General features: G+C 45.5%; 2 protein-coding genes across 2 annotated transcripts; one reads left to right on the forward strand and one right to left on the reverse strand.

Moving 5' to 3' along the window:
* Window positions 1–8,385: 8,385 nt before the first annotated feature.
* CFAP97D1 (CFAP97 domain containing 1) lies at window positions 8,386–23,992 on the forward strand. The gene is made up of 7 exons (XM_063138167.1): window positions 8,386–8,506; window positions 10,909–10,979; window positions 12,515–12,586; window positions 14,908–15,026; window positions 16,781–16,904; window positions 21,942–21,994; window positions 23,929–23,992. Exons 1-7 carry the CDS (start codon window positions 8,386–8,388, stop codon window positions 23,990–23,992), a joined length of 624 nt encoding a protein of 207 aa, XP_062994237.1.
* A 9,068-nt stretch (window positions 23,993–33,060) lies between these two features.
* Window positions 33,061–121,206, reverse strand: MPP3 (MAGUK p55 scaffold protein 3). The gene is made up of 19 exons (XM_063138687.1): window positions 121,097–121,206; window positions 115,139–115,260; window positions 109,951–110,069; window positions 100,725–100,802; window positions 96,712–96,792; window positions 88,404–88,541; window positions 86,601–86,682; window positions 86,142–86,227; window positions 77,189–77,263; window positions 74,088–74,284; window positions 69,334–69,398; window positions 67,972–67,992; window positions 60,901–60,942; window positions 58,287–58,451; window positions 56,741–56,821; window positions 43,740–43,833; window positions 40,092–40,200; window positions 35,245–35,367; window positions 33,061–33,482 (listed from the first exon to the last, which is right to left on the reverse strand). The coding sequence occupies exons 2-19, from the start codon at window positions 115,161–115,163 to the stop codon at window positions 33,303–33,305; spliced, it is 1,761 nt and encodes a 586-aa protein (XP_062994757.1). The 5' UTR covers window positions 115,164–115,260; window positions 121,097–121,206; the 3' UTR covers window positions 33,061–33,302.
* Window positions 121,207–136,926: the final 15,720 nt, after the last annotated feature.

Here is a 136,926-nt window from a genome sequence, read left to right on the forward strand (position 1 = left end):
TGCCTGTGCGATGCTGCCCATCCTGATTTCATTGCGTCATGGAACTTATGTAAACCGCTCAGAGAGCTTCAGCTATGGGGTGATATACAAATGTAATAAAACAACAACAACAACTTGATAAGTGGTGTTTTTAAGACCTCTTGGACCCAAATTTGGCAGAGTGTAAGACAACAGGATCTCCAAATTGATAAATTAATTGGCAGGATGCCAAAAATAAAGATCCTAAATCTGTGCCTTTTAACGTGTCTCCCCACCACCACCACCACAAAATGCTGGAATTTTTGTAGAGATTGTTGAATCCAGGGGTGCGAACCATAGACCTGGAGGCCGAATCCAGTTGTCCTGGGGCCACACCAGTGGAGGCTGGTGGTTCCAATTTTCGGGGAGCTGAGAGTCCATTCTGGGTTTCAGTCAGAACCAGACAGAACTTTAAAGGAGCAATCCAAAGTGCTGAACCTATTTTGGGGGTTGAGGGTTCAGCACCCTGGATAGCTCCTTTAGAGTTCTGGCTGGTTCTGATTGAAACCCAGAATGATTTTCGGTTTGGATCTTGATAACTGGTGTGTCATGTCTAGCCCTGCTCCCCTTGGGTTGGGGGAAGGTGTTTCAGGTGATCAATCAGAATCATACTCTGAAGTAGAGGAGACGGTGCCAGAAACAGGCCTGATTATACCAGTGGAGGAGGCAGCTCTCACGAGCTCTTCACCAGCTGGGAATGAACCCCCTCCAGAGCTTATCTCCTCAAGGGTAAACAACACACAGTCAGTGGGAAGCCAATGGGAGGGCACAGAGAAGGTAGCCGATCCTAGAGTACGCTGCAGACTAAAATGGGCAGAGCTAAAGGAAAGTGAGAGGGAGTCAGCCCGGCTGGCATCTCATCAGAAGCTGCATCACAACCAGTTTCTCTGAAGTTAAGGCATTTTGGGAAGGGGCTTTCCATACTTCTTGAAAGGACAATTGTCTCACTTAGTTTGTATACTTTTGCCTACAGGAAAGTCCCTAAAGACAAGACTCCATTCAGGTGGGAAGGGATGTTTATTGCTTGAATAAAGCTTTGTGGATTACTTAATAGACCCCATTATTGTCTCCCAAGAAGGCAGGAGGTCTTAGGAAACATGATGTGGTGTTGTTAAGACCCCTTGGCCCGAATTTGGCAGAGCGGAAGAAAGTTGGATCTCCAATTTGATAAACTAATTGGGAGGATGCCAAAAATAAAGATTCAGCCTCACCAAAATGGGATTCAAAGGAATTTGACAATACCTTTGAAGCCAGAGAGTTGGGAGTAAACACAAAGAGCCAAAAGTGGATAGAATATATCCACGCCAAGCATTTTAACAAACTGAGCCCAGCCTCCAGATTAAGGGCAGTACTATATAGAGTAGCCTTGCTCAAGCCACAGCCTTCAAGATGTGTTGCACTACAACTCCCATTATCCCCAGCCAGAATAGCCAGTTGCTGTGCTGTGCATGGGGAAGAAGAAGAAGAAGAAGAAGAAGAAGAAGAAGAAGAAGAAGAAGAAGAAGAAGAAGAAGAAGAAGAAGAAGAAGAAGAAGATAGATAGATAGATAGATAGATAGATAGATAGATCTCCAGCTGTTTGGGACTTCAACTCCCAGAAGCCCCTGCCAGCATGGCCAATGGTCAGGAACGCTCAGAACTGAAATCCAAAACACTTGGAGCTCTACTTTCTGCCTGCCCCTGATAAAGGAAATCTATCTATTTATTTATTTCACTTATATACCGCTCCCATAGCCGGGGCTCTCTGGGCGGTTTATTTGTAAAGGCGGGCATTCATGTGCCTCTGAATGAATGCTTGGAGGCAGCAATGGGCTGGATGAGGGAAAACAAACTGAAGCTGAATCCAGACAAGACGGAGATGCTTACTGTCAAAGGCCCCAACCTGGGTTTGGAGGTGTGTCAACCAGTTCTGGATGGGGTTACACTTCCCCTGAAAGACTGCATTTGAAGCTTGAGGGTGTTCCTGGATCCGCCGCTCCAAATGATAGCCCAGATAGATGCAACAGCCAGGAGTGCCTACTCTCAGCTTCAGCTGATACGCCAGCTGCACCCCTTCCTAGAGTTGGAAGACCTAAAGATGGTACTGTACGCACTGGTAACTTCAAGGCTCGTCTTCTGCAATGTGCTGTACATAAGGCTAAGAATTAAATATATTATTATTATTATTATTATTATTATTATTATTATTATTATTATCTGAAGTCACAGAAAGAGAGGGGCCTAAAAAGTATAAGAGAGGATCGTTACACTTGCAGGAAAATGACAGGGGTCAAAATGATCCCCACACTCCTCCCAAAACACTGACCATATCCCTGGCAGAGGGTCGCATGTGGGCATGAGCCCCTGAACTGCTAAGACTTAGAGCTGAGTTTGGCACACACACCCTCTCTGCCATGCTTTCTCTAAGCCTAGTTGCTTCCTCTTCTGCTGTGCTTTCTTCAGGGCTCAGCCTCCCTCCACCCCTGAAACAGAGGGAGCGGCCATAACTTTGTGGGAGAGCACCTGCTTTGCAAACAGACAACCCCAGATTCGATCCCTGGTATCTCCAGGTCGGACTAAGCAAGAACCCTGCCTGAAACCCTGGAGAACTGCTGCGGCCAATCAGTGTCAACAATACTGGGCTAGATGGTCCATTGAGCTTAGCTCGTTTTAAGGAAGCTTCCTGTGTTCTAAACCAGTGGACTTCAACCAGTGGGTTGGGACCCAAAAGAGGGTTGCGAGATCAGTTCAGATGGGCACAACTGCCGGGTTGGGCAATTGTGAAATTGGGTCCCACGTCACAGGTTGGGAGTCGGAGGTGGGTCTCGGGTCTGAACCAGTTGAAAACCACTGTTCTAAACCATGGAGGGAGAAGGGAAACCGGGCACAGAAGAAGCACACCTTCCAGAATTCCAGGAAGAGATGGGCCAGCCAGATCTGTTATACAACTGCCCCATCTCTGCCTGTTAGGTGTTGGTATAAGAGCTCTAAGAGGAAGCACCTGACCTAGCTTGGCTAATACCTGGCTCTGAATTTTGCTGGACAGCTCTCCTGCTGCACCAAGCCTCCTATCAAAGGCCGGGCTCCTGACTCCGCCAGGTCGCTGCTGGACAGCTCCTCAGCAGGTCTGGGGGCTCCTGTTTCAGCCACTACTCCAGCCTCTGGAATCCTCCCACCCGCTCAACATCAGCAAAAGCAGATACTGTCCCAAGCAGGGCTACCCAGAGGAATCTGGGGCAGGCGCAATTGAAGGGGGGGTCTGACACACACACACACACACACACACACACACACACACACACACACAAATGCTTGTCAGGGGACCCCTGTTGTGTAGGGGCCGGGGCAATCCACACACACTCAGGCAAGACAGTTCCCAGGGTATAGGTCCACGTGTGTGACGAACAGAAGAAGAGCCCTGTTGGATCAGACCAAAGTCCAGCATTCTGTCTACACAGTGGCCAACCAAGATGCCTTTGAGAAGCTCACAAGCAGGACATGAGGGCAACAACACTCTCCTGCATGAGTTCTCCAGCAACTGGAATGCAGAGGGATACTGCCTCAAAGACTGGAGGTAATATATAATCTTGCATTGGATCCAGATTTAAGCTCTGTGCTCCTTTTGGAGGGGGTGGATGATATAGGAATTGTAAATAGACACTTAGGATTGGATCCAGGTTTGCACTGGTGGAGTGGACTTCCCTGCTCCCTCCTACCCACAGCAGCCCTTCCAGCCCTCTGAAAATGCTACACAGTCAGCAGGAGGTCCTGCTGAATGGGTTGAGCTGTGGTGTGTGTGGGAGGAAGGATCTCCAAAAATCAGGGAAAGGAAATTTCTGTAAGAGGAACAGGAGGCAGAACCTGGATCTTGGATCCAAGCCCATGGGTAATTACCATTATTATTATTATTATTATTATTATTATTATTATTATTATTATTATTATTCATTCATTCATTCATTCACAAAATTGATATACCAATCTATAGCTAATACCATTCACAGTGAACAATATAAAGGAAGAAATAAAGAATCAAAATACCGAGTTCAAAACTTTAGAATCAAATTATGCTAATTATGGCTGGTTAGTTAGGGAAAGCTTGCTTAAATGATTTTTTAAAAATGTCTTCAGCAGGAACCAAAAATGAAAAGTCAGGACCTGCCTGACATCAATAGGCAGGGAGTTCCATAGGATATCAGCATGATCACTAGTAGCAAATCACCACCACCACCATCATCATCATCATCATCATCATCATCATCATCGCAGTAATCACTAAACACCAGGAATGTTCATGGAAATGTGACAGTGAGTAGCTGAGTGGGTGGATGTCAGCCTGACCAACACTTCCCACCTGGCTTTGCCCACCCTTCATTCCCCTGGCCTTGGCTTCCTCCCCTTGCAACTCCCTTTATAACCACCGTTCTCCCTTCAGTCCTTTCCATCGGTTGCTGCCTTCGACAGAGAGAGCAGCACCTTTGTGACATCATCAGCCAGCACACCAAGCCGCACTCCGATCTCAGACACGTTCTCCTTAAGTCTATTCGTTCCCAGCATAGAAGCAAAGCTGGAGTCGATGTCACAAAGGAGCAGCTCGCACACACACAGACACCCCAAATAATATTTGTGTATTATTGTTGGCTGTTTTGTGTCTTGATTGGATTTTTCTGTTCTCCTTTCCTTTTTAAGATTACCATAATAGGTTTTTAAATTGTTTTTATGGGTTGCATACAAAAGTTCCCTTCCTCCAACAGAAAGAGTTTCCTCCAGAGGAAGGGAACCTTCACATGCAACTCGCGGTATTTTCATGGATCCAGAATCTGCCTTTCACAAGAGGAAGGGAGGTTCCATGGGAGGAAGAGCTCTGCTCTCAGGAGGTCCTTCTGCCCAATTTTGGGGGATCCCCCTACACCACAATCTCCTGACTTTCTGACTGGGATTGCAAAACACGCTAAGCCACTTTCAGTGGTTGAGTGTGGGTTGTTGTTGTTGTTGAACTATAACTTAGCATGTTGCCTGAACCCAGGACGTTTTCCGCCGGGTGACATGTTAACCATGCAGTGCGGCTTATTCTTTTCAAACAATCCACCTTGAGAACCCATGGTTTGTTGTGGAGTTATTCAGAGTGGTTAACAACCCACTCTGCATGGTTAACAAGCCACCCTGAGGAACATATCCTGAGTTCAGACAACACACTAACCCACTGTTCAACAAACAACCTGTCCGGGAAAGCCGCCAAATGGCTTGACAAAGAAAGATAAGACCAGCCGGTAGCTAGGCAACGAAGGTGTTTATTTACAGAAGCTAAACAGTGCAGGGAAAGGAGGGGAAAACGGGGGCTTGACTGCAAAAGTCAAGGAACAGGAACAGTTCAAGGAGCAGGCTTGTAGAGTAGTCAATGTCTAGTCCAAAGTCAAGGGAGCGTGGCAAAGAGGAGATTTGATAATGCAGTCCAAGTTCAAACACAGCCAACAGTCAACAACAAACCAGTAACACAGTCCAGAGTCAGGGGCAACAACAGGCAAGACGTAGTCACAAACCGGTCCAAGGTCGAAGCAGGAATCCAGAGTAGGCAGACGTGGTCACAGGGTCCGGGAATCAAGACAGGAATCAGAATCCAGGCGTTCAGGAACAAGGCACGAGGTCACAAGATCCAAGAGCAAAGGCTTCCGCCAGAATGCTCAGATAATCTCTGACACTTTGCATGGCTCACAGCTGCACTTTTATCCTTAGTCAGAGTGCTGAGTCATGGCCTCTCAGCTGATCCCTAATTGCCTGGTGTTTCTGGTGGAGGCAGCGAGACCGGCGTCTGGTTGCCTTCTCCGCCTGCAACTGGCTGAAACCAGGCTTCTCCGCCTCCTCCTCAGACCTCTGCGGCTCCTCCGTAGTCTTTGCTGGCATCAGGCCCTCAGAGCTAGGTCCAGCCTCTGCCACCTCCTCCTCATCTCCTGACTCCATCTCTATGCAGGGCATGACACAACCCACAGTTCAACAAGTGTGTTAGTGTGTTGTGTGAACAGCCCCTCTCACCAGGGTCATGCAATCATGAAGAGAAAATAAGCCCTGGTGATTTATTTGTGCCAGCCGTGAGCTGCCTAATTAGAATAATTAGCCCTTGCCAAGTGCGGTTTATCATAACATCCAAACCCAGCGAGGTTGCGTGGTTTACAAACCACCCAGCAACCCTGAAACTTCAGAGTAGTTTGTAACCCACCCCAGCCAGCCACCTTCATGTCTGTTCAGACATCATGATAACCCATGCCCAACAAGGTTAATTGTGTTAATTAGGCAGCTTGTGGTCAGCATGTGCAGGAGGTAAGATAAGCATCCATGGTTTATCTTCCCTCTGTGATTGTACAAATGCACCCTTTTCGTAGCATTTTCAAGTGGCTAGATGGGCTGCTGTGGGAAGAAAGAGAAGGCAGGGAAGTCCACTTCCATCATCGCAGTTGATCCAGAGTAAATTTAGATCCAACCCATTATTATCACTGTTAGTCACTTCAGGTGTTTTATATGAAAAGGTGGGATACATCCTGGAAAAATAAAAACAAATAAATGGGCAAATAAATAAAATGAGGAAGAAGTCTCCAAAGTTAGCTGAAGGCAAAAGGAAGCAAGTTAGCCACTGTGGTGTAGTGGTTAGTGTGTTGGACTGGGATTTGAGAGATTCAGGTTCTAGTCCTCATTTGGCCATGAAGCTCATTGGGTGACGCTGGGCGAGTCACTGACTCTCAGCCTAACCTACCTCACAGGGTTATTGTGAAGACAATATGGAGAAGAGAACTATGTGAGCCACCTTGGGTTCCCTGCCAGAGGGAAAAAGTGGGATATTAATGTAATAATAAATAATAATTTTAAAATTATTCCCTCAACACAGTATTAACCTGGGGAACCCATGAATGCAGGACACTGCAATAGCCACCAGGGCAGGCAGTTTCAGAAAGTGTTTGGAGAAAGATGCCATTTTTGGACTCTCACCCCATTTTCCTGAATGCCTATAGATTATTCAACTATCCTGTCAACACAACCCCTCCCCAACAGATCCATAGGTCCACAGGAGTGGGCAACCTATGGTCCTCCAGTTGCTTGGGCCTATAACTCCCACCATCCCTTACCATTGGTTATGCTGGCTAGGGTTGATGGGAGTTGTAGGCCAAAACATCTGGAGAGGGCCACAAATTGCTCACCCCTGATGCATAACAGGCACCTAATGGATGAACGAATAAATAAAACTCTGTAGTCATTACTGCAGCCAGAACTTTTCAGGTTCTCTGTTTGGATTCTTCCATCGGGAGAACTAAGGAGCAAAGGCAACCCAAAGTGCCACGGAAAATAGATGCATATTTTCAAATTTACCCAGTACGTTTGAAGAACTGCTCTCTGTGAAGGGTGCGCTTCCATTCCTTTTCATCATCCTCTGTCTGTTTTCTGCTCCCCCCGCCCCACCAAATAGCCTTTCTCTTCATTAGACAGACTGCTAGCAAGATGGACCATTTTTCTTTGACCCTGTATGGAAATTCTTAAAAGCCTGCCTTCCCAGGGGGTCACCTGGGCAGCATCAAAGCTGGGTAGAGAGGACCTGATTGCATCCAGCAGCTGGGGAATTTGCATTACATGGGGAGGGACCTCTTTCAGCCTAAAGTCCAAATTCAGTTTCAGAGAAGCTGTGGGGGAGGACATTCCAGTGATGGGCAGCAAGAAGGCAAAGAGGGGAGGGATGAAGGGATGTGGCCCAAAATACAAAAAATAACCATCTATTTTAATTCAACGCACTTACTGCCAGTAGTTAAGCCTTTTGTTGTTTATTCGTTTCAGACTCTTCGTGACTTCATGGACCAGCCCACGCCAGAGCTTTCTGTCGGCTGTATGGTATACCGACATATCTCTGGTTGTACTGATCCATTTAGTTTTCATGGCAAGGATACTGGGGTGGGTTGCCATTACCTTCCCCAGGGATCGTATTTAGTCTGACCTCTCTACCATGACCTTCCCGTCTTGGGTGTCCCTTCACGGTTTAGCTCATGGCATCCTTGAGGTGCTCAAGCTCCAGCATCACAACAAGGTAACGATCTCCCTTTTAGAATTGGCAGGGGGAGGGCGATGTACAAAAGTTAGGAAACCACCAAAAGATCAGAGGTTGGGGAAAAGAAGAGGGACTATGGCAAGGCCCTTTGGGGAACCTTAGAGAGCCGGCCTGGAGCCCTAGAAGGGCTGAGTTGGCCCCCCTGGGCCGGAAGTTCTTCACCAATACTGCCTTCTTCTGGCATTTCACAGCTGGTGATGTCACAGCTGGGGCGTCCATGGAAACCAGCAGGCATGGGGAGGGGCTGCTGAACCCCGAGCTCTGCCTTTTTGTCTTGGGGCCTGACGCTGGGTGGTAGCACGAAGATGAGCAGTTTCGAAATCGTCACGTTCCCTGTGGTGGTGGCCCATTCTCGGCATCGCCTCAACACTGGAAGGACATCATCCCACGTGGGGGAATTCACTCGCCACGGCAAGACAGAGCAGGGTAGGCGCCTCACCTTCCTAAACCTGCTTCGTGCTAGCATCACAAGGCACCATCCTGGGCATGTCGACTTCGAAGTTAGGGGAGTGCAACACACGAGGCTCACAACCTTGGAATAGAATCTATTCTAGAACTCCTTTCAGCCCGAGGACCAAATTCCGTTTCAGAGAAGTGCTCAGGGGCCGCATTCCAGGGGTGGGCGGGGCCAAAGGCAAAGGGGCGGGGTGAATGGCAAAGGAGCAAATTCAATAGGCCAGCATATTTTATTTATTTATTTATTACATTTATATCCCACCTTTTTTCATCCAAGGAACCCAAGGTGGCATACATAATCCTCCTCCTCGCCATTTTGTCCTCACAACAACCCTGTGAGGTAGGTTGGACTGAGAGGCTGTGACTGGCTCAAAGTCACCCAGTGGGTTTCCATGGCTAAATGGGGACTAGAACCCAGAACTCCCGACTCCCAGGCCAACACTTTAGCCACTACTCCACACTGGCTCACAGCTCTTCCTGCCAGTAAGTAACCCTTAAGAGAGGCATTTCAACCTTTTAGAAGGGGTGAGAAGGAAATCAGGGGAAAGGGGGAGGCACCACGAGCAGGTGCCTCTCTTCTCCTCTCCAGTGGTATCTCCCCTGTCCAGCCATTTATCAGCCCCATCCTTACAATGACATGCATCACCCCTCTTCCAGATGACTGTTTGCAAGTGTGACGGTCCTATTAGGCTTGTTCGTTTGTTTATATATTTAAATTTATAGACTATGTTTCCATTGTCCAAAGTGCTTTGCAGCAACAACAACAACAACTCAGACAATACAAAAAGGGATTCAGATAAAAGCATTTCAATCTAAAGAAGCAATTCAAGAAAACGAAAAAATGCATCATATTAAGCCCTAAGCAAAGGGTGGTGGAACAAAGGCATCCTTTAGTCACCAAAAGGCCTCAGTGGAACATGTCTGGCAAGACTCTCTGTAACCCTGCATAACAGTGGGAAATCCGTACAAGCACGTCCCCATCCTTTCAATTCCAGATACCTGTCCTACATCTTGCCCAAATGGGGATGGGGAGGAAATGCAACCGAAGTCCATCTAGTCCAGCATTCTGTTCACACACTGGCCAACCAACTGCCCACAAGCAGGACATGAGTGCACCCTCCTGGCAACGACCCCTAACAACTGGTGCACATAGGCATACTGCCACTGGTCCTGGAGGTAGAATAGACTAGTAGCCATTGATAACCTCCTCCTCCAGGAATGTGTCTAACTCCCTTTTAAAGCCATCCAAATCCGTGGCCATCACTATGTCGTCTGGTAGTGAATTCCATAGTTTTTAACTATGTGTTGGGTGAAGAAGTACTTCCTTTTATCTGTCCTGAAACTACTATCAACCAGCTTCATGGGATGACCCCCCCCCCATTGGGTTCTAGTATTAGGGGAGAGGGAGAAACATGTTTAGGGTGGATTCCTGCATTGAGCAGGAGGTTGGACTCGATGGCCTTGTAGGCCCCTTCCAACTCTGCTATTCTATGATTCTATGATTCTTCCAGCCACAATGTCGGTAATGCAGTGAATCTGCTCACGGTTTCAGTCAGAACTAGTCAGGTGCACCTCGCCTAGCTCCTTTAGAGTTGAAACTGGTTCTGACTGAAACCAGGGCTCATCTGCACCAAGCAGGATATTCCATTATGAAAGCGGTATATAAAAGGCAGGAGCCACACTACTGCTTGAAGTGCACTGTTGGGGCCCATTGAGACATACCATATACCACTTTCATACTGCTATATGCTGCTTGGTGTGGCTCCTTTTATGTACTGCTTTCATAGTGGAATATCCTGCTTGGTGTAGATGAGCCCCAAGAGCGGATTCACCACCCCACTAACATCAGAGCCACCAGCCTGCACTGCTAACATCCAGTGGACAGCCCATGTGTGTGTGTGGGCATGTGCAGATTAGGTAGGGTGACCATACGAAAAGGAGGGCAGGGCTCCTGTATCTTTAACAGTTGCATAGAAAAGGGAGTTTCAGCAGGTGTCATTTGTATATATGGAGAACCTGGTGAAATTCCCTCTTCATCACAAAGCTGCAGGAGCTATGCTGCAGCTATATTGTGACCAAATTTAAAAGAGGGCAGGGCACCTGCAGCTTTAACTGTCGTGATGAAGAGGAAATTTCACCAGGTGCTGCATGCCTGCTGCAATTCTCTTTTCTATGCAACTGTTAAAGATACAGGAGCCCGGTCCTCCTTTTCATATGGTCACCCTAGATTAGGAGAAGCAGCATGAGGGCCGGAGAGGGTATGCATGGTCTTGAAAGGGCAGGGGGGCAGGGGGAAGCTTTAGTAGGATGAAATTAACATCACCCTGAGATCTAACTCTACCCTTTCACACAACTGTTTGATCTTCTTCCAGCAAGAAGTAAAGTGGATAATAAACCTCCACGTGCCCAGACCCACCAGTACTTCAAGGTCTCCAAGATACAGGTAGATGAGCTTCTTCCCCCTTTGCAATGGATGCTGAGACCTAGTACATATGACATGCAATCAAGTTCAACTAAACCCTGACTCCTCTTCCTTCCCACCTCAACCCACCCACCCCTTTAAGAACATAAGATCAGACCAAGGGCCCTTCTAGTCCAGCACTCTGGTCACACAGTGGCCAACCAGCTGTCGACCAGGGACCAACAAAGCAGGACACGTTGCAACAGCATTCTCCTACCCATGTTCCCCAGCAACCATACAGCCTCTGATACTGGAGGTAGCACACAATCATCAGGGTTAGTCGCCACTGATAGCCTTCGCCTCCAGGAATTTATCCAACCCCTCTTTTTAAAGCTGTCCAAATTTCTGGCCATCACTACATCTTTCTTTTTTCTTTTTAAGAAAAAGACACTATGGGAGAAGTGTTTGCAATGGCCAGGATGCTTAACCCTTTCTCTGCCCACCACTTCTCTGCTTTGATATCATGCCCCACGTGCACACCCACACCTACTGCTTCTATCCCCACCAAATAATTCCAAACATTTATTTGGCCTCACAAACACAGGTTTAGGGAAGAAAGTGGCTTAGCAGCAATTTCAGCAGTGGGGAAAAGGGTTGACTTCCAGCCTACTGTATTCTCCTCCTGAAGCTGTTTTTATTTTTAAAAAGAAAAAGAAAAGTGTGGGATTGTTGTGGGGAGAGTTTGTGCACCTAATTTTAAGGTTTAGTTTGGTTCTTTCTCTGCTATTTACCTAGGGTGACCATATGAAAAGGAGGACGGGGCTCCTGTATCTTTAACAGTTGTATTGGAAAGGGAATTTCAGCAGGTGTCATTTGTATGCATGCAGCACTTGGTGAAATTCCCTCTTCACCACAACAGAGAGCCCTGCCCTCTTTTTGATCTGGTCACTCTAGCTATACTATACAAAAGAGGGCAAGGCTCTTGCAGCTTTAACTGTTGTGATGAAGAGGGAATTTCACCAGGTGCTGCGTGCATACAAATGGCACCTGCTGAAATTCCCTTTTCTATGCAACTGTTAAAGATACAGGAGCACTGTCCTCCTTTTCATATGGTCACCCTAATTTACCTCAGCTCTTAGGCTTTTTGGTCCAAGGAATTAAGGAGATTTTAGGTTTGCTTGGGCATCAGTAAGCAGGACTGTGTGTGTTCTTTAACTCCACAAGTGCAGAATTTTGGTATTCTGTGAGGGACCATTGCTCAAGGGCAGTAGCGGCTGGTGGCTCAGGTGTCAGTGGGGTTGTGAATGCATTCCAGGTTTCAGTCAAACCAGTCAGAACTCTAAAAGAGCTATCCAAGGGGCTGAACCCAACCCTCAAAATAGGTTCAGCAGATGTGAATTTAGTGTGTCATCTGAATAAAATAAAAATGTTTCTTAAAAATATTGTACTATGGGTTAAAAAAAGAAAGAGTTTGAAATAAGCAAGACCTAGTTTAAAAATTATCATTATTATTAACATTATTTCATCCTTCTCTCTTCTGATAAAGCTAATCAAGTCTCCGTACTCTCTTTTCTCAGAAGTTAAAACTTCCCAAGATTGTGGAGCAAGATAGCACGGAGAAGCCAAATGTACCTGTGAAACTAGACAATGTAACTAAAAATGCTCAACTGTTTTGTTTTTTTCTTTAAATCACCAGGTTTTGAGTATTTCCCCTTTAGGGTTTTACAAAACATTCTCCCCATTGTTAGTGGAATCATTGACCAAAGTTATGAATGTGACCATTATGGGATATTGGGTGGGTGGAATCAATCGAGAGGGATTTCCTAACTCTTAGGTGCTTCTAGAAGAGACTTTTGTAACACAGTCGTCCTGCCTCATTCAGATAATTTTTCAGTGGTCCAGATGTAGGGCTTTTTCAGATTAAAGGGAAATTGCATTTGCTTACCAGTGCTTTGCTTCCTGCTTCTCTTGTGCAATTGTAACAAACTGAATTACATGGGAGGAGAGGGGTGACCACATGGTCTATAATTGAAAACTTCCCCTCCTCTCAGTACTCATAGTGTTGAATGGGACAGCACCCTCTAGTGAGTGTTTTGTCGTGCAACTTCAGCTGCACATGGTTGGAAATCCCGAGATATTTCAGAAAAAATGGGATATCTAAGGCCTCATCTACACCAAGCAGGATATTCCACTATGAAAGTGGTATGAAAGTGGTATATAAAAGGCAGGAGCCACACTACTGCTTTATTAGCGGTATTGAAGTGCACTGACAACTTTTGGAGCCTATTCAGACGTACTATATACCACTTTCAAACTGCTATATGCTTCTTGGTGTGGCTCTTGCCTTTTATATACTGCTTTTATAGTGGAATATCCTGCTTGGTGTAGATGAGCCCTATGTTTTTTTATAAAATGGGATAACCAGGGAAAGGAGCAGGAGATGTGCAGGAGGTTCATGACATCATCAAAATGACCTGAAAACTTCCATGAGTGGGCATTCATGCGCATGCTAGAAAACACTCATTGAGAGAAGCCCCTCGTCTTCTTCAACTTGTAATCCTCCTCTGTTTTCCCACTGCTTCCTCCATCTTTTCTTTTACCCAAAAAAATCATAGAAAGAAAACATGGAATAGCTGCTCAATGCCTACTCTTTGGCGGTGTTAGAAGCCCTTTGTCTGAAAACAACCTTAGAGAGAAGCAAAGAATATGGTTATCCCCAACTAGAAAATGACCCATATTCCTATAACCCCAACTCCCTTCTTATTTGTGACTACAAGTTCTTTGCAGAAGACCCAGCCAGAATATTAGACAATACATTACACCGTATATTGTAATAAGGTACTATCATTTGTCACTAGAACCTAAATTATTTGTATACACCTGTTTGGAAGGCACCATCTCTACACAGGAAGAAACACCATTGTATTTTATTCTTGCTCCCAGACTGTTATATGCACAGACCTGAAAATCAAGATATACCACATGGTTAAGCGAATAGTTTGGAATCTAACAAGATCACCTGATATATTTATACTATAGGGCTCATCTACACCAAGCAGGATATTCCACTATGAAAGAGGTATGTAAAAGGAAGGAGCCACACCAAGCAGCATGTAGCAGTATGAAAGCGGTATATAGTATGTCCCAATGGGCCCCAACCGTTGTCAGTGCACTTCAATACCGCTATAAAGCAGTAGTGTGGCTTCTGCCTTTTATATACTCTTTCATAGTGGAATATTCTGCTTGGTGTAGATGAGCACTCAGAGAAGTCAGATTGGATACATTTGGGAAAGTTTTGGGGATTTTTGAGATGCTAAGCAATATATTGTTAAGGATACTCCTTTCCCTCTATTGCAATAGCTTCTAGTAGTAGTAGTAGCAGCAGCAGCAGCAGCAGTTGTAGTATTGTATTGATCTGCTTCTGCTCTGAACTGCCCCTTCCAGCTCTGTGATTCTATGAAAGTACTGCATTTTGCAGTGAACACTGGGACTTCTCCTATGTCAGTGGGATGGTAAATCCTCTCTGGGTTTCAATCAGAACTCTAAAGGAGCTATCCTTCGGTTCAGCAATCTGGGTAGCTCCTTTAGAGTCCTGACAGGTTCTCACCAAAACCCAGAACAGATTCACTGCCTCCCTGACATACGAGCCACCATCCACCACGACTCGGTGGATGGTGTATAAATACAAATAAATACATGGTTTGTATTTATAAATTCAGTGAATGGCTCATGAGGTACATTAGAAAACTAAGCACACTGCTTAGTCTCAATTCACCACCACCACGTGTACTATTTTGCATCTGGTTCCGATTAGTGGACCTCGGGGTTCTAGCAAAAAAAACAAAGTAGTTCCCACAAACCCGAAATCTGCCCATCCCTGGTTTACATACTTGGGAGCCGGAGAAAGCACATGTGTGCTAACATTAAAAACACACACACAAACTCACACAGTCAATATCTCTTTCCACAGGAGGCCCAGAAGAAAATCGAGGTGATTGAAAGAGAGAACAAGGCCCTCTCTACACGTCTAGCTAATATATATCGTGGATCAGGCATGGTAGACTGCTGGAATGAGTACCAAAAGAAGAGGTAGGCATTGGTGAGGAGGCATCAGTGCTTCCCAAACACATCTGCTTTTTGTGGCTTCTCCTTGAAGAAGGCCTGACCAGGGCAAGCTGTAGCTAGGAGTGGAGGTTCTGTTAGGATTCATAGGTCAAAGATAATTGATGTTTTTGGAGAAAGGTGGTTCAAATTCCTAAGGTGAGGCCAGCTACTTAATAAGACAAACTGCTCAGACCTTGTGTGTCCCTTCAGGTTCATCTTGACCAGGACTTACCTTCTCATGAGATGGACTTGGACTGAATCTCCTGCAACAGGTGGCAGAGCAGGGGGGCTACAAAATCATGCCCTCCCTCAGAGGGATCTTGCCATGGGTCCAAAGAGCTCTGCCAGTTGTTCTCTGGCAGTGGCAAATGCCACAGTGAGGAGGTAACCAGTGCAGCTCTCCAGAGCAGCTGCCCATCAGATGGCTTGCTCAGAGGACCCCTCAGAGCAAGGCATCCGTTGGGTGTGAGCAGGGTCTCTGGACCCCCCTTCTCTTGGGTTCCAAACACGTTTACTCTTCTACACATCTATGTCGAACCCTCTAGAGCAGTGGTTCTCAACCTTCCTAATGCCGCGACCCTTTAATACAGTTCCTCATGTTGTGGTGACCCCCAACCATAAAATTATTTTCGTTCTTCTCTACACGATCCATTGTCATGGGATGGTTTGCTAATGAAAATAATACGTAACAATAGCTTTAATAATACAAAAGATGATACATGACATAGTTCAGTCAATACAGTTTCCTAAGACCATCGGAAATATGTGTTTTCCGATGGTCTTAGCCGACCCCTGTGAAAGGGTCATTCGACCTCCAAAGGGGTCCCGACCCACAGGTTGAGAACCGCTGCTCTAGAGGAAACGTTTGGAGGAATGTTTGGAAAGGAGAAATGGTGAGCTGGGAAAGGATTGAATACTTCTTCCCCTCAGCCATTGCTTTCTTTCATATTGCTGTCTTCTGAAATTATAAAAGAAGGGGTTGTTAATGCTTTTGTGAGTAACATTTGGCCCTGGACTGAATATGGAGAGCAAAGGAAAAAGTGTAAGAACAAGCCAAGATTTCATGGCTGGTCAAGAGGAGGATGGTGGTACAGTCAGAAGATGCTCCTTCTGCTTTCTCTTCCACTTAATGGTGATTAGATATTCACATACATGGCTTAAAGGCAACTTAAGTTTCCATATGTATGTGTGGAGCGGGGGGAACATGTCCGTCTTCATGTGTTGGCTATTCAGTATTAGAGGGCTGAGGAAAGATGCTACCCTGAAAAGGAGGTTTGTCACAGGAGCCAGAGACAGACTTCCTGGGTCTTTTCTGGTAGCAGTCTGAGAAGAAGTACCAGATAAAGAAGTATTTTGGGGGACCAAAGAATTATGATGGGAGAATTTGTACTTGTATAAGAGGACTTTTCCAGGCAGAACCTACCTCTTTGTGAGCAGTGTGCTTAAACCAAGGGTTGGCAACTTCTAGCCCTCCAGATATTGTTTGACTGCCCCTTCCATCTGCCCTAGTCACCATAGCCGACTGTGAGGGAAGATGGGAGTTGCAATCCAACAATATTGAGAGGGCCACAAGTTGCCCAACACTGCCTTAAATGCATCCCGATGCCCTGTTTGCCTGCTAAGTTCCTTTTTTCTGCCTGCTTGGACTACTGAGGCAAAGCTAATGTCCCCCCCTCCACTCTTCCAGGACTCTTAGGTGTTTGCTCACACTCTAAATATCCTCTGTTTGCATTTTGCAGTTCATTCCGGCAAAAGCAGAATATAGAAATCGTGAGGATTACCCTGGAGAACCAGGGGATCCTTAAGAGGATCAAAGAAAGGAAGCCAACTTATGACCGGAAGCAAACTGAGTTAGAATGGCAGGCAAGTGCATCCTTCAGCATGTTTTTCAAAAACATCATTTTCCCTAGTTGTAGCAGTTCAAGGCTTTTAAGGGCCAGTTAGTAGAAGGGCAGCTTCACCATGATGTTATGAGCGTTTCTACATGAGGCATTTACTGTGTGCTTGTCATTGTTGTTTACAGGTTCTTTAGACAATGAACCATCCAATTTCACTTCTGTTTTTTAAGATCACTCTCCTGGTTTTTTCGTTTTTTAGAGAAGGGCAAATGAAGTATTATTGTGAAAGTAAAAAAAAAATTCCTACTTGTGTAATTGCATTATTCTGTTATAGCACAGCACCACCTAGAGGTTATGTAGCAGAAAAGCAGGAAAGGGAAAGCTCTTTCTTTGTGCAGAGTTTGGATCTCAATTCTGTGATGAAACCAAAAATTAACAGCCTCGTGTAGAAAACCTCTATTTATCAGGCATGAGGGGGGAAATCAATCCTACACGTGCTTAACTTGGAGTATGACCCATCATACATAAGTGGGACTGACTTCTGAGTAAGCAGGCACACATAGGATCAGGCTTCAAGCACACCGCTCTGCTACATAGGCTGTGTTCAGGACACCTTAAACGAAGGCTTTAATCATGGTGCAAAAGGCCTTACTCACCATGGTTAAAGCAGAGGTTTAAGGTGTCTTCTGAATGGGCCCATAATTCTACATCTTACACATATTGGCTTTAAAAAATATAAACAATATCACTAGTATCTAAAACAGAGAGAGTGATGCTGTTTCTTGGGGGTGTTTTTCATTCCTGTTCCTTTTGCAATTAATAATTTTCTGAGAATTCAGTCATTACTTCACCCTTAAAAAGAAGAAGAAGAAATGGTACAAGAGGCACATCTATTTGCTGTGGAAATACTTAAGCCTAAGAGAGTTTCTCACTCCGCATTTGCAGAATATGATGAGCTTGGGAAATAGCGAGGGGGAATTTTGGAAGCAGAGTTGTGGGAGGTGAGCATTCTAACCCTGTTATTAGCAACGGGTTTGTATCCCACATTTTTATCCCATGCGTCGTTTTCTCCCCTCCTCCCCGCTCCCATTATTGGGGGGGGGGGGAAAACACCAAAAACCCTGCCAGCCCTAATTTCTTTGTCAGTGGAATGAAAACCTCCCCCCAAAGTCGAGAGACATCTCCTTGATGTCAACAAGCCTCCCACAGACATGGGAGAAAGCAGATGGCGCAGCTGCAACTTTTGTCTTAGCACAAAAGTTGACGCCTCTTTGTTCCTTGTGGGAAAGTGGAGACTGTATGGTGATGCTTTATTCAATAAAAGCTTATTGTCACCGATTTGGAAGGGACTCCTTGCCTTATCACACGCTATACTTTGGCCGTTCCAGTCTTCCATTCAACCCATGCCTCGCTTTCGTTCCTTTTTCTTTGATTCACCCAGAACGCTCAGGTCGAGTAATAACAATACAAAGACATTTAACGCCAATGAAATAGCGTCAATATAGCAAATGGTAACCCGTAAATACATGATACAGAAACATGCTACTCAGCCCATTCTCAAAGGATAGCTCAGTGTGTGCGTGCGTGTGCGTGTGTGTGTTAAGGCTGCCACTTATGACGCACCGCAAGAAGGAAATGCATTGTTTACAAATGTATTGTAAACCGCTCAGAGAGCTTCGGCTATTGGGCGGTATAGAAATGTAATAAATAAATAAATAAAAGAGGACACTGATTTGCATAAAAACACATGTGCCGATTTATATGTATATATGCTAATTTAGAAGTAATTATAACTTAAATAGAAATAGAGTACATCTCACCGTAATATGGAATAGCATGACCATGTGACCTGTGTGCCTACTCAGTCTGTTCTCCGGGTGCTGTCGATGGCCCATTTCAAGGCCCAGCTCTTCCTTCTGATGATACTTTCTCTTTAAACTGGACTTGGACTGCTCTGCAAACAGAGGACACTTTCAAATAGAGGACTGTCCTCTGTAAAAGATAACATACAGTCACGTGTGCATGTGAGTGTGTATGTGTGTGTGTTTGAGGCCACAGCTAGACCTAAGGTTTATCCTGGGATCATCCAGGGTTCGCCCCTGCCTGAGCACTGGATCCCCTGTGTGTCACCTAGATGAACAGGTTTGACCCCTGGACAATCCAGGGATAAACCTTAGGTCTAGCTATGGCCTAAGTCTTACAACACTTCCTGTGAGTCTGGAAAAGTAAGCAAGTCTTCCGCTATGGAGAAGTCAATAATTTTGTTGTGGCTGCTTCCAGATGGAAGGTTCCTAGCTCTAATTAGCAAAAGATATTGGGGTAAATCCAAGATCTTCCCTCTGCAAAAAATTAAGGGACCTTCTGCAAGAGGAAGGGGTCCTCTAATGGAAGGTCCCTCCATTTGATTTTTGGGGATCTCCCTCCCCCTCACACCACACCTCATCCCATTCAGCAGTCTCCTGACTCTCCATGTAGCATTTCCAGAGGGCTGGAGGAGCTGCCAAGGGAACAAAGGGTAGGCAAGTCCACTTACATCAGCACAGTTGATCCAACGTAAATCTGGATCTAACCTATTGTGTAGCTATTCTGGCCTTTCTTCATTGTTGGAAAGTCTGGTTTAACTTACAACAGAGTTGCTTTATATAGAGAATGTGTGGCAGCACAGCTTTTAGTATTGGAGGCAATAAATGCAAGCTGAAGCTAGTTTAGAAGAAGTTCAAAGCAACTAACTTTATTAGTCCTTTTATAAACGTTGTCAGAGAAGACTCACACTGTTTAATTCTAAACATCCCTTAAAGCTGGGTGAGTGAGTGCTAAGGCATGGGATATGGTGACTTACTTCCTTCAGGAGGAGGCTGCATGGTGCTTGTTAGACAGGTAAGAGGAAGCAGAAGGAGCAGGAAAAGTGAACTGATCAGAACAACAAGGGGGGTGAACAAGATAAGCAGCTGCTGATGCAACACATTCCCCAATGCAGCCTTCCTCAACCTGGGGCGCTCCAGATGTGTTGGACTGCACCTCCCAGAATGCCTGGGGCATTCTGGCTGGGGCATTCTGGGAGTTGTAGTCCAACACATCTGGAGCGCCCCAGGTTGAGGAAGTCTGCGGCCTAGTGTCTGAAAGCACGCAGAGTTGTTCTTATTATCCAACACTTTCCAGATTTGTTTTGGAAAGAAAGAGTTGGAAGACATGGGAGGGTTACAAGGGATGTTTCCAGGCAGCTAAAGCTGGACCCAGGAGCCAAAGTCCAGACCTCCCCAACTCAGGACCCACCCAACTGAGTGGCAGTTGCTCAGGGCAGCAGAAGCAAACTCCATTTTATCCCTATAGTCATGACGGTACTATGCTTTCAGTGAGTTTAAAATGTGAAACTAATTCCGTATTTTTTCAGTCAGAGTTGGCAAATGGTTTGTTGCTATTTTACCATATTCGGAATACAGAAGCAATTACAAAGGATTGGGGTGTGTGGCAAAAGATAGGACAGGGCTCCTGTAACTTTAACAGTTGTGATGAAGAGGGCATTTCACTAGGTGCTGCATGCATACAAATGACACCTGCTGAAATCCCCTTTTCTATACAACTTTTAAAGTTGCAGGAGCCCTGTCCTCCTTTCCATATGGTCACCCTAGCGAAAGAGAAATGTTACTTGTGTGCTTCACCACTGAAATAATACACATGGCAGTCTAAAAAACACTGCTCCCCCTCACCCCCAGGACTACTACATCCAGGGACTAAAATCACCCAGCTGCAACCACTATCTGGACGTTCTGTGAAATTCCATGAATGCAGCAAGGGCGACCGCGCATGATCAAAAGCCACCTGTGGAAACACCTTCGACCTAAGAGAGCACTCTTGGTCAGTCAGTAGCAAAGGGTCACAGGGAAGTGGACAACCTATTAGGCATGTCACTGTAATGTGGGCCGGATCTACACTACTGCTTTAAAGTGCTTTATAACAGTTTTATAGCGCTTTATAACTGTTATAAAGCGCTTTAAAGCAGTAGTGTAGATCCGGCCGTGGTTCTGGTTACCTAGGTTGACCATATTTTGGAAACCAAAAAGGAGGACAACATGGTTGCCCCCAAGGGGGCGTGCCCACCCGAACAAAGCCTTGGTCACATGTCTGATTTACAGCATACATTTAAGACAAATCTGTTCTACATAACATCTTAATGTTAAAATCACTGAAATAAAGAACAAGTGAGAGATTCAATGTATCTGAAATTAACTTCACTCACTCCTACTTTTGTAGGTTTTGCTGTACTTTGAAGCTTTTGCTATACTCTGTGTGTTACATTCTCCCCTTCCCTCAAATATCTTTTCTGACTGTATCTTCACTCATTGCAAGCTGCTGTTGTTGTTAACAGGGTTTGCTACTGCCCCCAGATCTGTTTCAAATTTGGTACAGCTAAAGCTCTACCTAAAAGCTTTCATGGTGCCAACTTTCAGCTCTTTATCTTTAAAAATGACAGTTTAAAAAATAATAATTTTAAAACCTCATTTTTCAAAAAATCCCTAAAAAATCAATGGATGAACAGATCTGTTTCAAATTTGGTGTGGCTAAAGCTCTACCTAACTCCTATCATGGTACAAAGTTTCATCTCTTTATCTTTAAAAATTATGATTTTAAAAATAATAATTTTAAAACCTCAATTTTAAAAAAATTCCTAAAAAATCAATGGATGAACAGATCTGTTTCAAATTTGGTAAGACTAAAGCTCTTCCTAAGAGCTACCATTGTGCCAAGTTTCATGTCTTTATCTTAAGAAATGACAGAGTTATAAGCATTTTTGTTAATTCCCATTAGAGCTGCTCTTCGGAAAAATCCAGATTTCCCCTCCCCCTCCCGGATTTGCCATTTTAAAAACCCGGACAAATCCGGGCAAATCTGGTTGTATGGTCACCCAGCAACGGTAGTTGGAGTTTCGCTACGTTTGTTTACCCGCTAGCGTTTCTGGATAGTCATCCTATTACGGCCCCTTCGCCTCAAGATCAAGAAGTCCCAAGAGGAGTCAACGTCACTGACTAACATTCGGCCTTGGTTCTCTTCTTCACCCCTGCAGAATTCGAGGAAATACCTGAGGAAGAGCACCTGTTTCCTAATCTCAAACCGTGAGTAAGTAAGAAGCCATTCAGACCAAGTCATTTGGGGCGGGGGGAATGTGTGTATACAGGTGTATAGGCACAAGAAGGAGAGAAGCTTTGTAGGACCTAGGTATTGAATCTTTTTGAGCCCAAGGTCCAAATTTTGTAGAAGCTGTCAGGAGCTGTGGGTGGGTGGGGCAAACTGGGCGGGGGCAAATTACCCCAAATACCAGCCTCTTTCAGCTGAAAGCACTGACTGCCTGTTTCGGCATTATAGAATGGAGGGAAAACTGCACAAAAGCCAGGGGGGAAACCAATGGGGAGTCGTGGGAAAGGGACATCGGGGGAAACCTAGAGGGTCAGATTGGGACCCCAGGCAGGCCAAATTTGGCCTCTGGACCTGAAGTTCTGCACCTCAGCTATAGGAGAACCCTGCCCATGTGCATCCACCCATGTGAGCTCTTTCACTTACATACACTCACAAAACTGGAGAGAGAGACATATAAAGGTCAGCATGCATTTTCTCTCAAGGTCACCATATGGAGAGGGCAGGGCTCCTGTATCTTTCACAGTTGTATAGAAAAGGGAATTTCAGCGGGTGTCATTTGTATGCATGCAGCCCCTGGTGAAATTCCCTCTTCATCACACAACAGTTAAAGCTGCAGTAGCCCTGCCCTTTTGACCAGATACAAAAGAGGGCAGGGCTCCTGCAAGTCCAGGCACTTGTTGGCTCATTCTTACTCTGTCGAGAAGCAGGCTGAATGTCACAGCATATTCTGTACCTCAACTATGGCACATAGGAAAGTGTGGCTCAGTAGTTGGGTTGTCTACTCTCAGTGCATTTGTCACTATAGTGTTTCGGATCAAATCTTGGGTCTCCTCTCTCAGCTGAAGGAAGAACCAGGGGGCTAGATCTCTGAATGTTTTGAAGGGGTGGATTGGCACAATGATACCATATTTCTTCAATTGTAAGACACACACTAATTTCAGTACCACCAACAGGAAAAAAAAAACCTAAGACGCACCTGCGATTATAAGAACACACCCCATTTTTAGAGTTTTTTATATGGGGAAAAAAGTGTGTCTTAGAATCGAAGAAATAGGGTAGTTCAGTCAGTGGTATCACTCAGTGGCAGAAGGGCCACATTCTATTTTGGAGAAGCTCTGAAGGGCCACATTCTAGTGATAGGCGGGGCCAAAGGCAAAAAGGCCATGGGCCTAAGATTTTGCACCCCTGAACTAAAGGATCTTAACTCAACTGGGAGGAATCTTCTGCTCAAGCTTAGAGAGCTGCTGCCAATCAGAGTTGACTAGACTGGACTGGGTGGACCAATGGACTGATCCAGCATAAGGCAGATTTTGCTTATGTAGGCATCATTCTTCCCTTGAGGCTGCTCATGTAGATACAGGCTGTAGTCCAATCTGCTGGTGTGACGCAATGGCAGCCCTGGAACTCGATTTAGCGTGGAGACAAAGGGCTGTACAGATGTGGAATGGTTGAAATCAACATTTCCCAACCGGGACTTCAACTCCCATCAGCTCCAGTCAGCATGGCGAATGGCCAGGAATTCTGGGAGTTGTAGTCCAAAATGTCAGGAGGACACCAGGTTGGAGAAGGTTGTTTTAAATGCCTTGGGGGTCTGTTTCTTCCCATAGAACAGGCCTATTGAAGCTCAAACAAGTCTGCCTGAAAGTCTCTCTCCGCTATATGCTGGGAACACCCTCCCATCTCCTTTGCCATGTCAGCTACATTGAGACTAGCTGTGGATGTGAGAAAACCACTTCCCCTTGTTTTACATAAATCTGCTTTGCAACTCTGGCCCTAAAAACAGGCTCTGGGATGAGACCCTGTGAGGGACGCCATAGCCCAACAGAAGGCCAACAAAGCAAAATAAGGGGTCCACGTTTCCCTGGCAACACCGCTAGGCCTCCCTTCCTAACATTTCACCTTCTTATTTCTTGCAGGAAGCTAGGCTGTGCGAGGAATAACAAGTCATTTGGAGCTGTTCGAAACATTAGAGTCAGTTGACGACACCATCATCAACTGGCTGATATCTTCGTTAGGATTTCGAATAAAATATGAGGCGTTGAAAGGACGTCTCTTCCTTGCTTCCCTTTACGAAAAGTTCACCAGCAGCAAGCCATGTTCAATGCATACATACTTTCCTTAGGATTGTGTTCAAATTCAGGAACAGAATGTTCAGTCTGTGTCACAGCCTTCCTCTCCATGAGAAGGCAAAAGCCTTGCAACAGTCAACAAAACACCTGCTGCTGAAGATCTTTACCATATGTTGTGGTTGTGAGATATTATACTTCCCTTTAAAAAAAAACAAAAAAAAACCCTGAAGTCTGATAGTACATACACCAGCCTTTCCCAACTTGTGGCCATCCAGATATTTTGGTCAGAAAAAAAGGAAAAACAGGTTCTCAGGATGCAAAATGTTTATTTTCACACAGCCCAAACCCTCAGTATGCCTAAGTCCCCAAGCTAGTGCTCTCCAGATATTTTGGCCTACAACACCCATCATCCCTCACCATTGTCCATGCTGGCTGCGAATGATGGGAGTTGCAGTCCAACACATCTGGAGGGCAACATCAAGTTGGGGAAGGCAGAAATAAACATGGTTTATTCATTGTTTCTCTTTCTGCATGAACTTGATCCAGGTCTGGAGATACATCTCCCCCATCATGTGGTGTTGGGCAATTTTGCCCAACTGGCCATCCTCATGCACCTAGCACACTTGCCCCTGCACATCCACATGGGGATACAACTTCTGCTCGCCTCCATAACACCTTTGCTTTGGGATGCTGCAAGGTTCCATCTTGTCCCCCATCCTAACATCTGCATGAAACCGCTAAGTGAGGTAATTTGGAGGTTTGGAGTCCATTGTCATCCATATGAAGATGACACACAGCTGTTTCTCCTCTTATCTTCAGAACCAGGTGGGACTGTGGGAGTAATGGACCGTTGTTGTGAGGGGTGATGCACAGTAATGGACTTAATGAGGCTAACAAAATGAAGCTCATTCCAGATGAGACAGAGACACTGCTAGTGGGTGGTTTCTCAACTGGGTGAGAGGGATTCAACCTGTTCTAGAAGGGGTTGCATTCCCCCTGAAAGATGAGGTGCAAAGTTTGGGGTACGCCAAGTGGCCTCTGTGCCTTGGAGCACCTTTTATCAACTTCAGATGGTATTCCAGCTATGACCCTATCTGGAGATGGATTGGCTAGCTGCAGTGATTCATGGCCTGGTAATCTCCCATTTGGATAACTGTAGTGGTATGTAGGGCTGCTTTTGAAGATGGTCTGGAACTTCAGCTAGTGCGAAATATGGCTATGAGAATTCTAATTGGAGGGTGTTGCTAAGGCCATATTTAACTGGTGCTCTCTTGTCTGCCCTGGCTCCCCATCAATTTACGGGCCCAAATAAAAGTACTTTTTTTTTTTTGCAAATAAAGCTTTACATGAATTTTCCGCGCCCTCTTGACTGCTAAAAGACTGATACTACAACATTGGAAAGATCACAGCTCATTGCCTGTAATCCAATAGATTGAAGATCTAACACTAGCAACATTTGAAAGAGTGGTATACAGGGGCAATTTATGAATGGACATATATTTGGATATTTTGTCTGCTTTCACAGAAGTTGATGTGAAATCTACTCCTTTTTTTCATTTAGAACGTTGTGATATTTGAAACTGAGGCTTTTGAAGTATGCAGTTGCACTTGAAAAATAATAAATACAGCTTTGCATAGCTTGGGACCCCAGTACTTGATAGAATCGCTCTTCCTATATGTACCGCCTCTACTTTTCAGGTCATTCACAGAAGTCCTCTTTTAAAGAACTGCCTCATTCTGAGGCTCAGAGGGTGTCTCTTTTTCAGTGGTGGCTTCCCAGATCTGGAATGCTCTCCCAAAAGAAGCTCGCTTAGCATCTACACTTTCGTTTTGGCTCCAGACTAAGACTTTCCTGTTTTCATGTTTTCAAAAACTTTTAAAGCCATTTAGGCTGCAATCCTATGCATACTTTCCTGGGTGTAATCCCTATTGAACACAATGGGACTTGCTTCCAAAGAGACCTACATAAGATTTAAAGATTTAAAAAAATATTTCAGTATTTTTATGTTTTATTATCCTAGTCCCTGCAATTAGGATTTTCCTCTTATAAATGATATTGATTTTTTTCCCCCGTGTTGGCATGCTATTAGTTTTTCATTGTTGATTTCATCGTAGTATTAATACTATAAAATACCTAGAGATGTTTATTTAATAAGGCATTTAATAAGTAAATTTGACAATGGCGTGTGAGCATAACAATCACACAGGCCAAAAACATGTGGTCAATCCTCTGCAAAAAAAAAATCCAGAAATTGACCATGCAATATTGGTGAATGCATGTTCTGTTTAACATATAGGGCAGACCCTGCATGCATATGCTGGGAAGGCAGAAGAGGTGGGTCAGGCATGCCAGGATAGGCGACTAAGTAGCAAAAGACTCATGGTGAGTTTGACCAAACATGACCTAGAGCTTTTTTGATGCCATGATGAATGTGATGGTGAACGTTTTTTTCTCCTCCAGCATGGTATCCAAGTATCATCTAGCCCAGGGATGGGCAACTTGTGGCCCTCCAGATGTTTGGGCCTACAACTCCCATCAGCCCTATCCAACATAGCCAATGGTGAGGGATGATGGGAGTTGTAGGCTAAAACAACTAGAGGGCCATAAGTTGCCTACCCCTGATACAGGTGAATTATTTTAAGTTGTTGGAGAACTTCTGCAAGTTTGTTTTGCTCAACTAGGGATGAGAATTATGCAGTTTGCTGTGATGCACTTGCCAGACTCCTTGCATGCAGTCATTCCTATCTAATCTGAATTGGATGCAACAGCTGAACAGTCTTGGCCAGAAATGTCCTTCTCACCCTCTAACCAGCCTGCCCCAATGTGGTGTCTTCCAAATGTGCTGGGCTGCAACTCCTATCAATGCCAGCCAGCATTAACTTATTGAAATATGGAACAAGGGTGGAAGAAGGATATCATTTCAACTTACAGAGTGTGGGTGGATGGGGTGGGGAAGAGGATGACATTAAAGTGAAGCAAGCCAAGGTGGCTCAAGCAAAGTGAGTTTTACTGGTGGTATTTCAGAGAAGAAGAAGAAGAAGAAGAAGAAGAAGAAGAAGAAGAAGAAGAAGAAGAAGAAGAAGAAGAAGAAGAAGAAGAAGAAGAAGAAGAAGAAGACGACAAAATACACATAACCTCATTGCCAGCGGCCAGAAAAAATGCCCTAGGCTGCCATCTTATACACACGTATCTTGGAGCAAGTTCCGTTGAATTCAATGGGGCCTACCTCCGAGGAGACATGTAAAAGATTGCACTGCAAGTATTAAAGCAGTTCTGTGCAGCAAATGGAAAGTATAGGGTTGGTTCCTTGCTTTGTAAACTGTGGATATGTACCATCACCCATTTCAGTCCCAGACCCCAGTTTTCTCACAGAAAGTACGTCAATTCTTTTTTCCACTCCATTGCACCATGGATAAGAACTGAAAATACAGAAGCTTACAGAAGTGTTTATGCGACCATCTGTTGGCACACTAGGCAGCTCAATGTATGTGGCTGAAAGTGGCACATTCCACACGTAGGAATGGTCATTTTTCACTGTAAGTCCTTCACATGTGGCTGATCTGCCTTCTTCTCCAGTGGGGCCCCTCCTTACCTAAATCATGCACAGTCATGCACATGTCTTGGGGAAGACCCCTACTGTGGAGAGTTAAAGAGTGATTTGTTTCACAGAAGGCACCCATGTGTAAAAGAAAGTTGCTATTGAAAGAACCTCCATTCCATAGCAACACCTACCTAGTGATGGAACACAAACAAACATGACTCCAAACATCAACCAAAGGAAGTAGGGAAGCGTTTGTGTGTACCAAACCAGAGAGGAATACAAATTGAAATATGGAGCAACAGTTAGGAAAGGATTGTCAGAGAGAAAGACCACGTAAGTAGAACTCTGCAGCTCTCATCCAGAGTCTGCCACAGAAAAACCAGATAAATTGAGTGCATAAACTCAAATAGACACTATGTATTGCTCCACTTACTGTATATCACAAAGCAAATTATTTACAAAAGGAATATACCAGTGGTTTAATTTCCCAACTATCTACCTTCAAAGAGCCCTTTCTGGACCAATTTGTCTGCTGAGTAAGATCTTGAGCACTTGCCATGGAACTCCTGTGTGCTTCCAAGGATCTTTGGACACATTCGAAGGACCAAGCTTGGTGTTCACTCGCTATGTAGCTTGCAACTACATACCTTGTTTTCCCACAGGAGAGGTTGGGAGCAAATCTTAATTGTCACACAGCACAAGGTGAAGGCAGACTTACCTCTTCCTTCCCCAGCCCATCAGAATGACTCCTCCCTCACAGCATATGGCTAGAATGCTTAGATCAGACTTCCCCAACCTGGTGCCTTTTAGATGTTTGGGACTAAAACTGCTATCAGTGCCGGCCAGCAAGGCCAATGCTCAGTAATAATTGGAGTTCTTGAAGCCCAAAACATCTGGTGGGCACCAGGTTGGGGTAGGCTAGCTGAGATTAAAAAGTCATCATTGGTGCCAATGAAGACTTGTTATCTAACTCAGGGGTGGGCAGCTCATGGTCCTCCAGATGTTGAACAGCACCTTCCCTCAGCCATAGACAATAAGTCAAATTTCTTTTGCATTTTTATCAATTGTTGTAAGCCATTCACCAAGCTTCAGTTATGGAACGGTATACAAATGAAATTGTCATCATCTCTCTTTTTTTGTTCATGACGGCTTTTCTAGATGGATGTGACAGGCTTTGCCAAGTCATGTTGTCTTTTACTGATTCAGAAAGTTCCTGACTATTGAACATATTTTAAGTATGAATGCTTTCTGGATGTTGGTGTGAATGTATTTTGGTAGGCTCAGTTTCTGAAGGTTTTCTGTGTAGTTTTTTGATGTGACTGATGTGACTAACAAAATTATTGCGGCCTTTTCCTGTTGCCATAGTTCTTTGACTTCCATAGCCAGTGGTGTACATTTTTCTCTCTTTTCCTCTTCCTTTTCTACAACATTATTATTATTTGCTAAAAACCATTGGTCGTCACAATCATTCAATGTAATCAAACTGAAAGATACATTTTAAGATAGACGATTCCCAGCATATTGAACCCCATTTTGTTTAATACAATTTGTATCTAATCAGTTGGACTGCAAGGGGAAAGACAGAGAATGTAGACGTAATGGATTTATCCCTATAACCCAAGAGAAAACAAATCTTCTCCCTACTGTTCGAAAAGGAACTCTCACAAGAATCCCTTTCAGAAACCTATTCCTAGGGGAATTATACTGATAAGAATACAATGCATAATGGACATAGCCAATACTGGGGAATTTATTTATTTCATTTAATCTCATCTCATCTCATTTCTATACCAACCAATAGCCAAAGCTCTCTGGGTGGTTCGCAATCCAACAACATCTGGAGAGCCACAAGTTACCCACCCTTGATCTAAGCTGCGGGAGAGGGAGGATTTGCTCCAATCATGCCGGGTAAGGAAGTCCTCCCCCATCATGCTGGGGGCAATTAATGCAGGGAAAACAAGATCCATAGCTATCAAGTGAACATCTGATCTGGCCCTATGACACACCCTCAATTTATGCAGGGTTCTGGCCAGGCCGGTCAGGTTTCACCATCTGCCCCCATCAACAGAGGGTATGTCCTAGAACACATCCCAACCTCCCTTGCTGAAGAGTGGCAATGGTGGATCTCTCAAGAACGTGTTTGTTATTTTCTACTTCTCTTTGAGGAACCCATGATAAACTTCCTGTGGAGCCCCCAAATACAACTTTAAAACCACTAGACTAAATAATAAGTACACCAAGAACTCCGGTTTTAAAATGGCAAGGTTGCAATCAAGGCTTTGGCTGAGACACCTAATAGCCCCTGGAAGATCTGCTGTAAAGTCTTCCCCAGTGGGAATTATTATTACAGAGAAATACACACAGAAAAATATTAACACTGGAACATAAAACTGCTGTGGATTTTCTAGAAGGAAAACAACCACAAACAGGGTACATGCAGGGCTATGTGTCCTCACATGACCCACATTCCCAGCAAACCCCAACTCCAACAATCCCCAAAGTGACTCTGACTGGGTTCACACAACACAATCACCCAGAGTATGGATTGAGTATGGGTTGTTGTTGAATCGTGGCTTGTTATGTTGTGTGAACCCCAGGCACACTAACAAACCAAGGTTTATGAACCATGAACAATCCAGAGTTCACAACCGAACAACATACCATGGGTTCTCTTCTGTGCCAACCCTGCCAACCCACATCCTGCAATGATAATTTACTTGTATATGTTTATGTTACATATATTAGTTTGCTTCCAGGATAGTGTTTTTTTCAATGGTATTTCAATGATGCTGAAGTTGGTTACTAGTTCCCAGGTTCCTCATTTGCATGAAACTCTCCTGGATCTGTCTGTGTGGATGAATTCTGGTGCACAGGATCAGGTCATGATTTTCCCCCCTACTTATTTTGGCTGTTATTGGCATGGTGTACCATGCATGAGAGTGTCCTGCACAAACGTAAAGCTGGATGTGTGGGTGTACCCAAAGCTTGAGTTGGATGCACAGGCCCCATTCCTTATTTGACATTGCCATCTGAGGCCATCACACATTAATGTGTCTTGCATAAAAATGACTGGTATGATTTGAGAGAATTGTTGTTTATCTTCAAGGGGAGAGACTCCCAATCATAGAAATATGGGATATGAAGTAGTCCTAAGGTTACTTTGGGGTGCAGGAACATTGTAGTTTTAGGTCCTTATTCAGTTTGCTGGTTGAGCTTCTTTTTCAAATTTTCGCACAATGAAAGAACTGGGAACTAGTAACCAACTTCGGCATTGTGGAATTACATGGCAAACACTGGAGATATAGAAAGATCGGGAAGAGTATGGAGATTGGGGATAGGTTGACTGGAGAGCTCAGGGCCCATGGGGTTTCTGATGCACCCTCTCCTCAATCTCTAGAGTAGCCATGGGCATCTTGATCTACTCAGCCCAGGGATGGGCAACCTGTGCTCCTCCACCAGATGTTTTGGCCTACAATGCCCATCAGCCTAGCCAATAGAATCATAGGCTTGGAAGGGGCCTACATGGCCATCGAGTCCAACCCCCTGCTCAGTGAAGGAATCCACCCTAAAGCATCCCTGACAGATGCTTGTCCAGCTGCCTCTTGAAGGCCTCTAGTGTGGGAGCGCCCACAACCTCCCTAGGTAGCTGATTCCACCGTCGCACTGCTCTAACAGACAGGAAGTTTTTCCTGATGTCCAGCCGGAATCTGGCTTCCTTTAACTTGAGCCCGTTATTCCGTGTCCTGCACTCTGGGAGGTTCGAGAAGAGATCCTGGCCCTCTTCTGTGTGACAACCTTTTAAGTATTTGAAGAGTGCTATCATGTCTCCCCTCAATCTTCTCTTCTCCAGGCTAAACATGCCCAGTTCTTTCAGTCTCTCTTCATAGGGCTTTGTTTCCAGGCCCCTGATCATCCTGGTTGCCCTCCTCTGAACGCACTCCAGCTTGTCTGCGTCCTTCTTGAATTGTGGAGCCCAGAACTGGACACAATAGTGAAGGAAGATGGGAGTTGTAGGCTGAAACATCTGGAGGGCCACTAGTTACACAACCTTAATCCAGTCCAACACAAAACACCCAAACATTTCTATAAACATAAGAACTGGGATTTTGTTTTATCTTTTTTTTTTTTTTAATTTAAGCAATGAATTTCCAGATGCTGAACTCTGCACCAAATTCAACATTGTATAGCAAATTCACAGATGTGTAAGACATCCGCAGGCCTGGACATGTGCTTCCTACTGCCAGTAGATCTTTCCTGCAAACCCTACAGCTACGATCATTTGAGATTATATCATGCAGTCACTCTTGAGCTGGGGTTTTCTTATCAAATTCCTTTCAGCATCCCTCATGTCATGCCCCCCCTAACCACTTTCAAAAATTCAGACCGATTGCCTTCCCATAGTGGGTAATCGGCCTGCACAAAAATCTCAGAATGTTTCGGACTTCCTCAAAACTTGTGCAAACCAAATAGAAAGAGGAGAGAAGTGTATCAGATACCTCCAGGCTAGTGGAGGCTGGTGGCTCTGATTTCGGTGTGGTCATGAATCCATTCCAGGTTTCGGTCAGAATCAGCCAGAACTCTAAAGGAGCTATCCAAGGTGATGAACCAATTTTGAGTTAGGGTTCAGCACCTTGGATAGCTGCTTTAGAGTTCTGGGTGGTTTTGACTCAAACCCAGAATGTATTCACAGACCCACCGAAATCAGAGCCACCAGCCTCCACTGCTCCCACCTATTTGCTTATTCGGAGTAGAATAAGGGAAAGTTTCCAATGCCTTGATCACATGATTGAGCCCATTATTTAGGGCAGCCTTCCCCAACCAGGCACCATCCAGATGTGTTGGGCTACAACTCCCATCACCCATGCTCATTCAGGATGATGGGAGTTGTAGTGTAACACATCTGGAGGGCACCAGGTTAGGAAAGGTTGATTTAGAGCAACTTGCAGATACAACAGAGAAAAAAATCCCAAAGGATTTTTGATGATTCAAAATATAGTTTGCTGTATTTGTGGCTATACTGTGGTGAATGATTCAGACAAAAAGTTAAAAGTCTTGCTGATTTGCACTGAAAAGATTCCCTTTTGCAAAAGTATGAACTATCACCATCTGGATAAGGCTTCTTTTGATTCTGTCTGACCAACCAGTTTTTAAAAAAAGTTTCTTATTTTTCAACTTGAAAGTATAACTGTGTAACTAAATTTATCTTTCATTTATTGATTACTAGAATCCCGGAATTAGCTTGTTTTACTTATACCATAAAGTTTGTAACATTTCCCAAGTGCCTTGTCTTTCTCAGGATCACCACATTTTGAGCCTAAGGTGCAAAAAAAAATTTTTTTTTTGGTGGGGGGGGGGGGGGAAGCTAAAGGCTTCCATCCAGATACAGTACCTGAAATCTGACATAAAACTATTGTCCAACAGCACATTTGCTTCTGGATTGTCCTCTGTGACGATTTTTCATTCTGTTGCATTGCGTTCCACTCCTGAGGAGGAAAATATATTCCCAGAATATGTTCCCAGATGGGAAAAAGATTCTCTTTTCTGTTTTCCAAGCAAGCTGGCTACTTCAGTGGACATTTCCCCACCCTCCACTTTTAACCATCCATTCTATTTACAGCATATTATCAAACAGGTACATCTCCTCTCTTTCTCTCTCTCTCTTTGGCACTGCCTAGGTGACTACAACCTGACCCAGGAGACTGGCACCCAAAACGAGTCTGTATTCAGTTTCTCCAATATGGTTTTCAACTGGTTGCAGGCATTGTGGAGATCTTCCTTCACCAGCACAGTGTCAATCAGGTGGCCATACTGTTCTTCAATGAAGGCAGCCGAGTTAACCATTTCTTGCTGCTCCTCGTCCTGTAAAAAAAGAGAGACAGACATTGGCATCATCTACACCAAGAAGGATATTGCACTATGAAAGCAGTATATAAAAGGCAGGAGCCACACTACTGCTTTATAGCGGTATTGAAGTGCATTGACAACTGTTGGGACCCATTGACTCATACTATATACTGCTTCCATACCACTATATCCTGCTTGGTGTGGCTCCTGCCTTTTATATACCACTTTCATACTGCTTTCATAGTGCAATATCCTGCTTGGTGTAGATGAGGCCAAACAGACCGACAACATAAGGCAACACTCTGAGCCTGTCTGTGCTATTCTTAGCAAAAAGGAACAGCTAAATTTACCAAGCCAGTACATAGTTTTAATTGTTTAATTGGTTTTGCTGTTTTTAAATTCTATACTGGTTTTAGCTTATTAAATGTTTAATTTGTTTTTAGCTGTGTGCATTTATTGTTTTATATTGTTTATATGATTTTTTCTGTATGCTGTCCCGAGATCCTTGTGATATAGGGCGGGATACAAATGTTTTAATAAATAAAATGTCATTGGGGTGCAGTACCAATTGGAACTGGATGAAAAAAAACCTCAGTTTGAGGAGTGCAGATGACACCCAATACACTGAGCTTTGGTTATATCATCTCCTCAAGACACCTTCCCTGGCAATATGTTTGCCAATCCCCTAAGAGTTCACCCTTCAGTCCCCTAAGAGTACACACCATGGGCTGGATCCCAGACTCAGTCATGCTTAGAGTAGACCCACTGAAATCAATGGGACAAGTAAGACATGACCAAGTTGTGCGCCATTGATTTCAATGAGTGCAGTCTATACATGCTTAAGACTAGATCCAACCCCATGCGTTGAGGCTGATGGAAGTTGTAATCCAAAACTGTCTAAAGGGCACCAGGTCGCCTACCTCTGCCATAGTGCAAGAGGAGTCATTGTAGTTTGAAAGATACCTATTGCACTATGGCAAAGATAGGCAACGTGGCGTCCACCAGATGGACTACAACTCCCATCATCCCCATCCAACATGGCCTATAGTTTGATTGTATTATTATTATTGTACTATTAGATTGTAAGCCTATGCGGCAGGGTCTTGCTATTTACTGTTTTACTCTGTACAGCACCATGTACATTGATGGTGCTATATAAATAAATAAATAAATAATAATAATAATAATAATAATAATAGTTGGGGATTATGGGAGTTGTCATCCAAAACACCTAGGGGGCACTATGTTGCCTGTCCCTCTGTATGGTTTAAATAACTGTACAGGAAACAGCAATGGGGGCTACTACACGAACAAGGGTCTGAATTGATGATTCAAGGCAAAGGCAGCAGAAGCCATACCAGCCTGTCACAGCCCAATTCATTGGGTCAATTTCTGTTAACACCCAGAGAGAGTGCAACAGGTATCATTCAAAGTACAATGACTCTTGTTGCACTATGGCAGAGGTGTGGGACACAACTTGGTCATATCTACGTGTCCTATGTTAGTCATGATTAACTCAAGCCCCATTCATTTCAATGTGAATAAAGCGTGATTAACTTAGCCAGGACCCAATGTACTCTTTGTATAGAGCTTGCAACTGTGTCAATGAGATAGATATAGATATATAGATATATAGATATGGGTTTCATCTTTATTTTAGCATGTTTTATGAGCTGTAGTGTGACATATAGGTTGTCAACAGTCATGGGTTCTTTGCGTGATTTTCTAAAGGGGGAGCCTCCCTTGTGTGAACCAGCCTCTAACGTGAAATACTTACAAGCGGGACGAAGATTTCTTCGGTCAATAGAGATAACGGTGCGTTCTTCTTCTTTTCCAAGACAAGAGGCTTCACAAACACAACGTATGGCTTGAACTCCGCCGTCCTCAAGTGCTTCACGGCCTGCGTACAGACATTATAAAACGAGAAGTCTGTTCACCAAGCTATAATACGACACCCAGAGGGAGACATCTAATCAAAAAGTAGGGGTGATATTAGTTTTCCCCCTTTGGAGATTCACCTGATTTATGGGGGGGGAGCGGCGCTTTGAGTGAATGCCAAAACAGGGAGAATGGGGCAGCACGAATCACTTTGCACGTTCAGGGGAGGGGACTTAAAAGGGTGGTGTGCTGCCCTTTTCACTTTTTTTTTAAAAAAGTTTACAGTCCAACTCTGCCAGTGGATTTAGCAGCAGCAGCAAGGCTATGGCCTCTGCCGACAGCTTCCTTCCCAGAAGCACTCTGGAAGGGAAGGAAGGCAGTAGCAGCCAGAACTCTGCTGTTGCTGTTGCACCAGTCCGCCAAAACTTCTGGCATTGCTGCTGGCTTTTAAAAGTTCTTTAAGCAGGAAAAGGAAAGGATCGGAAGCCCCACTGCCATTGTAAGCTCCCTCCCCCGTGGAACCGTTTCACGGATCAAACCGTGCCGTGAAGAACATCAGAAGAGCCTTGGTGGCTCAAACCAAGAGTCCATCTAGTCCAGCCTTCCTCAACCTGGGGCGCTCCAGATGTGTTGGACTACAACTCCCAGAATGCCCCAGCCAGCTGGCTGGGGCATTCTGGGAGTTGTAGTCCAACACATCTGGAGCGCCCCAGGTTGAGGAAGGCTGATCTAGTCCAAGGGTGTGGTGATTGTATAGGCATTGTCTCTTTAAGAGAGCTGGGGTTATACCCAGCTGAAGGGAGGCAATTGGGAATAGTAGCTGGGAGGCTAAAAGCCCCATCACATCTAGTCAAATGCGCGGCTCCCGTCGCTTCTGCTGTCGCTGCTCCCACGTCGCTTCCTGAAAACAGGAAGTAATGAGCGCCATTCAGTCCGGTAGGAGAGAGCAGCAACCGGACTTAATGAGGGTTTTTTTGCGGCACAATAATGGCCAGAAGGGGCGGAAGACGGGCGCAAGAGGCAGACGATGTCATGTGAGTCATTTGCGAGTGTCCAGTAACGAGCGTGCAGTAAAATGCGCATCAGATGGAGCTTTTAGTCAGGCATGGTGCTAGTGCTGCTAGCTTTGTGATGGATACTTTTAAATAAAGGATTTTACTCTGCCTCTCTTTTGGATACAGCAAAGGGTCCATCTAGTCCACCTGATTAAAGAAATCTTGGATGATTCATCATAAGAGTTTAATTGGTTATTTATCAATTCACTGATCAAATTTTCATATTAGCAAACATCATAGCAAAGAAGCAAAACGAAACAAAACAAAAATACTGCCATGGCTTTTAGACAATCTCTAAAAGCTCCATTTTAAAAGAAGCCCTCCCTTCTGTATGAAATAGGAGGCGGGGAGAGTAGGAAATGGCACTTCTAAGACGGGGGCTTGCAGCTTTTTAAACATGAGCTTTTATTAAAAAATGATAACCTTTTCATTTATTTGCTGGTGGTTGAAATCGGGGGCACATTTTTAATATATCAAAAGTGTTTCTTTAATTGATTGATCTAACCAACTGATGGAATAAGCATCGCAGCTTGGATTTGGTCTTGCGTGAGCAGGAAAAGCACATTCGCGGGCACAAGGCAGACCTGCTGAATTCCTCTGATTTCAACCACCCCCATAGGGAGGCAGACCCCCTGGGCCTCATCCCCATGCCATTCCAGAATAGCCCTTGATGCTTTGGCTTGTAGGGGGCTGCAGTGATAAGGGGGCACAGAAGAGCCAGGAAAGCCTTGTGTGAGGGGCTAAGGATGGTGAACGAGCGATGTTCGAGCTGGCCAAGGTTCTCTGAACATGAGCGCGCTGCTCATCTCTCCTTAACTTGCACTCACTGTTCATATTGAGCAAATGGAAAAAACGTGCAAAGCCGAACAGCTACAGAACATGAAAGTTAGCGCATATTTCCAAAATAGCATGAATTTCCCCCATAGACTCAAGTGGGGGTGATTTAAAATGTGCACATTTTGACAATGTTACGTGCAAGGTGAGAAAACTGCACATTTTTGAAGTACATATTTTGTGAAAGTGAAGGCAAGTTCAGGAATTTGAGGACATTTTCAAAGAAAATGCACTCCTTTTTGCATTCGGGATCACGAATGGGGCATTTCCAAGAGATTTGCAAACTGAAACAAAATTCTTATTCATCTCTATGAGTAGCATTCCCCTTTATTTTCTCTGGATCCAACCATGCATTCCTCTTTGAATCCAAATCTTGTTAAAAGTGAAATAAGATCAACAGAGAAAGGAAGGTAGGACTCAATGATGCCAGTTGAGCCTAGAAGAAAGTGGCTCTTTATTATGAGCTTCTGAGCATGTGCAGAGTGCAATTCAATATACTACAGCTGGAATAATGTAAGTAATAAATATAATAAGGCATATCAGAGAATGACATAACTTGTTTTCATAGGGGCGTGAAGATGTATGTATATCACTGTTGTTTTGCAAAGATTCAGGAGAGTTTTGTCAATTTAACAGTCTTCTGGAATTTAAGAAAGTCATGGAGACTGATCTCTTCCGGAAGGCCTACCCAGTTGAATTTTAAGATGCCTTTTAATAATGTGCTGCTTTTAATAATGCATTAGTTTTATATGTTTTAATCAATTATACGTATTTTATGGAGTTTGCATTTGTGTTGTACCTCTGCCTCGATCTAGAGGGAGAGGCGGGTAACATTATTATTATTATTATTATTATTATTATTATTATTATTATTCCTAAATGAACCTGCATTGTCTTCAGTATTTTTAACAGATAAGAAATTAATACATTTGGAAATAAGTAAGAATTATGAAGAATTAATAGGTAAAATTTGATTAGTATTGTTGTGGAACAGCCCATATGAAGTATAAGTAGGGCTGGATGAGAAGATATCCAAGGGAAAATGGAAATAAGCCAATGTTGCCTTCAACCCTAGGGCATATATATGTGGGAGAAGCAAAACGATGGGGAGTTTAATTTGGATTGTGAGAGGAGAGATACTTCTGTACAAAAGGTGCAGGCATTAATGGGTAGTGCAAGTGGCAATATCATATGCATTTTAGGAACAGCAGAACAACGCTTATGCACAACTCTTGATTTATTGTTAAACTGTATTCGACGTGTTCTCTGCGGCAACAGCGCCCGAAGTGATGTACACAGCTATAAAATTCATCCATAAAACAATCGCAAAACAAACAAAACAGCAACCGTGCCAAACAGCAATCCTTTTAAAATGAAACCTCGCCATCAATATAATGCTAAAGCAAAAAATTCAACCGCAAAATGTATATTAAAAAAAAGTTCACCATCCCAGTAGCAACAAAAAGTAAAGTTCGATAATGCAGCAGCCCACAAAATGGAGTTCCTAAATAAAGAGTGTTTGCTTGACAATAGACAAAAAGGAAGAAATATGACCCGGCAGGTTTCCCTAAGCTGCCTTCCCCAATGTTGCACCCTCTAGATGTGTTGGCCTACAACTCCCATCATCCCCACCGAGCAGAGCTGACTTCAAAGTGTAGGGCCCACTACCAAAACAGCCCTGCCCAATGCCCTTAGCAGATCATTGCCAAACAGGCCAGAACAGGGCCTCTCCCTCTGAATGAAATGACTGGGGAAGCCCAGACTCTGAGAGATATGCAGGAGCTGGCCCAGGTAGGGAAAGCGCAAGACTGGGGAGCCTTTTTCAATCCACAAGTTGAATTACAATCTGAGAAAAGTCTTTGGAGAGGCACGTTCTACATGTGGGTAGGGCCATGGGCAAAGTGGGTGTGGCCAAAGGGTGAATGGGTGGGGCTAAAAGGTGATTTAGCCCCACCTACTAACCAGCCCCACCCTGGTTATTTCTGCCGGTCAAGCCTCAGAAATAACCAGAGTTGAATCACGCAGCAGTTTCTTCCCCCAGCCCCGCCCTGCTCTCTGGTGCAGGGAAAAGTTCTTATCTCTGATCAGCAGCTGATTGGAGATAAGAGCAGTTTCCTGCAGTGGAGACTGGTGGCTCCGATTTCAGTGGGGCTGTGAATCCATTCTGGTTTTTAGTCAGAAACAGCTGCTAAAGCAACTCTCCAAGGTGCTGAACCCTACCTCAAATTAGGTCCATCATCTTGGATAGCTCCTTTAGAGTTCTGGCTGATTCTCACTGAAAACCAGGATGGATTCACAGCCCCACTGAAATCAGAGCCACTAGCCTCCACTGGTTCTCTGTTGAGCTCTGATGGGAAAAACTCCCAGCAGCCACACACACACACACAGAGAGAGAGAGAGAGAGAGAGAGAGAGAGAGAGAGAGAGAGAGAGAGCACTGGACCAAATGTTGAGGGGGGGAGGTAAGGTAAGATGGGCGTGTTTTTTTTTAAAGGAGTCATGTATACCGATAAAGGCTTCGTGGGCCAGAGGTGTGAAGGGCCAAACTACACATGACCTTAACTGTGAAGTTCTCCTCCAGAGTACAGTTTCCCCCACCCGCCAAGGCAGATTTGGCCTTTGGACCCAAGCATGGGGGGATGGGGGACCCTTTTGCCCGCTTCGCAATTCTACTCTGGAACTGGGGGTGGGGGCATGACATGTCGGACCTGTAATTCACATTGGAAAAAGAAGAGATTGCATTCATTTAAAAGGGACCTTTGGGGGGGATGCAAACTGTAGGTGCCAGGTGCCAGCCCCACTGAACAGGAAATCTGGAAGAGAGATTTAAAAATAAAATTAAAAAATTGACAATTTACCTCAGGCACGACATCCACAAGGCAAATTTTATTTTTGGACATGACAGATTGTATTGCCTCCAGGCTGGTCCCGTAGAGATTCTCCTTATACTCCCCATGTTCTACAAACCTGAAAACATTGAGGGAATTAACTGAAGAAGAAAGCAGCTACCTCATAATAGATAACAGGTATGTTGTCAAATGCTTATTGCTGTATACTACTGTTTCCAGTTTTTTTTTTAAAAAAAATGGTTGGCTACAAACAACATTATTAAAAGGGATTACTGCTTCGTAACATTTTGGAGACCATAGGAGGATAAAATGTTAGAAATTTGAACCCCTTCCAGATAGAGGCCTTGTTTGCATGTCACAGTGGCAAATCATGGATTAGCCCACAATTTGCCAGGTCTCCACACAAGCCACTGCCACTTTGCATAATCAACCCCTGATCAGCACAATTGGAGGTTGTTGCGTTATGTGCGAACCCGGACACAATGGGTAATTCGTCTTTTAAGGAACCCAAAGTTAACCCTGTGTCCAGGTCCACATGTCACGCAACAATCTCCGATCAGGACGATGGGAGATTGATTATGCAAAGTGCAGTCTCGCACACAACCTGACAAATCCACAGTCCACATGCCACGCACACAACCTGACAAATCGTGGGTTAATTAACCCACGATTTGCCGCCGTGACATGTGAACTTGGTCAAAGACATCAAACCTGTCTCTGAAAATGACAGTAACCCTATCCAAACATTTATTTGTGAGGTTACAAAGTTTCATAAAAACTTGAAAAAAAGAAATCCTACCATGTCAGAAAGAATCCTCTTTCTCATGGTAAAGAGTTGTCTTTCATGTGACAACAGTTTTATATAAACGTGAGGATCAGTTGTGAGACAAAACACATCCACGGTTGTGTATATGTGGGCATCTTAATAGAAAAAGCAGATTTATGCAATGCGATATTGATCTGAGTTAGTAAAGAGAGATAATTTGGTACAAGCTACCTATAAAAAGATGTGCTGCTGAAATTGTCAAAAGAAGATGAATTAAGAGTCAAATATTATCATTCAAGTAAATCTTATGCTTCAGCAAATCTGGGCCATACAAAATCTGCTGTACCTCCAGAAAACTTCTTCCATGTTCATCTTGAATGGGGCATATTTCACTGTTTGATATTTATATCAGATGCAATATTATGTATTCTCAAAATAATTACATTCTTGGGTGGTGGTGGTGGAATCCATTGGCAGTCTGAGGTTTTCATTATGCTTCATACTAAAAAAAATTCATATCTACGCTCTTTTCCATAACCTGAGGAAAAGCTTTGTCTAATATTGCTGCATACGTCCATGATTTATATAAAATTACTCCACATTTTACAAAAATCAGATATTTTGACTTTGCCTTTAGCTAATTTCAATTCTTCTGCAATGGGTATGGCATGGCACAGCTCCATATACTGAACCTTTAATTATTATCCTGCGAGTTGCCATCAGCATAACAAAATTAAGCCCTTAGACATCCCTTTTGCATTTTGTTCTTCTCATATTGTTAATAGAGCCTATGCTGATGTAAGATATATACACTGGTGTATAATATTTGCCATTTCTGAGAATATCAGGTTCAAAACTCAATAGAACATGACAACCACAAATGAATATTAGAGTTTCTTCAACATTTTGTATTGTTTGTGTTTGCCGTTCTTGCCAGACACACTGGAGTGATATACCATCAATGTAACAATTTTAATAAATTCTACTTTGGGATTATTGATAGTTATCTTTGATTTGAATCATCCATAATTGATCCCACACATTTTGCTCTATTGTTATCCTAATATCATCTTCCCATATTTTCAATCCATGTGATGTAATTGGGTCTATTTCAATAAGATGTTAATAAATTTTAGATACTAAACTTTTTGTATTGACCATATGATCCAATAAAATACCTTCAAATGTTGAATTACCTCTAGTCATATTTCATCTTACTAGAAGATTCATAATAAGATAATAAATTTGCATTTCCCAAACCTTTTCTTCTAATTTTGCTACAGCAAGAAGGGTTTCATTTTCATAAAAAGCTCTCATTTTATAAAATCCTTTTTGTTTCCACTTAGTGTATTGCTTTTGTTTATCAACATGAGCAAAATTTGGATGTAACAACACTGGAAACAACGGGGATGTTTCCAGGATTAATTTATTTTTCCATTTCTTCCACATTTTAATGTGGTGCATAGAAAGGGATTAACTACCCATTTAAAATCTCCTATTTCCCCCCTCCAAATAAAATTTGTTCAGCTAATAGTGAATCTTTCCCTATTGCTTCCATACCTACCCATAGCTTCTCTGATGCCCCCTCTAAATATGCTACGCTGATCTTAATTGGGAGACAAGACCTTTGTGGGTGCTATTGGAGGTGCCCGTGGGCATCACGGCACCCATTGAGGACAGTGTCTTACAAAATCTGCAATAATTCTCCTATATTATATTCAAGAAGATGTCCAACCAATGTAACATGAGCTACTAGGTAATTTATCATTTGCTGCCAGAATTATTCTAGCCACAAAATGGAAGAAGAAACAAGCACCTTCCATTGGTGGTTAAATCAACAAATATGGTTTATGGTGGAAATGACTACATGGAATATCTATTAAAAAATTGTATAAACTATCAAGAAAAATGTTTCACACCAAATGGATTCCATGTACACTTATAGAGATAATTTGGGGGATGTATACTCTGCATCCAACACACGCGGATACAAGAATTCTGCTGGGTGTTGCACCCAAAGGTGCAGATATCTACCCAGAATATCTACTCAGATGTCTACTCAGTGCCCTCAATGGGAAGCCAAACCACTAGGGTGGGAACAATAGCTATAACCCAGCCTTCCCCAAACTGGTGCCCTGTAAACGGATAGCTAGAATAGCAGAACTGGCTCAACTATTAATAGCAGAACTATTAACATAGCCCTACTCATGTTGGTTCCCTCCAGATGTGTTAGATAACAACTTCCATCACCCCAATGGGAGTTGCAGTCCAATACATCTCAAGAGCACTGAGCTGGGAAAGGATGCATGAACACCACTAGCCTGGGCTGCTGCTGCTCAAACTAGCCCAGAGGTGTGGAACGTCTTTCAGCCCGAGGCCAAATTCAGTGTTGGAGAAGCTCTCAGGGGCCACGTTCCATTGGTGGGTGGGGGGCAAAGGCCAAATAAGGTGGGGCCAAAATACCAAAAATATCACCACGCTGCTAGTAACTAAGCCTTAGATGGGGGCATTTCAACCTTTTAGAAGGGGGGAAACCCACCTAAAAGCCAGGGTTGGGGAAAAGGGGGCGTCACCATCCAGGGAATCCCAGAGGACCAGACTGGGACTCCAGTTGGGCCAGATTTTAAGAGCTATCCAGGCTCCATCTTGATATCCGAATGTCGGGCGGGGGGACTGCACAAATGCAGGTTTCCCTTTCAGTGCAGCTCCATAGCGAGGAAATATATGCCTGTCCTTTTTTTCTGGTCACAGAAAAAACCCTCTTATCAGCAAAGGAGAGGGCAGTTGTATCTACGTCAGAGTGCATGAGACGTAGTTCTGGCCCCAGCCTTTTCAGCAGAAGAGACATGACTTTCATTTTACACACACACACATGTCAAAGCAAGCCCTACTTGTTATGCTGCACGTCAGTCTCGAACGATTGCTTTGAAACGAAGTTGTACTCTACACCCTCCTTTTCGTGGCTCTTCTTGGACCTTGTGGTATCTGGAGAAGGAAGAATAAGCCAAGATCAGGCAACATTCAACATATCGAATATAGCAGCCTTCCCCCACTTGATGCCCTTCAGGTGGTTTGGACTGCAACCCCCCAACAGCCGGCATGGCTAATCAGACGAGAGTTGTCCAAAACATTTGGAGGGTCCCAGGTTGAGTAAGCTGAAATAAGGCACCGCTCTTTGTAAAGGAGCATTTGCTATGGACAGCAAAGGAAGAAGCAGTCAGGGACAGCTACAGGGAGCTCGGCTGAGAGAAAGGGGCGAGTGCGAACAGTGGCTCTGAAATGTTGAGGTAGGCCTCTCTCAAAGAATATGGGTAGTTGTCTAAGATGTTTCTCTGGTCCTGCCCAATGTGTGTCTTGGTTGGGATGTCTCTCGCCTCAAGTAGCTACTTAGCAATGGTGGGGGTTACAGGGAGTACCTTGGCAGAGGATGCACACCTGCAATGTATACAGAAATGTGCAAAAACAGGGCCCGGTACTGGGGGGGGGGGGGGTACAGGATGAGCCAAAGTTCCCTAGGTTTCACTATTTAAATGGGCATACTGTATATATCTGCCTCCATAGTGATTACCAATTCCCTTATCAGTATTGCTCTCCTTCAATCCCACATGCTACTAGTGGGCTATCTGCCTTGGTTGGTTGGTTGGTTGGCTGGTTGGCTTAAAGCACCACTTGTACAATTTAGAACAATCAACTGATGCTAGATAATTATTATTTTTTAAACCCAGCCTTTTGTTTTCAAACTGAAAAATTGCTCCAGAGGTAAAGGTAAAGGTGTTTTATGATGTCACAGAAGCCCAGCTAATCACAGCTCCGCAGGGGTCCTTTTGCTTCAAACTGGCCAAACTTGTTCCTTCCTGAGTTTGATCCTCCAAAACAAGAATATACCTGTGACAACAATATGGAAAGAGAGCTTTCCATGGCAGAACAGCTCCTGGGCATGCTTATGAACACGAAGGCTCTTTTGGGTATAGTCATGTCACAATCACTGTCATGTTTTGATTAATTTGCTGCGCTTTAATAGGATTTGTGAGCTGCTTTGGGTACTTTTGGGGCAAAAAGCGGTATATAGATGCTAAAAGAAATAACTGCAGACCTTTGTGTGTCCTCCCAAAACAGCTGATTGGGGCCAATGTAGATTTTGTAACAAGTAGTGGGTGGGTGGTGTGGGTGAGAGTGAGTGTATATGTGTGTGTGTGTGTGTGTGTGTGTGTGTGTGTGTGTGTGTCCAACAGCTGGATCAAGACTTTATAAGGAAAACAAAATACTCAAAATACAACACAACATCCATTGAAAATCAAACTTAAATCACCCCACAGCAACACGTTAGAGGCTATAAGAGATCTTTTCAGTGGTGATGCCCCCATCTGTAAAATTCCCTCCAATGTGAGGCTTACCTGGCCTACGTTATGGTGTTTTTGGCATCAGGTAAGTGCCCTTTTATTCGCCCAGACATTTTAAGAACTGGTTCCAGTTCTTCTTGATCTTTGCAGTGTTTTATTTTGCAGGCTTTACTTTGGTTTTATGTGTTGCATTTTTTTTATCCTAGTGGTGGTTTTGTTATTATTTTATTATGTGTTGATTTTATTGCGTTTTATGTGTTATTTATTGTTGTGCAAGATATTCTTTTTAACTTGCCAATAAAAGCAAGACAAGGATGGAGGGAATAAATTGCTCAGAAAGCCTATTGTATTATATTTAATGTCAGGAGGGGACACTTCACAAGAATGAGTAAAGTCGATGAGACATTGAAGGGAATGTTCAGGTGGGTTGAATCTCTTCAAGAAACTTGAATATTACTTAAAGCCACTCTAACAGAGCTCTTAGTCTGAATGACTGAATTGTCGAAAAATACTTAGTCGAACTATATTTGGGGGATTAAGTTCTTTTTTCAAAACACTGAAACAATTAAACTGAAGGTCTAATCTGAAAATATCATTTGAAAAGACATTTCTGATGAAATTAAGGTATATGCTGGGCACGAATTAAATTGAGACTGTACTGTAATAATATAGAGAATAGCTTGAAACAGGGATAGGTAAAAAAGATATTAAAACCATTACATGGATGAAGGAGACCAGAAAATAAATAAGGGCAAAAGAAAACTATTTTATGGTACTAAAAAAATATATAGCACACTGGAAGTAATGAGAAATAGAATATAAATATAGAACAGGGCCAGACCAAGACATTTTGCTGCCTGTGATGAAAGACAAGGGGGTCTTTCACCTCCCTCCCATTCTGCATACTGAAACCAACTGGACTGGTAATTAGGGTGACCATATGAAAAGGAGGACACCTGCTGAAATTCCCTTTTCAATACAACTATTAAAGATACAGGAGCCCTGTCCTCCTTTTCATATGGTCACCCTACTGGTAGTTGACTTTTACTTCAACTAAGAATGTTGGGGAAATCTGCCTGGGTCCACGAAGACAGCGGACCCACCCCACACCCAGCCCTCATGGACCCAGACAGACCTGCGCCCGAGTGTTCACGAGCCCCCAAGAGAACGTGAGTGCAGGTGTGAACTCGCTTCCGGATCACACCTTTACCCCTGCTGTGTTAATGGTGGCCACCATTAACACAACATGAGGGGAAATTGTGCGTTTCTCCCCACCCCCACCCAGCCGATGGGGGCCTTCAAGGCCCTATTAACACTTGCCTTTAAGCCCCCATCAGTGGAGGTGGGGAGAAACACATGATTTCTCCAAGGTTGGGGAAATTGCAGATTTCCCCCACTGCATTAATGGTGGACGCAAGCAAGGGCTACGACAAGTTTGGGCAGCTGCTGAGCACTCACGAACCTCGTGAGCTCTCAGCACAGGCTCAAGGGTCCAGCTCATGGGGCGGGCAAGGCGGTGGGCAGTATGAGCACTCGCAGGTCGAGGGCACCCAGACTAACCAACCCCTAACTTCAACATCTTCCACTGTACCTAAAGGCAATAGGCTAGCAGGGGGGAGCAGGGCAGGCAGCTCCAACACCTCCCTACTGCCCTCTCCCCACACTTCACTCTAGCATGTGCTGCCTTGAGGCAGCTGCCCACTCTGCCTAATGGTAGGGATGGTAACCACACTGGAAGCAATCCAATAGAGAAAAACAGGTCTTGCTGGGTGGGGTGGGGAATAAATTTTGCTTCCCACCCACCCCCAAAAGGGTAACTGAAGTAGCAGATGCATACAGAAACTGAAATCACTGTGAGCATTATGGAGAGAAAGAAATGTGTTGCCCTCTTTCATGGCAACAGAATTTACAGCCAGACGAAACATTAGTAAAACATAATGGCTTGGATGCTTCTGAGCTGTTCCTCTCTTTTATATAAGAAGGGGATTTTTCTTTTTTTTGCCAGCTCCTCTTTTCTTCTGTAACCCACTGCACCGTATCCCACACTGTGGGAAAGGGAAAGCAGGAATGAAAGTACCTTTGTCCAGCTTCTCCATCAGAGGAAACTTCCCTGGATCTATCTCCAGGGAATACAAAACACATCACGAAAATGTGCAGGATTTCCTACCAATTCTGATTAAAAAAGCAAAACAAAACAAAAAAACCTGAGCAGGTGCAGCGTTGCATTTTAAATTCTTTGTAGCACCATCCTGTCTACAGAAATAAAATGGAGTTTTGCTTCTGCTGCCCTGATGCTGAAGACAAATCCTTGGGAATGAGCACCATTTTGTTGTAAAATAAAAGAAAAGAAAAGAAAAAGAAAAAAAGATATATATCTGAAAAGTAACAATAATAAAATGAGTATCTGTAACCCAGCATGCCTGGCCAGCCACCCTCTGATAATAAAATAGTTTTAAAGATACAATTTGGTTGACCAGCATCAGCCCCATGCTGGCCCAGGAGCTGAAACCAGGCTTGCCTGCTGCTGTTCCCACCCACCCCCATCACCTGCTGCTCTCTGGGTGAACATTTGGAGGGCCCCTGGGCTGCATGGCCCTGAACAATGGTCCTGAAGTCCAGCCCTGGCTGCACCACGGCTGGGAACAGATGACTGGGGAAGGCTGTTGCTTTCTTGGCTTGCTTGTTGCTTCTCAGATGCACCAGGCTGGCCACTGTTGGAAACAGCATGCTAGACTTAATGGACCTTAAGTGGACCTGATCCAACAATGTAACGTTTCTGTTCTAAAGCTATGACTCAGGGGTGGAGAAACTTTGTGGCTCTACAAATGTTGTTGGGGTACAACTCCCTAGACCATCGGCCATGCTGGCTAGGACTGATGGGAGTTGGAGTCCAGCAACATGTGAAACGCCACACCCCCTGCTTTAATAAACCCATAGCTGCCAACGTTTGGATATCTGTAGACTCTTTCCGCAGATGAAGTCTTCAGTGCCCTTAGCCCTGCAACTTCACCCATAACAGAAGCAAAGACAACCAGTTACAATAAAAGTTTGCATTAATCCAGTCTGTAGTCCTAGATGAATGGGGAGGGAGGAGGGAGGGGAGAGGGGGAGGACATTTCTGATGCTTCTTGTTGCTAAGTTCCAAAGCGGTATTTTCGTTGCTCAAATTTAGTTATCTTAATTAACTTGCAAATGAGGTGTAGAGGAGTTGAGCTGGGTGTCAACCGCTTTGCTTCCGTCTAGCAAGCTCAGCTGAACTTCTGGGGCAGATCACTTAATTGACAAGAACATCACTTAGGAAACCACAAGGAAGGTGAAAGTGCTAGAAGAACACAGCTGAAGTTAGGGAATCAATTTTCAAAGCAGGAGGGAGGGAAGCAGATCAGCCTGAAAAATTGGCTGTCTCCAGCCCAACGTGAGAAAGTTGGCAGGTCTGTGACTTATCCATTGGAACTCTGCCCAGAGGACGCAGTGTTAATGAAGGCAAGTTTTCCACCCCTCCACAAACTCTACGATTCATTGAAAGCCTTCAAGCGTTGCAGGTGAATCGAACCAGGACTTTAAAATCGCAGCCTACTCCATTTTGGACCACGTACTTTCCTAATGTTATATTCATGGGTATCCTCATTCTCTGACCGCTGATCAAAAACCATACCATCCAAGCACAAGAGGGAGTTATCTGCAGGCTTGGGGAAACCCCAAGGATTGCAAAGGAACCTCCCCCCACCCACCCCAAAAAAACCTTAAGGAAAAAGTCTGTACTGGCAGATGAAAGGGAGTATTCTCGTAAAAGGCACAAGTGGCCGGCTGGTAACCTGGACAAGAGCAATCCACCCTGCAACAATTTGTTGCAGGCCCTACTTGTCCTATTTATCCTTGCTTCCATCTTCCTCTCATCCCTCTATTGCCTCCCCATATCGACTTTCAGATTGTAAGCTCCTTGGGGGCAGAGAACTGTTGCTGCTGCTTTTTGTCCCGCCTTTGTTCTTGCGCTGCTCTGTTGCAGAGCAGACATGCAAAAATTGAAGAACAGGACAAAGAGCGACAAGGAGGGACCAATATAATGTAACTGACCAGATGTTCCTGCTATGTTCTGGGTCAGCCTTCCCCAACCTGGTGCCCTCCAGATGTGTGAGACTACAACTCCCAGTATCCTCAGCCAGAGGTGGTGGGTCTTCCTTCGTAGGAAGTATTTAACCAGAAGCTGGGCAGCCATTTGTCATGGATGTGGAAGTTGCAGCCTGCATTGTAGAGCCTGAGTTGAGCAAAAGGCTGGACCAGATCACCTCCAAAATCCTTTCCAACTCTACAACCCAGTAATTCTGCAATTCATGCCTTATTCACCTAAGGCAGAACACAGCCCTTCTGGCTGGTGAGGAGAGCATCATTTCTGAATACTCCAGTGGAGGTTAGTGGCTCTGATGTCCCTGGGGTGGTGAATCTTTCCTGGGTTTCTGTCAGAACTCTTTAGAGTTCGGAATGAAACCAGGAGCGAATTCACCGCTTCCCTGATATCACGGCCACAAGCTTCCACTGGTGTATTGTGCAGCGTCTTACGACACTTGCATGACTGTTAAATCTGTTCTGTAGTAAGTGAAACTCCATGTAAATATATGCACAATGTTTTGACCCACTTCCCTCTGATGCTGACCTCTCCAAGAATGACCTCAAGTCAGGGTCATTTGCTGATGAGTGGGAAGGAGTTTCACAACCTTCAAAGCCACCGATTGCAGCCTTGACACCAAAGATCACTCTGTTGCTCTCACATGCAGGGGTCTGGGGAGAGGGAGAGAGAGGGACTGACTTCCCCCATTCTCAGCCCCCACCAAAAGATGCGTTGGAGCCCGTTTTGGGAGGGAAGTAGTACGTCTGTGAACACAGACATCCACACCCACTACTGAAAGTGCTTTCTACCCATGCAGCTGATCTCTGGATTCAAGGCTCAGAAGTGGTATGTGGGAAGGATCTTCCCAGAGGGCAGCTTCAGCAGTGGTGTAGTGATAAATTCTGAAGTGCAGGCACTTGTCCCCAGAGTCAACCCCACCCTCCCAGGAAAGCCCCCAAATGCAATCAGTGTTGCTGATCTATATCAACAAACCAGTTCTAGCATTTTGCAATTCCACCAGGAGCAGGGCTTTGGGGTTGCTAATAGGTTTTAATTGGCCATTCAAGACCAAGATACCCCCACCCCGGGGGGAAAACCACTTGGCATTATAACAGTGATAGCACACCACAATATACTTTTGCTAAAAAACGATCTGTTTCCCCACCAATTACTGGGAGGATTGCAGCTAAGCTCAGAGGGAACAGGGAAATCCGAGGAAGTTGGCAGTCACAGGGCTCCTCTACACCAAGCAGGATATTCCACTATGAAAGTGGTATATAAAAGACAGGAGCCACACTACTGCTTTGTAGTGCACTGACAACTGTTGGGGCCCATTGACACATGCCATATACCTCTTTCATACCACTTTCATTGTGTTATATCCTGCTTGGTGTAGATGCGTCATGGGGCCCCCACAGTTGTCAGTGCACTTCAGTACCACTATAAAGCAGCAGCATAAATCCTGCAGTGCACTTCAATACCGCAATAAAGCAGTAGTGTGGCTCCTGCCTTTTGTATACCGTTTTCATAGTGGAATATCCTGCTTGGTGTAGATGAGCCCACAGTCATCCTCCCTGCTCATCATAAAGCCCTGGTGCTTTGGTCCTGTGAGCCCTGGCTCTGCTACACCACTTCAGGCCAGTATGATCGCTCAAGGGTAGAGCGTCAGGCCTTGCTTGTGGGCCTTTGCCCAATTAATTCCAGCTGTCCCTGGGAGCCGCCCCATGTCCTGTAATGCCCTCGCCCCAATCAGCTCCCTTGCTGCTGCAATCTGTCGCCATTTGCTCTCTGCTCGCGGTCACTTTCCCTGGACCATGCCCAGAAATGTATGGATTCCTTCCTGGAAAGCCTTTAGCTTTTCTTTGGCCGATTACGTTACGTCTGGGTGAAGAATTCTGATTTTCAATGGACAGACTACACACACAGCTCTGTCCCATTCCCCCCACCCTCCACCTACTTATTTAAGGCTATAACCTACGCCATCAAAGTCTTGCCTTCAGCAACCATGGATGATTTCCCCCCCTGCGCCCTTTACTGATGCCAGAAATTATATTCTACATCTGGCTCAACACCGCGAGCATTTATATAATCTCCTCATTAGCTCCTCAAATCGGTTTTCCCTTTCTATAGACAAAGCTCTGTGCTTTACCAAGGTTTCAATTATTCAACAGCTACAGTTTCTTCTAGCATTCTTGGTCTTTCTTATTCAATCCCAGCAATTTAAAAAAATGCATTATGGAGTTCGCTTTGCCACCGTCCTTATTTTTGGGCTGTTGCTGAAAACCAGATCTCGTGTGTGTGTCCCCCACCCCAATACTAATGCATTTAGGATCAAATCAAGCCATTTCACTCCACGGGCACTACGAAATGGTGTTGTTAATTTTATTTTTACTCCACCATTTCCCCAGCATTTTCTTTTTGACCAGTCCTTTCTAAAAGCTGGGCTTCCTGGTGTAAAATGAAGAAAGACTTCAAAAGAGCAGGTGCACAGAAGGGAATAGATGATGGGAAGGGGGGAAGGAATGGGAAAAAGCAAAAAATAATAGGGAGGAAGAGGAGCGCCTGTCCCCAAATCCAAACCCACGCCCCTCTAGATTGGCTCTGGAGTCAATCTAGACCCAACATTAAATATGTGAATGTACTTAAAGCACTTTTTTTTTACCTTCAAAATTCAGCCAGGAGGGGAGCAATTAGGTTCAGGACCACGCACATGCACACCTCAGTTTAAACCTCCCCTCCTCCTCCGAGATCTAAGAATCGGTGGGGGTTGGGAGAGGCTTTCACCCCCAACCTCCCCAGCGATCTCCACTGAGATAATTGTTTCTCTGCCATTGGAAAACAGCAGATCTCAGACACAGGACCGCTGATGGTTGGGAAAGAAGCAGCAGTGGCAGAAGGGGGATCAGGACTCCCATGGAGGGTCACATCTACGCCCTTGCAGGGTCACTCTCCTTTACTCATCATATCGAGGCAGTAGCTAAGTCCTGTCATTTTTTTCTTATATAATATTGCCGGGATCCAATCGTTTTTGACTGACTCTTCAGCCAAGACTCTTGGTTATTTCTTGGCTAGACTATTGTAACCTTCTTCTGACTGGCCTTCCTGCTTCTCACATCAGTTCGTTGGTTTCTATTCACTACTCTGCTGCTAAGATCATCATTTTCTTCGCTCATCCCTCTGATCATGTTACTCCACTTCTGAAATCCCTTCATTGGCTTCCAATTCACCTCAGAATCCAATATAAGCTTCTCCTGTTGACTTTTAAAGTCTAGCTCCCTACTTTTCTTCCCTCAACTCACATTATTGCCCCGCTCGTGCTCTTCGCTCATCGAACGCCATGTTTCTTACCCGCCCAAAGGTCTCGGCTTCGTCCATTTTCTCTCGCTGCCCCTTATGCCTGGAATTCTCTTCCAGAGCATTTGCGGATCACGAGTTCAATTACCGTTTTTAAAGCTCAATTGAAAACTTTTCTTTTTTCTACAGCTTTCAGAACTTGACTTTGTTTTTACTTTCACACTGTTAGTTTTATTGTCCCCTTTGCCTATTTGGTGCATTCTCTTCCCTTTCTTATTGTTTCATGATGATTTTATTAGAATGTAAGCCTTTGTAGCAGGGCGTTACTGTTTTATTCTTCTACTATGTACAGCACCATGTACACTGATGGTGCTAAACAAATAAATAAATAAATAAATAAAATAGTACTTGTAGACCACAGGCTGCACACCCCTGGTTTAACCACTTCCTTCCATTCGCAGTCCCAGGGCTCATCTACACCAAACAGGATATTCCACTATGAAAGTGGTATGAAAGCGGTATATAAAAGGCAGGAGCCACACTTCTGCTTTATAGCAGTATTGAAGTGCACTGACAACTGTTGGGGCCCATTGAGACATACCATATACCACCTTCATACCACTTTCATAGTGTTATATCCTGCTTGGTGTAGCTGTGTCATGGGCCCCAACAGTTGTCAGTGCACTTCAGTACCACTATAAAGCAGCAGTGTAGGTCCTACAATGCACTTCAGTACCACTATAAAGCAGCAGTGTAGATCCTACAATGCACTTCAGTACCACTATAAAGCAGCAGTGTAGATCCTACAATGCACTTCAATACCACTATAAAGCAGTAGTGTGGCTCCTGCCTTTTATATACCACTTTCATACTGCTTTCATCGTGGAATATCCTGCTTGGTGTAGATGAGACCCCAGAACGACAGAAAAAGCATACCCACTGGGCCACGTGCTATTTGACAGTAGGGGGTGGAGGAAGCTACCATGGACAGCTGCCCTCCTGGAGAAAAGAGCCGCTTCGGGAGCAAACACAGGAGAGGGCAACTGACCTCATATCTTGCTTGTGGGCTTCCCACTGGGGCAGGTGGTTGGCCACTATGGGAAACAGGATGCTGGACCAGATAGGCCTTGTGTTTTAGAGTTTTAAATTTTGTATACTTGTTTTTATCTCAATTTTAGAATTTCTGTAAACCGCCCAGAGAGCCCTGGCTATGGGAGCGGTATATAAGTGTAATAAATAAATAAATAAATAAATAAAATAAAATGAATAAATAAATAAATAGGGCTTGAGCCCAATCTAGCAGGGATCTTCTGATGTTCTTATATTATACTCACCGAGATCTCAGTGTGAGGCACATGTGACCATCCCCACCTCTCCCCACCACCGCCCCTCCCCATGGTCCTGATCAGCGGGCTCTGCAGCTGTCATTTCAGACAGTTAAAAAGGCCTCATGCAACCTTCCAGACACAATCCCACTCCTGGTCCTACTGTCCTACCCTCCTGCTATGGAACATACCCAGAGTCCTGCTCATTTCAGCAATTGGGAGGGGAGAGTGGACATGGGTGGGTGGGTGGGTGAGAGGGAGTGAGCAGGTGGATTTCTCTCTCTCTCTCTCTCTCTCTCTCTCTCTCTCTCACACACACACACACACACACACACAGTCTGACTTGCTAGGCTCTTAAAAGATTTAGGGCTAGGGCTCATAGGACACCAATCTGTGTGTGTGTGTGTGTGTGTGTGTGTGTGTGTGTGTGTGTGTGAAATATATATACACATGCTACATTATTATTATTATTATTATTATTATTATTATTATTTACATTTATATACTGCCCCATAGCCAAAGCTCTCTGGGCAGTTTACAAAGATTAAAACACGGAACAATAAAAACAAATATACAAAATTTTAAACCATAAAAAGCATAAAAACAGATTTAGGAACACATTTAGAAACAACAGCTAGGATTTATTTAAATTCCACAGAAGGCAAAGCCAGTCAGTTCATTTCCCACCCAAAAGCATACCAAATAAAATAAATACTTTAATTTGCACCCCAAACCCAAATTGCCCTAAGTCAATGGTTCCTCTTCCATTACAATTAATGTGCAGTGGCTGTAAACAGTGGTGAAAACACGCAACACGAAGAGCGGCTGGAAAGTTTTTTCATGAACCCATCTCACTCACACACATGCAGCTGACCTTAGAGGGGGAGAGTTTGCATTGGCACCAACAGACACTGGGAGCTCTGGGGAAAAGATTTGGGGCCCAGGTTAGCAATCCCCTAGCCTCACATTTGGAAGAATTTCTGCCCTAAGCTACATTGCCTCAGATCCCTGGGGCTGATTGTCATTCCTGGAGTGGCTCACTTGCTTGAGTCATTCAGATCTATTTTGTCCTGCCTGTCAGAACCATGATTGGCAACAACCATGGCGATGCAACAGAGGGCTCTGTAGCATACGTGCGAGTAGGGGAATCTGACTCTAAGGGCAAGGATAGGGCCTAGATGGACTTCTGCAACCTTTTCATGCTAATGGTCCCGATGGGAATAGCAAAGCCCGCTGAGACAGCCGCTTGGCTGCTGAAATACCATTTCCGTGCCAATATTACGCTGTTTAAAAAGCCCTGGGGACCAGGGCAACGCTGACGAGCAGGCCGAAAATCACAGCAAACAGGCCAAGTAGAATCCCATGGGCAGGCTTTTTCCCCTGCACACACAGAGACACACTTGGCACAGGAGGTCCCTGCAGCTCAGGTGTGCCTACAACCCTTCAAGGTAGACGGCAGCATCTGCCCTGACCATCCCAATGGACAGAGGGCCCATCTGCGCCGATCTCAAATCATCAGAAATGGGCAGGGGGTTGCGTTCTGAGGCATGCGGGTGCACACACAGCAATTACGGAAGGCGCGCTGGGATAATTATTTCTGCCACATGCCACAGATGGACAGCTTGTGAAGTCATCCATCATCCAAAGGCAGAAGCCCCTTTGGAGCAGTTCTGGGCTCCCGCATCCAGCGGGGCGGGTTGCACACATGCAGAATCAGCACAGGCTTCAAACTATCCATTTTGGTGTCTGAAGAGTTTCCCATTTGCTCCTTGTTGATTTTTCCCAAAAACCTTGCTGCTCTTGTAGTAACACATCGCTCCTTAATGACTTCCTATGTGGCTGCACGACTAATCCGTCATCCTATTCATTCAGCAACACACAAACTGCTAAGCAGTGGTGTAGCAGAGGCAGGGCTGACAGGGGTGCAGCACCGGCACTTTTTTCTCAGCAGGGATGCTGATGTCATCAGCCACCCCCTTCAGACTTCCCTGCTCCCCTTGAGCTAAGCTGCAATCCTCACAATAGCTGGGCAGAAATTAATTTTCCCAGCAACAATATATTCTTCCCCATTGCATGCAAAGTGTTTTGTGGTGGCTTGGTCTCGAATGAGCAATTAAGGCCCATCAGCTTTACAAAAGACCAGAGGGCTGTCTATACACGGGGAAAGCTCCACGGCGGCTGAGAATCTGCGCTGCATCAGCTATATGACGCAGCCACAGATTCGCAGCCACCACAGGGATTTCCCACGAAGCTGCGGGTTGAAAAAGTCGGGGAATGAAAACCTTTTATTGAATATTTCCTATTTCCTAAAATGCTTTGTATTATTTATCTGATTGTGTATTCAATTTAGTAATAAATTTATATTTGTAGTATTATGTAGGTCTTTTATTATTGTTGTTGCATAGCTCCTATGGCTTATATAGTTTGGTGTGAGAGGCTGATAGCAATTTAATGTTCTTATTTGTAGACAATGTTTCACATATACGATATGAAAGAAAGAAAATTAAATTATTATTTTCCTGTCCTCAAAATGTGGTGCTTGAGGCATAGGAACATAGGAAGCTGCCTTATACTGAGTCAGACCCTTGGTGCATCTAGCCCAGTTTTGTCAACACTGACTGGCAGCAGCGGCTCTCCAGGGTTTCAAGGAGGAGTTTTTTCTGCCCTACCTGGGGATGTGGGGAACCGAACCTGGGACCTTCCCCATGCAAAGCATGTGCCCTACTGCATTGAGCCACAGCCCCTCCCCTAAAGTGAGCTGCCTCACTCCACCTAATGGTAGAAAGAGGGACTGGGGTGAGAATGTGTTTTCCTAAAATGGTACTTACGTGGCACGGCCACCCCATACTCCTGCGGGTTCTCTGCCACCACCTTCTGCTTAAGTTCATTTAACCGGGACCCCAAAGAACCTGAGAGGTCAGAGGAATAAGGTGTCTGAGTGGGCAAAACACAAGGCCAACGGCTGCCTTAAGGAGAAACTTCAACAAAACACAATGGAGAGGGGGAGAATAGAGAGGGGAATAGGTCTGTCCCTGCAACTCTCGTTATACTCTAAGCTAAGGCATCCTTCTCCAACCTGGTGCCCTCCAGCTATTTTGGACTACAACTACCAGCACGAATGCAGCCAACATGGCTGTGCTGGACTACAACTACCAGCATGCCCGGGCCATTGTAATCCAACACAGCTGGAGGGTGCCAAGTTGGGGAAGGAGCAAACAAATACTGGCCGCCTTGAGGCCCAGTATTGGGAAAAAGGCAGGATAAAAATAACTATAATAACAACAACAAGAAGAAGAAGACAACCTGCCATTCACCCAATTAGAGAGTGTGTCAATAGCTTTTTAAAAGGCATTCGGGGGGGGTCGGTTATACGACGCAGGAGCCACCTCACAGCCTTCGTGGGGCTTCCCGCGAAGCTGCGAAACAAAATAGTCAGGAACTTAACCCGACTTCTTTTTCTCCAGAGCAAGGAGATAATGGCACATTCGCTGTCTATCCTTGCTCTGGATGCGTGGCAAGGCGGATGGCGATCCCTGAGCAAATTGCCCAAACCCCTGCGCTTTCGCTGCTGCATCAGGATTAGCCGCCGCCACCCGGACACAGCAAAAGTATAGGGTTTTGCTTATCGCGACGGCAACCCACTGCCGTATAGGCAGCCCCCCTGGGCTCCAATGACGGCCAAACCAAAACGCAGCTACCTTTACACCTACTTCTTGAGACCAATCACAAAACCAGGCTTGTTTCGAGTGAATCTCCCTCTGTAACATAGCCTTCCCTGGTCTGGTGCCTCCAGGCGTTTTGGATAACAACTCCCACCATTCCTGACCATTGCCCATGCTGCCTGGGTCCGATGGGAGCTGAAGTCCAAAACACTACATCAAAGAAGGCTACTGTAGCGCCTCACGCCTTGCTAAGAAGTCATGAAATCTGGGCATTTCTCCTGTACTTCACAGGAGTTCGGAAAAGGCTGGGCTTGAGCCTCGACACCTCTAATGACAGAAATGCAGAGGCCACCAGTGAGGGAGGAAGCAGCAGCCAGGCACCTCTCCACCATGCCTGGGTCCAGCTCCAGCTGAGAGCCCCCTCCCTCCTGCTACCAACTGTAACTGCTGAACTTTGCAACTAAGATTGTAGTGCCTGAATTTGCTTTCCTTTTCCCCCTCCTCCTCCTCCCTCCCAATCCCCTTTCCTTTTGTGTCATGTCTTTTAGATTGTAAGCCTGTGGGCAGGGACTGTCAAGAAATACTTTTGTAAGCCGCCGTGAGAGCCTTTTTTGGCTGAACGGCGGCATAAAAATCCTTAAATAAATAAATAAAATAAATAAATTAGCCCCTGGCAAGGCAACTGGGACCTTTTTCGCACGGAACAACTTACCAATTAAAACCACCAGCCTCTTTCTCTCTCCCGGCTGCTGCTGGTATTTGGTGACTTCCTCGTACGTGAGGAGCTCCGAGCTGTGGCTCGGCTCGACCGGCTTGGCTTCGTTCTGGCCGTTCTGCTTCTCCTTTCGGCTGAGCCGGAAGCTCCGTCGCAAGCCGGCTACAAAGTCAAACACAGCGTTATCGTGACCTGAGGCGTAAGTCAGGAGTGCCAAAACCTTTTTATGGTGGGAGACTGGATTGCCCCCCCCCCCACTATGTGGTAAGACCGGTGGCCTATTTGCTCCCTGGTTCTCTGCCTGTCAAGCAAACAAGTGGTAGCAATGAGGAGGAAGGAAATGAGGAGCAAGAGCAGCTGGCAACAGTGGTGGCGAGAAGGTAGACTCACTGAGAGAGGGGCCCCATTGCCCAAGGGCTCCCAAAGACCTGTGCACACACACACACACACACACACACACCACACAAACCCCACAGTGCTCTTGTACACACTTGCTCCCCTGCCCCACCTCTTCTTATCTCCCCTAACAGAGCTGCCCATTTTCAGGGACTTCTGAGCCTAAGATTCGCGCTAAGATTGTAAGCTACACTCGGAAGGCGTGAAGAAGGCCAAAAGGAACGGCCACTTGCCACGGGGCATCTTAACGCAGTGGGCAAAGACTCAAGTTAGGAGCTGGTTGGTCATCAGGCGGTAGCATTTGTCCATTTGGGGGGAAGTTTTCTACCAGTGGTTCTCAACCTTCCTAATGCCACGACCCTTTAATACAGTTCCTCATGTTGTGGTGACCCCCAACCATAAAATTATTTTCGTTCTTCTCTACACGATCCATTGTCATGGGATGGTTTGCTAATGAAAATAATACGTAACAATAGCTTTAATAATACAAAAGATGATACATGACATAGTTCAGTCAATACAGTTTCCTAAGACCATCGGAAATATGTGTTTTCCAATGGTCTTAGGCGACCCCTGTGAAAGGGTCGTTCGACCCCCAAAGGGGTCCCGACCCACAGGTTGAGAACCGCTGTTTTATACTGTATCCGCACCCAATCAGAAATCGAAGGAAGCAAGAGAATAACAAAATATTTGTTACGTTTTTAAAAATCCTGCTCTTCCTCTACCGAAGATACATGGTTGTAAAGAACCAGGGTGTTCTATACTGTATCTTGCTTTCCCCACATTGCATCTTGGGAGTGAGGGCAAAGAACTAGAGTGAGTTGTGTCGCTTTTTAGGTTAGGAATGGTTTTATAGCTTAGGACTGGAGATTGCTGGTCAGAGAGGAGCCCTGTGAAGGGAGGGCACTGGCATGGCAACCTTGTGACACCTGAAGGGGAGTATGGGCCTGGTTTGACTTGATTGGAGCTCTTATCTTATAGCCCATGGCCAAAAGGCACTCCGGCCTGCAAGGGAGTGAAGAGTTGCCCCAGCTGGTGAAGTGTGAATTTTGCAAACCTTTCATACAAAGGGAGGGGGGAGCAGAATGGCCAAAGAAAGCTGGACATGCTATGAAGCTAGGCTGGAGTTAGGGTTCTTTGTCCACTGTTCTCCATCCAGTCAGGAGGAGGTGTCCAGACTGGCATGGCTTAGGATAGAAGGGACCCTAACAACTCAGTATGTAAGCAGAGGCCAGTTAAGATTTCTTGTTTTAACTGCACTGGGTTTCCAACCCCCGGTTTGCCTCTGAGATTTCTGTTATGTTCTTCCCATTTACTCTTCCCTTGTAAATAAACTATCTGCCTCAGTACTTTGTGCTACTATTTTTTCTCTTGGGTCAGTGCTAATCCAGGGTGATCTTGGCCAGGGTTACCAGACTATTTGGCTGAGGCACCTGAGAAGTTCCTCCAAAGTCTCAGGTGCAGGGATCCGAAGAGGTGGAGGCAGCAAATAAATTGTGACCAGCAGGGCCACAGTGCCACTGTGCAATTGGTCAACCCCCCTTTTATCCTCACAACCACCCTGTGAGGTAAGTTAGGGTGAGAGATAGAGACTGGTCTAAGGTCACCCAGTGAGCTTCCTTCTTAGCTGGGACGTGAACCCTGGCCACCCTATTAGCAGCAGAGAAACAGTGATTTGGATCACAATCACTGGAGGAGGGGGAAATGCTTTAATATCCCCTCACTCTCTAGTGATCCTGCCTGCAGGAATCACTGGGAAAGAGCAAGGTTAAAGCCTCCCATTCCACAATGACTCTGATCAGGATCCCAGGGGAGGGGGGGGAGTTGTGATCAAGATTGTGGTTTCCCAGCTGCCAGTCAGCTAATGGCTGATCAACTGGACCTGCAGAAATAGGAGGCAGAGCTTTGCAAAGGTTTCAAGACGCCTGTGGACTGTGAGTTGCCTATGGGTGCATTAAAATTACAGCCATCTGCACATTCCTGACAAGTGTGATTGACGTGGGTTGCAGAATTCAGGTTTCTTAGGGCGGAATTTTAGCGTGTTTGTGGAAGGTCAGAATACAAACCACCCTGTTCCTATGTAAGCAGCAGATATTTTTACTCTGTACAGCACCATGTACATTGATGGTGCTATATAAATAAATAATAATAATAATAATAATATTTAATACCCACAACCAAGGCTGGAGAGGGTTCAAATGCACCAGTTCCTTACCTATATATTGTCCATTGAAGTATCCCTCGCAGTCACAGTCTTCTGTTTAAAAAGAAAAGAAAATCGGGGATGGAAGGTAGTTACGAAAGTAGCAGTTGTATTACATTTATTTTATTTTATTTATGTATTACATTTTTATGCTGCCCAACTGCCAGTATAAAAATGTAACAAATAAACCCAACCAAAACATAATACAACGCTTTAAACATTTAAAAAGGCCATGCAAAACCCCAAACAAACCCAGCAACAGTTACAGCCCAGTGAAAGCTTGTGTGAAAAGATGTGTTTTCAGGAGAAGTTTAAAGGATGTTACATTTTCTGCCTCCCGAACGGCGCGAGAGAGGGAGGCTTTTCCAGAGGGTGGGGGCCGCTACAGAGAAGGTTCTTCATGGCGGCATTCCGTTCATACATATCGGAGAAGGAAGAGTTTCATACAGCATCTCTGTTACTTTCACTGGGGGCAGGGGGTGAACAGCAAAAGGTACCCATGTGTTGCATGTAGTTGCAAGGAGGGCATGAAAGAGATTGGGAAGTGCTGAAGCACAGTCATGGAGCACACATGTCTTGCCTGCAGAAGGTCCCAGGTTCGATTCCCCCGCATCTCCAGGCAGGACTGGGAAAGACCACCAGCTGAAACCCCGGAGAGCCGCTGCAAGTCAATGTAGACCAGGGGTGCTGAAGCTCAGGTCCGTGGGCCAAATCCAGCCCTCTGGAGCTCCCCACCCCGGATGCGGCCCCCAAGGGCTTCTCCGAAACGGAATTTGGCAGAAAGTGACAATACTGAGCTACATGGACCCAAGGTCTGACTCGTATGTAATCTGATTTTATGCTTTTTATGGTTTCAGATTTTGTATATTTGTTTTTAATGTTCCGGGTTTTTAATATTTGTAAACCACCCAGGGAGCTTCAGCTATGGGGCAGTATATAAATGTAACAAATAATAATAATAATAATAATAATAATAATAATAATAATAATAATAATAATAATAGCTTCCTTAGGTTTTAAAAATAATGAACAGTGCAGAAAGAGTGAATTGAAATGATCACCTCCCCCTCAAAACAACTCCTGGAATTGATTGGCAGAAAATACAGGGCAAACCAACAGAAAGCCTTTCATTATGTAAAGGATAATTAACTTGACAGAATTCAAGGCCGGAAGATATGGTGATGGCCATTAGCTGACAGGCGAGATTATTCAAAGGAGCAGAAACAGCAGGCAGAGCAATCCTCCGCGAGAGCCGTATCAATTCAGAGGACTGAGTCTTTGAATGCTGCCCCAAGTTCCCAAAAGTAAACTCACAGCAGATGGAAATCCAGTATTTCAAGGGACAGGATTTTACTGAAGCGTTCTCATTAACCTGCCAGCCTTACGCCTGAAGGTGTGTTTTACACGCAGGGAGCACTCCAAGATGTAGAGCTTTATCACACCAGCGTTATACTGTGCAATCACTGTGAATTGCATGCAAAGGACTCAGAAGTTTTCCACCTTATAATCTGCTTTGCTTGTGAAGTGCTCCCATGCATCCTGCTTCAATTGTGCTTCAAAGAGAAAAGATTCGCCACATTCAGCCCCTGCTTTTTGAGCGTATCTTCCGAGTCGCAGCCGGGGCACAGGAGGAAGATTTTAAAGAAATGCTTACATCTGCGTAAGCTTTAAATATAAAGACACCAAAACTGGCACATTAATAGATATTAGGGAGAGCTTTAAGCATACCAAATTTGAATTGAATTGTCATCCGTTGATTTTTTTCATGATTTTTTTTACATTTCCCCCCTTAAACTCACTTCCTGGTATGCAAAGGATCGCTGTCGCTGGGTAGCAAAACAACAACAGCACTACGGGGATAATCCGAGGGAAGCAGGTACGTGTGATAAAGCTCATGCAGTGCAGCTAGCGATGTGTAATTCAGCAAAACATGAGATCGCTAAAGTTCCCTGAGTTCCATCTTGACGCTCGCTCTGACGAGTCCGTAGCAGATTGTGGGTTTCCTTTTCTTTTCACATGAAAGTTCATCCATATTTTCACGCATATTTTTCCAAATGTAAGTATCGATAGTGTACATCTTCGAAATGTCTGCAACCTTCTCCCATTTTTGGTGCACATTTTTCAAAAGTATGCATTTTTTTTCCGTATGCATTTTTCAAATCCAGACATGCCGTCGAACGCAGTTTTTTCCAATCCACGAATCACATAGAAAGTTCAGAAATGTTCCAACTTTGACAGCAGGTTGTGTCCAAGTCTGTGTTCAGGCCGGAGGGTGTGAACTGGGTAAGCCCTGACAAAAAATGACTGAAACTAATTTCTCATTCTTCCCTAGCTCCAATCTCCAACCTGAGGGCAGACCGATACATTACAAAGAAAACAAGGCAGCCTCTCAAACCCCATATTTGGATTGTAAAACCAATGCAGGGGATGCTGGAGGGGGAGGGGAGAATTACAGGGATGAATCCGGGTGGGAATGAAGGTACTTAACTCTTTCCTTGATGAGTCTGCCCTACAAGCTGCTTCCACCCTCCACCTCAACCTCATTCTTATTTTACATCATTTTTCCTGTCTGGGGTACAAACTAAGGAGCCCTATGGGAGGGTTCATAGAATCATAGAGTTGGAAGGGGCCTACAAGGCCATCGAGTCCAACCCCCTGCTCATTTGCAGGAATCTACCTTAAAGCATCCCTAACAGATGGTTGTCCAGCTGCCTCTTGAATGCCTCTAGTGTGGGAGAGCCCACCACCTCCCTAGGTCATTGGTTCCATTGTCATGCTGCTCTAACAGTCAGGAAGTTTTTCCTGATGTCCAGCCGGAATCTGGCTTCCTGTAACTTGAGCCCGTTATTCTGTGTCCTGCACTCTGGGAGGATCGAGAAGAGATCCTGGCCCTCCTCTGTGTGACAACCTTTTAAGTATTTGAAGAGTGCTATCATGTCTCCCCTCAGTCTTCTCTTCTCCAGATTGTCTTGGGGCAGGAGTGTTTCTACTTCCCTCCCCTTCATCCTCTTGATCACAGAAAACAAAGTTGGGGGGTGAGGGGATGGACTTGTTTGCTGAGATAACATGAGCTTCCATCTTGGCATGGTACAGTCGGAGGACTTTCCACGTGCTATTTCTGCACATTTCAGACCACTGCCAGAAGCTTTCAAAAAGGCCAAAGGCACAGGAAGCAGATCTGTCAGACCTGACTTAAAATGAAGCCTCTTTATCATGAGACAGTATACCTTGGATTGCCAAGTACTGAGTATGAACAACAGGGTGGAGTAACTCCATTGGGCTTTACTTGCGTACCTCCCAGATGCTTCTAACACTGCTGAAGACTATTGTGAAGTTTTTGTCTTCTCTATCAAGGCAGTTCTGATATTTCCAGGGATGCTGTGCAATGTTCTTCCAGGGAATATCACAGGGATTGGAACAGCAGGCAAGCAGCTTGCAGAAATCAAGTACGCAAATTCACCACAACCCCCCATCTTGCAATGCTCAAACTTAGGATGAGCTTGTGGGCTACGTGGTACCTTTCCGGGTGAAGGCAGCAGATGGACAGCTAAAGGAGTGGAGACAAGCTGTCCCATTCAGTAGAGTATCATTATACAGGACAGAAGCATGGAGCTAGCTGAGAAGTGACACCTCCTGTTCAAATAGATCATCTTCCATCCCTGTCCCTATCTCATTCACCTGTCCAAAAGATTGATTTGCAGTATTTTGTATCTTCTAATACTTTGAAAAGGCTCCCACACCAGCTTACATACAATCAGTAAAAGAAGGCAGTTCCTGCCTACATGCTGGCAATGTAAAAAAGACACAGCACATGAAAAAAAAAGTGGGAAGGGAAGGGGGGGTAGAAATTAAGTAGCCTTTCAAGAAGGGCTGTTTCCCCTCTCGTCTCCAGGTGGAATGGCTGCTGGTGAAGTTCTCCCTAGGAGCACAGGCAACTGCCTTATACTGAGTCAGACTAGTGGACCATCTAGCTCACTATGGCATACACCAGAGACAGGGAATGGGTGGTTCTCCAGAGGTTACTGGACTGCAATTCCTATCAGCCACAGCCACCATAGCCAACAGTGAGGGATGATGGGAGTTGCAATCCAACATCATCTGGAGGGCTACCTGTTCCCCATCCCTGACCTACACTGACTGGCAACAGCTCTCTAGGGTTTCAGACAGCGGTCTTTCCCAGACCTACTGGAGATGCCGGGCATTGAACCCGAGACCTTCTGAATGCAAAGGAACTCTTTACACACTACTGTGATCTCACAGAATGCTAATGGGTGTTCCTGCTAAAAAACGAAAACAACATCTTGTGGCACCTTAAAGACTATCACATCTATTATGGCAGAAGCTTTCAGATACATGAAGTGTCATCCTGAGCTGCAGGTGTGCGTGTGGTGTGTATGCGTGTGCACACACGCACACACACACACAGCGTGGAGGGAGGTCTAAGCCACGACGTCAGAGGAGAATGAAATGCAGAAAGTCTGGGCAGTGACAATTAGGTCATTAAATGTGGCCGTTCACAAAACAAACAACCTGGCCTTGGTAAGCTAATTAACATACTGTATGGGAGTGGGGATTTAAAAAAACCCAACTTTATCCTGATTCAAGTTGCAGGAGATAGAATTTAGCAATCTTCCTCTAAAATTCCACTGCGCAAGAATGGCCAGTTTAGGGTCAGTCACAGAGTGAAATGTTTCCCCACTGTTTTTTGAATGTTGCCATTTCTGCTATCAGTTTCATGTCCATTTATTCTTTTGTGGAGTGGCTGGCTGCTTGTCCTATGCAGAAGGTCATTCCCGGCCAATATTGGCATATATCACATTGGAAGATGAGCAAGCGAATGAACAGATAACTCACTAGCAACAATGGGCCATATAACAACAAAGGCACAAACATAGGAACCAGACCCGGCAACAAACAAACACAGGAACCAGACCTGGCAACAAACCCAGATGCCAACTCTGTCCCTATATTGACTCTGGCAACACTATTACAAGACCTAATGGTGGCATCCGCCACTCCAGGGGCTCATTTGCCTACTCCTCTTCCAATGTGCAATATACCATCAGATTGGAAGATGAGCAAGTGAATCAACTAACCGAAGATTTCTACCTGGATCTCCCTGACCCTGGTCCGACGCTACATCACTCCCACACCACACCACACACGCCCACACCAGGGAAATGCACAGAGCCGAGCCTATCCAAGTTAATTTGGAAAGCACAAGGTTTACTGCTGCAATCAAAGCTATTTCCTTCCCCCTCTCCCGACTGGACGTCGAGCTTTCTTCCTTAATGAGATCCATGCCAGGAGCCACATGGTGACAGAAAGAAAGCTACACCATGAGCTAAACCCATGGAATTAAAATATAACCTCTGAGCTAATAATAACGATATTGTTATTAATAACTTTATTATTATCATCAACAACAACACATTGAATGGAATGCATTTATAAGTCGCCCCAAATACTCAAGGCTGTACAGTCATTATGTTAAAAAAAATGACACACTCCTGCTTTGTAGGCTGATAAGCTAAAGGATTTTCTGGAAGGAGCAAGCCCAATACAGAGAGTGGGGGAAGCAACACATTGTGGTTCAACAGGAAATTACCTGCTGCGTTAACAAAAGCTTCAAGGAGCAGCACAATCGCTTTTAAGAAACAGCAGGAGCTTAATCCATGTGATTAACACACACACAAATTACACGGTAAAAAAAAAAACAGGGCAAATTAATCGCTAAGGAAAATTAAGCAAGATTGATGCGAGCATCCCCAAGGGTGCAAGGGGAAACGCAAAAGTTCTCCCCTCTTATGATGCTCTAAAGGGGCGGATTGTGCTGCAGACAGAAGAAACCCAATTCAATGTAACGACTAGAAGTGAGTTGGACGGAGTTAGAAACAAGCACAGACACAGACCGGAGTGGGAAAACAAAGCAAATGAGATTTAGGAGCGAATAGACTGACCCATTTTGCATGCTAGTGACATTATTCCCAAGATACATTTCTGAATCGAGCCCCTGTAGCTGGGATGGTGTGTGGTTAGATTAGAATTTGCAGGCTTGCCATGTCAAGCACAGATCTTATGTATTTATTTATTTATTTATTTATTTATTTATTTATTTCACATCCCGCCTTTTTTCCTCCGAAGAACCCAAGGTGGCTTACATAATCCTCCTCCTCTCCATATTATCCTCACAACAACAACCCTGTGAGGTAGGTTGGGCTGAGAGTCTGTGACTGGCCCAAAGTCACCCAGTGGCCGAGTGGGGACTAGAACCCGGACCTCCCAACTCCCAGTCCAACACCTTAGCCACTATACCACACTGGCTCTCTTGAACTGTCTACCAACTCTACCTTGCTGTTCTAGATCATCCAGACCTTCTGCAAGCCCTCTCTTGCTTCTCTTCTCCTGAAACTCCACTTCAGCTTGACCCAACTCATGCTAAGCACCCAGCGAGCTATCTTGGTCATCTACTTTAGAATAATGCTCTCCAGGGTGTTTTGGCCTACAGCTCCCCTAAGCCCCAGCCAGCATGGCCAATGGAGAGGAATTGTGGGAACTGTAGTAACATCTGGAGTATTAGCATCTCAAGCTTATTCATTTGCACATATTCTTTTTCCAGCACAGAAACTTAAGTATGCATAAGACTGTAGCCTTACCAGGAAGCAAGCCTCACTTAACACCCTGCAGTTTACACTTGAGTACATTTGTATGGGACTGGGCTGTAAAGCACCATATGAAACAAAATAATTATTCTTTTTTTATTATTTAAAAATGTTACTAGTCCTCATGGTTAGCACAGAACTCCAAAGCATCTCCAAGCCCCTCCTTTCCATAGGTGTCGCCTCCATCCTTTTCAAAACGCATCTAGGTTATTTGCAAAACGAACTTGGCAGCAGAATCAACTCTGGAAAACTATGCAAATAAATGCCTATCATGTACCATATATGATTCTGATTCCTGACTTCAGAACCTGGATTTGCTTCACATTGGCTTTGGACCAAGGGGACACATTTTATTTGGCAAGCTGCTTATGCACCCGGAAAAGGCACAGCTTGTTCACTCCAGAATCAATGGGGAACCTACCTTTCTCAGAAGACTGATCATCTGCGGTTAGCATGAAAAGATAGAGGCAACATAGTTAAAAGGAGGCCAAGGAAAATGTGCCAAAAAATTGGGGGGGGGGGGCACCTTCTTGGATTCTGGCTCAAGGAAGGCATCCTCAACGATATAACAACTTGGGTGATTGCAAGGGGCAGTAGAAGCCATTTCCTGTCCCTGCCCCACCCCACCCCACCCCCCATTCTCTCCTGCCTTAGGCCTAAAGGGTGAGAAAATAAGTACATAATAATAATAATAATAATATATTTATTTCTTACCCACCTCTCCCTTTGGATCGAGGCGGGGAACAACATTAGAACAGGAATCAATACATCTTAAAAATTCATGATTTAACATTGGTCTGGATAGGCCTGCCGGAAAAGGCTCGTCTTTAAAGCCGCCGGGGCTTTCTATAGCAAGCTTCCTGGGGTGAGCACAGACCTGCCCAGGCACTGTGCTACGGATTTGCTGATTTGTTTTCAAACTAATATCCCGCCTTTCCACCAAAATGGTGCTCAAGGTGGCCAACTACTGTAAAACATGAAGTAAAAGGCAGCACAACAATGTTGCCTAAGCGAGGACTAGGATTCAAAGCGCAATAATTAAAGACAACTGGCTGCTCAAATTAATTGGAGGCACCTTTTCTTTTAATTGATCAAAAGGTCTTTTTATTGATCTGTCCGCCTAACCCATTAATAGACTAAAGCGGCCTTCCTTAATCTGGTGCCCTCCTGATCTATTGCTGGAAGGGGTTGATGGGAGTTGTAGTCCAACACACCGGGATGGAGAGGCCTGGACTATAACACCACAACCCTAATTGTGATGTTAGGAAGTAATTTACTGTTTACATCAACCTTCCCCAACCCGATGCCTTCCAGGTGTTTTGGAATATAACTCCCATCATCCATGACCACTGCCCATGCTGGCAGGGGCTGACGAGAGTTGTGATCTAATACATCTGGAAAGCGCCATGTTGGGGAAGGCTGGTTGACAGTACATGCTTAGCAGCCATTTTGAGACCTTCCTTCCCTGGTTCCTCTCTCGCTATCCCTGGTTACATGAGCAATAATCAGCTTTATTATCTTACATTTGCATTCAGCATGGGCTGCAGGACGATTTCTTCAACACAGAGCTACCGTACCTATATTGCTCCCACCTCCCACCGAGTTATAGGCCTTGCTGTCATCCCCAAATGACAGGACATGGCAAACGTCTTTTTGAGGCCTTAGGAGTACATCCTTTAAGGGGCCACATTCAAAATGACGCACACGAAGCCGACGGAGAACCAGGTGCAGTGAAAATGCAAGTGCCTCGGAACAAACGAGAGAGCGAGTAACAGCGACTCACACAGCGGTTTTGTGACACTTCTGGAGTGGTGCAGCGCGCCGATGGTCCTTCTGTACATCAAACGCCTAGGTGCAAAAAGAAGAGTTATAGCTGAGTGGGGAGGTAAGGAGAACTGAAGTGCCTTCTAACAAAAGACAATGGACTGGATCAAGATTAGGCGTTGAAGGCCATGAGTCAAATACTGTATTTATACAGTGGAGACTGGCGGTTCTAATGACAGTGGGCTGGTGAATACGCTCCAGGTTTCAGTCAGAACCATTCAGAACTCTACGGGAGCCAGTGGGTGCCTCATAGTTCCTTTAGAATTCTAACTGGTTCTGACTGAAACCCAAAACAGATTCACCAACCCACTGAGATTGGAGCCACCAACTTCTACTTCACCTTCACCTTCACCACCACCACCACCATTTTTATCCTGCCCTTCCTCCAAGGGCTCAGGATGAGATACATGGCTTCCCATGTCCCCATGTTATCCCTGAGGTAACTTTTCTGACAACTCCTGCTTAAACCCAAAAGTCAGAAGGATCATGAGGCCCCGCTTTCACAGTCTGTATTCCCAGGCATTTAACAGCATTTAACAATGCTAAGTTTGTTTTTTAACGGCCCCCAGAACTGTTGTTTTTAAAATGGATACTATTGTTTTTATACTGTTGTTTTTATGGTTTTTATGGTTTTAAATTTTGTATATTTTTAATGTTTACTGTTTTTAACTTTTGGAAACCGCACAGAGAGCTTCGGCTATGGGGAGGTATATAAATGTAATAAATAAATAAATCTCACAACAACCCGCTGAGGTAGGTCATGCTGAGAAGCAACGATCTGGGTGACCCAGTGAGCTTCATGACTAAGTGAGGATTTGAACCTCCATCTCCCTAGTCATAGGGGAGAAAGAATATTGACTGAGTTACCTTCACCATTTGTTTCCTTCTTCTAGCTGAGAAAGCAAGGCCTCAAGCCTTGATATACCTGCTCTGCATATAGGCCTCTGTATGTAGTTTGGTTCTTGCAAGTGAACTGCATGATGGGATTGGAATGACGTATGTACCTGAATGGGCTGTAATGCCGAAACTGCTTAATTGGAAAGAAACGCTTAATTGGAATTTCTAACCGTCAAGACCTTTTGATATAGTATCAGACAGATAAGCTAGCTTGATAAGGAGAACTGACCATCCAGGTCAATCTGACATTGCTAGAAGAGTTATGGGCCACCTGTTGATAAGGTATAATGAAGAAATTTTCTTTGATCTATCTTTCTTTTTTTTTTTGCTTTAGATTGTTGCCAACTGCTAATTGGTTAAAATGTTACTATGGCCTCATCTACACCATGCAGGATATTGCACTATGAAAGTGGTATGAAAGCGGTACATAAAAGGCAGGAGCCACACTACTGCTTTATAGTGGTATTGAAGTGCACTGACAACTGATGGGGCCCATTGACATATACCATATACTGCTTTCATACATACATACATATATACCAAATGCTATATCCTGTTTGGTGTGGCTCCTGCCTTTTATATACCGCTTTCATAGTGCAATATCCTGCATGGTGTAAATGAGCCCTATGTATAAATATACCTGCTTTTCACACTGCCAGTTGAGAAGTTCTTTGTCTGTAGGACTTTCTCCATACAGCTGTATTACGCTCAATAAAACAGAGTTGCCTCACAACCAAAGTGGATTTTGATCCTTGCATAGCTGTCCATTAGCTCTCCCCCTCTCTCCCTCCACAGAACCGACCCTCAAGCCCAACTCCCACCCTCTGCTGTAACGTCCCCTTTGACCAGCCCCCCTATTCTCCCTGCTTTTTTTTTTAAGCAAGTAGAGGAAGTTTGATTTGAGACTTCTGGTTGCTATTTTCCCTGGAAGATGCCCTCTCTGTACCTTTGCAAGTGATGGTCACGTAAGGAAAGTAACATGCTGGCTGGCCAAGTAATCAATGGCTTTGATTCTCGTTCCAATAACATTATCTCATTGAAATGATGTTGTTCTAATCCTGCTTCTCAATGAGTCCAGGGGGCAGCATACAACTGGCAACCAGCTATATACTTCTTCACAGGGAGAGCATAAAGCAGCAGTGGACAGGCTTGCAGAGACAGGGTCTACTTTGTTTTTAACTAGAACCTTGAGAAGCACCAACTACAGCTTGGTGCAGAAAAGAATTTTGAGCCCAGGAATTTGTTTTGAGACACACACACACACACACACACACCCTGCCCCTGGCCTGCCTGCAGCCTATTTAAAATCTCATTTGACTCCAGGAACTCGCTGGAGCAACATTGCAGTCAGTAGCTGTCTTTGCATGCCTGTACCTAGCCCAAGAACCGGGTCGGCCCCGTTTGGAACTATCCGTGGTCCTGATTTCCTTCCTGAACTCTTGTCTGCCTTCTCGATCCATCTCGAGGACTCCATCCTGGACACGAGCAGAAATTTAGATACGAGATCCAAATAGGCTAGTACTGAGTCACACGCACACCCCGCGCGCATTAATGTGTTTGCTCAAGGGGAGCAGCTCGGACTTAAAGCAAGGGTTCTTGTTTGGAAGAAGGCTGTTCCCACAGCCTCATCCAGAAGGAGATTATGGGAGGAATGTGTAGCTTCCTTTTCCTCTCCCGGCTTTTGCTACACCCCACTGCACAGTGCACCAAAACCAAAAAGATTTCAAAGCGCTCTGCAGCACTGCAGAATGCTTTGCTTCTGGCTCTCACGAGTTTTATTACTCCTAAGTTGCTGCAGGCCGAGGGAAGGAGGAGCTGTCCAAAGACGAATATTCAAAGGAAACGCCTTGATTAAAGGCGGAAGGCAGCCAGTTTGCAACATGCAGAACATTCGTCTCTATTACCATCGATTTGTTCCTTCCTTTATTCTAAAAATCAATTTTTGAGGAAAGAAAAATTCACAACGGCAAGTTGCCTCTTGCCTTTCGGAGGAGATGAATTCCGCTATCAGCGCTAGTTTTTGTTGCAAAGGATTAAAAGGAGGGGGAAATAATTGGTCCCAATGATAAAGTGTGTAAAATTTGCCAGGGGCAGCTGAGAAGATCACACTTATCTGAGGCGGCTTCAATGGACCACACAAACCTATTTGCTTATATACAGGCACTAGACTCCAATGCAGAAATTGGAGTCTAGGGTGGGATTTAGCGCCTTGTTTTACTTCCTTACCAAAAGTTAAAACAAGAGTATTAAACAGCCACAATACGAAAGGACCGTCAGAGGGATTAAAACGAACACAAATCATCATGGAAGCAATGTACAGAGGATAACAAAGACTGGGGGAAATAAGAAGGACTTTACCTGGTGCCAAAATAAAATCAAGATAGGCTCCAGGTGAACCGTGCTGGGGAGAGCACTCCTGGGTCACGGTGCCACTACAACCAAGTAACCCTTTCCCCCAAAAGCCACCTGCCTCGCATGAGATGGCAGAGTAGGGAAGCAGCCTGGTGCCCCCCAGATGTTTTAGGCCCCAACTCCCATCATCCCTGACCACTGGTCATGCTGGCTGAGGATGATGGGAGTTGTAGCCCCAAACATCTGGAGTATACCAGGTGACCTATCCTTATCTTAAGAGCAGAAGGTAGATCAGGACTTTGAATTGAGCCGGGAAACTAACTGGGAGCCAGTGCAGACACAAAGAGGTGACCACAATGCTAGGCTGCCTTTGAAGAGCGTTCAGAAACTTCGGCTGGCTCAGAAAACTGCAGCCAGCCAGTTGAAATTATAGGGAACACGTGACTCCCCTTTTGCAGCAACTTCACTAGCTACTACTTTGTTTCTGGGCACACTTCACACTGGTTATGATCTTTAAAAACCTTTTCCGTGAGCCCCTGCCAAAGGAAGTGAGGCTGATGGCTACTAGGAGGAGGGCTTTTTCTGCTGTGGCACCCCGGTTGTGGAACGAGCTCCCCAGAGAGGTTCGGCTGGCGCCTACACTGTGTTCCTTCTGTCGCCAGCTGAAGACTTTTTTTATTTTCTCAGTATTTTAATTAACACCTATTAACAAATTTAAACTTGGCAGTTTTAATTCCACATTTCAACCTATATCAATTTTTGCTGTGTGGTTTTATCCCGGTTGTGCTTTTTATATTGTATTTTGTATTTGTGCTTTTAGATTGTTGGTTGTTTTTATGCTCTTCACGATTTTAATTTTTGTGAACCGCCCAGAGAGCGTCGGCTATTGGGCGGTATAAAAATGTAATAAATAAATAAATAAATAAAGAGCATAGGCCAGGGTACCTGAAGAACCACATTCTCCCATACAAACCCACCTCTCTGAGATGCCCTTCTCTCAATCTGCTATCAGGGAAAGAGGGCAAGCCTCATCCGGAGCAAGTGCCAGCACCTGCAGGCCCTCAACAGCTGCTCATAAACGCCACACAAGGGGAGGGGAATAGCCACTTCCATTTCTAGGATGTGGCAAACCATCTTGCAGGCACGGTTTGTCCTCGAATCAGGATTCCAAATCCTGGCTTAATCCTGGGTTGGAGATCCTGATTTGAGGACAAACTGTGGTTTGCACAAACCATAGTTTACCGCATTTGGAAGAAACGGCCAACTGTGGCTTGCCTCAAACTAGAAGCGGGAGCTTGTAAACTCCTCCCCTCTCAATTGAGGGGAAAGGAGAAGTGCATGAACCTGAGGATCACTGATAACATGCAGCCAGACTTTGATGTTGCATCTGAGCTGAGCCATAGTCCTGCTCACATTACTGGCCCAGGCTCAGAGCGCTAAGCCACTGCTCTCTCCCCAACTAACCTTTCTTGGAATTGCTTAGAAGGAATCAGCCCTGCTCGAAGGTTCGTGTCCCCCACGCGTTTGGCCTGCCACCATGTTGGGTCATCTTGGCTCACCACCTCCAAGACGTGCCTTCTCTGAAATGGCAGCCCAGCCTCCTGGCACGGGATAGCTTTATCCTCTTTCGGGTTGTAGGAGAAGAGGGCCCTCATGAACACCTGTAGTTGGGAAAGGAGAACAATTATGGCCAATGCGGTGGGCTTCTGGCGATTACACACAAGTGCAGATAAGCCACAAAATGTTATACAGACTGCATTCTGGATTGTACGCCAGCCTGAGCCTTACTTTAGGGATATGAATTAGCAAATAAGATGAAATAAAATCAATGGCTGTCAAAATGACAGGGCAGAGGGGATATGTGTGTGTGTGTATATGGCTAGGACAAAACCCGCACGCCCAACTTTACCACCCTTGCTCACACATAGTGAATCTGAGGGGCCATTTCAATTAAATTGAGTGGTGAGGGCTGAAACAGAGTGGTTTTAGTGGGACAGGGCCCTTTCCAAGGCTGATGATGGAGCCTTCCTCTTTTTTTCCTTTTCACTTTCTTTTTAAGTATTTGTTAAGGCGGTGCAGCACTTTTTATAATCATTTAAAAGCTGCCACATATAATAACTACCTAATGTACCGCTACCATAATTTCAGGTGCATTGTTGGAAGGGCGGGGGGGGGGGGGAGGGGATAGCAGCTGGAGCTCTGCTGGCATTTCTAGGCAATTAAAAAATTAAAGATGCCACCCACCAGCAGCAGCATTTTTAAACTGTAAAAGAAAAAGAAAACAGGAGAAGAAACCTTCATCTCCCCCATGTTAATCCCTCTCTTCAACCCCTAACTTCCAAACCATCCAACCCAGTTTGGCCTATGCGCTGCCTTGAAATGGAACCTCGCTTTTGAGGGAGACAACATGCCCTCCCAAACTGAATGACCCATCCATTTCAGAAGGGTGCAGAGTCACCACAGCCCTAACACAAGCACACATACGCACACCATGCGCTATATGCATACACACACACACACACACACACACACACACACACACACACACACATCCCTGCAAAGGAAGAAGCCATGTTGAAATACAACCAGAAAAAGCTTTTACAGAATCCTTGAATAAGCTCTTGGCAGAGACAGTGGTATTACAAGGGATTTCTGCCTAATTCTGATTATCTGATTTCCCCCAGGAAAGGCCAGAAGCACCTTGCAAGTGCCGTGGAAAAATGCATTTGCAGGGCAGGAAGAAGAGCACGCCCGATCACCCCTGCCCACGTTCAGAGAATGTGTGAGAGGGATAATGAGCGAACAGGACTTCTGCTTCAACATCAATTAAGCCAGCCACCTCGCCCTTCAGGTCTCTCCTCTCCTCTCCATCGTCAAAATCTACCCGCCACATCCGTGCTTAAAATGAAAACTGGCTTTTGGATCAGTCAGACTGACATGGCTTCCTTCTGGAAACTCCAGTTCTATGAGGTGGACTATGGATTTAAAAACAAAGCAAAACCGTAATTCTCAGTCCCCACACAAAGCTGCAGGTTTTAGATTTCCTTGAAAGGACGCCATAGCAGTTAAAACTACCTGAAATCATATTATGTTTATAGCGTATGTAGAGCCCAGAACAAAGAGCTTCTCCATAGAGCCAACATCAAGCTTTTAAAACTTGATTTTGCTCTGACTTTATACTGTTAGTTTTACCCTACCCAGTGCCTGTTTACCCTACCCTGTGCCTGTTTGCATTCTCTTCCCCTCCTTATTGTTTTATTATGATTTTATTAGAATGTAAGCCTATGCGGCAGGGTCTTGTTATTTACTGTTTTACTCTGTACAGCACCATGTACATTGATGGTGCTATATAAATAAATAAATAAATAAATAATAATAATAATAATAATAATAATAATAATAACGGGCAGATCACAGAATTTTTACCAAGCCCCAAGCAATGTCATAACGGGCAGATCACAGAATTTTTACCAAGCCCCAAGCAATGTCCAAACTTTTTTCTCAACATGCGTTATAGAGGGGAGAGGGGGGTCATGTCCCCTTGAGGCCACTGGCCCACCGCCCACCCCATATGTGCATTCGGCAGAAGGACGAAAAGAGCCTCCCCGCATACAGCCCATCCACAGAACCGTGGATCTCGCCTATTCAAGGGTCTGCAATTGCACCGCTTAAATAGTTTGCATGTGCGAAAGCTCTTTCAGAACTTCCATCAAATACGCATACGGGGAGTGGGGTCAGCAGCCACAATCCCACTCCCCCTTGCACAAGTGTTCAGGGCATAAGAAGAGTGCCGTTGGGTTACATCCAAGGTCTATCTAGTTCCCTATTCTGTTCCCACAGCTGCTAATAAAGAAGAAGGACCGAGGGGACAGGAGCAGGCAGAAGTAACATCGGGGCCTGCTCCTGCTGGACTCTTCCCCCACCCCCACAGGGCAAACTGCCATCTTGGCCCTGTGGGGAAGACCGAGGGGACAGGAGCAGGCAGAAGTAACATCGGGGCCTGCTCCTGCTGGACACACTCTCTCTCTCTCTCTCTCTCTCTTTCTTTCTCTCTCCTCCCTCCCTCCCTCCTTGACTCCTTTTCCTTGTGTGTCATGTCTTTATTAGATTGTAAGCCTGAGGGCAGGGACTGTCTTTTTTGCTAAGTGTAAGCCGCTCCGAGAGCCTTTTTTGGCTGAGGAGCGGGGTATAAGTATGATAAATAAATAAATAAATAAATAAATAAATAATAAGATGCTTCTTGGAAGCTCACAAGCAGAACATGAGTACCCTACAGCTCATGCTCCCCAGCAACTGGTGTACCTAGGCACACTGCCTCCAATACTGGAGGCAATATATAGCTACCAGGACTAGTAGTCATTGATAGCCTTTTCCTCCATGAATTTGTCTACCTCCCTTTTAAAGCCATCCAAAATGGTGGCCGCCACGACCTCTTACGGTAGCCAATTCCACAGATTAACTATGTGCTGTGTGAAGAAGTCCTTCCTTTCATCTGTCCTGAAACTCCCATCAATCAGCGTCTGAACAGAGCCAGAACCTTTTCATACACCAGCAAGGTCTCTTACCTTGCTGTCCTTCAGGCGATCTTCTTCTTTGATGGCGGGAATTATTTTCAGCGTTATCGATCCCTGGGACTGAGCCTAGGAGAAAAAAAACTTGGCGTTGTCCTTTTTTATGGAAAACCAGCCTGCATCCACAAAAACCGCTTAGGTCAGTTTGACTCTCTATACATCGCAGCATAGGAAGTTGCCTTACACCAGTTGGACCAATGGCCCATCTAGTTCAGTATTTACTACGCCAGGGTGAGGAATGTATGACACTCTGGGTTGCAAGTCCCATCAGCCCTATCAAGCATAGCCAATATGTCCAGTGACCAAACAAAGGATGTCTGGAGTTTCAGAGTGGGGGGTATTTTTCCCAGTCCTAAGTGGAGATGCCAGGAATTGAACCTGGGCCATTCTGAATGTAAAGCAAGGGCTCTACTATGGAGCCATGGCCCTGCCTGGAGGAAGCATTGTACTCTTGCATTTCTAGATCTCACGTGGTTGTGTTCAGGGGAGAGAAGAAAACAGAAGGAAGATGAGTCCAAGAATCTTTAGTAAAAGCCAAAAGATCTGTGCAAGAGGTAATTACTCTGGGTACCAAGTATAGCCACCAGCTGGGAGCAAGGCAAAATTTTGGGTTTTTTCCCCAAGCATATTATTATTACTACCATTATCATTGTCACCATTATATTTATATCCCACTCTTTCCCCCAATACTGGGCCTCAAGGCATAGTGGGTAGCATGCAGGAATTGGCCAAGGGACTCCTGTATTCAAATCCTTTGCTCAGCCACGAAGCTAATAATGGGCCAGTCACCCTCAATCCAGCTAGCCTACCTCTTAGGGCCGTCAAGGGGATACAGAGGGACAGATCCATGGTATAACATCCTGAGCTCCCTTGGAGGAAAAGTTGGATCCTAACGTGATCAATAAGTTACATCGCATTTGTCCAGCCTTCCCCAACCTGGTGCCCTCAAAATGTTTTGGACTTCAGTTCCCATCAGTTCCAGACAGCATAGCCAATGGCCAAGAATGCTGGGAATTGTAGTCCAAACATCAAGAGGGCACTATGTTGCATTTGTCCTGACGTTTCACAGCTCGAGCTTTGGTCTCAGAGTTGCACCAACAGGTCTTCTAAGTACTCAGTAATGTCATCCAATTTGATTTCAATCGGTTCTCTCCCTAGCATGCTTTCCAAGTCAAGCTCCACCTTTGCCAGTATGGTGATTATGAATACATTTGGGCTTTTTTATTTTTTAAAATCATCCTCCACCTCATGTGAAGTTCAAATGCTACCCTGTGTGTTACCTTGCAATTTGATTCTGCGTTTTGTACTCCGAAATTTCCCCCTGTGGGGAAAGGCCATAGCTGTGCACGCGGTTCGCATGCCAAAGGTCCCTGGTTCAATACCCGATGCCTCCAGAAAAAGCCCTGGGAAAACAAACAAGCGACCCTGCCTGACTTCCTAAAGAGCCACTGCTAATCTGTGCAGAACAGCCCTCTCCAACTGGGTGCCCTTCAGAAGTTTAGGACTTCAGCTCCCATCATCCCCAACCAGCATGGCCCACAATCATGGATGATGGGAGTTGTAGCCCAAAACATCTTCTCCAGGTTGGGGAAAGCTGATGTAGCAGACAATACTGAGCTAGACAGTCCAAGGATGTGGTAGTTTCCTAATTTAGCACAAGCTCAGAATTTAGAACTGGCTGCAGAGAATAGCATTTTAAGATTCTCCACTTTACATTTTTGCTTGCTTAAGACTGCAGTCCTATGTAAACTTATCTGGGAGTTAAATAAAGTGAGGATCTATATCTGAGTGAACGCGTGCATAGGGTTACTCAACACAGCACACTTCAAGCTCTTCCTATGACTTCCAAACGTGTGCTGGTGCATTGTGGACAGAGGCAGGGAGACTAAACAGAACATTTCCAGTGAGCAGAGTTAACTCTTTCAGCTTCACCGTGACTAGCAAATGCAAGGGGAAGGGTTAGGGTGGGGGAAATACACAAAATAACCCAACGTATGTTGATTTCCTTAGTTTGCATCCTGTATGCAGGATGCAGAAGCCACGTCTTCTGTACAGAGAAGTAGGTGTTTTCAGCTCAGATACACATCCTCGGTCCTCCTTTACTGGAGGAATTTAAAGCACAGGCTGGATGGCCACTGTCCAGGATACTATAGTTGCACCTTGAATTGCAGATGCTGCACTAAGCATGGTGGGGAGGGGTGGACTACATGACCGCTAGTGTCCCTTCCGACTATGATTCTAAAAGGTGTTAGTATTTTCAGGCTTGCCTCACTCATGGTTCTGCTCCAGAAGGGAACCACTTCTCTCTTTTTTGGCTCACTGCTCTTGTCCCTGGAGGGGCTTTTTTCCTGTTCTGTCTTAAAAGAATTCAAGTACAAATTGCATCGCACACACAGCGTATTGCCAGAGAGCCTACTAAACTCTTTCAATGCGCTGCCGACATTAGAGAACCACAGGAGGGCCTCTTTGTAACCTGACGTTCTCCACACCGAGGCAGAAATGATTTTTCAAGTAGCAAGATGGGAATCCTGACAGATCTGGGTGCTTTTGTTCTGGAGGCTGCCATGGCTAGTTGAAGAAGAAAAAGACTCTCTCCCCACTACCCTTGCTCTGAATGAGAGTTCAGAATAATGGGGATCTCTTGCCTTCGACAATTTAAATATTAATTGAACCGTTCAAAGGGATGATTCCCCTCGCTTTCTTGTTTCCAAGCTAAGTAGCGAAAGATGAAAGGATGTTCCCCATCCCAATGAGGCACTTAGCTCATTTTCACTATTCACTAAGTGACAAACATCCAGAGGACCTGTTTATGGCACTCTGCAAAGCATCAGATACATTATTGATGTGATATGAATAAACAACACATGCCACATTACAGAGCATGCCACATTACAGAGGAGTAATAATAATAATAATAATAATAATAATAAATTAGGGCTTCAACATCAAAGTGGTCAATCAGTTATTTTTTTAAAAAAACATTTACACTGAAATCCTAGCGCATCATCACGTGAGGGAAAAGCACGTTTCCTTACCGTCACTTCTCCGCCCACACATTTGTCTCTCATTACTTCCTCATTCTCAAGGGAGAGGAAAGAGGAAGTAAACAACATGCATGTGGCCCGTTAAGTGGGCTGTTTTGATCGCGCTGCTTCTCCTGCACACAGCAGGATTTACTGGGGGGGGGTGTTGTTGCACGAAGAAGGCTAGAAGGGGTGGGAGGCTCGCGGGAGGCAGACGATGTCGTGAGAGGCACCTGCAAAAATCTGTGAGTGCCCAGTAATGAACGTGCAATAAAACGCTCGTCTGATGGAGCTCCTATACTCAGAAGTAAGCTCCAATGAATTCAACAGGGCTTTCTCCCATATAACTGTGTCTAGTGGGGTGAGGGCGGGGTTCTATTTTATGTTGACAGCCACAGGGGTAATTAAATCAAAAGTGGATGGGCCAAAGCCAGGTGTGAATGGGGCTAACCCTTCTGTCTTCCTGTCTGTCAGCCCCTTTCCTTTCTTCCTTTCTCCCTCACTAATTGCTCGGAGCAAACAATTCACCTTTGCTGCAACAGCTGCTAAATCATGGACCAGCAACCTCCAGCCCATAGACCTTGCCTATTCAGCACGTGGAGGCTTGGGCTTGCTCCCTTGCTACTCCCCCCGTTGGCACGGCCAGGGGGCGGGACACTTTGGAAAGAGACAGACAAGGGAATCCCCTTGTTATCTCCAATTATAGATCCATTGGGAGGAGGAGGAGAATGCAGGAGAATCCTCTTGTTGTTATTATTATGATTACTATTATTATTATTTATTACATTTATATCCTGCCTTTTTTCCTCCAAGGAAGCCAAGGCGCGTACATAATCCTCCTCCTCTCCATGTTATCCTCACAACAACCACCTTGTGAGGTAGGGTCACCTGAGAGTCTGTGACTGGCCCAAAGTCACCCAGTGGGTTTCCATGGCCGAGTGGGGACTAGAACCCAGATCTCCCGATTCCCAGTCCAACCCCTTAGCCACTACACCACACTGGCTCTCCCACTACACCACCAAGCAGAGATCAGAGATAGCAAGGAGATTCCCCTGGGAGAGTGAAATGCTGCAAAGTACTTATAAAAATGCAAACGAAATGCATGCGCGTTTCTGTGCAGATTCCCCCCACCACCCCCCAAATAAACACAAGTAATTGTGGAGATGGGGCAGAACTGATGAATAAACGCACACAAAATTGGCACAGTCCTACTCCCACATACATACACACATATATATGGGACTACAGCCTTAAAAGGTGCCCTCAGTTAACTGAACAACAGGTTCTAAGAAATATTGTTTTAAGTTAAAAAATGAAAACTTGTATTAAACGAAATAAGTGTGCTTCTGGTTTCAGAAGAATCATTTTTATCCACTTGCAAATGTAATTGATTTACCTAATTCATTGACAAAAACTCATTCGACTAATCAACTAAGGATGCAATCCTATGCATGTTTAGACAGAAAAAAATCCAGAGTCTTCCAGAGTCTTCATGGGTTTAATGATCAGCACGAAACATGTGCTCCCTCCATGCCCCTTGTTTTTGCTGGTTCCTTCCCATATGTTTCAATTATGCTGCCAGTAGATGGCGCTGCTTTATTGCGCGATTGCGATTTCTTACTGCATTTTGGGGTTTTTATAAAATGGCAGATTTCCACTTGAAAATGTCGGAAGAGGCATCGGAGGTTGACGACATCATGTAAAGGACCAGCAAACTTACATGAGTGACCAGTCACACGTGTGCAATAAATCGTTTGTGCGGAGAAGCTCTAAGACATTTTTCTGTTTTAGACATGCATAGGATTGTACCTTAAGATTTCTTTAAATCGGACAACTCTTTAGACGTTGTCTAAAGAACGCGCACGCATCCGTAAGCGGGGAGTAGCGATCGTGCAATAAACCGCTCCTCTGATGAATGAGTCACACCGTGGGTCCATCCAGCCCAGTACTGTCGATGCTGACTGGCAGAAAATTTTCCTGGCCCTACGTTGTGGAGAAGACGGGGATTGAACTGGGGACCTTCTGCATGCAAGGCAGTTGCTCTACCACTGAGCCACGCTCCCAACTCTCAAGGGCTATGGTAATTGCTGCCATTCCTCCGCTGGTGCCCAGCCAGGATTAAGCCTTAAGGGGAAGGGGAGGAGAGTACCTTGGTGACTGGGAAGAGAAGTCAAGAATTCTTCTCTACCTTGAATCTTTATCTGAGATATTGCGGGGAGGTTCAGAGCTTTAAGGGTCATCATAGCTTCAGGGCTTTCAAAGCTTTGCAGTGAGCTCTGAATAACTCCTGAGATTCATTTCTGAGCCCAGCGCATGAGAACATTGCTGGCATCCCTATTCTTAGCCTCACCCGTGAAGCAGCCTGATCCTGAATCAAGCCATCTTGCTCAGTCCTCTCTATTCTGCCTGGCAATTGCTCTCAGGCAGAGGTCCTTCCCAACCCTCTGACTAGGGATTAAAAGCCCTTAACTGGAGATGCCAGAGACTAAAACTGGAGCCTTCTGGCACCAAATTACATCTTCTGCTAATGGTCCTCCTTTCATTCTTCCCAGAGATTGTGACACAGTAGTATCCTGGCCCAAGCATACACAAACACACACACACACACACACACACACATTTGAGAAGCACTGGCCTAAGAAATAAAATCCCATTATAATGTTCCCTAGAACATCCTGCTTTTGGGGAAAGGAGGGGTGGTTAATGGCACTTCCTGCTTCCCTCCCCCATTTCTTTGAAAAGAAAGGAAGGCATCACTGATGATTCAGGTGTCCTTGGCTACTCTACCAACTTGCTAGGCCAACTTGGGAAGCGGCTGCTTAAGTCTGAAGAGACATTTGCGACTGCAGTGGTAATTACAGCAGCACAATGTATCATGTCCAGGATGAGGATCGCTTCTCCCTGCCCCACCACCACCACCACCACTTCCTCATTGCCCTGCGTAGGAGTCACCTGGCACGTCATCTCCTCTCTGGTGCAGAAGAGGGGCGCCTCGTGGCTCTATAATTAAACACTGTGCCAAAGTTGGCATGTTAAGTGGGTCTCTGCGTTGATAGCAGTGACAGGAGAGTCACGTTCTCAACTAAAAGACTCTTTGGGGAGCTCGCAAGAAGCTCCTTAAATAACAACGTTTGGCATGACACAGACAGACAGCGAACCCTTTGGGAATTTGCCCTTCTTCTTACGACTGGTCTTAACGTTGGTGTAGTGTAGGAGGTGGTACACTGGATGCTGTACTGAACACGGCAGCGCCAACCGTTCGGCTTTTTCCCAACCTTAAACTCCCATATGTTGTGGGGCTCGGGCTCCCATCATCCCCAACCAGCATAGCCAATGGTGAGGGCTGATGGGAATTGAAGTATGACAACATCTGGGGACTCAAATTTGGAAAAGTCTGGAGGACATGGTCTGTATTCAACAGCCACCCCTCAGGAAGCGAGAACTGATAAATTTATAGTGTTGGGGGAGATTCAGATGGCAACAGTGGAAGGTAGAACAGAGCAAGCTGTCTTATACCAAGCCTAACAAATTGTCCACCAAGCCCAGTATTTTCTGCTCTGACTAGAAACAGAGTAGGGTTCGCAAGCAACTAAAGTTCTTCCCCATCACCTCCTACCTGAGATCTTCTTAGCTAGCAACTCCAACAGGGGTCGAACCTGGGGCCTTCTGCGTGCAAAGCAGGTGCTCAGCCCCTGAGCTATGGCCCCTTATGAAGGCATCACCCATGGCCATCCCAGCGATTGCTTCGGACCGAAGAAAAAGCCATTGGGAGAGCGGTTCGTGGATCTGCCATGGCGTGTCTCACAGAGTGGTCTGGAATATGTTAGAGCAGGGGTGCAGAAGCTATTCTAGCCCGAGGGCCAAATTCCATTTCAGAGAAGCTCCCAGGGGCCGCGTTCTATTGGTGGGCGAGGCCGAAGCGGCGTGGCCATAGGCAAAAGGCATGGGGTCAAAATACCAGCTTAAATTCCTTGTTCAAAGTGACTAAGCCTTAGGAGAGGCATTTCCACCTTTTAGAATGGGGAAGAAATTGCACACAAGCTGGGAAACCACCAAACGATCAGTGGTTGGGGAACAGGGGGTGGAACAAACGTAAACAGGGCTGCAGTTGATAAACCACGGTAATGAACAATGCCAGAGGCACACAATTGCATACAAATAGTTGCTATTTGAGAAACATAAGATGCCTATATAAACTCTTACAACATTTTTATGCAGATAAAAGGCGAGATGAATATCATGAAACGGGACAAATACCGGATTCCTGTCATATGCCGCTGTTAATTATTACATTGTGTTATTTATATAATATAGTATTTATGAGAACATATCTTGCTTGTTACTTATGAAGCTGTTAGTCTCACATGGTTTTGTAAATTGTCATCATAGAATCATAGAATAGCAGAGTTGGAAGGGGCCTACAAGGCCATTGAGTCCAACCCCCTGCTCAATGCAGGAATCCACCCTAAAGCATCCCTGACAGATGGCTGTCCAGCTGCCTCTTGAATGCCTCTAGTGTGGGAGAGCCCACAACCTCCCTAGGTAACTGATTCCATTGTCGTACTGCTCTAACAGTCAGGAAGTTTTTCCTGATGTCCAGCCGGAATCTGGCTTCCTGTAACTTGAGCCCATTATTCCGTGTCCTGCACTCTGGGAGGATCGAGAAGAGATCCTGGCCCTCCTCTGTGTGACAACCTTTTAAGTATTTGAAGAGTGCTATCATGTCTCCCCTCAATCATCCATGTAACATTCATATGATACGATTTTGTCTGGGGTTACAAGTGGTCATTTGTCTTCAACTTTGCTTGTATATATAACCTCTGGCCTTTTATCTGCATAAAAATGTGGACAGGGGGTGGAGCCAGGGGAAAGAGGCATAGCCTTTTGGGAACTCTGCAGGGTCTGATTTGGCCCCTGGGCCTGTGGTTCAACACTCCTGTGTTAGATGGCTTCTGCTGGGGAGGACACCATGGCCACAGCTAGACCTAAGGTTTATCCTGGGATCATCCAGGGTTCGCCCCTGCCTGAGCACTGGATCCCCTGTGTGTCACCTAGGTGAACAGGTTTGACCCCTAGACGATCCAGGGATAAACCTTAGGTCTAGCTATGGCCCATATCTGATGGGGCCATCCTACTTTCGAGTTAGGAAATTAACCCGGCCCTGCGACTTACCAGGCACAGGTTAGAACAAGAACAGAAACCTATTCCTGCGTTCAAAGAGCACATTCAAATGCTTTCTTAGTCCCATCCGCAAGAAAATTTGTAAACCGCCCAGAGAGCTTCGGCTATTGGGTGGTATAGAAATGCAATAAATAAATAAAATAAAATAAAACATTTCCTTCTTTCTTTGCATGGGGTAATGCTGACTTGATAAATCATAAGGCTGCAGTTTGATTAAAGAAATGTTAATTGATGAATTGTACAATTAGCCAACTAATCGACCAATTAAATTTGCATGTGGTTTAAAAGACAACATTTCTAAAGGAAGAAGCACAGTTCCGGTGTTTTTAGGTGATTCACATGTGCTTCCCCGTTAAGAGAAAGAGAGAGAGACAGAGAGAGAGGGTGGTGCCTTTTTTAAGATGGGTCTTGTCCGCTATAACTGTTATAATCATTGACATGAAAAGAATACAAAAATTGCCTTAGGGCGCAATCCTATGCACGTTTAGAGAGAAATAAGTCCTAGAAGTCCAAGCATCCCCCAGCAAGCCATCCTGGCTGGCGAAAGCTGGGAGTTGTAGGACTTATTTCTGTCTAAACATGCATAGGAATGTGCCTTTAGTTTGCAACCCAATAGCTACTTACTTGAGAGTAAGCCCTGTTGAACTCAACTGGGCTTGCTTCTGAGTAGACAAGCAAAGGAGTGCGCTGAAATATTGCAACCGAATAAGTTGGTATCAAAGGGTGGAAAACACAAAACAAACCAAAATCTGGCTAATTTCCTCCGGCCGTTTGTGAAGCACAGCAACCCCATTGACTTCCCGCAGTTCATCTCCTACATGGACAAGACCTAGGAAAAAGAGAGAAGAACATATTAAAAGCTAACTATACTTTTTTCAGACTGGGAAGCCTCCACAGACTGCATGCAAAACATTCCAAAGGTTCACAGTAGGGAACGAAGCGGCCCCTGAGCTGGTCAATGCATGAATGCCAGCGATTCCTATTGCTCAGCCTGTGGCTAGAATGATTTGAAAACTAAACCGGCATCTTCCACATTCTTCCAAATTCAACTGGAAGCCACGAAGTTCACTGGAAGACACTAGGCCAGCTTGCCTTTTTGTGTGTGTATTTCAGGGAAACCAGAAAACCCTGAGGGCGAACGAAGCTTGCCCTCTCTCATTTGAACGCAGAGAAAAGAAACTCTGTTGTCTGAAGAAACATACCGCTGCGGTCAGCCGCCCCTCCTCTCATGATGCGCGCCACAATCACAGCCCCAGTGTGCTCATCCCGCCTGATTGTTGCACCCTAGAATGGAAAGGAGATGCTCATCAATGCCCAGCTTTTGCCTGACCGGGGGCTGCCTTCACAGGTGCCACCTCCCTCTCAAATCCCACACTTCCCCTCTTGCAGGGCAGTGTAGGGTATTCCTGATGCCAAGGAGGGAGCGCGGGGTTTCTGGGTGGCCATCTGGGTACTGGAGCCACCCCTACTCTCTTCCTGGTGGAAGGAGACCCCCATTCTCTTCCTGGTGGAAGGAGACCCCCATTCTCTTCCTGGTGGAAGGAGACCCCCGTTCTCTTCCTGGTGGAAGGAGACCCCTACTCTCTTCCTGGTGGAAGGAGACCCCCATTCTCTTCCTGGTGGAAGGAGACCCCCATTCTCTTCCTGGTGGAAGGAGACCCCCGTTCTCTTCCTGGTGGAAGGAGACCCCCGTTCCCTTCCTAGTGGAAGGAGACCAATCACCAGTCACCTTCCACCAGACACCACACTCAGATTGGCCCTGGAGCGCCATCAGACAGCGGAAGCGCCATACTGACGTCGCTCCGATTGAAAAAGTCGGGGTAAATCCCTGGCCTTTTCAAACCACAGCATCATGGGAAATCCCTGCAATGGCTGCAAAGCTGCACCTGTGTCATCTAACCAGCCCCTAAAATAAACTTCATGAAAAGCACTTAATGCAGCCCATGGTTTCACACAGTGGCCAAAGACACATGCTTTTGGGAATCCCACAAGCAAGGCGTGAAATCAACTCTCCCGTTCACCCGCGTGCGCGCACACACACACATACACACACACACAGAGTAACTAGTATTCTGTGACATCCTCCCTGTGCAAGCATCTTTTAGCTATCATAGCCGCTGATAGATGTATCTTCCATTAATACATCTGATCCCCCTGAAGCCATCACCATATGTTATATCCAATCTTAGTGCTACTCAGAATAGACCCCCTGAAATGCATGGGACTTAAGTTAGGCTAACACTGGATATCTTCCCATTTTTGTAGAAGTGAACTCCATAATTGTTGTGTGGCGTGAAAAAAGTGCTTTTTTTTGGTCCGTCCTGCTGAATCTATTGCCAATTCAGTTGACCCTGAATAGTCGTAGTAGTTAGTTGTTGTTGTTATTATTAACTAGCACAACTATTGGTGGTAAAAAACCCTCATGAAGTGGATTATAACATACTTTAAAATGCAAACTAAATAATCAAACCATGAACATTACAAACAACATTCAAGATGTTCAGCAGCCTTCCCCAACCTAGTGCCCTCCAGATGTAAGGGATTACAACTCCCATAAACCTCCAGCCAGCACTGCCATTAGAAGCTAGGGACCATGTTATCTGAAAGACTGCCTTCATGCTGGCTGGGGATGATCGGAGTTGTTTATGTTCATGGTGTCCCCCTGCCAAGTAAATATATGGGAGTTGTTGTCCAACACACCTAGACGGCGCCCGGCTGGGGAATTAGACAAACTCATGGAAGATGGGTTCTATCAATGACCCTTAGAATAGAAACTCCATGCTCAGAAGCAGTATAGCTGTGGATACCCAGTTGCTAGTGGGAGGGGCAAAGGCCAGACAGGGCTATAGGCTTCATGCCCTGCTTTTGGACTTCCCATAGATGTCTACTTGGTCACTCTGGGAAGCAAGATGGTGGCCAAGATGGACCATTTTGTCTATATCCAGAAGGGCTCTCCTTATGTTCTTCCAAGTCTTCTCTGCCGGCAACACATTCCACGTACGTACCAAAGGTTCTTTATTCTTCACCAGGCGAACTATTTTCACTGATTCCTCATCAAAATCGTCATCGATATTGTCTGGCAGAGGAGGGAGGACGGGGTCAAAATTCTTCTGGGCGACAGTGTCGTGTACAACTAGCATTGCCTTGGGGTCGTGGGGGGAATGGAAAGAGAGGAAGAGAGAAACACCACAAGTGAAAATGGGAATGGCTTAAGGTAGCCCTCCAGATGCGTTAGGCTACAGCTCTCTTTTTGTAAACCGCCCACAGAGCTTCGGCTATGGAGCAGTATATAAATGTAATAAATCATCATCATCATCATCATCCGCTAGCTGATGGGGGTTGTAGTCCAACCCAACGAGAAGGCACCCAGTTGAGGAAGGCTATATTAGGGCTTCCCTTCTGCCAAAGCCCAAGCAAGCTTGAGACAAAACCCACATGGCCACTCTCCTTGCTTGAAAAGCTTTGCCCGTCATTGACTTCACTTCTGGCAACTAGGGGACGAAACAGGAGCTTTATTTTGGTTTATTGATTTGTTCTCATTGTTTCCCCAAAAGTTTTCTCAGTCATAATTTGTGGCCGAAAGGGCCTGCCGTGCTGCTATCGCAATAAAACCACGAAAACCCAAGTGAAAACAATCCAACCCTCATAATCAAACTATAAAACAACAAGAGCAAAGAGCAAAATCATCTCAAACATCCAAGTAGCAGCACCAACGTCAAAGGAACGTGTCATCCTAGACCCCTTTTGAAACACAAGTGCTTTTTCTAAATCTGCTTCATTTGCAAAATGTAAACATTAAATAGTTTGTAACTGAAAGAAAGAAAGAAAGAAAGAAAGAAAGAAAACTTATAACCTAGAGGAAAAATACAGAAGGTTGAATCTTACCCTGGAATTTATTATTACAGAGAATGAGTTTACTATTCATTAAACTACTCCATCTGCTTTGTAAAATAACTCCTGGGCAAGTAGGTTAACTTGGGCCTTAGCTAGACCTAAGGATTATCCCAGGCAAATGGAGGGGTCATCCCTGCCTGCTCCCGGGATCCCGTGTCATTTGCATGCACAGGGACGATCCCGGGACAATCCTGGGATATAGGCCTGGTCTAGCCATGGCCTTGGTCATCAACCAAATATTCCACGTGTATTTAATCCAATTGGAAACTGACAGTACTGTAGATGGTTTCCAAAATGCTGCTATAGAAATTTTTAGTACGGGTTATAGATTAATGATCCTATATCCAAATTCCGATTCCCATCGCTTCTACAGGCAAAACTGTTCCACCAATGCACAAGAGGGACGTATCCCTTTGGGGTAACCCCAAGGTTTTCAAAAGTACAGAGGAAAAACTTTAGGGGGGGAAACCTTAAGGGGTAACCCAAAAACATCCCAATGTGAAGTGAGTATGCCTAATGCTCATCTAATGCTGACTGACTATTGAGAGAACAAACTGAAAACTGGGTATAAGAGGGAATGAATCTGAGTGACTGGAAAAGCGAAATAGACATAGACACATAGAAAGAACTAGTTACTGTTGGGATAAGTCATTTCCTGGTTCACACTTGCTAAGCTATTTTTCAGTGTTCCCAAGAACAAAAGTTAGAGCCTGTCCACAGATATTAATGGAGAAATCCAAGATTTGAAATACCTGGATTGAGCACCCCACCCCTAAAATACCCCAGTTAGGAATGAGCAGGCTCAGGGGTCATGGAATGCTGACTGATTGTTGGGGGTGGGGGTGGCGGAGGACACACAAAACCAGGAAGGAAAGGGAAGGAAACAAGTGGAAACTTGAACAGAAGCACTTCACGTTGCAACATTTTGTTGCAGAGCCCCTCTCGTTCGTTTGAAGCCTGCTGTTTTCATATCCTCTTTCAAATATGACAAGAGTTATCTTTTCTGGATTCCATGGTATTCTACAATCTGTTGTTCATATATTTCAGTTCAAGATGTACTATGACAGTTAATGTAAGATGTCAGTCCTTAGTAATCTTTGTATTGCTAGGCATGTCCAGAAAACATGAAAACAATCAGGTTTTACAGCAGGCACAAACAACAACTGAGGCAGAATAGATGTGATAAAGGCTATATGGAGTTAGGTGCCATTGGTACATGACTTTGAAAAAGCTCCCTCTCAGAATCAGACAAAATCATGTGGAAACAGAAATGTTTTTGTCAGCTTTCTAAAAACACAAACAACAGCACCTGGTGGGCCATCCAAGTTAGTGGATTTCACAGATGGGGAACCACAACTGAAAAGGCCCTGCTTCTTGTATTCACCAGCCTTACCTTTAATATCTGCAGTACTCGAAGCAAGGGCAACATATAAGAAAAATCTCTCCCTAAGGTCTCTTGACCCTGTGCTGTTTGGTTAAAATTAGCACTTTAAACTGGGCCCAGAAACTAAGGCCTCATCTACACCAAGCAAGTTATTGCACTATGAAAGCAGTATGAAAGCAGTATATAAAAGGCAGCAGCCACACCAAGCAGGATAGACAGTAGCACTATGAAAGTGGTATATGGTACGTGTCAATGGGCCCCAACAGTTGTCAGTGCACTTCAATACCTCTATAAAGCAGTAGTGTGGCTCCTGCCTTTTATATACCACTTTCATACCACTTTCATAGTGCAGTATCGTGATTGGTGTAGATCTGGCCTAACTGCAGCCAATCTGAGATCCCTACTTAGTGGATCTGTAAGATACACAAGTTTGCAACCAAGTTGTCACATCCACATATTGCATTTTTAGACAAACACCTAAGAAATGTAGTGTAAGAAGTCACCCTTCAACAAGCCTCTCTCACTCTAAATTCTGGATCCTGATCAAGAATAGCATTTGAGCTACAGGAGGCTGCCCAGTTCAGGCATAATGTGAAACCAGACTTTGTGCTAAACCCAGTTAAGAACCCATACTTAAGATTTTCCAACCCAAGGCTATCTCTAGTCCGAACCTACTAACTCCCTGTAAGCACCAGCAACAGAAGACAACACAGATATTTGTGGCCGGATGAGCAATGACGTCTTCACAGGACCCTTGGAGGGCTCAATCTTCCTGGTGTACAAGAAGCATTCACGTGTGTGTGCGTGTGTGTGCGTGAGCAACTGTGGGAGAGAAAACTTCTTTGGACTCTAGATCTCTCTTCATTTCCCCTTAAAATTGCCTTCCCGTGCTGTACTTGCATGTTTTATTAGACTGGAGATAAATCTAAAAAGAACGCAATCTCTACGCTTGCCTGGTATCATTAAATATTTCATACAATGGGATCCGAGCTGGCAGAAAGCCACAAAGCTGCAGCGGAGTCTATAGAGGAAGTATTTTTCCACAGTTCAAGGGAGAAGTTGAGTTCTGAACAAAGTAAATTTACACTGGTGTGGGAGGAGGAGGAGGGAAGGACGTGGTGAGGCAGCAGCAATGCAGATGTGCACGCAATTTTTAAAACCCCTCAAATGCAGGTGTTAGAAGACAATCATGAACTAAGCCTTGGTCAATGGTTTGACGCTCTGACATCAAAAATCAATGCCATTTTAGATACTATTAACAGGAAGAGTGACTCAAAGACTGAGAGACCAGATACAGCACTGCAAAGACCCCTTTTAGAGTCCTGTGTTCAATTTAGCTATTAATGATTATTTCTAATGCACCATCAACATACAATGTAAGCAGAAGAGGTCCCTGCCCCTAAGTCCTTACAATCTAAATTTCAATGGTGTTGTGGGAGGGCGGAACATAGGAAGCTGCCTTATACTGAGCCAGACCAATGGTCCGGCTAGCCCAGTATTGTCGACATGGACTGGCAGCGGCTCTCCCGGGTTTCAGGGAGGATTCTTTCTTAGCCCTACTTGGAGATACCAGGGATTGAACTTGGGACCTTTTGCACGCAAAGCAGGTGCAGTTCCACTGAGCTATGACTTCTCCCTAAAGGGAAAGCCATGGGCAACTATGACATCTAGGAATGGCTTATGAACAAATAGACTAAGTAGACATAGGCCAGCTTTCCCCAACCTGGTGCCCTCCAGACGTTTTGGAATGCAACTCCATAACCCATGACCATCATCCATACTGGCTGAAGCTGATGGGAGCTGGAATTCAAAAGATCTGGAGGGCACTAGGTTGGGCAAGCCGACACTGGTAGTGCTTTACGTAGAGTGACCATGAGCTCCAGCACACCGGGGGGGAAACACGCTCCCTACCGTCGCTTCTCCACCTGTGTTTTCGTTCCTCAGTTACTTCCTCTTTCAAAAGAGGAAGTACAGAACGAGCACGAGGCCCATTGAGTCCGCTGTTCTAATGGCACTGCTTCTCCTGCACACAGCAGGAGAAAGCAGCAATTCCATGTTTAAAAATACATCGGACTTAACCAGGGTTTTTTTTGTCACGAAAGGAAGGCTAGAAGGGGTGGAAGGTGCGCAGGAGGCAGACAACGTCATGTGAGGGACCTGAACAAACTCCGTGAGTGCCCAGTAACGAACGTGCAATAAAACACTCATCGGATGGAGCTAAATATGAAAAAGAGGACAGGGCTCCTGTATTTTTAACAGTTGTATAGAGAAGGGGATTTCAGCAGGTGTAATTTGTATGCGTGCAGCACCTGATGAAATTCCCTCTTCATCACAACAGTTAAAGCTGCAGAGGTATACTAGAGTGACCAGATACAAGATGGCAGGGCTCCTGCAGCTTTAACTGTTGTGATGAAGAGGGAATTTCACCAGGTGCTGCACGCATACAAACGATGCCTGCCGAAATTCCCTTTTCTATGCAACTGTTAAAAGATGCAGGAGCCCTGTCCTCCTTTCCATATGGTCACCCTAGCTTTACGTCACATTCAGCTGCATGTAACGGTAGTTCATAGGCCATTTTAGACTCAGAAAACTCTCTTCCAGGAGAGGTGATACCGAGTGGAGAAGCAGGAGGGGGAGGGTGCTTAACTCTTTCCCAACCCTGTTTCCCCACTCCAAATTGCATCTCCCCAAACAGCTCTCCCCTCCCTACACCCTCTGCCTTTCAATGTACGTTTGTGAGTGTAAAAGCACACACACAATATATTTCAGACATTATATGAATGTTATACAAACCCTTTTTATACTTTAGATATAAATATAGATTATATAATTACATGCATTTATAGGCATACACACACACCCTTCCCACTCCCGGCCAGATGGAAAAGACCTTATTGCCTTTATTAGGTATAATCTATCTTAATTTCTATTTCTTTTGCAAATGATCTTGTCTTTGAACCAGTCGATAAAAACAACTTAGTTCTCTGAACTACCTTGAATTCCTGCCTCATTCTGAATCTATTGTAGACCTCTGCAATTTGAGCTCATTTGAAAATCATTGTCTTCATATCTTACAGCACTCAGTAAAAGTTATTAAAACCCACCCGACGCTTTAAACCCCCGTTTATTATCCGCCTATTCAAAGCTAAAGGGAAGGAGAGCAAAGAGTTCCCTCCCAGTGCGGGAGAATAAAGGTCTCGTGCTAACAAGGGGGAGAACAATTTATATTATGCATTGAGTGAGAGAGGAAAAGAAGCAATGGATTTAAATGAGCAGGTAGGTTTGGTTAAACATCACAGCTCAGCAAAGGACTAAATCAAAGCTTGGCTGCCTTATGAACATGTCCTCTGAACATGTGCAGAGTGCTTTTCATGCTCACCCAATAGCCACGACCATCCTCCCCAACCCACATCCAGGATTAAGGATAAATTAAAAGCTAACCAATGTTTCTACCATGCAAGATACCCAAAAAAACACTTTAAAACCTTTTATAACACTGAATACATCCGAAAATTACCAATAGCCCTCAAGCATCAAAAGCATACAAAGAAAACTAGTAAGCAGAAGATTAACTGCATATGCAGCAGTAGTAGCAAGAAACAGGCAGCCTAATTAACATCTTTCCAAATGTTTTTTGGGACAGTCTTACCCTCTACTCCAGGGGTGGGCAAAAGGTAGATCTCCACTAGTTTCGGACTTCAACTCCCAGAAGCCCCTGCAAGCATGGTGAGTAGTCAGGAATGCAGGGAACTGAAGTCTAAAACATCTGGAGATCTTATTTTCTATGCCCTCACTTTCCCTCAAGAAATTTCCCCATATATTTAATATTTAATATATTTCCTCATATATTTATATTTAGGGTAGCGAGTGAGAGGAGGCCAGTTTGGAACAGGGAAACTAGTTAAGCATTTCCTCCACCCCGCCTACCAGAAGCAATATTTCCAGGACAAAATGGGCCTCTGCCCTATCTCACAAACACATACTCGTCCACAGAACACACAGTGACCCAGTTCGCACATAACAGCGGCAAACCATGGGTTAGTTAACCCACAATTTGCCACAGTACACGTGCTGCTGCCATTTACAAGATGCCAACTTCAATTAGATTTTAATTTCACAAGAGGCAGAGCCTCCTATGCACTTAAATCATCTCAATTTAATTTAATATGAATTTTTAAGTCATCTCAAATGAAATAAGTTCTTCAATTAATTTGTACCCTTACCCAGATCATCACAAACCAATAGAAACAGATATTGTAGGAATAAAGATTGATGAGACACCAAGAATGGCATTACTATCTCTATATGAAGATGTAAAGTGTACCAAAGAAACTAAAGAATTGATAACTAATTTGCTGACTGCTGCAAGATTAATTGTATCAAGGAACTGGAAGACTCAAGGAGATTATTGTATTGAAGAATGGTATAAAGAAGTGTGGGATATTGCTATTAATGATAAACTGACATGTAATATTAAAGTAAGAAGAGGTATAGCAAAAACGAATGAATTTGAAGGGATTTGGAGACAGTTTCTGGTATATGTGTTTTCTAAGGGAAGTGGGAAACTGCCTCCAGAAGAGGTCTTAAGGTTTTGGAATCAGGAATGATCCTGAAGGGAACGGGGAGCACTTTGTTTTCTTTTTTGATTATGTTTATGGATAAAATTTACATGCTAACAGTTAAATAATCAAGTAATTTGTTATGTATTATGACTTGTTTATGTGTGTGATGTTATGTTGATGTATTTTATTTAGTGTTTAATAAAATTACATTAAAAAAACAACATCAGAAACAGGATATTTTTCTAAGCGTAATCGCTATGCAGGGGAAGATTTTGGGGGGTGGGGTGGGGGTGTTCAAGCATGTGGGAAGGGGAGAATTAACCCTTGGCTCCCCAACTGCAATCCCCCTTGAAAATTCCCCCCCCCCCCCCCCCAACAGCTATTAGGATCAGAAAAAAGGGCCTGGACACCGAGTACTCTGTGGAATAGATCCAGGGACCCAGGAAATAAGCCCCCATGGACCCAGATCTAGAGCGTTATCACACGGGGGGAAATCACGTTTCCTTATCTTCATTTTTCCACCCCCGCTTTTGTCCCTCATTACTTCCTCATTCTTCCCAGCCATGAAAGAGGAAGTAAACAAAGACCACGTGGCCCATTCAGGGGCTGTTTTTATCATGCTGCTTTTCCTGCACACAGCAGGAGATCGCTGCTCATTCCATTTTTTTAAAAAAAAAGTCAGATTTTGGGGGTCTATTTTGCGATGGAAAATAAGCGGAAGGAGCAGGAGGAGTGTGGGAGGAAGGCGAGGTCATCTAAAGGATTGCACACATCCGTAAGTGGGCAGTAGCAAGCATACGATAAAACACTCATCTGATGATGCTCCTAGAAATGCCCCTGATCCCAGCCAAACTGACTGCTCACTTGTCTTCAAGAGGCTGTGATTTGAACACATTCTACTACTTACACATTCACACTGAGCTGGCCTGATCTGACAGTTCCATGCCGTAGCACACTACCTCAGCAAGAAGAGGGGAAGGAGCATCCTCGTAGACATGCAACATGAAGGGTTTCAAGCTGGTTACATAGGGTGACCATATGAAAAGGAGGACAGGGCTCCTGTATCTTTAACAGTTGTATTGAAAAGGGAATTTCAGCAGGTGTCATTTGTATATACGGAGAACCTGGTGAAATTCCCTCTTCGTCACAACAGTTAAAGCTGCAGGAGCTATACTAGAGTGACCAGATTTAAAAGAGGGCAGGGCACCTGCAGCTTTAACTGTTGTGATGAAGAGGGAATTTTACCAGGTACTGCATGCAGACAAATGACACCTGCTGAACTTCCCTTTTCAATACAACTGTTAAAGATACAGGAGCCCCATCTTCCTTTCCATATGGTCACCCTAAACGGTTACATGCAGTTGACATGGCAAAGGACAAACAGATAAGGAAATTACTAAGAGCAGCGTTCCCACCCCGCTCCACCCAGAGGATCACCACGTTAGACACAAGCTACAGAAGAGAGTCTTTTACCCTGAGATGAGGAGTTGACAGCAGCTGGAGCAGTTCTTTTTCATCAGTATTCATGGGTGCAGTCTGCAATTCTTCGATCACCTTAAAGAAACAGAGAGAAATCTATCCATGCACAAGACAGGCGAGGCAGCATACCATTTCCCGCTTGCATTTTCAGGTCACTGTTTGGCTAATCTTGGGGCTTATCTACACCAAGCGGGATATTCCACTATGAAAGCGGTATGAGAGTGGTATATAAAAGGTAGAAGCCACACCACTGCTTTATAGTGGTATTGGAGTGCACTGCAGGATCTACACTACTGCTTTACAGTGGTACTGAAGTGCACTGACAACTGTTGGGGCCCTTGACACACATCTACACCAAGCAGGATAAAACACTTTGAAAGTGGTATATGGTATGTGTCAATGGGCCCCAACAGTTGTCAGTGCACTTCAGTACCGCTATAAAGCTGTAGTGTGGCTCCTGCCTTCTATATACCGCTTTCATACTGGAATATCCTGCTTGGTGTAGATGAGCCCTTGGTATCACACTCCAGAGGAGCAACAGTAATTGCAAACACATTGCAAAGGCAACCTCCTCAGAACGCACAAACACCCTGCAAGGGACACAGGACTGGAAAGTGGACTAGGAATCTGCCTCACACCAAGACAAACCACTAATCTGAGCCCTCTAGCTCTGTATCATCATCATTATTATTATTATTATTATTATTATTATTATTATTAACAATATTTATATACTGCTCAATTATCTAACACGTATTCCAGAGCGGTGAACAAAGGTATAAACAGTAAAAGAAAGATTAAAAAAGCAAATTAAAATTGTTCAATTTAAAAACAAAGGAACCAGAAAAAGAGGGGCTAGTCAGTTGAGGAAGGCTTCTTGAAACAGAGTTGTTTTCAGGAGGTACCAGAAGCAGCCTAGCTTTGGTACCTGTCTGACCTCCAGGGGCAGGGAGTTCCACAGAGAAGGGGCCACAACACTAAAGGCTCTTCTCCTGGTGGAATCCCAGTCGGGCCACAGCCACAGGTCCACGTGGAATCACCAGGAGCTGCCTTCCGACGACCTCAGTAATAGGGCAAGATGGTTAAGGGTGAAGGCGCTCTCCCAGGTATCCTGGTCCCAAGTTGTTTAGGGCTTTGTACACTAGTATCAAAACCTTAAACCTGGCCCGGTACTGAGTTGGTATTTCATCCAGACCCTTTGGCCCTTGGCCCCAGCCACCACTGGAATTCAGCCCCCAAGAGCATCTCCAAAATTGAATTCAGCCCTCGGGCTGGAAGAGGTTCAACCTCCCTGCTCTAGCACTCAGCTCTGACCGCTCCCCAGAGGGAGAGTAAAGGGTTAAGAGGAGGGCAAAGATAACAACTAGGAACATCTTACATGGATAAAGCATTTGCATTACACTCAACCGCCTGTAATGGCCCACTGGCCGTTTTAGAATTGGAAACCCCACTTTCAATGGAGGAGGTTATCAGGAGCAAAGAAGCAGGAAGGGGACACTCAGTTTCTCTGCTCCATATGGCCCTCCAGAAACTCTCTCTGCCCTCCCTCCCCCCAAAATATAAAGGAGAAACGGTCCTGCCAAGCCACTTCTCCTTGACATTTGGTTTTGGATGTACAGAGAATTCATGGGGCTTTTCATCCTGTGAAGCCCCCGACCTGCAGTCTGAAGTCATACTGTCCAGACACAGGTTTATCACTCCAGTGAGAAGTAGACCTATATACGTGCGTGTATGTTTGTGTGTGTGTGTGTGTGTGTGTGTGTGTGTGTGTGTGTTTATGAGTTAAGGATTGACGACAAACATAAACAGGGGAGAGGGAGAGGAAAAGAAATATATAAAAGGGAAAGTAACACACAATAAAGGCATTTAAAAGAGGAACAAGGCATACAGGTGTTTTATATGCAAGTGCTAGAAGCCTCAAAGCCAGGATGGATGAATTATAATGTGTGATATTAAAAGAGAATACCGACTAGAGGGGGGCATATTAGAAGCTGGGTGGAACCATGATAATAAATGGGATTCAGTTTCCTCTGGATATAAAATCTATAGAAAGAAAAGAGTAGGCCGTACTGGGGGTGGTATTGCTCTGTTATGTCAAAGACAGCAGAGAGTCCAATAAATTAGAAATCATAAAAGAAGCAAACTTATCCTCACAATCTGTCTGGAGAGAAATATATACTGGGAGTAAAAATAAAAACCCAACCAGAAGAACTGTATCTCCAGCACCATGAAATCACGGGGGGGGGGGGGGGGAACAGCTCAAGTCAGCAACCACCAAACTGGAGAGGAATCGTTTAGCTTGTGGGTGGTGATCGATTTCAACCTGGTTGGAAAGAGCCATGTGTTTAAAAGAAAATGTCTCCTCTTATCACAAGATCCATAACAAGAACATCACTTTTAGATCATAGAATCATAGAATAGCAGAGTTGGAAGGGGCCTACAAGGCCATCGAGTCCAACCCCCTGCTCAATGCAGGAATCCACCCTAAAGCATCCCTGACAGATGCTTGTCCAGATCTAGAAATAAAAGCAGAAACCATCCATAACTCCTTCTCTGTGTGCTTAATCACTATTTTAACAGACATTTTCCGCAGCATCGATTAATTTCCCGCTAGGCGGTCCTTGGTAGTTTCATGAGGCACCAAAGCAGGGATGCAGAACCTCTTGCAGCCTGGAGGCCCAATTTCCAATTAGGAGAAGCTCTTGGGAGTCACATTCTAGTGGTGGGCGGAGCTGAAGGCAAAAGGGGTGGAGCCAAAATACCAGTCTAGTGCAGTTTAAAGATCTTGCTGCCTGAGGAGAGGCATTTCAGCCTTTAAAAATGGGGCGGGGACTACATATAAGCCTGGAATCCACCAAAGGATTGGTAGTTGAAAGAAAGGGGTGGGGCCAAGGGAATAGGTGTGGCTTGCTGAGGAACCACATTCCTCAACAAAAATCTGATGGGAGTGTTCATTGACTCTCTCTGGGCTTCGCTACATTGAAGCAAAAGTCCCACACCCTTTCTTCTTTGCGGAATTACAATCAGCACAACACATGCACTTTCTCCTTTTTTTAAATTAGACATTTGCTTGTAGGGCAAGTTTCATATGTTCCATTTAGACAGCCAGTAGATGAAGCTGCGATATTGCACTATTCCGGAAATATTACTGCATTTTTGGCGAGTTAAAAAATGTCGGGATAGAACTTGAAAATGACGGGAGAGGCACCGGAGGCTGGCAGCGTTGTGAAAAGGACCCGCAAACCTCAGTGAGTGACCAACCACAAGTGCGTGATAAACACCTCATGTGAAGGACTCTCTCTCTCTCTCTCTCTCTCTCTCTCTCTCTCTCACACACACACACACACACACAGAGAGAGAGAGAGAGAGAGAGAGAGAGAGAGAGACTCTTCCCTCCCTGCTCTTCCTTCCCTATCTGGACAGGGAAACACTTTAGGACTGTAGATCTGACAGGATCCACCCTTTCAAAGGGCTCTTCAACTATGGGCCATCCATAGCAGCACCAGGGTCTACACTGGGAGAGATTGGGGCCCCACCAGCTGCAAACCTCAGTTGAAGAGGATGTGCTTTGAACACATAATAAAAGTCTACATACCAGCTAAATAGGAGGATTGCAAGTGGGACCTGCAATAAAACATTGCAATGTAGAATGCACCTCCTGTTCAGAGTTCCAGCCAGCCAGGTTTTACATAAGACTCTCTCACTGGGCTCAACTCCTCGAGAAAGTCCACCTCCTCCTCTCTACTAGTACTGGTGCTGTATTTGCTTACATGTCTGTGGCCCATCTTCTGGAGACAGAGAGGACAAGGCATGTGGACATGATTGGTCCTTTTGCTTCCTCTCACAGGGCAAGAAAACAAGCAGTAATATTAAGGAAGAGAAGCCATAGGCCCAAGAGTCCCCAAGTAACAGGCTGTGGGCCTCAGCAGGTGGGCCCCAACAATGCCAACACCTGGCACCCACACACACTGCATACATGTTCGTAAGACGGTGACACTAACACTTACATCTTCAGCTAGAGCTGAGGCACTGTGGAGTACTGGGACCGGACTCTGCTGTTCGTAATGGCACAGTTTTTCATGAATCTGAAACAGAAAATAAAACACAGACACAAAATAAAATGTCCAAAGGCTGCCAACGTAAGGAAGGAACCACAGGCAAATGTGTTCATTTCCCCCATGAATGTACAGCATGTTGTGATCTGGAAAAGAAAGGATTGCTTCATTTTTATTTATTTTTGTTAAGGTTAAACCGGAAATGAGTCTCAAATTTGCTGCCCCGTTTTCACTGAATTTGGGAGACATTTTGGCAATTGGAAAGAGGAAGCTCACATTTGAAGCAGCAGCAACACATCTCCTTCTTTCGTTTTTTTTATGTGGCAGTGACAACAACAGAGGTTCTCTCACCAACTCCCTATTCTTCCATCATTTCCCACCAGAATGCCCTGGACAAAGAGTATTTCAGGGCATTCTAGGGAGAGGGGGAAATAGCAGCCGCCACAAAAAATGGCCGCCACTACTTTTCCCTAGAACGTTCCGGAACAATGCTACATCAGGGGCATTTGGGAAGAGAGATGGCAGACGCCAGAAAGCGATCAGAAAGAGGACCTATGCTAATGCTACCACCTGCTCTTAAAAAGAAAAAAAAATGTTACTGCTGCTGCTAAGACAAGCCCACCCCAAAAAGTTTTTTCCCAAAAAAAATTCCCTTCTCACAAAAAAATAAAAAATCACAATTCAAAATGCTTCAGTTCCCAGCTTTTAAATCAAAGTCTAACCTTACTTCAATGTAGTGTAGTGAGAACATATGACCACTTCACCGAGTATTTTGCTAGTGCCACTCTCCACCACCACCTTTCTTCAGACATATTACCCATCTCTCTCATTTACCACCCACCTCTCTCTCTCTAACTACACATATTGCATGCTAAGGTGTACAAGAGAGATTTAATGAAGTTTTTAAAAGATCTCAGCCGTTTTCTCAGCTCCAAACACAAGCACAGACGCATGCAAAACTGGGCCCTGTTTATCTAAGAACAGGAAGAAGGGTTTCCCCAGCTAATATGAAGCTTTCCAAGTTGGTGTGTGCTCGTCCACCTTTCTCATACATCAAAGCTGCCCACAAGCCTTTGCAAACATCCAAAATTTAACCACTTGAGCAATGGCCAGACCCTTGTCTGTGGCAGACACGATCACCCCTGTGGGCAAACTCACTGTGTCTAAGGAGGGGGGGGGCATCTTTGCTTACAGGGTTCAAACACACAATTTTTTCATTTAAGACACTACTGAGTCGCTCTCTACAACCGCTTTGAGCTTCTTCCTTTTAAAGTTCTCCACCTCTACTTCACCCCACATGAACCTTCCTGGGGCCATTTTGTCCACCACCACAGAGGCCTATCCAGCAGAAGGCCTATTTTTACTGCGACACTCAGAATGTGGTGTGACCTCCCAAGAGAAGTACGCCTGACCACGTCGCTCAGTGGTGCACCTAGGCCTGGACCTCGGGGCTGAAGTCTACACACACACACACACACACACACACCCCACAGCCCAGACCAGTCCACACCCTCAATTACTACTCAGAGAGCAGCAGGTAAAGGGGGCAGTGGTGGCAAACATGTCTTGCACCAACACCTAAGCTGACATGAGCATGCCAGAGCCCAACAAAGCAGATGCTGCTCACTGAGGCATCCAGAGCAGCCGACTGGGCCTGTACATGGGTACAGATAAAATATATTATCCTTTTCTACAACAAAATTACACCTATTCCCAAGTAAATGTATTTAAGATGAGATCAGCAGAATCAGACCCCCATTTTATTACTGTAGTCATGATAGTGCTAGGATTTAAGTGAGTTTAAAATGCAATACTGCACATGGCCAGTTTATTTCTATTTTTATCAGCATTGGAAAACCGGGTGTTGCTTTTTTGCTCTAATATATCAAACTTGCAGAACCGGTTGTAAAACATAGAATGGAGGAAGGGAAGACGAGAAATATTAGTTGCGTGCTTCACGACTCAGACTCATAGACCCAGGGAGAGATTTCATCTCTCTGATGAATGTAATGTGCCAAGGCTTAAAGACGGCTTCTCTGCCAAAGGGTGGTTACAGGTGGCTACATGCCAGATTTGCATTCCTTAATGGTGGACATCAAGTCCTAGCAGACAAAGGGGGAAACTTTCAACCAATAGAGCATCGAATGTAACCTATGACTCATTGAGATTGTGCACCTTAACTTGAAAATTGAATGTAACTTAACTTTCTAATCCAGAATTGACCAATAGAAAGGTCAGAAAGAGACTAACACCCTCTTGTAGTCAGGGCCTATATATACTGTGAGATTCCCTTGTTCTTGGTGCCTCCATTTTGTGGAACCGGAGAGCACCCCCATACTGCAGTATCAGAAGTAAATGGATTAAGTGTATTCTCCAGCCTCATGTGTTTGACTGGTTATTAACGCGCCGGGGTAGCAGGCCTTTAAATCCCTGGTTGAGAGACAACAAGGTAATATAGCTTCTTATAAGGTTTTCAGTCCGGGGTCTAAAATTACCTAGCAGCATTTCTGCCTGCTTTCAGGCAGACAGAGAAGAAAAAAAATATTTCTGCAGTGGGGTGGTTAGACTCATGTTTTTATCGTCTGCTACTGGTTTTTTTGCTGCTGCTTTAATTGTTGCTGTTGTATATTTTCTCTTTTGGGATGCTCCAAGTACAACCATCTAGAAATATCAAACAGTTGTTCCATCTTTTTCTCCTTATGAACTTTTCTGCGATAAGAAAAAAGATAAAAGAAACAAGTGGAAGATGATAACATCTGTGGGGGGTGGAAACATAAAATTCTGTGAATAAGGCAGGGAGAGGGCACCATAAGAGCCTCATCTAGAAGGACCACTTAGGCTGCATTTTATTGTATTTTGTGTTATTTTTATTTCACTTAAGCAGTTGTTAAAAGTGGGGGAGGAAGAAAGAGAGAGAGATTATTAAGATTGATACCCCCCCCCTTCAAGCACATATTCAGGTCTGTTTACAAGAAGATATTTAACATGCCATAAAATAGCTGATCTCAGCTAAAAGCAACGAGCCAATCTATAAAATCAGCATAAACAACTAATAGCAGACTACAACAGATGGGCAAAATCTAAAAAGCCTGGCAAAATAAAAACGTCCTCGCCTGGCGCTGTAAAGATATTGGAGCAGGCACCAAGCAAGGCTCTCTGAGGAGAGTGCTCCAAACCCAGGGAGCCACCACTGAACAGGCCCTCCCCTTAATAGCCATCTGCCACACCTCAGACAGCAAGAGTACTCAGAGAAAAGCCTCTGATGATAATCTCACAGCACGGCCAGACTCATATGGACACTGGTGATCCATAATGGATGAGGAAAAACAAACTGAAGCTGAATCCAGACAAAACAGAGGTGCTTGCTGTCAAGGGCTCTGACCTAGGTTCGGAGGTGTGTCAGCCAGTTCTGGATGGGGCTACACTCCCCCTGAAAGACTGTGTTCGCATTTTGGGGGTCCTCCTGGATCCGTCGCTCCAAATGACAGCCCAGATAGATGCGACGGCCAGGAATGCCTACTATCAACTTCGGCTGATACGCCAGCTGCGCCCCTTCTTAGAGTCAGAAGACCTAAAGACAGTAGTGCACGCATTGGTAACCTCAAGGCTTGACTTCTGCAATGCGCTCTACATAGGGCTACCATTGTACCTAGTTTGGAAACTTCAACTAGTTCAAAATATGGCAGCCAAGTTGGTCACCAGTACACCTAGGGGTGACCACATTACACCAACATTAAAATCACTCCACTGGCTGCCAATTAGTTTCCGGGAAAAGTACAAAGTGTTGGTCATCACCTTTAAAGCCCTAAATGGTTTGGGTCCAGGTTACCTGCGGGATCGCCTTCTCCCATATAGTCCATCCCGCACACTCAGGTCCTCTGGGGTGAACTTACTTCAGTCAGCTAAAACTAAGCTGACATCAGTTTCCCAGAGGACCTTTTCTTCTGTCGCCCCCAGATTGTGGAATGGCCTGCCGGAGGAGATTCGTAAAATTAACACTATGTGTGATTTTAAGGCAGCTTTAAAGACTAGCCTTTTCCGGCAGGCTTATCCAGATCAATGTTAAATCATGACTTTTTAAGATGTATTGATTCCTGTTCTAATGTTGTTCCCCGCCTCGATCCAAAGGGAGAGGCGGGTAAGAAATAATAATTATTATTATTAATAATAATAATAATAATAATAATAATAATAATAAATTTTATTCATGGCTACCCTGGATGGGCTTTAGCCGAACACATATTATCACACATTATTACATAAAAAAAAAAAATTAAAATGAGCCGAGCTCTGTACAGCAATTACTCCCATCAGCACACATCTTCTACAGTAAACACATCCTAATTTCTCATTGTACTCTGTATATCTATGGTATATCTATTATTTACAATCATCCACCTGAACGTGTTCCTTCCTAATTTTTGCAGCTCTTACTGCAAAATAGGCCAAATTCAGTAGGGTCGATTTCTCTGCCGTTAGTAGATAGCCTAATTTCGCTTGGTCTGTTAAATGCTCCAGAGGGGCCAAATACCTAGCTAAGTATTTATTCCTAGGGCTATTGTATAATCTACAGTATAATATATATATATATATATATATATATATATATATATATATATATATATATATTATTATTATAATCATTATCATCATAAACCTATTTCCTTGTACCCTCCTCAACCCTCTATTCTGCATTAGCTTATCTGCCAGTGGTCCCTCTGTCTCTTCTCCCACTCCTGCCATGCCACTGTGTGGTTCAAAACAGCCTCTTCTTTCCTGCTTGTGAAACCAACTCCCCCCTCCCTTTTTCTGAACCATTTCACTTGTATCTCAGCCCCAGTCAGATTCTCTTCTCTTACCCTACCCACAATACTCAAAGTCAATCTCTCTCCCACACACAAAAACAACTCCAGCACTTTTATCTACTTCATGACAGTGCCATATCAGGCATTACTTTAAATTATGTCTCTGTGTGTGTGGGTTGTTGTAGTTGTTGTTGTTTATTTTTAGTCTACAGTAGGCGCAGGGGGCCCAACACCTGGATCTTAAAAGCCTCTCCCTACTCCCTAGGGCGCTTTGCATGGATGATGTAGCTTCTCTTGTTAAATGGCTAATCACCTTAAACTACATTTTAATCTATGACTTGCTCATTACTAAAGATTTTTTTTTTTTGGATCCATAACTTATGGGCCTCGTTCATTCGTTCATTTTTGTCCATAATTTATAGGGCCCTTTGTAGGAATGATTTAGCTCTCTTGTTAAATTACTAATTATCTTTAAATTGCTAATCACCTTAACAAAATTTTATCTATCACTCGCTCATTACTAATGATTTTTTCATTAGTAAAGTTCAATCGCAGCTTTTAAAGCTCAACTAAAAACTTTTCTTTTTCCTAAAGCTTTTAAAACTTGAGGTTGTGCGGACTTTATACTGTTAGTTTTACCCTACCCTGTGCCTGTTTACCCTACCCTGTGCCTGTTTGCATTCTCTTCCCCTCCTTATTGTTTTATTATGGTTTTATTAGAATGTAAGCCTATGCAGCAGGGTCTTGCTATTTACTGTTTTACTCTGTACAGCACCATGTACATTGATGGTGCTATATAAATAAATAATAATAATAGTGTCCCAATCTGAATCAGGGCCCCTGCACCTATTCTGGAGTAAAAATGGAGTAGAAAGACGCAGCCGCTGGATACACATTTAAAGTAATGTCTGTTTTGGACCTCAGTTAAAAGGTTCTTTGGCAGGGGCTGCATCACTTCTGTACAGCTCCGAGCACACTGCTGGGGCTATATAAACAACACCGTTGAACGTGGATGCCGCACAAATGTTAGCAACTGCTACTAGTTATAGCAGAATTCATTCCCGCTCAATCAATGCCTACATTTTTGTTAACATGTAGAACTTTCCAAAGGCAGGACAAATGTCGCTTTCAAACTATCATGTCCCTCCAAAAGCAGTTTTGCCAATTGTTTTGGTTTATCAGCTCTCTAAAGCGCTCTGCAGACCACGCTGGCAAACGGTGCCATTAAAATTCATCAATGCAAATGTATGCATATTCAAGTGTATCAGCTTCCTTGGAAGATCTGAGCAAAGAAACTTGTAAGGCTGCACAGGCGTGATTATTACGCTTATTTCAAGAGGGTAGTTTTGTAGTCATTGCTCCATGCCGCAAATTGCATTTTAATGCCATAGCTCTAACGCTGAACAACGGCCCCTCCCCTCTAGTATGGTGGGGAAGTTCCCCCCTTCCTGTGCGGAGTCAATTCTAGGACCCAGCTAAATAGTGCTTCCTCATCTCAGAAGTGCTGCCCCTCCAAATCCAGATATGAGGGTTGTTTAGCCCCAGTTATTTACTGGTTATCTAGCTCCAGTACATACATTTGCCAGGACCTGGCACAGAAACACAGGAAGCTGCCTTATACTGATCCAGACAATTTGTTCATGTAGCCCAGTATTGTCAATACTGTCTGGCAACAGCTCCCTGGGTTTTCAGGCACAATACTTTTCTAGACTAGACTCCTTCCTAGGGCACATCTACACGTCCGCTTTACACCGAAGTAAATGCGCAGATTCGTGTTTTAGGGCACACGATGCAGCCGTCCATTCGCCACAGCGGCGGCTTTTCCCCATGATAATGTGCATATTCGCATCTTTGATTTACCACGACTTTTAGGTTAACGTCCGACTTTGCATCGCGTTATGGTTATGTGTACTTGGGGGAGTTAAATCGCATTTTGACATGTGGGCGTAGCTTTGATGTGATTGGCCAATTTCCCGCCTTCCCACCTATCGGCTGCCTCGTTCCTTCCCGCCATTTTCACTTTCAATTTTACAACAAAGATGGCGAATGGGCAGCGAGCGAGCAGTCCCCCGCTCGGTTCCTCGTCTCATCTTCTCAGGTCTCAGTGCAATTATTAAAAGGTTTACATACATTTTACATAAGGAGGGGGCGGGGGGAGAGAACCTTGGGGGACAGTTCGGGTGCTGGGCTGCAACCCGGGGCATGACCCTGCAGGGCAACAACACACTGGCCTCTTCTTTCACTGATATGAATATGCGGCTCTCCGCATATACAATTTATTGTTTTGCTCGCCCCTCCTTCGTTGCGGATGTGCGAATGTGCGCCACATAAAGTACACTAAAAAAATTATAAATCGCTGTTGCGGCTGCAGTGTGACGCTCATTGACTAATTCGAATCAGCTAAAAATTGGGTTAAAATTTAATGAGAAGCAATTCCACTGTCGTATAGACGAGGGCCTAGAGAAGCCAGGGATAGAACCTGGAACCTTCTGTGTGCAAAGCCGGTGCTCTACAGCTGAGCTATGCCCACTCCCCTATAGCATAGTGGTGAAGCACTCTAATAGCATGGTGGAGGAGCTGCGAAATCTCCTCAGCTCCCCTTCCTGCATCAACGAGATCTCCAAGTGAATGTCTGCTCACAAGGACACTCCCTTGACATGACTTCTCACCCTTCACTTTAATTTCAGAGGGATCAATTCTGCAAACAGAGCTTCCACACAATCAAAAGCGCAAGGGAAAAAGGTTTTCCTCCATTCTTTTAAAAATTCCATTCATTTGAATTGCATTTGTTCTGTTTTTCATTTGTTAGTAGTTCATTTGTTTTCATGATGCCACGTTCCATTGACTTCAACTGGAGACTCATCTAGACTTCTACTGCCTGTAACTTCAGTGACAGATAGGACACCACTGCTGAAAAGGTTCTGATTGGGGCCTCATCTACACCAAGCAGGATATTGCAGTATGAAAGCGGTATGAAAGTGGTATATAAAAGGCAAGAGCCACACTACTACTTTATAGTGGTATTGAAGTGCACTGACAACTGTTGGGGCCCATTGACACATACCATAGACCGCTTTCATAGTGCTATATCCTGCTTGGTGTAGATGAGGCCTAGGTTTGCACAATCACGGAGGGGGAAATAAGACATAGTGGCTTATTTCCCCTGCTGCATGTGCTGGTCATGTACCAGGAGGATTTGCATAATTACCCTCGCCGGCACAGCTTGCTGTGTCATACGAACCCTTGTTGCTGTGGTTAACAAGCCACTCAGGACCCATGGGCTGTTATAAGGTTCTCTCTTGTAGCCACCCTCCTCGCCTCATTTGCCAGGGGAACCTGGAGAAGAGCCTCCGATGATAAATTCAGGTTCTGGGTAGATATACATGTGGGGTGGGGAGCCAATCCTTCAAGTAAGCTGGCTCTATGTCATTCAGGGCTTTAAAGGTTAATATCAGCACTTTGAATTGGGCCCAAAAGTGGGCTGGAAGCCTATGAAGATGGCAAAGTACTGGCATAAAATGATCATATCAGCCAGTCCCCATTGATAATCTGGCCACTTTGTTTTGGACTGGCTGAAGTTTGCAGACTGTTTTCAAAGGCAGCTCTTTGACAAATTTCAAACAAAGTGGACCAAGGATTCTTTATAATAATAATTTTAAAAAATTAAAAGGCACATAGACAGCGAAACTAAACAGATCTTTCCAATCTGTTGACTTCTTGGCTCACTCTCTTCCCCCACTTCCTAGAACCTTTCTGTGACTTGTACATGCATTTCCAGAGCCTTTCCATTTCTCATCCCATTGGAAACATTTTTTTTCATTTGCTTTAATCCCCATTTATTTTCATAATAAAAACAAATGAAACAAATGGATTCATTTCGTTTCCCAGTTATTACTAAAAAAAACACCAATTCACACACACCCAATCAGGTGTTCACAGCTGCCCCTAGCTCAGATAGGAAATGATATCTGATGGAGGGGAGGGGTTTGCACTGCTCCGCCTCCTCTGCTACTGTATTCCATCCCCAGATCCTGGAGAAGGTATAAGCCAGGGCTCTGGCAGAACAGAACAGCCACAAAAACGGTCCAATGGAGCCTGATGGAGCTCCACCTTCACAGCTAAGCAGGACCGCCTGGCCCAGTGCCTAGACGAAACCTCCACATGTGCCAACCAAAATGCCTTGCAGGAAGCGTGGCCTGCAAATTAAGAACTCTGCACGTGCTCAAAAGCACTGCATTTTACTTGTACATCACAATGTCGAGTTTTAAGTTCTGGTATCAAAAAGAGGTTCCTGGGCTAAACGCTAGGCAAAAAGGAAAACCCAAAGGATAGAAGCCAGGAAGAAAGCGTTTTCTCAAAACAAATGTATTTACCTTCATTAGATAGCTGAGACTTCTCTCGCTGAAGATGTCTCTCAGGAACACCATTTCCTCCTTGTGGTTTGAGTCAGGTCTCAGCTGCGATGTCAAGAGGGCAAGAGTCTCGTGCAAACCTAGAGGAGAAATATAGAAGAGACTCATTGGAGTACCCATTATAAACTCTGATTATAAACAGTAATATAAGACCCAGTGCCACTTCTCACCACAGCTGCATGCAGCACAAATCCAGAACAGGGGAGGAGAGAGATCTCAAAGAAGGGGTACCAACTACATGACGGATTAGAGCTATGAGACATACTTCTGAATTTGCCCCCAGCACTGATATGGCTTGTGCCTGAACTAGAGATGTCCATTGCCAGGAAATCCGGCCTTTCGGGGCTCAGTGGACTTCTGCGGTGAGCCCGACTTGGCTTGATTTTGCAAGCCAAGCCACATCATGCGGTTTCCTAACTTTCTAGGAGCTTTTAACCATTTCATTTTTGTCACGGCTGTAATTTGTACAGATAAGAGATTTTCACAAATTACAACTTGCAAATTCTGCAAACTTGCAGAATTTGCACAAACTTCAGCTGTAAATTGCACGTTTACATAATTTGTGCATATTTCAGCTGTAAATTTGCACATTTGCCATGTTATGCACAATTTAAAGCCAAAATTTGCAACAACAATAACAAAAACCATGCAAAAAATATTTACAGGAATTCCACCAGCAGGCCTGACTCATTGCACACTGAGTCGGGCCAGCTGGTGGAAGACAAAACGGAGTCTGGTGGGCCGGGGCTGAACTGACAAAGGCCTCAGCTAGACAAGGGGGGGGGGGTAGTAGGGCGATGATCTCGCGATTTTATGATCACAAAACCGTTGCCCTAGGTTACATGCAGCACGCAACATCGTGGCCATTTTTTGTTTTTTAAAGGAAACGTAGCGCACAAGCGCTCATGCGCAAAACAGTGAGTTTTTATTTTAAAATTTGATTTCCCCACTACTCCCACCCCCGATGGGCACAGAGCTCCTGAGGAGTTCTGTGCCCGGGTCCCTGCGGTTACTCACAAGGAGCAGGGACAAACTGCAACACCCGCCCACACGTTCCATGGTCTTGGGATCAGCCCGAGACCCTGGAAAAAGCGGGCTAGAAGTGTAGGGCGAGATCCTGGGGAAAGGGAGGGATCATCCCTCCCTGCTCCCAGGATCAGGCCCGGTGCTCTCATAGAGGCAACTCAGGCGGCCGCCTAGAGCACCAACCAAATGGGGGCGCCGAACAACGTACCCGGAAGCTGCTCTCCTAGAGCGGCTTCCAGGTGTGCTGTTCCAAGCCACTGCCTCAGCCTCCGCCCAACCCCAGCGTCCTGGCTCCTCGAAGCCAGGATGCTGGGGTTGGAGCTGACCGGCCCGTGGGGGGGAGCAGCAGCAGGGGCAGGGGTAGCCGAGCGGGGGGCAGCCTCAGCGGCCCCTCAGCAGCGGCGGCGACGGCTCCTCACGTCCTGGAAGTGGCAGCTGTGAGGGGTCGGTGGGCCGGCCCGCAGCGGCAGCGGCCCCACCCTGTGTCGTCGTCGCGCCTCGCCTCGCCCCGGCCCGACTCTCGCCCGCGATGCGCTCCGGCCCCCCAACCCCAGTGTCCTGGCTTCAAAGCCGGGAGCAGGAGAGTGTGGGCGGGCGAGCGGGCGGGGGGAGCAGTAAGTGAGCAAGCAAGCGGGGGGGCGGCTTCAGAACACGCCTGCCTAGGACGCAATATAGTCTGGCGCCGGCCCTGCCCAGGATCCCCTGTGCCTCATGTGGACACACAGGGACGATCCCCGGGATATCACTCCGTCTAGCTATGGCCAAAGGCTCATCAAGCTCCACCCCTCCATCAGGATTCCTCTGACATCCCTAGCCTGAACCAGGAGTAGGTCAACACAGTGCCCATACGATTTGCCAATAATGGGGTACCCTAAATCAGTGTGTGAGAGCTAACTCCAACAATCTCACTTTTCAATGCTTTTTGGAGCTCTGTGTTCCATCCATACGTGAAATCACGTGGATGGGACCCAGAGACAGAGTGTTCTTGTGGTGGCACCATGACTGTGGCACTCTCTCCTGATGGCGATTCACCAGACTCCCTCTCTTTCCATCAAAACTTTGTTATTTAGGCTATCTTTTAATGAATAACCTGTTGTTTCATGATCCTCTCAACAAAGGTTGTAGGACTGCTGCCTTTTGACATTTTACCAATGATATCTTACTGTTGTTCTTCTCTTTTAATTAGGTTTTTTTTTTATTGATACGCAAAAAGCAAAGGTAGCCGTTTTGGATTTCAAAATCCCTTATTAATGCAATACCCTTATTAGGCCAACCCAACGGTCGCAAAGTAGTGTGCAAGCTTTTGGGTTCCTCAGAACTCTTCATCAGACTGGTGGTAAACACAGTAAAAAGGTTGGTGAAGAGGAAGGGGGAAAGCAAGCTGATGTTGAAGTGATCAGAGTTGGCATTTAGTCACAGTATTAAGGGAATGCGAGAGGAGGTTGCAGATATTCAAATTAGGCTCTACCAGGTGCTGTGATAGCTTCAGGTTGTACCTAGGACTCTTGGGATGTATTAACAAAGAAACAATGGTTGATTTTGAAAATATAATATCCATCTGTTGCCCAGATCTCTCTCCACCCTTTGATGAAACACATAGCCCTAATACTGGTCTATCTTACAGAGCTGTTTTAAGGATCACTGAGACAACATGTGTTGAACACTCATAAGCCCACACAAATACTCAAGTCATGTTATTAAAAATGTGAGCTGGCCACAAGCTTTTCAAAGGCCTGATCATGAGCAGCAACATTGTCGATTTAATGTTATTCTCTAAAATGTCTTCCATTGTTCTTCTGGAGAGCACTCAGCACTGAACAAGAGCATTTCATAATAAGACGCTTTGTACCCCCTCATCTCAACTTTTGCTTTTAAATGATTTCCATTTTTTAAATGGAACCCAAGATTTATAGACACCCACATATGCATATACATATTTCTGGGATTGCTTTTCTCTAAGCCCTCACATTTCTAGCCAGAAAAGAAAAAAGGACTTATCAAACACATAAAGAAATTCTGGTACGTGTTAGCCTGTCTCTCTCCCCCTCTTTCTCTCACACACGTATACACAGTGTCTTATGGCCCCTTAAAGACTAACAGATTTATTGGGGCATAAGCTTTCATGGACTACAGCCACTTCATCGGATACATAAAGTGTAATCCCCATCTGGCAGACCTATAGAGGAAAAACCATGATAAACAGAAGAATACCTGCCAAATAAAGATAACCATAAATCTGATGAAATAGGCCCCAGTCCACAAAATCAAAGGGATCACCTTTTACCATCCAAGCATGCCTGATCCTTGCAGGCATCTTGAGGGACCTTTCTCTGTGGGCCCCTGTCCTCTAAAGGTAAGCAGGTAAGCAGAGAGCGCTTTCTCAATGCCTCATCTGTGCAATGCCCTCCCCAGGGATGCCTGCTTGGCACGAATTCTAATGTAATTTTGGTGCCAGGCAAATACTTTTGGGTTTTTAAAAAAACCCGGTGGGTGTGGGTGTGGGTGTTTAAATCATACTGTAAGGTGTCTGTTTCATTTCAGCCATTCTGCTGAATTGTAAAGGTGTTTTTTTTAGCCACCTCTCTCTGCTGATTGTCGTTATTTTATATCAATCCCTCCAATAGCAAGCTCGATGCCCCACAGGATTAGAAACAAAATGGGGCTACTGAGAAACCACAGGGAGGCATCAGCAAGATCGGGTGAATCCTGATGTATGCAGAAGTCTAAAAATAACAACAGTAATCACCAAAGAAAGCAAACTCCTCACACCACCACCAAAAAAAACCACCCCAATGGAAACTGAGCATGCTCAGTGACCTCCAGGTGCCATGGCATGTTAAGGGTCAACCACAAAAAAAAGGTTGGGCAAAAAACAGTGGAATGGCCTGCTTGAGCCCAGTGAGGTGAGGAATCATTGGAAGTCGTTCTTTTATTATCTTGCTAGCAAACAGACTTGGCATTGCATGGAGCATTGAAAGCAATGTAAGTATAAGAAAGGCAATTGTTATCAAACCAGCTCATTTTAATGTGCGCGTTTAAAAGAAAATTAATTTAAAAATACACTCAGTCATGGCACTCGCAAAAAATTTAAGCTTTTTTATCAGAATCTTCAGAACTTGCTTCACTCTCAGTATCACTGTTGTCTGTATTGCTAGTATCCTCTTCACTGTGTTCACTGCTCTCTTCACCAGTTTCCTCACCTTTTTCATTGGCTCGTTTACTTTCTTGGGGGCTGCCACCCTGGGAATCCCTTGGCCTGTTGAACCTGTTCATGGCATGGCCGGTTTGCCTGGGCTCATTCACCCGGGCAATACAAAAACTCAGTCCCGGTTTCCCGTCAAAACGCCAATCGAGCATCCACCGGGCCGGGCAGCCACAACGTCACCATAGCAACAGCCTGGCATTGCATGGGTGAGAATACCCCTTTGTTTGACCCAGTGAAATCTTCAAGCAAACTTATACAACTTTGCTACTCAGCTTGCTAATCTCCCCTGGCTTCTAACTGTATGGACTGCAAAGCTGTACACTGATTAGGGAAGTCTCCCCCTAGTCACTGAAGATGTTACTGCAGGCTCTAGCCATACATTTAAATGAATTCTAATTAATTAATGCATTTTAAAAACAAAATGATCCTGAATGGCACACCCCCTTAATATGCATGCCAAATTTCAAGTATCTAGGTTTCATTCTCTTGGCACAATGCTGTTAATGGACGGACGGACAGACAGATACAAATTCTGTTTTATCATTATAGGTTGTAAGCTACTGATATCTCTACTGCAGAACAGCATTAAAATATTTTAAATAATAAATATTTAATAAATATTTTAAATATTTTAAACATGTCATGTCACTGTAAAACGGGGGTGGACAACTTGTGGCACTCCAGATGTTTGGGCTTACATCTCTCATCAGCCCTTGCCAGCATAGCCAATGGTAAGGACTGATGGGAGTTGCAGACCAAAATATCTGGAGGGCCATAATTTGCCCACTGCCGGCTATAAAACCTCTTTGATAATTCCAAGCCTGGTTATTGGTCAAAGATGACTCTAACTTAGCATTCAATTTTTTAAAAACGTGGGCATTGTTCAGGAACAAGTGAAGGCAGCAGAAAGTTCCATACCTGAATCTTCAGACAGAACAGGCATGGCTTGTTCCTCCTTTACCACCTACAGACAAGAACGAACTTTCAGTCAAATGACTGATCCACTTCCAAGAGCTGGGACTTAGCTGCGAGCAGAACACCTGAAGTCAGAGAAATAACCAGATAAAAAATTATTTTACATCTTTAAAAAATAATTAAAGAATAAGTGAAAATGTCTATTTTACGAGGCCAACTATGATTATTTATTTATTTATTTCCTGCCTTTTTCCCACTACTGGGACTCAAGGCGGTTTACAAGATTAAAACATGTACAATTAAAACATACAAATATAAATTACAAAAGTTAAAATAGAATTAAACCTACGGTAATTAAATTAAAAACATGTTAAAAAAAATTAAACTGTAAAAGATTAAAAGGGGAGGGGGAATCCAATACATGAACACAGGTCCAGTATAGTTCCAAAAGCCTGCTGAAACAAAAAAGTTTTTGCCTGCTTCCAAAACTAGCACAGAGGGAGCCAGCCTAGCCTCCCTGGGAAGGGAGTTCCAGAGCCTTGGAGCAGCCACCGAGAAGGCCCTCTCCCGCGTACCCATCAGGCAGGCCTGGGATGTTGATGGGACTGAGAGAAAGGCCTCTCCAGAAGATCTCAGAGCATGGGCAGGCTCATATGGGAGAATACGGTCTTTCAGATAACCTGGACCCGAGCCATAAAGGGCTTTATAGGTGATAACCAGCACTTTGAATTGTGCCCGGAAACAGACCAGAATCCAGAGAAGCTGTTTTAACAGGGGAGTTGTATGCTCCCTGTAACCAGCCCCGGTCAACAATCTGACTGCAGCTCTTTGAACCAGCTGAAGATTCCAAATAGTCTTCAAAGGCAGCCCCAAGTAGAGCGCGTTACAGTAATCCAAGCAGGATGTAACGAAGGCATATGTCACCCTGGCCAAGTCCAACATCTCCAGGAATGGGCGCAGCTGGTGCACTAGCTTTAACTGTGCAAATGCACTCCTGGCCACCACCGGAACCTGGGAGTCCAGGCTCAGGGCTGAATCCAGGAGTACACCCAAGCTGCAAACTTGTGTCGTCAGTGGGGGTGTAACCCCATCCAGCACAAGCTGAATCCCTAAGACCAGAGTTGTGCCTTAAACAAATACTGCATGATTAATAAGCTACCCTACAGAAAATATTCTGGGTTCAGACAACACACTAACCCACGGTTCACCAAACAATCCACAGTTCAAAATAACCCACATTTAACCACTGAGTGTGGGTTAGCATGTTGTATGAATCCAACCAATGAGAGAGGAAAGGGAGGGTGGCAGAAAGCAAGAGAGAGAGAAAAGAGTGGCACAAAGAGGAAAGGAACGACCCTCCCAGTTTGGACTCCAGCTCTGCTCTGCACTGGTTCAGCCCACGCAACACTGACATGTGGCCCCCAACAGATTGCCATTTACCCATGAGGGAATGTGGCCCCAAACAGAAACAAAAGTTGCCCATCCCTGATCTAATCTGTCACATCTGAGCTGCTATCACTTTTCTCTGCTGTCGCATTCCCCAAAACAGGATCCTGCAGCCAATCACAGCCTACATCCAAGCATCATTCAGCTTGTGCAAGCATACATCTTATTTATTTATTTTTATTTATTGCATTTGTATACCGCCCCATAGCCGAAGCTCTCTGGGCAGTTCACATAAGATAAAAACACTTAAAAACAATATGCAAAAATTTCAAACCAAAAAACATGCAAAAGGCACATACATCTAAAACCACTATAACAATTTTACAAACGATGAGCCAAAAAACAGACCCAGGCTCATTACATATTGCTAAACGCCTGGGAGAAGAGAAAAGTCTTGACTTGGCGCCAAAAAGATAACAATGTCGGGGCCAGGCCAGCCTCATCAGGGAGATTGTTCCACAGTTGGGGGGCCACCACAGAGAAGGTCCTTTCTCTTGTTGCCACCCTCCGAGCTTCCCTCAGAGAAGGCATCCAGAGGAGGACCTTAGATGTTGAACGTAGTGTTCGGGTAGGTTCATGTTGGGAAAGGCGTTCCGTCAGGTATTGCTTTTGTCCCATTTTAAAGTGAAGCACATGGGGAGAAGGGGGAAAGCCCCCTTTCAAAAAATCTGTGTGCACAGCTGCTGCTTGTCCTGCCACTGTCTGGTTTGGAATGGGAAGGAAAGGGGAGGAGTGTGGAAGCGACTGGCAAGGACGAAGGTGGAACGTTTTTCCTGAACCCCCAGTTTGGCTCAGAGAAATTATCCAAGCTCTTCCAATTTGGGGGGGAGGCAGCAGAACTCAAATCAAATCTGACTTGTATTTCATTTGATTTCCAAGTCAGTACAGCAACAGAAAAAAGAAAAAAACGTGAACACATACATTTTTTTATCTAAAGAATCCATACAGCACATTCCTGCTGTAAAGAAACAAAAACAAAAAAACAACAACAAATTGTAACTTTTCATGCACAAAGGACCACCAAACCTGCATATAACCGCTCCCAGTAAGAGCAAATACGTAAGTACCGGGGGTCAAGTTCCTATGTAGCCAGACACCTGGGGATTTCTAAGCCTCATTCTCCCCACCATGACGGAGAGCTCTAATTTTAAAAGGTCTTGAGCCTACCACAGTTACATAATTTCCTCCACTTCCATCTTCTCACTTTATTAAGGACCTCAGGGTGACCCACTTCCAGTAGTATTAAGCCCATTTAAAGCGATGCTCTATTGCCTTACTCAAGTTCTTAAGCAGCTAGCAAGTATTGCTGAGGAGGGACCAGAATTTTGCAGAGGCGCACATACTTCACACGCAGGACGCCCCCAGTTCAAAGCCCCACCTCTCCACTTCAAACATCAGGGAGCATTTTACGTGGAATGCCACTTGCTTGAGAAACCAGGGCGTCCCAATGGGGCTTACTTTCTAGTAAACGGACTCAGGACTGGAACCTAGGTTGCACTGGGGAGTAAAACACACTGAACACTTCTGAGTAGTTATATAGTGGGGTCATTTGTAGCCCTCCAGATGTTGTTGTATTGCAACTCCCATCATCCCTCATTGACTGGGGCTGATGGGAATTGCAGTCCAACTGAATCTGGAGGGCCAGAAGTTGCCAACCCCTGGCACAGGATGCCATCTTATACCACTTACTTGGAAGTAAGCCACATTGATTTCGCTGGAATTTACTTAATTTATTTATTTATTTAATTAATTTTTATACCGCCCAACAGCCAAAGCTCTCTGGGAGATTCACAAAAACTTATGAGTTTGTTGTGTAGTTAGGGCACAATCCTATGCATGTTTAGACAGAAAAGAAGTCCTACAAGTCCCAGCATTCTCCAGCCAGAAATACTGGGAGTTGTAGGACTTTTTTCTGTCTAAGCATGCATAGGATTGCGCCCTTAGTCTTTTAGGTAGCTCCACACTTTTTGTCTTCATACCTTCAGGAGGCAGAGAAATGAATGACCCGCCACATCACGTCCATTCCAGCTCTATGACAAACCCACTAACCCTTCTCACATATAATCAGTGTTATGCCATCCACATGGCATTATAGACACACCCTAAATAGGGGCCATCCCACTGAACGTGGCCAGATGCTGAGCAGCTAGGCACATCCCATAGCAGCCTTCTGAGGTTTGGAGCTTAGGTTCAAGCATGCTCAACACCAGTGTTTGCTTAGAAGCCTATACAGCCAGTTTCTGCCACCACAAGCAATCAGGCCTAAGCTTTTGATTGACAATCTAAAGTAGCCACTCCCAACCTGGCACCCTCCAGATGTGTTGGACTACAACTCCCATTATCCCCAGCCAGCATGGATTGGCTGGGCTGGCTGGGAAGGATGTAGAGGGCACCAGACAGGGAAAGGCTGCATAGGATTGCATTGTAAGTCTCTTGGCTAATATGTGGACTCAGAGTAGTAGGTTTGGCTTTGGCGCATTCTCTGGCCTCAATGGGTTCTAAAGCATCTGCTGCCTCCTGGGTAGGTTCGCATTGATCAGGACATCAGAAGTGTAGCCTACCCAGACCTCCAGCCAATCAGCAGTGCAGCCCACACAGACCCCAGCCAATCAACAGCGTAGGCCACACAGACCTCCAACCAGCCAACAGCGTAGGCCACACAGTCCTCCAGCCAATCAACAGCAGCAGCCCTTGTAAACATCTGGTTGGCCATTGTGGGTAAAAGGATGCTGGACCAGATAGGCCCGTGGTCTGATCTAGCAGGGCTCTTCTTATGTTTTGATGGTACAGTTTGGGTTTGGAGCAAGGGACAAGGTTGATAGTGGAGTCAGCAGTCCAGGAGGCCAGCCAGGAAACATGCAGGCTGCAGGCAGTGGCAGCTGGTACTCACTAGGGCTTATGGGAGAGCACAGGAGAAAATCAGAGAGCTTCGGCTATTGGGCAGTATAAAAATGTAATAAATAAATAAATAAATCATATGTGGCACTTGGGAGCAGTGAAGTAAATGTACCTGGTTGAGGGGGGGATCCCTCTGCCACAAGTGGGTGGGGACAGGCCGGGGTTCACTGCCTTATTTTCTCCAAATATAGAGCCGCTTCTGCCCGCAGGGGAAGGCAACCTCCAGCCTGCAGGCCTAATTTGTCCCATAGAGGTTACCCATGTGGCCTGCTGCCTTCCAGGATTCCTCTAGGGGAAGGCCCCTAATGTCATGCAGCCCATGGAAGGATGGATCCGGAGGGATCTTGCAACCCTACGTTTGATTGCCATCCCATGATGAAGGGGATGGTGGTAGGGTGATCTGAGAGGAGGAGGAGAGGGTGGGGGGAAGTAGAGCAGTGGGCTGGGAGGGAGAGGTGGAGGAGGAGGAGGAAACAAGCAAGGGCTGCAATAGAAGTAGTAAGGGGGCAGAATGAGGTGGAGAACATGGAGGGCAAGAGGTTAAAGGGTAGCAGAAGTGGAAGAGGGGAACAAAGAGGAATCACACTCCTTCCTAATGTCGCTGCATGTTCATGTTGGTCCACGGGTGTACACACAAATGTGTCCCTCTGTGAAGGGGAAGCAACACCTCAGGCCACCGTTGCACTACCAGTAGTTCATGCGTCTGAGGACGGGGGAGGGGAAAACACAAAGTAAAGAAAATCTCCTTTTCCTCTTTGCGTCAACTAGTTGCCCTCCGCCATCGCAACTTCTGGGGTGGGTCCCTACTTGGTTCAGTATTTTCAACAGGGGAGGAAGGAGGGAAGCTCTGAAGCAAGCAGGCTTACTTTCAAGCCTCAATACCTGTCAAGGCTCTGTGAAGAAATAACACATCTGAGCATGTGCAGAGTGCATTTCCCTCATCGGTGAATAACCACAACCAAATGAAAGGCTGCTTTCAGGATTTGAACACACACACACACACACACAGGACAGCTGAGGCCTGAAGGCGGGACGTTTAGGGCCCTTCGCTATTCAGCTCCTGGCATGTGGGGTCCAGGGAGAGGGTTCGGCCCCCTCGGGACAGGATCATGCCAACAAACGCGTCATAAAAACGCATCGCCCAGGCGCTCTTTCGCCACGCCGAGGAGGAGGAATGGGGAGCCCGGAGCGGCCCCTCCTCGCCCCTGAGTCCTTAAGATGAGAGGCAGGCAGAGCTTCCAGCTCAAAACTCCTTGATTCGCAGCAGGGCTGCTTTGCACCCAGGTACCCCCCTCTCCCCCTCAGCTCCCAGAATGAAACACTGCCCTTGGGAGGGAAGGAGCGTCTCTCTTTGGAGCATGGGGGGGGGGGGGAGATAGCAGGGGCATGAAATCTTTCGCGGGTGACGCAGAACGGAGGCCGGGGGGGGGGGAGGAGGATCCACAGGGCAGGAGTTCAGGCAGGTGCGCGCGCGCTCCCGCACCTCCCCAGGCTTGGCCTGCTCCGGCCTCTCCATCCATCTCTCCTAAGGCCGCCGCCGCCTCCATCGATCGCCTGCCTGCCTGCCTGCCTGCCTGCACGCCCCTCTCCCGACCCGATCTCCCGCTGCAACGTTACCCGCGGCAGCAAGAGTGGCGATCCGCGCTGGCCGGCTCGCCCGCTCGCTCGGACCTTGGTCCTTTCCTTCGTGCCACCCCCGTCGGTGGCGTCCGGCAGCTGCGCGCACTCGCTCTCCTCGCAGGGCGCGCCTCGCTCATGCGCGAGGACGGGACTTGCGGGGAGGGAAGCAGAGACAGCCCCCACCCAGCCCCGGTGCACCTTCCCTCCCCCTTTTGTTCGGCGCCGGGAAGAGATTGCCGGCGACGCTTCCCCGGATCCCTCCTCCGTGTCACAAAGAGAGCCGCCGCCGCCGCCGCCGGTGCCCCTCTCCAGCCCACGCGCCTCCCGCGGGCGAGGCTGGCTGGGAATCTCCTTAGGCTGCAATCCCATGCACGCTTACCCGGGAGGTAAAATACACCGAACGCCGGGGGACTGACTTCCGAGTAAACGTGCCTCCAGGATTTGCGCTGTAAGAGCCCGGGTTTGTCACCCGGTAGATCGTTTGCCTTGTCCTCCTTTCCTGTTGCTTTGTTCCCTCCTTCGTCCCGTTATTCCATCCTGCAAGACTGATGGATCGCCCGGGAAAAGGATCGGGGCGTGTATAGGACAGGTGGAGGGCGGGGTGGGTGTGGGTGTGTCTCCCCGCTGGGCTTCCCATGCCCAACAGGGAGGGGTCGGAAAGACGGCCAGGCTGCTACTCGACTGGGGGAATTCCCGCGCAGCAACACCCTCGTGCATCCGAAGCGGAGACGTGGGGGGTTAGCTCCGCCCACCGCTCCGCCCACCCTGGCTCAAAGCCCACGAATATTGAAATCATTATTTTTTTCTCCCAGGCACCCTCCAGATTTACTGGACTATAGTTCCCATCACTGGCTGGGGATGGTGGAAGCTGTAGTCTAGCACATCTGGAGTGCCCCTGGATGGGGGAAAGGCTGATTTAAATAAATTACCCAGTTTGTGCTTTCCATCTTTCTGTTTGTATTATGTTGATTTTAATTCTGACATTGATTTGGCTGTGTGTGGTGCATGTTTTCCCTGCAGTGTTTCTTCTTTATTGCTTCGTTTGTTTTTGTCTCCTGGCCTTTTTATCTTTAGCTGTTTATTGTTGAATAGCCCATACGCTTTCCTCCCTTCTGCCAGTAACAGTAGTCACAATCCATAAAGATTAGTTAGGGTGCACAAGAGCTCAGGAACGTGGCATCAGGCAGCAGCACTCTCTGGGCTGCTGGGAAAAGTAATACCCTGGAGAGACCAAAGATGCACCAACCGTCAAGGGGGAATCTGTATGCGGCAAGTAGTTGCAACAAGCAAATGACATGCTAAGTCCTCTGATTCAGTTCTAGCTGCTCTGTATTGCGCTTGTGGCTGTGAAGCTCTGGAACCAATTGGCTGAGGCCATGGCTAGACCAGGCCTATATCCCGGGATCATCCCTGAACATCCAAATGACACACAGGGGATACCGGGAGCAGGCAGGGACGACCCCTCCATTTGCCAGGGATAATCTTTAGGTCTAGCTAAGGCCTGAGTTGGTTCTGATGCCATAGAATATTGCCACAAAGCTGTCGGAATGTTTGCAGTGCAGTTCCTCTGAGGAAAGGGAAGCACGTCAGGTGGGACTGAAACCTTAAGAAAGCTGCCAAAAGGGAGAATCCTACCTGTTGTAGCTACTACTCTTGCTGCAGCGTTGAGACTTGGAGACATTAAGGAAGAAAATAAGAGCTAAGAAGCAGGGAGGCTTGGGATGGATTTCATACATTGATGTGAATTAGGCAGCCAGTTCTTTTACTGCAGGCTTCTAGTTAATATTCATCTGGCCTTTCTGCTCTTTAGAACTCCACACAATAATCCCAATCTAACTAACATCTTGCACCTGCAGATTCCCTCATAGACTTGCATATGCAAACCTCATCCTCCTATTGCACTGGAGAGGGGGGTATAATCCAGGGATCCTCCTCCCACTAAGTATCTGTTTGGTGGGGGGGATCAGGGCAAAATAAGGAAAGAGGAACATTTTTCAAGTTGTAAAGAACACATACATTCCACATACAGTGTTAATTTCTCTTTTGGGTATTGTTGATGCGCAACATGTCATGCTGTGTCAGAGCTCATGTGCTCCATGTTTATAACTTATGTGCTCCTCAGAGAAGCTGAACTGTAGACATTCTGACAGCTGTGTTTTGTGAACTGTTGGAATATTCATGAACATTCTGTGGCATCACAACCAGCTCACTCAATAACCTTCAAGTCCTTATTGCTCAGCACCCACTTCATTACGGAGTTTTACTACCATACTTCTGGCCCCAGTTCACTGCCTAGAGAATGAGAAGTTTGTGAGAACAGAAAAATTGTATATTCCTGATATGTGTGTGGGGATACATGCCACCGCCACCACACACACACACATACATATACCATATTTCTTCAATTCTAAGACGCACTTTTTTTCCCATATAAACATCTCTAAAAACGGGGTGCATCTTAGGGGTTTTTTTTCTGTTGGTGGTACTGAAATTAGTGTGCGTCTTACAACCGATGGCGTCTTACAATTGAAGAAATACAGTATGTGCCAGTTCACAACATTCATCCACGTTCTTGCATGGACAATGATGCCTCTGGGCACGGAATTTTTCTCCCTGTAAGAAAATGTTTGCTATTCATTCCTATAGGGAAAGGAAAACATTGCATTAAGGGGTCACAGAAACTTCCTCCCTGACATTTGGTGGACCTTATCTGAATCCCTTGTGGTGGTGATGGTAGGGATAAATGTTTCTCTTTACATACATTGAACATCCAAGGACATCTTACTTTATGCAACCCCCTTCCCTCCATGTGCACCCTGCCAGCGGTAACAATGGACGGTTTCATTAATTGAGAAAGCCCGTGTGTGACATAATGGTTAGAACAGCCTTCCCCATCCTGGTGTCTTTATGACGTGTTGGACTACAACTCCCATCATCCCCATTGGCTAAGATGATTGGAGTTGAAGTCAAAGACATTAGGAAGACATCAGGATGGGGAAGGCTCTTTGTTAGCAAGTGTCATTCTTAGACTAAGGACACCCATCTTCAAATCCCCACACAAGAGCTCCAAAGCTAAATGGGTGAACTTAGGCCTCACTTAACTACTTCACAAGGGGGTCAAGAGGTATGCCACTTTCAGCTTTGGGGAGAAAGTCCTGACTTTTTTAAAAAAAAAAAACCAACTAGTGACATCAATAATAATTCGTATTCATTGTGAACCACCCAGGGAGCTTCGGCTGTTGGGCGATATAAAAATGCAATAAATAATAATAATAATAATAATAATAATAATAATAATAATAATAATAATTTTCTTATTCCTATTAGTGTTTCTGACACAAAGGGTGCTTTACTATATTTACCTTATCTTTTCCCATCCCCCACATCCCTACCATTGGTTTCTTCCAGCTGGCTGGTAAGCTATGACTGTCAGTGGCTTGACCCTCACAGGGCGCAAAGGCACCTGCCAGGAGCTGCCTCCCTCCGTCCCTTACAACCTACTTAAAATACTTTGTGCAAAGCTTCTTCCTCCATGCATGAACTTTCCCAGCTTGTTATGTAACCGCTTCTTGCTCCCCCCCACCCCGCCGCCCCACCCCAATGCTAATGAAGTCACATTAAGATGTGATCCTCCTTGGGATTGGAGAGTAGAATAAAAAAAAAATCTTTATTTTTATGCCATATTTCTGTGCGTGTTTGCATGTGCACATTCGGTGCAGCGGAAGGAAGGAAGATTCTGCAGCAAGAAAATCCAAATTATAATCTGTGTTTTGTACAATTTATTCCACTTCTAAACTGGCAGTTTCAAAACAACAACAACAACAACAACGTGGAATTAGCCTCACTGTAAAATGCTGGTACATGGTCAGCATTGTGCAAGTTGCATGAAGACCGCAATTTCATTGTGATTCGATGGCCTTCTTCACAGCATTTTGAGGCAATGTGGTTAATTTCTGAGAGAGAGCAAAAGCATCCAACGAGGCACGGAGGAATGAAACTGCAGCTGCAATGGCGTGTGTGTGTGTGTACATCCGTACATCCGTGCATTCATCTGTCCATGCATGCAAAGAAATGCATTGTGTCTGTTTCTAGGATGCTTTTCATGGAGGGGGGGCTTGCTGCTGGAAAGTGGTGGGTGGGATTCACTGTCTCCTTTGTGCACTACATTCCTGAAATGCATTAAAAGATGAAAATTTACTGGAGAGCTACAAATCCAAGACAAACACACATAGCGCTAGCCGGAAGTAGACAATGAGTTGCTTTCTATTTTAAAGGGGGGTGTCTTTGGGAACTGAAGCATCTCTGCTCACTTTCCTAGAAACTGAAGGCTCTAGAAAGGGGAAATAGCGGTCTTGTGTTTTCATCAAACCCCTTCAAGAGTTTCCTGCCATTTTAACTCTTGCAGTTGTTAAAGTCTAAACACCCCTATCAATGCAAAGGGCAGGTAAACGACAGTCTTACAGGACTCTGGGCTTTGACCCCACAGCCCACCCTAGCTGCACCACTGAGTCCAACACATCTCGAGGGCACCAGGTTAGGGAAGGCCACTTTATGTATAAAGGTATCTACCAGGTAATATTTGGCTTATTATCCATGGAGAGGAGCTCACCTAGATCGATCAGGAATTACCCGGCCCTTTTGAATTCATCTTAACCTGGGACATCCTCCCTCCCTGCACCTCCACTCTGCTTTGCATTTGTGTATGTTATGTGGGTTTGCCTCTGAAAGGAAGCTCAGAAAACGCCCCCTTGGTCTTTTAGTTTGAACGTCAAACGTGATCCCCTCCCCACCACCTCAGTGTCTGTGGGAGTTTCCAGTTGCTTCCTGAAGAATGGGTGAGATTTGATTCTTGATTTCTGAGACACACATAGAGGCAAAGGCTAATACTAGACAACAGTGGTCCACTCACACCTCCAAACACCCAGCCTTTGCTCCTCCACTGCAAAAGAGCATTCAGAAAGGATTGTTTGCTGGGGCGGGGGATGAGGGGAAGGGTGTCTCACCCTTCCCCTGCTCGCCACTTTCCCCCTGTAACTCCCTTCCCCCGGCTGCTTCCCCACACCCCAGCCAGGGTACTTGTGATGTAACATGAAGTTCCAGGTCCCCCCGCAAGGGCCAACCTCAAGGGCAGGCATGATCGGTCACCCTGAAGTTGCTTTTCTTCCCCATCTCAGCCTGCTCATTCACCTGCCTCTCACTCTGGCCCAGGCAAAGGTAGTGGTGAGAAGGAGAAGCAACAGGTGCCATGGTCAACTTGCTCACTGACTCTCTGCCTGCTAAGAAAGCAAGTGGTGGCGATGATGAGAAAGAGGAGGAGGAGCAAAAGCAGCTGGTGACGATAGCAGTGAGAATTATTATTATTATTATTATTATTATTATTATTTATTTATTTATTTAGCACCATCAATGTAAATGGTGCTGTACAGCGTAAAACAGCAAATAGCAAGACCCTGCCGCATAGGCTTACATTCAGACTCACAGTAGACTTACAGACTTACAGTAGACTCATTGAGAAGCCCCCCCTCCGGAGCGTGTCTTACCCCCGGAGCTGGCACTGCCCCCCAATCCATCCCTGCTGCATGAACATGTAAGTTCCACTGCAGTTATAAATCAATGCCTGCATCACAGTCTATCCCATCTCACTTAGAGCATTAGAAGGCCCAGCCCTATCATTAGGCAGAGTGAGGTGGCTGTCTCAGGCAGCAGCTGTAGGCCAATGGGGCAGGGGCGGCAGTCAACATACTAACACTGTCACATCCCCTGAAGTCCCTAAGATACCCTGCCTTGTACCCACTAAGTGTGTTACCCTCAGTGTGGTAGAAGATGCTCTCGTGTATCAAGGTGCCACCTTATCCTTTGTCTCTGGCAGCAAAGCCCAAATTGTTAAGGATTATACCTGACATGACCCCAACCCAGAGAAGCAGCTGACACTCTGACACAGAAGGGGGAGGAATCAGATAGGAACATGGGTCAGGGAGACCAGAAGGGCAAGCCACCAAGGTGTTGTCTTGAGGCCTTAGCATCAAGACAGAGGCAGTCAGGAGCCCCTTGAAACCTCCAAACTGGAGTAACCCCCAAGGGAGAAATGATCTCCAGCACGGCAGGAAGTGATGGAGAGTTGACTGAATTCTATGCTCCAGGCTAGAAGCCTGCCCCTTTAAGAATCTTCCCTCTGCAGGAACAGGGAGGAGCCTAGCTAGCCCAGGAGAGTTTAAATGCCTCTGTCCAGCACCAGAACTGTTTGGAGCAGGTGTTCTACTTGGAGCTATCCAAGGTGCTGTATCTCCAGCCTGAAAGCTCCATCCCACAAGCGTTTTATTGCTCATTCATTACTGGGCACTCATGGAGTTTGCTCAGGTCCCTCCCTTCTGGCCTTCCTTGCGTGACAAAAAAAAACCCTCATTAAGTCTAGTTTTTTTAAAACTTGGAATTGCTGCTCTCTCCTGCAGGAGAAGCAGCGCCATTAGAACAGCGGACTCAATGGGCCTCGTGCTCATTGGGTACTCCCTCTATTGGAAAGAGGAAGTAACTTGAGGAAGGAAAACATGGGCAGAGAAGCAAGGTAGGGAGCTGGAGCCTGTTAACCCCCAATGTGATGGAGCTTAAAGTCTCTATTACCTGATTGATTAAAAGTGAAGGTAGCTGTGTTGGGAAAAGAAAAAGGAGGTGCATCCATAGTGAGTAATACCCTTATTAGGCCAAGTCCATGGTCACAAAATACTGTGCATGGTTTCTAGTTATCCAAAACTCTTCGGCAGGCAAGATGGTCTCAGGTTGCACCTGGGACTCTCCCCTGGGCTATTGGGAAGAGGAAACAACTTGAAACCATTTGAGTACCTGATAGAGCCCGATTTGAATTTCTGCAGTCTCATCCCATTCTCCACCTTAAGGCTGTAAGGAAATGCAGACCTCAGGTCTTGAACATCAGCCACTTTTATTTTCCTCCCATTTCCCCCTTTGCTTTGTTTACCATCTTGCCTGCTGAAGAGTTCTGCAGAGCTCAAGAGCTTGCACAGTTATTTTAGTTGCTGTTGTTATTTTTGAGTTGGCCTAACAAAAATATTACTGTAATCCTGTTTGACTTAAGTGCCCAATCCTATGCCTGTTTAGACAGAAAGAAGTCCTACTGGGGAATGCTGGGGATTGTAGGACTTCTTTTTCTGTCTAAACAGGCATAGGACTGTGCCTTGTCACTTTTCGGCTTCAGTCATACCAGTGGAGCTCTCTCGTGGTCAGGACAACAGCTGTATGTGATATTCTGAGCCACCTTGGGAGCCCTGTGAGGGACTAAAGGGCATCAATAAAATGAGGTTGTGTTGAATACATCTGCCCAGAGTTTTAGTCAAGCTGTTTAATCATTTGGCTCTCTCTTGAAAAACAAGGCTTTTGCTCTGTTCTTTTAAAACTGACAAACCTGCTTCATCACTGTGTTTAGGTTGGCTGGCTGATTTGCCTAGATGGGGCATACCACATAAAAAGCCCAGTGGTTCCATCACCACGGAAGCTGAGGAGCCCTAAATCTACACCCTTCTTATCTCTCCTTGTTGAGTTTCTCCAATTTCAAGCATATGGGAAGAAAGTGGAAAATCCCCGTAAATCACCAAGCCCTGACTTCCTTTCTCATCAATTTAGCAACTGGATACCAGGTGTCAATACAGAGCTAATATTCAATCACCATTAGATCTCGTCCCCAGTAGAACGTCAGATGCAGGTTTCTAATGCATTCTTCAGAAAGCACCAATTCCTCCCTCCCTCCGTTGGCAAGGAAAATCCAAATTTTGCAGAAGTAGGGAAAAAGACTAACTGGGAACAGGCAAAAATGAGAAAGCCCAAAACAGTCCAATGGGAACTGAGGAGTTCTACAAGGCACAATCCTATGCATGTTTAGACAGAAAAGAAGTCCTACAACTCCCAGTAAAATGCTGAGAGTCTGTTGTGGGGAGGGAAGCAGAAAACCCGGAGGAATGGAATTATGTATCCTAAAAGTGAACTTCCTGTAAAGATTGAAATAGAGAGCCATCATCGACTCTCATCCTAACCTATTTCACAGGATGGTTGTGAGGATAAAATGGAAAGGACAAAGACCATGTAAAGTACCTTGGGTTTTTCCTTACAAGAGGGGGGAAATGGCAGGATATAAATGTAATAATAAATAAATATCCCATACTTCAGGGCTGGAAAGCCTGGAGTCCTCCAGATTTTAATGGACTACAGCTCCCATCATCCCTGACCACTGGCCATGCTGAGGGACACTGGAGTTCAACTACACCTGGAGGGGTGCCCCTGCCATATCGTTTTCTGTATATTCCCTAATTTTAATCTGATACTGCCTGTTTTACCCTCCCGCACCAGGTACCATCTGCGACTTAATTCACTTTCTTGAGACATCTGGAGTTACATTATTTATTACATCAGTATCCTACCTTTCTCCTATGCTACTCAAGGAAGCGTGCATAGAGTTCCCCAGGCATGTTCCATCCACAATGCAGATCAGACCCAGATGGGCTTGGCTTCTGTGTTGCCCTCAGAAATTGAAACTGGATGGGGAAGGGTGGTTAAATTTTCAGTGAATGTGGAGACCTGGGTTTTATAACCCTACAGTAAACAATGAAAAACAGCTTACAATCATGAACATTTCATTAGATTCAACCGAAGTTTTAATTAAAGTTAGCTACGTTTCTATCCCTCTCGTCATCGCCTTGTAATGCTGTGCAATTCTGTTAATGAATTGCTCAAATGCAGGGTGATCATTTGGAGGCAATTCTTGTGCCTCCCATTGTTCCAGTCCTTCAGTTGACATACTTATCCATTCGTTCCTGTGATCAGGCAGAAGGTGACATCTTTCAGAATATAAAATTCCATTTTAGCACATTAAACTGTAGTTGTGCTTGGAAGCAGCTAGAGATTAATTTCTGCTTTGTACATCCAGAAAACATCACACTACGATTGGGTCACAATGAAATTACTTAAGAATAGAAGAGCCATGCTGGATCAGACCAAATATCCATCTAGGCCAGCATAATGTTCACATGGTGGCCACCAGCTGCCCACAGGAAGCTCATAAGCAGGACATGAGTGCGATATCCCCCTCCCACCCATGTTCCCCAGCAACTATAAAATAATAACACTGAATCTGGCAAGTTGATCCATGACACATCTAAACCAAGCAGGATATAACACTATGAAAGTGGTATGAAAGTAGTATATAAAAGGTAGGAGCCACACCAAGCTAGATATAGCAATATGAAAGCGGTATATGGCATGTGCCAATGGGCCCCAACAGTTGTCAATGCACTTCAATGCCACTACAAAGCCATAGTGTGGCTCCTGCCTTTTATATACCACTTTCATACTGCTTTCATAGTGGAATATCCTGCTTGGTGTAGGTGAGCCCTCAGACAACCCAAGGAATTCCCTGATGTGAACTGTGGAGGTTGATCCTGCTATCCCTTTGTGCAGGAGTATGGACTGGATGGCCTCTTGAACCCTTTCACCTCAACTACCCTAACATTCTTGAGATCAGACATGACCATTGCAATAATCAAACACCTGTGGCAGAAGCTGTCAGCCTCCCAGGATACTCTATCACTGACATTAAAGTGGCCCTTCTGGAGCAAAGGAACTTCTAAGGGAGACTAGCGCAAGAGGCTGATGAGTTAAATTCATGTGCAGGTTAAATTCTATTGCCAGAGGCTTGGATTTTTATCACACTACCTGTGTTTACTGTCTTACCTGATGCCAGGATCTTTGCGTTATCAGCAACAACTGCACTGTAAATGATCAGGGTTAATAATGTGATTGTCACTGTCAGTACTTCCTGAATTGAATTTCCTTCTGACCTCACAGTTTACAATCCTTCCGATAAACCTGAATCTTTCTATAATACTCCATGCATCTGATGAAGTGAGCTATGGAATGTCATCAGATGGGTGGATTTTCGCGTTTCCCTACCTGCTGCTGTCCCACAATAGCGACGCTCTCTTTACACAGGGAGAGAAAGAGGAAGCTGCAATGACCACATAGCCCATTCAGGGGGCATTTATATTGCGCGGCTTTTCCTGCACACAGCAGGAAATGGCAGCACATTCTGTTGTTGGTGGTGGAGTTTTTTTAAAAAAAGACAGATTAAAGGGAGCCTGTTTTGCGACGGAAAAATGAGTGGAAGGAGCAGGAGGCGCATAGGAGGCGGGCGTCGTCATCTAAAGAAGGCATGAATATCCATAAGTGGGCAGTAGCAAGCATGCAATAAAACACTCGTCTGATGATGCTCATAGTCCACAAAAGCTTGTGCCAGAATAGAAGTGTTCGTCTTTAAGACACCAAAACACTCTTTGCTGGTTTTTCTGCAATAGACTTAACATGGCTACCCTCTGGAAATGGCTCAGTTTATTATTTGGGGGACGGTAAATCCCATATGGAGAAAGTTCTCCATCAGTGTTCCACTCCCGTCCACCCCCCACTCCCCACCACGTCATCATTCATTCTGATTTAGATGGACAGCACGTTCACTTGGAGAGAAGGGGAACGTTTTCTGTTCAGCAGCTCGGGGCTTGACAAGCAACATTTCAGAGATAAAGCAAGGGGAGCCCTGCCAAACCTCAGCCACGAGATTCCACTGCTGCATGCTAACAACCGTCTCTCAGTCCCAAACCCCACTCCTGTGCGCAGCGCTCAGGGCTCCCTTACAAAATCAAGGGTTGTTGCCTTGTTTGTTATCCTAATGTTAACTTGCATGCCAGAGATAACAGCCAAGCAATCGATTACATGAAGGGATGGAGAATGTTCTGAAGCGAAATGGAATATCAACAGCTCAAATCCCTGACTGGGGGGGAGACAGCCAAATGGAGGGGGGGTCACAGAAGGACTCTGTTTAAGACTGTACAAATCCCCCTTGTAGTCTACCGCTTGGACTTTCCTGTTCTCTACAAATACTACCCATATATGTAACACGGGGCTAGGAAGCTACTTGCAGCTGAAGGGATGAATTCTATGTCAAAGAAGTGTTCAGGGGCCACATTCCAGTGGTGCCCAGGGCCAGAGGCAAAGGGAGGAGGCATTGGAGAAAGGAGTGGTACCGAAAAACATACCAAAAATACCAGCATCTTGCAGCCTGAAACTGTCACTGCCACTAACCAAGCCTTGGGAGAGGCATTTTAACCTTTTAGGATTGTGGGGGGGGGGGAGGTGGACTGGAGTCTAGGGTGACCATACAGAAAGGAGGACATGGCTCCTGTATCTTTAACAGTTACATAGAAAAGGGAATTTCACCAGGTATCAATTTTATGCATGCAGCACCTGGTGAAAGTCTTTCTTCACCACAACAGTTAACGCTGCAGGAGCCCTGCCCTCTTTTGTATCTGGTCATCAAATAATTCATGACTGGAAGGGGCTGGGGCAAGGGGCATGGCCTTCTAGAGAGGCTAACTGGAACCACAGGGATGGATTTGGGCTCCAGGGTTCCCCACCCTTGACTAATGGATGTAAAGTAGACACTTAGTGCCCAAGGCTGGACATATGGGAACCGTCACCAACATGGGGGCCTCCTACCTCAGTGGGCTTCAAGCATTGCCCTGAGGCATTGGGAGAAATTAAAATGGTGTCTCCCATTAGCCAGCCCCTGCAGTGGCTGCCATTTTAATTTCCCACAATGCCCCAGAGTTCATCACGTGATGCTGTTCATCCCAGAACTGGAGGGAAGGTGGCAGCTTTATAGAATAATGACACTGCTCTTCATTTCCCAATGAATTTCCAAACCAGGGTGGATTCAAGGTGTTCTGAAGCCCAGAGGGGCCTGGGAAGAAATTATGTCAGGGCTGCTTCCTCCCACATGAGCCTGCCTGACTACTAAGATGATCCCCAGATGCTGTTCTGCAAAAGTAGGCAGACGAGAACCTGTGAGGAGGCCTTTCCCGTTTCAGGCACCCTGACTTCGGAAATGTTTCCCAGGGATGCTTGCCCAGTGCGAAGCATGACGTCTTTCTGGACCTTTCACCCAGGACTCTTAGCTGCTGAGTTTTTAAATGCTGTTTTGACCTAGTTTTATACTGAGGCTCTGAATTTTATCCTGTTTGTTTTATATACCATCATTGGGAGGGGGAGGGCACACTAATTGTGTGGTACCTGCTCTGAAGGACTTTTGATTGGCAGAACTGGGCAAACTCGAATAAAAGAATGAATGACAGTAGAACATCCGAAGTGGGAACCACAGTGGAACTCATTTATTTTGCTCAGTTGTGGGGATAATGCCTATCCTCTTGGCCAATTTGTGAATGGGCAAGTCACCATGGCAATCATTTTGTGAGAATGCCCACAATACTCTCAGAAATTTGAAAGGTTCTCACCAACCCCAAAAGTCTCTAGGCAGAAGCATGTTTGAGGGCCACTGGTTTTCTAGCAGCTAGAGTCTGAAGCACTGCTGCAAACCGGAACAGGAGTTCAGAGGGGTAGATAAGAAACAGGTGATGGTGGGGAAGGGAAATAGTCCCTTCAAAGTGAGAAGGTGGTAGAGGGGAAGAGGAGGTGGAGGTGAGGGATAAGCCTTTGAGCTTGTCACCAGCATCCAATCCATTATTTTTCTTGATCTGGAAACCGACAGACTTTGGGGCAAAGTAATTGAGCGCACAGAAGAACACAAAGGACGTTGTAGGTGGGAGCCATAGTGCAGCTTTCTTCCAAGGCTACCTGCATCTCCTTTGTCTAGCTTCTTTAGCACACAGACACCGGCGATACTCCAGTTTGAATTCAGCACTCTACAAAGGTACGTGAGCCCCCAAATGGCAAGGCAGTTTCAGAGAGCTGGCGGGATAAAACTCTTGGATCTCAGCATGCGCAAGTTTGTACCATTCATCTGATCCTTTGCTGTTCACGTTTCCTCTAGAGAGGAAGTCGCTTGATTTGCAAAGAAATTAGATTGAAAACAAGTCATTGGAAATCTTGGCTCATTCTACACTCTAGGGACCCCCCTGCTGGCAAGCAGGAAAATAATACATTTTGGAGGCAAGTAGGAACGGCCGGGAGGTGGGGGGGGGGGGCAGGTATTGAATATTATTAATTCAGATCAGAGTTTACAGGTCTAGGTGGAGAAATTGGCTTTTTTTCCCAGAGAAATAACTAAGACACAACAAAGCAGAGTTTTGAAATGATCGTTCGATTTTGAGCAGAGGTATTTTACATGCTCGGTGGCCGAAATTGTGGCGGTCACAAGGCACCGTTTATACACACACACACACACACACACACACACGTAGGGATGAGTGTTTAATGGCACAAAAGCTTGTCCACACTGGCTGTGGCATAGGGGCATTGATAGAGTAATAAACAAAACTAGACACAGCAGGGTGCATCTATTTTTTTTTCAGTTAGCCTTAACATTTATGAGCTGCTCTTCTGTTTACAACAGTCAAAGCGACTTATATTCACCAGATCAAGGTGAATAAGTGAAAGCAGAATGAGCTCCCAACATTTATCTTTTGCAGTAATTTATGCTCATAGTTCATTTTCCATAATCAAACCCATCCTTGTCCCCATCAATTTGGCCTCAAGGTTGGAATGGCATGTTACCGGTAACATGGGGTTACCGACTTGCAGAGGAGAATCAGGTAGAAAGAGTGGAGTGTCAAACCCCTCTTCTCTCTGACGATAATCCCGTGAAAATGCTTAATTCCCCCCCCCATCCGTGCTTATTTCCCCCAGCAAATGCGTAACCCCTGTTCACAATGAGTTCCCCTGCAAAATGCTTGACTGCTTCCACCCCTGCTGACAAGCCCCTGCAAATGCTCAACCCATTCTGTCCCTGCTGATTCTCCCCAGCAAATGCCCAACCACGGTTCCCAGTTATTCCCCTCGGGAAATGCTTGAGCCTTCATTCTTCCCTGCAAATGCCTGCCTAGTCATTTTCCCCAGATAGGATCCTAAAGTGGAAGATCAGCTGGGAAGAAATGGCCTCGGGGAGAGGCATTGGCAGGGGAGAATTAGTGGGTATTTGAAGGTTTAAGAATCCCCCGCTGTCAGCTAATTCCCCCCCTGCAAATGGCCTCTCCATTCCTACATTCAGATTATCTTGGTGAGTTTGGGGAAATGCATTGCCAGAGACCATGTGTTGTTCTACCTCTAGAAGTTCCATACTTAGAACAGCCCCTCTGTGTAAGGGCAGTATCACTCCTAGATGTGTTTCACAAAGAACTTCGCACACTCTTATGGAAGTTGAGAAGAGAAAACTGCTCTGCTCATGCTCAGAGGTTGCCATCTGAAGTTACAGTGTGAGCAGCGGAGGCTGGTGGCTCTGTTGTCAGTGGGGCTGTAAATCCGCTCTGCGTTTCAGTCAGAACTCTAAAGGAGCTATTCAAGGTGCTGAACCCTATCCGTAAACCGGGTTCAGTACCTTGGATAGCTCCTTTAGAATGTTGGCTGGAACCCAAAGCGGATTCAGGCCCCACCGACATCGGGGCCACCAGCCGCCACTGTTTGCGTGTTTGAGATCTTGGCTTCTTCCTCCACCACCACCACCACCGACCACCACTCCCACTCTTTGGCCCCTCCTATGAATTCTCCTCCTTCGGGGAATCTCGTTCGGGTCTCCTCTAGCACTGAACGGGGAGGGGCAGAATCCCCCGCCGCACACACCCCAGCCTGTCTGCTGGGAGGGACCCTAATTCGAATTCGCGCCACTTCTCCTTCTCTCCCTTCCTTGGGACTTGAGCCATAGCGCGTCTGTCTCTCGCTCTCGTGACTCACCGCTGCTCCGCGGGTTCAGCTCCCCGCCGTCTCCCGCGCTCAGCTAGTGCCAAGGGAGACCTGCAGCAGCTGAGGCCGGCGGTGGGCGGTGGATCGGGCGGAGGGCTTCAGCGCGTACACACACGCACGCACCCTGCTGGAAACCGCTGAAGAGATCAGGACGCCCGCCGAGGAGGTGGAGGAAGGCGACACTGCCCGGGAGAGGGAGAGCGATGATCGTGGCGCGGGAAAGCCCCCAAAGCGCGCGGCGGGAGCCGAGGTGCAGGGAGGGGGAGACGGCGGCCGCTAGGCGGCGCTGCGAAGCCCTGTCGCTCGACTCCACTTCGCTTGCCTGCGCGCTCGGCCAGATCCTGGGACTTCTCCGGCTGCCGCCTCCGAACCGCTAGCCAGCCTGTCTTCCCCCCGACGCCGGAGCCGGGACTGCTGTCTTCGCTAGAAAGGAGCGAAGAGGTTAAGTTTTCTGAGCTGGCTAATCCAAGCGCGCTGGGAAAGGGATTGGAGGAGAAGGAAAGGAAACGAGGGCGAGAAAGGGAGATTTCGCCTAGAGCTTCTCTTTCTCCATCCCTCCTCCTTCCCTGCGCAGCCAGGGCAGCTGCAATCCGCGGAGCGGGGCAGTCGCGCACCCACCCGCGCAAGAGAGAGCGCGGCGGCGCTCCCTTGGCCATACAGAGTTCCGTCGAAGGGAGGGAGGACGCACCACGCCGCAGCAGATCCCGCGTCCCTCCCCGCGATCCCTAGAGCTCTTGGGCAGCCCGGCAGAGCGCGGACACTCCGCTCCTTTTCCAGGGACCAGCTCCAAAGAAGGGAAAGCCGCCACAGCACTGCTCCCTCAGAACTGCCGGCAGATATCCGCGAGTTTGCACTGTGCGTCCTCATGCTGGTTTGAAGAGACACGGCTGGCGAGACGATCCAGTCGTGCCTGTGCGTCTAGGCGTCAGCTCTCCGGAGGATCCATCCCTCTCCAGCCCCAGCCGAGGGTCTGCGGAAGTGAACATCGTCTCCTCTAGCCAGCACACCGGGTGCCGATCCAAGGCACAGCAGGAAAACCAGTCTGTGTCCTACGAACCCCATTGCTTGGCATTCAAGAGGAACCC

Source organism: Elgaria multicarinata, chromosome 11 (genome assembly GCF_023053635.1).
Source record: "Elgaria multicarinata webbii isolate HBS135686 ecotype San Diego chromosome 11, rElgMul1.1.pri, whole genome shotgun sequence".
Classification (NCBI taxonomy): domain Eukaryota; kingdom Metazoa; phylum Chordata; class Lepidosauria; order Squamata; family Anguidae; genus Elgaria; species Elgaria multicarinata.

Excerpts from the sequence above, each read along its gene's own strand:
- CFAP97D1 (XM_063138167.1), top strand. The coding sequence starts at position 8,386 with ATGAGCAGTTTCGAAATCGTCACGTTCCCTGTGGTGGTGGCCCATTCT. Across the intron at positions 10,980-12,514 it reads TCAAGGTCTCCAAGATACAG|AAGTTAAAACTTCCCAAGAT; the intron begins GTAGATGAGCTT and ends CTCTTTTCTCAG. Across the intron at positions 21,995-23,928 it reads TTCCTAATCTCAAACCGTGA|GAAGCTAGGCTGTGCGAGGA; the intron begins GTAAGTAAGAAG and ends TATTTCTTGCAG.
- MPP3 (XM_063138687.1), bottom strand. The coding sequence starts at position 115,163 with ATGCCTGTTCTGTCTGAAGATTCAG. Across the intron at positions 86,228-86,600 it reads AGGGGCGGCTGACCGCAGCG|GTCTTGTCCATGTAGGAGAT; the intron begins GTATGTTTCTTC and ends TCTTTTTCCTAG. Across the intron at positions 40,201-43,739 it reads ACTGACGTGCAGCATAACAA|GTTTGTAGAACATGGGGAGT; the intron begins GTAGGGCTTGCT and ends CAATGTTTTCAG.